Genomic DNA, 129,931 nt, shown 5'->3' with positions numbered 1-129,931 from the left:
CAGAGAGTCTGAAATGTACAAAGAACTGAGAATAAAATGGTGAAAAACATAGACAGGGAGGTTTGACTGATGGATTGGTTAGATGAGAAAATAAGTAGAAATAATGAAAATCTGAATTCTGAGACAGTCTAGAAGGAACCGGACTAGAAACACATGGTGTAGTCTGATATTGGTGTAGTCTGATAAGGTTTAGGAACAAAGACCATGTGCTGGGGTTTTGGGCTGTTATTCTTCAGCTTGGTGGCTTCTGGCATGGCACAGATGCAATTTCCTCATCTGTAAAATGGAGTGATCTTTCACTTCTGTACTTTACGGTTGTTGCATAGTTTAGGCTAATTGACTCTGTGGTGGCAAACCACATCCATATCTCAGTTGCTTACATGAGCAAAGTTTATCTCTCATTTGTACCCTCCATTGGTTGCTGGTCCAATGTTTTCTCTCCAGAAGGACCATCTGGTGTGTGGACATTGCATTCTTGCATCAGAAAGAAAAGCACTGGCAAAACCACGTGCCTCTTCTTGTTCCTACTTGGATGTGACAGCATTCTGGTCATATTCCATTGACTAGAAGAATTTGAATAGCTCATGTGAGCTCACTGGAGGATAATATTCTCTTCTTTCACTGGGAGGACACCAGCAGAAGCCAGGTAGGGAATGGTAATTGATATTTTAATATGTCAGTGATATTACAGGAAGATGGATCTGTGACGGTAGTAAGTGCTTTGCAAAAATAATAACAGTACACAGACATGAAGAACTGTTCGGGTGTTGTTAAAGAGCTGCATAATATGAGGTTGAAATGACATTAAGAAGTTCTCTGATCACCTGAATTCCATTTCAGAAACTTCTCCAGATTAAGGCTCAGTTCAGTGAATGCTAAATCAGTCACCTGTCTGAGGGCAAGCATGAGAGTTATGAAGGTGGCTGAAAAGAAGAAAAAGCAAAAATTTAACTGAAATTAACATCCCCATTTTCCTGACGCTCAAATATGTTACTCAACTTGTTGAAGGTCATATAGATAGAATTTGGGCCAGTTGGTTATTGAAAGATTCTGTGTTCATAACCACAGGGCACTGCAGTGACTGTGGGGCCGAGGTAAGACTGCCTTGCTGTTCAGCTCCTTTTTATGGAAGATGCTAGAAGGAGGACCAGAAGAGCTACTCTACGCCAAGCTCTCTCTCTTCTCTCTCTCTCTCTCTCTCTCTCTCTCTCTCTCTCTGTCAGGGAACAGGGGGTGAACCTCAGGGATCCCTGAGACCCCTCTTATGCTACTTCCTAAGTGTCAAAGGGCTATTGCTCCAAGGATGTAGTGGGTCATTACTGAACACAATGGCACAATTTTTCATTGCTCATGACCCTGATGCAGTGTGCAGAGGACTTGAGGTCATGTTGAAATCAGTCCTCCTTATCAAAGAGGAAGAAGGCGCACGTGGCTTGGGCCCTTTCAGGTCACAACTTGTGGGAACAGGGCTGCTTTTCCTCCTCACACAGAAAGGGTGAGAATAACCTGTCCTTCTTGTAACCCAGACTGCAGGTAAGAGCCGAGAACCTTCTGCACTCATCCTCTGCCTTCAAACCTTTGCTTACTCTCCTTTTTGACTCCTGGGAAAATTTTCTTCTTCTAAAGCCAGATTTGGATATCAGGAGGCCAAGGTATATTTACTTATCCAAGGCATGCCATTTGCATGTCACAAGGGTTGACTTGTCTATGATTAAGCACCTTTTAAAAGAACAGCTTGTCAAAACTGTCACTTGTTATCTTTTCCTTTGTTTTTCTTCCTCTGTGTCATTGTGGACCCAGTGGCCTTTTCTAGGCTGAGAGATGCTGCCTTGCTGAGGGAAGGTCAAAAAGGAGCAGGCAGTGAGGAAAATCATACGCTCTCATGGAGTCTACTTTGAAGACCCCTGGTTTAGAGGCAAAGAAAATTCTGGTATGATTCTGTTTGGCATTCACTGAGTATGTTATTAACCAAGGCACTGCAATGAGAACTTAAACTTCGTCTCATTGATTCTTTGCCACAACCCTATGGGGTAGACACAATTATCTCCACTTTACAGATGAAGGGACCAAGGATTAGTGAGTTGATTTAATGGCCCCAAGACCATTCAGCTAATAACAAGGCCTAAATTCAAGTTCAGGTCAGTCCACCTTCAGAGCCCATTCTTGTGACCCGAGTCAAGGCTGTCCTTCTTTTCCCCACATTGTCATGCTACCCACAAATATTTACTCCTGGCCCTTTCCTGGTAAGAGGACTATACATGCCTCCTTCTCTGCAATGTCATGTAATTTTCAGTGCTTTCTATAGAAGAGAAGGATATGCCTTTGACTCCTTTATGGACTAGGGTTTGGCCACAGGGCTTGCTTCGGATAGTGGATGTGAGTAGATATCACATATGACACACACCAGCAAAAAGCTTCATGAGTTCTTATGGATTTCTGCCAGTTTTCTTGCTCTTTCTCTCTGCTAGGGGGGTGGCACCTTCTACACAGGACTTCATTCAGCCCAGACTGAAGCATGAAAAGACACATGGAATAGAACTGTAGCTTCTGATCTGCAACAATTACATGCAACACGAGCTAGAAATAATTGTTTGCACTAAGTCACTGAGATTTTCGTGCTATTACACCTCAAGTTGTCTAATACACCCAAGAATCTTCTGAAGCATGCAGTTCATTTGGATGGTAATATTCTCAGGGAGGTGGTCCTGGATTTGATCTTCATCTGTGCTACCTTGAATAGATTGACAATAATACCTGTGGGGATCAATTTAAGAAATTAGTTATAAAAACATAAGATTTCATGTAAAACCTTACTTTTCATTACCCAACTAAGTCGCTCTTCTTGATGATGGGGAATTTAGCTCTTTTACTTTGTAAAGTCCATGAAGGCAGAGACCATTCTGTTTTTTTCAGAACTATCTAATTTATATGATCTAGGTGATGGTCAATGACTACTCACTGATCGAATGGGTGTTATGAGAAAGTGCTCTATGAGTAAATAAAATTTTGGCCTGTTGAGTTAAACTACCTTATTTATTGTAGGACTTCTCCAACTCTTCAGTGCCTTCTAGAGTGAATTATGAATTTTCAAGGGAAGGGTAGGCATAGCAGACAGCATTTCAAAAATGATTTGACTATGGAACCCTTTTCTTCCCAGGAACATCTCTTAGGAACACACTCTGGAAAATGATGGCGGGAACACAGAACAGAAATGCTAGTGTTCTGCCTCATTTACCACCTTATGGTATGGGATAGAACTCAGATCAGGTCATTGTCTATAGCTGACTGGACTTAGAATTAGATCAATGATTGGATGTTGCATTTCTGGTCATTTCTGTCCAAGAAAAGCTTCTGCTCTGGCAGGAATATCACATTTTAATTTGCACCTCAATTTCCTAATGCATACAAGGGGACATATTACCTGTCTGTCTCATTTTGGAGGAAAGAACAAGATCAGCAGATCAAGATATTGAGGTCAAGGTTTGTGGCTTGATTCCTGTTTTCCCAGCACATAATTCACGAGATGGCACATGGTAAAACTCAACACATTTCTGCTGAGTAAATGAATAAGTTCACAGTACCAATCTAACGTGGGCAGAACTGCTTGGGTGGAATTGGACCTGCTTAGGGAAGAATCAGCCAGAGGTGGCCAGGAAACTCCCTTCAGTAAACTAGCCAGTTTTGACCTGGGTCTTCTCCAATCAAGGGTTCCATCGAGGGCAGTGAACCTGTGTCACTTAGGACAAGAGTGAGTCTGTGTCATGAAGAGTCACAGGGACCACGTAGTGCCACCAGTTTAGCCACTGAATTTGTTCCTAAACCTTCATCCCTGGTACCACAACCCTAACAGTGTTCACCCTCCTTTAAGTGAGGTCTTTGAGTCAGAGAGAAAGAGTTGGTCTCAGCTGTCAAGCTGGTCTCATTTTCCTTACCAGTGACTACTTTAGATTTGAGCATAAGACATATTTCTGGCCCAAAAGATAGGAAGGAAACTTAGCTTAGATGATTAGACAAGTGTTTTTCCAACTTAAAAGAAACATCAGGGTGGGAACATTTCCTCAGTTTCCACATTTTCTCTTTGCTGGCCTCATTGCGTCCATAGGTGATGCCTCAAAGTTCACTGGCATCTGGTAACACTAGGAAAGATATTGCTACCAGGGAGGACAAAGCAGGGCCATAGTAAGTGCCCATTCCTTGTCATTGTGTTGTGAACTAAGCAGTCCTGGGGCTTACTGACCCCAAGAGTTTCTTACTTATGAGACAATGAATGTCGCCATGATGCAAGCCATTAGTTGCATGTTATATTACTTGCATTTGTAGCTTCCTATCAGATATCAGATGATGCGAAAGGACTGTCGTGTGGATCTTATCCCAAATATCTCACAGCCTAGTTGCCAAGGCAGCATGGATATCATCAATGGCAGCATGACTCATGTCCCAGTGCAGGTATGCACCAGGTTCTTCAGGTGACACAGGGGAGGGTGCTTGGTCTGTGATGGCAGGTCAGGAATGCTTTTGGGTGGAGTTTTGAACCAACCTCCATGTTGGTGAGTTCAAAGGCAGGGAGATCTGAGAGAATATTGCTTCATTGAGGCTTGTTTGGCTTGGCACAACCGGGTTGCAAAGGGAATGGATGAGCCAGAGACAACGAAACAGAAAGAAGCAGGCAGATCACGAAGGACCATGTGAAGATCACACTAAGAGGCACCAGGAATCAGGAGCAGGCAGACCTGACTTGCAGGAACTTTCAAACCCAGGAGACTGACATATATGTTGACCAAGTAAACAAGACAAACTGCATTTTGGTCACGTTGGATCTTATGGATAGAGAGGCACAGGCTTTTAATAAAACAGAAAATGGATTCGTAAACACAGTTTTGATGAGTATAATTTTATGAACATATCTGAGTGCTCTAGAATCAAATTTCTTGGGAGAATCAAACAGAATCACAAAAGGCACCCCAAGAAAGGAGTCATTAGACACTCTTTGGTCTCAATCTCTTTGGGCCTCAGTTTCCTTTAACAATTCTTACTTGCAAGGCTGTTGAGAGGCTATAAATAACTTACTTGCATTTCCTAGCAGGTGGTGTTCTGGGTACCTTTTACTGTGGTAAGTCCTTGTTCAGGACAAGCCTCTGCACTACATCTTGGCTTCCTCTTGTGTGTTAATTTGCTCAGGCCCAAACCTAAAGCCACTGTTCCAAAGGAACATGTAGATTGCTGCTCACAACTCACTTCTTGACAATGCTGGAAAATAAGGTATTATTATATTTCATAATAAAAAAAACCCTTTGTAAATTTGATTGATATCAGAATCATTCCCTTCTTAGCCTCTGGTGAAAAAGAAGTTAGAAACTAAACTAAATATTTATGTCACACATAGTCAGGAAGTGGATTAATGGATTACAATAACCATTTAACAGGGATAAAGGAAACTCAATTTCAGAAGAGCAAATGCAGACAAGGGTAAGGAAAGGCAGGTGGCTTGAGTTGCCTCTTTTTCCATGAAAGTGACTGGTTGGTTTTCATCTTTCCCTATGCCCCAGAATCTCCCCAGGACCTCTGGGGGCTGCAGAGTGGCCCTGGGTTCTAAATCCCAGACCCGTAAGGACTAGCAAGTGAGGCTTCCTGGTGTAACTGGAGGGCTTTTGAATTGATGCACATTCAGAAAACAGTGGCTGGGAGGACCTTGGCCAAGTGCTTGAAACTTTCAAGGCCAAGGGCTAATGGAACTGAACGGGGGACAGACCAGTATGTTTTCAGTGTTTATGTCACTGCTTTGAATGCATATATGCTGTACAGTTGTGATTGCCACAGCAATACTCCCCATGGATAGATGAGAAAAATGAGGCTTAGAGACTGAATGACTGACTGCAGGAGATAAATCGAGGCAGTGACAATGCTGAGATTTTTAACTTGCTATTTTTATTTTTTTTTACCTCAGAAATCTTAGCAAATAGATAAATTGTGGTCATCTTCCCTAAAATTTAATCTGAAGACATGTCTAAAGCAGGTAGAATGTGTTAGGGTATTTCTGAATCCACTAGACTGTGTTCTCTATGTGGGTGGATGATGTCTGCTGTCTACACTACCCTAATGCCAATCCTTATACCTGGCAATGCACCCCACAGTGTGTTAACTGTGAGTAGATGATCTTCTTAGCTTCTGATCTCAAGATGGCACTTATTCCAAAAATTGTCTCCGAAGGGGAGGCCTGTTGTACCAAAGATGCAGAGAATTGCAGGATTCTGGGAAGGCAATAGGAGCAAAACTTCATCCATGGCAAGAAACTTCCTGAAGCTCATTTTGGATCTCCAGTTCACAGACAACACAGGACAGGAAGTGACAGTGTTTCAGACATCTGGGCCACAAGTAATCATGCAGATTTTGTGGAAGGTATTTGGCTGACCTGTAATAAACTCCCCCCAGCAAATTGATCCATTGATCTTGTAGGGAAGGTCCTGAGTCAAAGTGGGAAAGGATTAAGACACCTCCCAAGCCTGATCAGGAGGGAGCAACCAGCCTTGCCTTGCTGGACCTGACTGGTGGGTGGATGGCAGCCAGAGGACTCCAGAATTGGAGACTATGAGAAGTGGAAGGAACTTCCCTGACCAAATAAAACCCATCATTAATCATTCAACTGTTTGGTTATCAATAAGGAGAAGTGAGGAAGCAGACAAGGGGCCTCTTCACAAGCCTAGGCTTATGTAACTTTTCTTATTAATAATAGTAGCAGCTGTCATTTACTGAGTACCAACAGTGTGAGGGTAGCTACAGCATCTATCTCACCAAGTTATTGGGAAAATTGAAAACATGGAAATTACTGAGTATAGCTAATTCTGCTAAAACACGACATATGTGTTCCTAAAAATCACTGTGCTATGCAAAATCACACAATAGAAACCACAGGACTCATGGGAAAAAAATGAGGTTAGGGAAAAATTATTCAGAAACTTCACCAGTGGGATAGACACATAATCTTTATACATATGTATGCATAAACTATATATATATGAAAAGGGAGGGACCTAGTAAAATAGTTGCAGTTTTATACATTAAGTGGTGAAGAAAGGTATAATACTAAAACAAATGTTATTTTATCATTCATTATAACTATTAATGCCTATTGATTGTATATATTAATGGGTTTCATTGACATGTCCACACATGCGAACACATCACTTTATTTTATTAAGAGGGACCTAAAATTTACTTGGGTAAGAAGGTACTGGAAGGGCTATGGCTTGTGGTTTATTTTGAAATGGTGATGGGAGAGTTATTTGAATTCAGATGGGAAGTTATTACACCAGATGTAGGTGGACATGGCTCACAACACACACACACACACACACACACACACACACACACAGTTGTGTTACCAATGAGGTGTGTTTTGAGTATCCTACATAGCTTGGTTCAGCTGGGTGCACCTAGTGTTTCTCGCCAATGAAATATGGCACAAGCAAACACAAAATTTACATTCTGCTCAAATAATTTCCTAGTATGTCAATTGCACCAGAACAATTTCAGATTTCAAAAACAGGAAGTGACTGTACAGGATTCACGGCAAATGAGCAATAAATGATAGTTGCAATGATTATTTAGAGAATCTCCCATTCCTCCATTAAACCCTATAAGGTAAATGTAAATAACCCCATTTTACAAATGACTATAACTGAGTCTTAGAGGTTGAACTACTTGCTCATGAGCACAGAGTTAGGAAGGGGCAGAAGCTCTATCTATCATGTGAAGAGTCTCCCCTTACACCTTGATGTGGGGTGGTGTGCTGGTGGCAGAGGCAGCCATCAATGACCGTAGCTTCTAGAACATCATCTTTGGCAGCTCACAGCAGTATTGCCTGGAAGGCAGATTCACGTGGTTTTTAAAGACCAGACACATTGTGATTCATGATTTGCCATGCTCAGGGGTAAGAGCAGAAAGTGTTGAAAACATTGTGATGCCCCATGCACCTTTGATGGGGAGCAAATCCCTTATTTAGCCAAAAAAAAAAAAATTGTTTCCGTGGAACATCACCTACTGTGTCATTGTGTGCCCTTAGCTGAGCCTTTTCTTCAGGCTGAACATGACAGGAGGTGGTTTATAGCCTGACAGTATGTCTCATGAATTCTGGGGTTCTGAATTGGGCACACTACCCCAGAGATGCCCCAACAAACTGAGTCATGGAGGATCCTTTGGGTGCTTGGTCCCAGCTGGGGTTAACCTTTGTAGCAGATGCCTCACTTTGCTGCTTTTATTGATGGTGGGGCCAATGGAATCTCCAGACCCTTCTCATTTGACTACTTCATTCTTGCCACTGGTCTCCCCCATTTTCATACAAACATAGGATCCACATTTGGGCCACTGAAAGATCTTCTGATTAGTACATTTTCCCTTTCCCCAACTTTGTGCTATGTAATACTTCTAATTTATTCAGGAAGAGAGAATAATGTTCTAATGAGCCTTCAGAAACCCATCAACTCTGTGAACTTCATCAACCATCAGTCATGGGCATTCTTATTTACTTATGACACTGCTTGTCCTCTTCCCCTCTGACTGACTTGCTTTTGGCTGTACTGGGGACTGAACCCAGTGCTTGCCTAGCAATGCTTAAGCCACACCCCCAATCATTTTAAAGCAAATTCCAGACAACATATTCTAGTATGTATCTCTAAAATGTAAGGATTCTTTTTAAAATCATACTTCTTTTTTTATTTTTTTTATTTTGGAAAGGCTTTATTTCACTGATTCCACTGTTTTGATTTTGGATTTGTGCATCAATTTCTTTTTCTTTTTTTTTTTATTCATATGTGCATACAATGTTTGGGTCATTTCTCCCCCCTCCCCCCGACCCACTCCATCCCCCTCCCTCTCCCCCCACTCCCTCGATACGTAGCAGAAACTATTTTGCCCTTATCTCTAATTTTGTTGAAGAGAGAGTATAAGCAATAATAGGAAGGAACATGGGTTTTTGCTAGTTGAGATAAGGATAGCTATACAAGGAGTTGACTCACATCATTAATTTCCTGTGTGTGTGTGTTACCTTCTAGGTTAATTCTAGATCTAACCTTTTCTCTAGTTCCTGGTCCCCTTCTCCTATTGGCCTCAGTTACTTTTAAGGTATCTGCTTTAGTTTCTCTGCGTTGAGGGCAACAAATGCTAGCTAATTTTTTAGGTGTCTTACCTATCCTCATATCTCCCTTTTGTGCTCTCACTTTTATTTTGTGATCAAAGTCCAATCCCCTTGTTGTGTTTGCCCTTGATCTAATGTCCACATATGAGGGAGAACATATGATTTTTGGTTTTTTGGGCCCGGCTAACCTCACTCAGAATGATGTTCTCCAATTCTAAGATCACTACCCAAGTAAATTGTTCTTCCTTAATATCACCAACTAGCTGATGAGCATTCAAATTACCTCAATTGTTTTTTGTTCAAATTCAGCTTCAATATGGATATGTCTCTTATAATTTAGAGGTTTCGCCTTCATGCTCCTTTTTCTCCCTTGAATTTTTTATTGTCGTAGAAATCAGATTGGTTGGTGTTTGTTGAGTTTTCCCTCCCTCATGTTTTTTATTAGCACATATTAATTGTATAAAATGGGGGTTTCATTGTGATGTTTCTGAACATTCATATAATACACTTTGAGCACATTCTCTCCTTCTGTTACTCTTTCTTGTCCCCTCCCCCTTTTTATCTTTTTGCAATTATTATTATTATTATTGCAGTATTGGTGTTTAAACTCAAGGCCTTGCACTTGCTAGGCAGGTGTTCTAACACTTGAGTCACACCTCCAACCCTTTTTCCCTTAGTAATTTTTTGAATAGAATTTTGTGATTTTGCCTGGGTGGCCCTATGCCATGATCCTCTTATTTATGCCTCCCATGTAGTGGGGAGGACAGGTGTTTACCACCACACCTAGCTTATTGGTTGAGAAAGGGTCTCCCTAACATTTTCTCTGGTCTGCCCTTGAAGTGCCTCATCCTGATCTCTACCTCCCAAGTAACTGGGATTACAAATGTGAACCACCATGCCTTTGTGAATCTTGATTTCAATACTGGATTGAAAAGTAGAAGTTTCCTAGATCTTTATGTTGTGCATTGTGTCTTTCCTGTCTTCTGTTTTGCCTTTCCCTCTCAGAAATCTTTGTACTCACTGTTCTGTATTTTAGTTCACCCAGGAAATACTCCTCCCACCTCAGGGCAGATGTAGCTATCTCCTGAGGACCTGTTCCTCCCCCCTTATCCCCTCCCCCCCAGCAGCACCCTCAAATTCCATAGCTGTCATCATAGGAGGTGAACTCTGGCTCCCAGTGGTACTTTAAGACTTCTGTAGCTTCTTACCTCTATAATGTTACCTTATTCTTGAGAGGCTTGCCATCCAGTGCACACCTCTAGTGCTCCTTGCTGGCGTTGTTCCTCCCCACCATTCACTGGAGGCTGCTTCGGGGTCAACATCTTTCCCTTTACTTCAGTTTTTTCATCATTATGACTGACCTTGGTATCCTGAGAACATTGCATGCAGCACATCGCTTCTCACTCTTTGACCTCATACTGGATGACCTTCATCTCTGCTTAACCTTAAAGTCATACTCTAGCTGATGTCATCACTGAGTGAGATTTCTCTGAAACCTTGACCTCCAGTACCTACTACTTTCCCTTGGGTTTCGTGGTGATGTCTGCCCTTCTCCCTGTCACTCAGTGACTCCCGGCTTCATTGCTCCCTTTTTAACCTTGATGAACAACTTGGTTCGTCATCAGAATGAGTCTAGTACCAATGATTGTGCTTCTGTTAAGTTCCTTCTGCTGCCACCATTCAGTGAAACCCCAAATCTACTTAGTCCTCCAGCTCTCTCCACCTGTGCTTTGGCTTCTGAGCACTGCTGGAGGATGTCGCATAGCTGTGTAGATTCCTGCCATTCCTTATACAGCATCTCTCCCCAGCTCGGTCCCATGTCACCCAGCATTCCTCATATTGATTCTGACCAGCTCTTTCTCTTATTCTACTTCACCACTCCTCCTCAATTTCCTCAAGAGCTATACCCCATGTTGTCGCTTTTGGGAGAAAAGAAAGTCACTGCCTCTTGTGTGACTCCCTCTGGTTCTTGCACTCCTCTGCATAATTTGTCTTCTTCTGTACCCAACTGTCCTCCTTCCACCAGATAAATGAGGGATCATCTGATCTACCTCATGTCTAAGGCCACACGACCCACAACACCTTGGACTAAACAGAACAACAAAATAGTGTGGACAGACAGACCCAAGAGAAGGGAAGGGAAGGAAGGAGAGGGAAGGAAAAGAAGAAAAGCCATAATGAATGTTTAAAAAGTGGTAACAAAGAAGTGGAAGAGGTATGTCACTCCTCCTCTGTGTTGTTGGTTTACCTCTGACTGTTCTCTCAGTGGCCTTATCTGTCCTTTCTTCCTTCCAAGCAGTGGGGGTTTATTGCCTCACCCACTGGTCTCACAGGGAAGTGATGAAGGCTAGAACCCTGTCCCGCACATGCCCACATGGAGGCTCTGGCCCACAGATCCCGTGTTCTCAGGAACTGAGAGGTTCAGCATTCATATCCCTGGTCTATGGGATCTTGGAGACATAAAGTCTTTTACCTTCAAGCTATCAACACTCTTTGATTCATGGGGGATCCACAGAGAGAAAACCAGATGGAAGCCTGCTAATCCACTTTATCTCTTTCTTGGCAGAATTAGAGCGCTCCAGCAAGAGTATGCTTTTGTAAATGGATTTGTTTAAATATGCAATTTTTCCTCAATATCATTTATATTTGTGGCTTTTTATTTTTTGTTCATGTGCCAATGATCCTTAGGAATCCCAAGATACAAAGTATTCTAGTTATACCTGAGATCAGTTATTCTATAATCTTGTAGCTGAGCCCCCAGGAATCCTGAAATACAAAGAATTCTAGCTATACCCAAATCTATCTATTCTGCAACCTTACAGTGTATATGCATGTGTGTATGTGTGTGGGTCTCTTCCCCTCCACTGCTATCCACCCACCATCCAAACACACGTAGAACTATTCTCTAGCCTCTACTTGTGCCACTTAGCTTCTGTATCCTTTCCTGGAGGGAGAGAGTCTACCTCAGTGATGGGCAATAGTTCTCATTGTTAAAAAGTTCTTCTGAGGTTATCTAACTATATGATCTTGGACAAGCTGCTTCCTCTTTCGGGGCCACAGATTCTCATATGAAAGTGAAGCAGTTTCACAAGTTGACCTGACCTCCTGATTCTAGACTTCTAGGTCCTTGGGTCAGTGTCAGTTTATTTCCTGGTTTCTGAAACAGAAAACTGTGTTGCCTTCCCTCTTTGGTTATCAATTGCTCCTTCTCCACAGTCTATAAGTATTGATGTTACCCGGGGCTTAGCTCAGTTCTCATGCTATATTTGTCGTCCCCTTCTTCTCACCCTCCAATAAAAGCCATGGCCATTTTATACATTCCCACAGCTTCAAGTTCTACTCTATGTGGAGAGCCTTCTAACATGGGGTCTCCTGCCAGCCTTTATGTCTCATGTGAACACCTCCTCCTGGAAGTTTCACAAGACTGTCAGTCTGAAAGTGCCCAACTATACCTTTGATCTTCCCCTCACTTGCTTTTGATTCAGCTCTTAAATACTTTTCTTTAACCCTCCATACCAATCCATTGATAAGTGGTCTACTGATTAAAGATTTCTCCAGGCTATCCTCCTGGCTTCATCTCAAGATCCTTAGTCTGGAGTCACACTCTTACCTGAGCTTTGGCTGTGATAAACTTCTGGATTCTGTACCTGTTCCTCTCTTCCAGGCCATTCTCTGGAACAGCACCACAATGAAATATGAATCACACCCATTCTCTGATTAAAGTACTTTAAAGACTTCCCATTATGTCTAGAAGAGAATACAAAATTTTTACTGCAGCCATAATACCCTTCTTGGTCTCACCCCATCATAGTTCCAAACTCATCTTGGATCATGGTCCTTACACTCAGGCCATACTGGCTTTCTCTCTGCTCCTCCAACCTACCAGCCTCTGCCCTACTTATGTCCTTCACATGCCCTCTTTTCTCTGCTAGGAATTCTTTTCCCTATGCTTTTACCTGAGCTAACTCCTTCTCATCATTTTAGTTTAAATTAAAATGACTTTTTCACCATTCTCCCCAACATGGTCTGGGGATGAAATCCAGGTCCTCACATATGTTAGGCAAGTATTCTACTACTGAATTATATCCCCAGCCCCTGAAGGCATTTGCTTATTTAGGTTTTGGGCTATACTGGGATTTGAATGCAGAGCCCTGGACTGGCTAGGCCATGCTCTGACCACGTGAATCATGCTGAAAGCCTTTTTTGCTTTAGACGTGATTCTCCTACTTATGCTTCCCAAATAGCTAAGATGACAGGATGTGCCACCACGCCTAGCTTTTTTTCCCTAGTCAATTATTACAAATTTAAATTTTCTTTACTTATAACAACATTAAGAAGAAAATAAAGACACCATGCTAAGTCGAGAGGGAGTCTATATATCCAGCCTTTTGTTTGTTGAGATGGGACTCTCATGAACTATTTGCCTGGGGATTTCTCTCAAACCTGGATCCTCTTGATCTCTGTCTCCTGAGTAGCTAGGATTACAAGTGTGAGCCTTTGCACCTGGCTTAAAGGCACTTTTTAAAAGAGACATTACCTGTTCCTCTCATTCCCCTACTTATTCACCATATAATTTCTTTGTAGAGACATTACTTCTGTTTTTTTAATCTAAAAGGTGAGATGATAATATTTATTTGGTCATGTGGTGATTAAATTTATATATATAAGTATAAAAATATATTTATATTATAAAATTTGTATATAATATTTATATTTACATTATATTATAAAATACATTTATATTATAAAATTTATAAATATGTGAATATATAAATATAATTGTATATATGCATGCATATATAAATATGTATATATGTATATATATATATATATATATATATATATATATATATATATCACAAATACACCTCCAACAAATGTTTACTGGGTGCTGTGCTCGGGGCGGGGAAAATAGAGGTGAGAGCACGTATATTTTGTGCTAGCACAGTGCTTTGCACACAGGGGATGCTTAACAACTATTTGCTTCCTTGAGGCATTATTTCTCTAACACTCAGCCAGTTTCTGAAAACACTTTGCAATTCCTCTTGGAGAATTTGCATTTGTGTTTTTCCAAACTGCTCCAGTCATGGCATGTAGCTAATTGTAGAGTGTCTATTATATGTCAGGGCTCTGCAGACCATTACGATCCTGATGGAAACCCCAAAAGGAGGTTTCACCATCATCCACACCTTAGATGAAGACCAAGTTCTTAGAGCTAGGAGGGTGAGTCCAAGTCCTTCTAACTAATGGTAGATGGTGGGGGGATTTGACCCTGACTCCATCTGATTTCAAAGCTTCCCTGCTTTCTAGGAAGCCATGCTGCCCCCCAAATGCTCAGTCGCCTACTCTCATTACAAGGATTTTCTGGATTTAAAATAAAAAAATGATTGCCATAGCCAGTGTTCAATGAGAACAACTGCAAAAACCTGAATGTTACCTCATTATTTGGTTCTCATGACCTCATGTTTACCACCTCGCATTCATTTCCCACAAGAACAGTTTTTGTGACCCAAACAACTTCCTGGTCTTGAAACTGTCAACTGATAACATGAAAGGGGGAGCCAGGATGGCCATCAAAGGCTTACCCTCCTTGCTGGCTGTGTGACCTTTGGCTGGTCACACAACCCTTGGGACTCAGTTTCTTCATGTAGAAATTGGGGCCCTGGGTTCCTGCCTTAAACCTCTTTCTCAAGGAAGTTGTGAGGATGGAGTTTGCTAAGCATTTTGTTTTGTGCTGGGTCCTCCCAGTCACACAAACAGGGCCCTCTGGCTTCCTCCAATGTCACAATGAGAATGTCCTACTGTGGCAAAAACTGAGTTCAACCAAATAACCTGAGGGTTTTTTTTTTCCCAAGCCCAGGCTTCTCCACACCCAGTCATTGATTACCTTATGTATTCTGAAGAGCAAAATGAAGAGATTACTTTACTTTTGGTTTTAGACCATTCTGAAGAATAATAATCACAGTGGTGAATATTTTAAGTTGCTTACTATGTGCCAGAACTGTTTCTTGGTAAGAATCACCTCACTTTAAATGTGTAACAACTCATGTATTATGGGAACCGAGGTCTAGAGAGATTGGATCACATGGCTCAGAAGTCATGGTCCAGGGATTTGAACACAGGTGGTCTGATTTCCCTATATACATCCCATGTGGGGTATGTATTAGGCACAAAGTATACAGAGAAGGGATTGAAGGGCTCTGATTTAAGGATAATTGAGAAACGGGGAAGGCTTCACAGAGGAGGTGATGGCTTAGCTGGATCTTGAAAGATGAATAGGAGTGCTGTAGAGGCATTAAGGGTAGCCTAGGGATGGGAAAGGGCGTTTGTTGGAAGTAGAGGGAACCACATGCAGGAAAGTATGGGAGGTGACATGAGAGAAGTATGTAGAGATAGGTCTTGTGGACCACTGTGCCATGCTAAGACAGTCATTTGACTTAAGCAGAGGACTGACAAAGTCAGTATTTTTTCCTCCCAAAAGACAAATATATACAAAAGCCTTTTAATAGTCCTGGAAGGCCCAAATAAAGACCACATTGAGTTGACATCATACTGATCTAGATTTTCCTCTTTTTAGAGTTAGTGATGTGCATTCTGCTAATCAATAATGGTCAGAGTTGGATATGGCACTGAATGTCTCACAGTGGAGAATGGTGGATCAGAACTGAGGGGACCATGCTGGAGGTTCACATGGTGCAAAATACAGCAGACCCAGGGCTATATCCTGTGAGACGTGGGGCCACCATCAATGTCTTCTTCCTCTGCCATCCTTATCACATTTCCTATAGCAGAATTTAGTGAGCATCAGTGATAGGTGGTGAACATGCAGATTCTCCTGTAAACCCTTTTTTACTACTCCCTTCTCATTATCCTCATTTATAGAGGACAACACAGATTCTTACCAACCTTACACTTGTTAAGAGATTAGCCCCAGCTCACTACTGACTCTGGGTTCCTGTATCTCCTTCCCATGTAAATGGGCTTCAAATTTCGTGGCATAGCAGATGCCTGGGGGTTTTGTTCAAATACTGATTCTCAACCATCCCCACCCTTCCCACCCCTGACTGTTGACTCACTAAGTCTAGAAGTCTAGGACAAGACCTGAGGTTCACCATATTTTTTGTTTTTTGTTTTCGGAGATAGGGTCCCACTATGTAGTTCAGGCTGACCTGGATCTTGCAGTCTTCCTGCCTCAGCCTTTCCAATGCTTGGATTACAGGTGTGCACCACCTTGCTTGATGAGATTCAGTATTTTGAGGAAGTGCTTCAGATTATTCTAATGAAGGTTTTTGGGGATGTCCCCACCAGGACCACTGCCATGTGAGAGTTTTACCACTTTTAGGAGCTCATCATGAAGGGGGAAAAGAGAATACAAAGCAACCATGCAAAGTTTGAGGACCTCTCCCAGGATGTTGGGATTTCACAGACATTACTGATTAATGGTCAGATTCATGATTTCAGGGAAGGGCCTTTTCAAGATAAGTGGCCAGCCAGGGTTGCAAATGGCCAAGAGTTACAAAGCTGCATATGTGGTATTGCTCAAAGAAATCAATGGTGAGGCCACAATAATTCCACTTATGAATTGTATTAATTTTCTGTGACTGCTGTAACATATAACAAACTGAGTGGCACATGCCTTTACAGCTCTGAAGGCCAGAAGTCCACAAGCAAGGTGTGATCAGGGCTATGCTCCCTCCAGAGGCTATGGGAGGAGATTTTGTTCCTTGCCTCTTTCAGCTCCTTGTGCCTCCTGTTGTTCCTTGGCTTGTGGCTTCATTGCTTCAGTCCCCACCTTCATCTTCACATGGTCTTTTCCTCTGTGTGTCTCCTTTTGTGTGTCTCTTACAGGGACACTTGCCATTGAAGTTAAGGCCCACTTGATTCTTTCTGCAAAGTTCTCAGGTCACAGTCCTGGTTTTCAGGGATTAGGACATGGACACATCTTCTTGGGGCTCCCACCTTGCCTCCTACATTTTTGCCACATTCATCCTTTACAGACTGCTTCTTGCCACACACACTTGTTTGAAAGGGGCCTCTCAATAGCATGTGAAGCTGCCAACGTAGATATTGGCGCCCCCATTCGGCAGTAAAGGGAAGTAAGGTGAAACTCAAGGTCAGGCAGCTAAGTTATTGGCAAGTCTCCTGACCTAAGACAGTGTTGGATGGTGGAATCTGGTTAGAACACTTATCTGTGGACCATAAAGGTGTGAGGGACACAAGGATAAACAGATGAACTGGCAAAGTTCTGGGGAAAGACAGACAATATTTAATTAAGGGCTCATTGGCCAATTATGAAGTATGAATGAGATCTGTCTTACCCCTGTGTATTATAGAAAAAAAATTGAAATAATTGTTAATGTTTAAAAATCAGAAGAAAAGTCTAGAGTTTCCTTTTTGAATTTTTTTTTTTTTGGTGGCACTGGGGTTTGAGCTCAGGACCTTCTTGCTTACTAGGCAGACCCTCTACCACTTGGGCCATGCCCCTAGCAGAGAGTTTTGTTTTTGAGAACTATCAGAATATTTAACTATCTTAGGTATCCTTTTCCATGGGCAAGTAGCAGGAACTGAGTAGAAGTTGGTTCTTTAGATAAGTCTTGTTACAATTTCTTATAGTTGTAATAAAAATTGACCCAACATTCAGTACCATAAAGCACATTTAATTACACTCACAGATTCTAGGGGCAAGAATTTAAAGAGGACACAGAGGGGTGACTTCTCTCTGCCCCAGGATGTCTGGGGCCTCAGTTGGGAGGCAGGCAGAAACGTGACTGGGAGATCCACTTCCAGCGTGGCTTCTCCACTCACATTTGGCCCCTGGGCTGGGATCACTTCAGGTGGGGCTCAGCTGGGGGTGGTGCTGTGAAACTCTCTATGTGGCATGGCAGCTATTATGAGAGCGAGTGTTCTTGATATGAGAGGGAGGTCAGAAGAGCTGAGGGATGATTACAAGCTTTCACATGGAACATATGAGTGTCTGCTCCTTCCTAGTGACCAAGAGCAATGTTCTGGGAGGGAAAATTCCTTTCACAGCTCAGCTTCTGAAGGCATGGGGCATCGCTTCTGCTGTGTGAATGAAAGGGGTGTCAAAGAATTTGAAGTCCTCTTTCCTTCCAGAGTCTCCACAAGGCATGCTTGAGTGTGTTTTTTAAAACCTGATATTCAGATGCAGATGGCTGAATTAATTAAGCTCTTCAGTTAATTGTACATGTTCATCCTAACACCTGTCGATCCCCCCAAAAGTAACTCTCCTTTATCTTTGCATCTATTTTTATTTATTTATTATTTTTAATGCCCATCCTTCTCCCTGTGTAGGCAATATCTTAATGCATTATCTTTCTTTTTGTAGGTGTTCTGGGAAGATACATAGTGCTTTGTATGGAGTTTGGTTCATATTAAACTAAATTCTTATCTAAGAGCTCTCATTGTGTTTCTTATTTTTGGGGATCAGCCTGGGATTTTGACGTCCATCTTGTTGTTTATACATTCAGGCCATAGCTTCTAACTGCTGCTGGATACTCCAGGATATGTCTACTGCATAGTTTTGTTCCTTCTGCTAATGATGGTCACATGGATGGATGCTTCTATTCTTTGCCTGTTGCTGTGAGGGACAAAGCTGCCCTTATTCGTGTGGTGAACCTGTGGGAGGAATTCTTCGGGAAACACATCCAAAGAATGGAAGGGACAGGTTGTATGGTGCATGCATACTAATCTGATTTTGCTCTTCTGAACAACTGCGGTGTGTTCAGTCTATCAGCAGTGTTGGATGTTCCAAGCCTCCAGTCCCACCAATTCTTGGTATTTCCCAGCTTTATCATTGTTTCATTTTATTTTATTTTTTGATTACTAATTAATTTGCATACTCTTTGCATCCCTATTAGCTCCATAGGCATCTTTTTCAGTAAGTTACCTTTGGTGCTTTTTCCTTATCATTCGGTGTGTTTTAGCATTTCTTGTGCTTTTCAGGGGGTTGTGCCCTTTGGTTTCCAGTCTCTACCACCTCACTCACCGATGTTGTTGGGGGGAGGGGTTCCTGGAAGCAGGTGAGTCTGCAAACCCTGGAAGAAGAGTTCTGGAAAGAAGCTCAGGTGGTGGCTGGGACCACCTAGCTGAAGCTTGGAGGAAAGGGTCATTAGGCAGGCTCTCTGAAGAGAGTATGTTAGTTTCCTGTGATGTCTGTAACAAATTAGCCCAAATGCAGTGGCTTAAAACAACAAAAGTATATTCTTTCACAGTTCTGGAGGCCATAGCTCAAAATCACCTTCTCCGAGCTGAAATCAAGGTTATTGTTGGGGTCAGGCTACTTCTAAAAGTCCTAGAGGTGAACACTTCCTTGCCTCTTCCAACTTGTGCTGGCATTTGACTTTGACTTTGATGTATCCCTCCTGTCTCTGCCTTTCTGGTCATTTTTGCTTCCTCCTCTTCTTTGTTTGTCTCTTCTCCCTCTGTCTTCTCTTATAAGGATGCTTGTGAAGGCATTCGGAGCCTGGATAATTCAGAATAATCAGTTAACTTAAGCACATCTGCAAAAACCTTGCCATATAATGTAATCTCCAGTTTCCAGACACCATTCTCAGATCTACAGTTATTTTGGGAGACACCATTACATCCATTATAGAAGGATATGCTTACTGTGAGCTAGGAGAGCAACAAGAAGGGAGGGGAGATGTTCCACTAAGGGTGACAGAGGTCCAAAGGAACATGATGTCCTTGGGAGAAGTGCACAGAGTTTGGAATGGTTGGGGAGTAGCATTGGAATAGGAGAGAGAAGGGGATGGGGCTGGGTGCAGGGTGGGCTGAGTGGTCAGGGTCTTAGCAGATGAGGGACCTAAACATGTGAAGACAGAGCAACAGGCTCCTGGGAAAGCTAGCTAAAGTGGGCTTAGGGAAGGTACTCATTTCTTTTGGTGACTTTTATTTTTACTATATCACTCGTAAACAGTATATCCCTCTTGAACCGTGTTTTGGAGAAAAACCCTACTAATGCCTTCTTCAGATAAACCCGAGAGTTTGTTGTATTGAGGGTCTGAAGGGCTCAAGCATATGATCACATTTCCATCATAAAGATTTGTAGTTAAGTAGAGTTTAATTTTGAAAGATTGATCTCTTAGGGAATTTTAGGATTTCTTTAATTGGTGTTAGTAGAATAAATAGATTTTTTTTTTCATCTTTTATATTGTATGGCAGACTGTGTCACAGAGGACAAGGACGTCAGAGACAATGAGACAAAGTCTTGGTCTTCATGTAGCATCCATCTCGAGGGGGAGATTGACAATTAAGAAGTAATCAGGTTGTGGTCATTGCTGTAGAGAGAATGAAGCCCTCTGGCTAGAATAAGCCTTGCTGAGGTGTGTGTGTGTGGGGATTACACTCCATAGAAGAGGTCAGGAAAGAGAAGAGGGCAGTGTTTTAGAAGTCAAGTATAACCTTTTAACCTTTGACACCTACCTCTATACCTTTGGGTAGTTTGCTTAGCCACCAATGTGAATTTTCCTCCCCCTGCATAATGGGGTGATGGTTTCAAAACATGCCTGCAATTTCTTCAACACTGTTTCCGTTGAAGTGGGGTCTATGTCCCCTCCTCTTGAATTTGGGTAGAATTGTGACTGCTTTGGTCAGCACAGTACACAGAAGTGATGTTCTGAAAGATGCGTCATGGAAAGCCATGTGGGTTCTGCCTCCTTTGCTAAAACATTTGTGCCTGGGCTCTGAGGTGCCTGTAAGAAGGCCAGCTACCTGAAAATGTCATCCTGGAGGGGCCTCTGATCAGCAATCATTGCATCATCGCAGTGCAGAGCCACCAATGGGAGTGAATGAGGCTTTACATGGTTCCAGCTGCCCTAGCTTTTTGAGTCTTCCCAGCTCAGGTCCTAGACATTGAGGAGAGGAGAAGAGTTGTTCCACACTGTGTTCTGCATGTCCTGACCTCCAGACTCTATGGGAACAATAATATAATTGTCTTTACATTTAGGATTTTTTGTTATGCAGTAGTATGCAAGGGGCAACAATTACCTACAACCCTGGGTAGTTGTGTGACTTAAATGAGTTAATGGATGCAAATTTGAATAACATTTTTACAATGACTCCAACCTTTGTCCAGTTTAAGAGTGGAGATGGCTGAGGAGAGTGATTCTTTTAAAATAATGACTTGATAAGATTTCTAGATTTTAATTTTCATATTTTCTTTGTCCTATTTATTTGCTCTAATAAAAAAATCAGAGGCCCTTGCCTTCCTCTTTTAAAATATTGTAGATAATTGGTGTTGTGTCCACCTCAGCATGAGATACTTTCAATGTGGCCTCTTTGGTCTTTGTAATCATGGGTGATTGAGGGTGTCAAATCCAAGAAAGTGTCTTATTAGAATAGACTCTTAGATAATTAAATAGTCAGCATGGATCAATCAATAGGTCACTTATATCCCTCAGAAATTAATGCTTCCTCTCTACAACTTTTGTCTTTGAAAAATGGTAGATTGTAGTCTGTCCTTGACTCAAAATGCCTGCTCCCCCAGCAAACAACCAATCTGTCTACAAACAATTAGGTGAAAATTCTCAAATACTGTATTGACTAGCTGTCATAATTTCCTCTCACTACACTCTCTCATTTTAGGCAGAGCTTAATCCACTCTGCTCCACTACAACCAGCTTCTGTCATGATTACCAGTGGCCTCCTCCTTATGGAATCATTTCTTCACTTGGTGGCAGTCAACAGGTAATTTCTCTTATGTGATAAGCCTTCCAACTATATGCTAATGACTACCAAATTTTTATCTCAAACCAAAATCTCTCCTCTAGACTCTAGATTCTTATATCTAACTACCTGTATGAGACACTACAAACAGCATAGTCAAAACTGGGCTTTGTTTTCTTCCAAGACTGCTCCATCCCTATCCCCCTTTCTCAGTAAAGGACTATCCCTTCTTCAAGTGATCAACCTGGAAGTCTAGAGCCTTTCCTTACTTCTCTCTCTCTCCATCAGATCCATTAGCAAATTCCAATGGATTTACCTTTAAAGGACATGAAGAATCTGATTACTTCTTACCACCATCATTTCTACCACCTTATTCTCAGCCTGCTTTGTCTCCCACCCATCTCTTACAGTGGTCTCAACCCTTCTCTCTGCTTCCATTTGTGTCCTTTTGTGGTCTATTCTCTGGGTGATATCTTAAAAGCATGTATTGAATTATTTCTTCTGATGCTTCTCATCCTACCCAGAGTAAAATCCTAGTCATTCAAGTGATCTTCAGGGTTGAGGTGCACCTCTGAGCATATCACTGGTGGGTCTTTCCCTCACTCAGTCTGCTCCAGCCACATGACCCCCTTGCTGTTTCTTGGGGCCTTGCCTTTACTGATCCTCTGCCTGGAATGTTAGTGTTTATCCCTAGCTTCATATTTTTGTTCAAATGGTTCTGTATCAGAGAGACCTTCCACAACCCTTGATAAAGAGAACCTTTTCCCTTCTCTGTTATGCTCACTCTCATTTCCTGTTTTATTATTTCTTGTAGAGGCTAGCACAGCCTAACATATGTATTTATTATTGATCTCTAAACACTATTTAAAAGCCTCCTGAGGCAGGGACTACTTTTTCAATTTTGATTTTTAGATATTTGTATCATCTATGCTTAGAACAGTGACTGTATCAGAAGAGACCTACACAAGGAATCTGTTGAATGAATTAAATAAGCCAATCAAGGAAAAGATTCTGCTTTGTGATAGTTCAAGATTTCAGTGTTCCTTAATATGCTTAAGAATTGCAAAACTCTTTGCAAATTACAGGAGTTTTTGTTACTGCCCTTTGGGAAGAACTCATATCATCATATCAAAGAATGATGGAGTGGCCTGTGAGGTCACTTAGTCACTTTATAAAAATGGCCCTGCATATCCAAACATATCTCAACTATTCACCACCATCAAGGAGTCTTTTCCTCCTACCTTTTCTTTGTATTGTATTTTGGGTTGAAATCTGTTACTTCTGTTTTTTTGATACTGAGCTGGCCTCAGGAACCACAGAACACTAGTTGAATACGTTGTCCCTGTGACAATCCTTCAAATATTGCAGACAGCTGGCCTGGTCCTTTTTGGATTTAGTTCTGCAAACTAAACACCTAACTAAACACCTGCCATCCCATCAACTACTTCATATGTGACATAGTTTTGAGACCTCACAGCACTCTTGTGAATGCACTTGAGCGTGTTGTTGTATTTCTCCTTGTAAGCTCTTCTCAGCAGTGAGCACAGCAGGTCTGCATAATCGCATTGCTTCAGAGCACAGGTCTCTCCGCCTCTCTTCGTGTTTAGTCATTGGCACTTACTTAGTCTTGCAGCTTCTGTGTTACAAATCCACCTTGCATCAGACAGGCACTTTAACTTCTCTAGCTCTCCCTAGCTCTCCTTCTCTTCCTCTTCTTTTCATTCCTCCTTTTGTAAGATCCTCCTCTTCTTATTTCTCTTCCTCAGTGGAGGAAATTGCAATTAAATAGCCCTGGCCAGGTTCCGCTTGGCCTGTTTCTGAGCAGTTTTTAAATCCTTGGGTAGGACTTCACCTTGATCCCTGAACAGTTGTAATGTAAATTTCAGTCCCTTCACTGCCTGGGAAAAGTTTTGCCTTTTTTTTTTTTTTTTTTTGTGGTACTGTGGTTTGAACTCAGGGCTTCACACTTGCTAGGCAAATGCTCTACCTGTGCCACTCTGCCAGGCTTAAGATATACAATTTTGAAGTTTCATTGGTCAGTCATCCCATATATTTGCTTTTTTCTCCTGTGCTTTAAGTCACCTGTGTATATTCCTTTTCTTGCTTCTGCTCAGTACTGATGGCTACTTTAAAGCTCTGATCATACCAATTGATGATGACCACATGGATCTGTTGACAATCCACTGAAGGCCTATTCTTCCTCCTCTGCGAGTCCTCCTAGAACCTTGTCCATATCACAGTTCTCCTTAACACCACTGGATTATCCTAAGAGCCTGCAAGAGCTTTGTAGACATCATCATCTGCAATGCTTACAACATTTCCAGTTTGAATCTCTATTAAGAATGAGAAGTACATGTATTTGTCAAGCCTCACTGTGGGCAAACCAATGTCCTCCTTGAAGTCTCTCCTAGTGAGATCAACTAGTCATGGCAGCCAGGAGAATAGTCTGAAACACACAGCCCAGTCCAGTCACATTTGATGGCCGTGTAGCTAAAATAGCTCTGTGTGCCTTTTATTAACTCATTAAGTCCTTATAATCATTGGAGGTATTAATGATTATATATTAATATATTAATATTATTAACCACATCTTATGTATGAGAAAACTGAGGGACAAAGGTGTACAGTAAAAGACCCAGGCCACTGAGCTAACAAGGGATGGATCTGAGGCACTCTACTTTCAGAATTCAACACTTTTTTCCCCCATTTTTGCTTGCAGCTCACCCCTCTCCACTCTGTTCATATCTTTATCTTGGCTAGCTCTCAGCCCTTTACTATGTGTAGTACAGTATAATGATAGCAGACATGGATTTAGGAATTGGATGGACCCGAATTCAAACTCAGGTTTTACCACTGCTGGTGGTGTGGACTTGGGTAAGTCACTTAATGCTTCTCTGTCTTGCTTCCTGAATCTTTAACTAGATGGATGACTGAGTATTACTCTGTAGGTTTGTGATAGAATAACATACACTTGCATGTGAAAATGCTCTTTACAGTGCCTGGCACATCCTGGGTGCACCCACAAAAAGTAGAAATTATCTAAGTGAACTATGGGTCTATTTAAGGCTCTGAGCCTCCTATGGCAGGACTTGAATTTACCTCATTGGCTCCACTGAGCCTCAGGTAGCTGTCTTTCTAGCCTGCTTCAAAGGTACTCCAACCACCCTGGCCTCATGACAAGCCTGGATAATTTGATGCTTGCCATTTGTCTTCCTACATGTCCACAGCACACTTGCTCATAATATGCTATGGAATTTTGTTTGAGTTCAATATCCAGGTCTCTGTTGCTTTTGGTCCCAATGTTAAGTAAAACAAACCAAGCATCACCCCAAAGTCTACCCGAGACCTTTTCTGTTAGATTTTCCTAGTGAGTGGTGCTTATATCTTTGGAGTTTGGGCTTTTCAAAGGTGCTCTCCCACCATGTTCTTACTTCTCTTGGCTTTTCATGCTTGTTCTACTTTTAGTGGGTGGAGCGTCTTTATGTGTGAAGTAGTCTCAAGCCTTAGGAGAGTAATCCTGCTCTTCCAAGTCCTCTGAAAACCCACTGCTCACCATTTCCAGCCCCTTCACATATCTGGAAGCATTTTCACAATTCCCTCTTCTGATCCTCCCCACAGGCCACTGCCCATAAGATGTGCTCCGTTATACTCACATTCTCATTTCTTTAGAGCTTTTCAGCAAATATTTTGTTCTCTAAATCACTGATTTGTTTTAATCAAGAAAAGAAAATAATAATTGCTGTTAGCGTGAGACTAAAGTATGTTTGCTCCTTGAGATCTGGTACCATTTTTTTTCCTTCAGAGTGTCTTAATAGGAGAATGCAATGCAATAATCCTTCATTAAAGATGCATTAGGATGTTAGGATAGCAGGCGCTGCAGAGAGAGAGATTTGAGTCCCAATCCCAGCTCTGTCTCTCTCTCACTGGCTCTGTGATTTTGAGCTAGGCACTCTTAATTCTTTGTGGTAAAATCAGGCTAATTTGCTCCCTTGTCTCATGGGCTTGGTGCAAGAGTTTAATGAAATAAGGCATTTAATACAGTCTCTGACCCATAAGCTGAAGTAAAAGATGGTTGTAAAATTATTATTAGTATCTCACTGTGTAATAGTCCTTGTACCAGTAGCTTCGTATGAATCATTTCAATTAAACTTTATATCAGTCTCACCAGATAGATTGGTGGTATTTATTTTGTAGTGAGAACTCTGAGAGCCAGGGAATTTGAGTAAGTTGACTCAGGTGCACAGTTAACCTTCATAACAAAGTTAAGTGCTCACCTAGATTCATCTGCTCCTGAAATCCATGCTTTTCCATTCTGTTTCTTAGTCTTCAGCATTTTTACTGCTACAAACAGCTGAGAATCCTTCTTCCCCACTTAGCTTCTGGTCCCTTCTTAAACTCTTTGCTTGGGCCAAGCTGATGTCTTCAGTGTTTGAATAACCTGCCTCGCATATTCCTTTAGCACTTATGAGTTCATTGATTCAACTAATGACTCTTGAACACTGTGTCTGAGGTTGGGCTCTTGGGGAGTTCACAGAACAGCAGAGTTACAGAAAAGGATATTAACATGGAAGTTTTGGCAGATACCCTAAGACAACTGATTACCAGACTCTGAAATGTGTTGTAGGATGGACCACCCAGAAGAACTTGTGAGAAGTAGGTGGTCAAAAGAAGTTAGCTATTTTCTAAATGCCTGGTGCACATTAGGGTTTGAAAGCATAGGGAGTAAAGATGGCTTGGAAGGAAGATGGTTTCTTGGCAGAGGTAGCTTGTGTGGTGGGCTCAATTCCACTTTGAAGGGGTGGGGTGGGCTGCCTGTCCCTCATTTTAAGTCTACTTGGAAGGGCTTCCACAGGCCCATTCAGTAAATTTGTCTTGTATCTCTGGAAGGTGCAGGATACTACCTGCTTGAGTCTGATGATCACCTGAGACTTTTTGGAAGTGAGAGATGGCCTGGCCAGCTGTGAATGGATGGTCCATGGGACAGGTGGCTGCACTGGGCAGAGGCTATCTGGGATATGGAGATACGACTTTTTCCATGGACCAGATGTGGATTCATATGTGAGAAAGCTGATGTGGGATTGTAATCGAGTGTTCTGGAGCCAGGCACGTATCTCAGATGGAGCTATGACATTCTTGAAAGACGTGGAAGGAGTGAACCATCAGTTGGAACACCACTATACATCACCTGTGTCTGTGGGGCTGTGTGTGAGAGAACCCCAACAACTGGGGAGGGGTCTCCAAAGAACACACAAAAGTGTCCCTAAAGGAAGAGTTCAATGTGACTCTCTGCCATTGTCAGGGAGTACAAAGTCAACTACAACAGTAAGGGATTTGGGTACCTCTTACTTTCATTCCCCATCTTCCCCAACTCCAGAGCATCAGAAACCACTTTGCAAGTTGTTGGAAGAGAACTCCCAGCTCTAGGATTCTTATCTAGCATCAGCCTTGTCTAGCAAAGGGGAGACTGACCTTGGAATCAGGGGCAGGTTATGAATTAATGTGTGAAGGGGCATTCTAATATTTGAATGCAGGTGATGTTTGTTGATATAAAGGGACATCGACTTTTCTTAACTAAGATTGATTAGAAAACTCATCGGGTTGTGCAAGTTTCATACAAGGGCAGGGGACGCTCTTCTATACCGAATACATTTAATGCGAGCACAGTGAAGTTGCCTTTTTCTCATACCTCATGCATCCATCTTTACTGTGGAGAACTGAGAGGACACCACTCAATGGATGATGAGATTAACAAAAGCACTGTGGGAATGCTTGGGCAGTGCTGAAATTTTCTCACTCTATTCTGTGTTCCTTAAATGAACTCAATCTTTGAGGCCCAGGCCCATTTCCATTTCCTTCAGGTGTGGTCCACATTTTCTTCACTGAACTCCCCTAGCACTCACTTCACTCTTCTTTTCTTCTTGTTCTGGTCCTCTCATTAACTACTGCTGACTCTAGAGTCCAGATTACAACATTCATGGGATAGCATTTTTCCTGCAGTAGGGGACATACCTGGGTCTATTGTATCAAAGAGCTGACTGTGTTCTTTCCCTACATCCACCTTGTCATGTAAACACTGTTGGCCCAATGTATTTTGAAGCTAAATTTGTAGAGAACACAGTCAGGGAATATATGTAGTGCTGGTTTGGTCTTTACTGGCAGTTTTCTTGACCTATACTTGTTTCAGGATGGCCAGAGTCAGTGTCTTCCCCACACAGAGCTCACTGCCTCTGCAGTGTTACCCCTGGAATGTCACAGAAGAACCCCAGGTTCTTATATAGCATTGGAGAATATTTGATTGCTTGGGCTGAAGGAACGAAGTATGCAAAGTGGGTGGCTTGGAAAACAGAAATTATTTTTTTCCAATTCTGGAGGACAGAAGACCAAGATCAAGATATTGTTGGGCTTGGTCCCTTCTAAGATTGAGCATGAATGTGTTCCATAACTCTTGCCTAAATTCTCATTGTTTTTTGGCAACCACTGTTATTCCTTGTCTTATGTATGCATAATCACAATCTCGACCTTCATCTTCACACAGTATTCCTCCTGTGTGCACGAGTGTTTCTCAATTTCTTCTGTTTATGAGGACACCAGTCATATTGCATTAAGGGTCCATTCTTTTCCAGTGTGACCTCATCTTAAATGAACTAATTACACCTGCAATATTCCTATGTCCAAGGAAGTTCACATTCTGAGGTACTGAGAGTTTGGACCTCAGCATATGGATTTGAGGGGGACACCATGTAGCCCATAGCAGTCATCTGTAGGCAATTCGCTTTCTTCTGGGAAGTTCTCCTACTAACTCTTTAAGGCTTCGGACCCATGTGCACACTATTCACCCCTGGCCTCCAATGATGATCCTAAAGAGGATCTCGGCCAGTTGTGCTTGAGTCCTCCTCCATATTCCCTTCAGAACCATTCTTTTTTTAAAATTTTTTATTGTTTTATTATTCATATGTGCATGCAAGGATTGGGTCATTTCTCCCCCCTGCCCCCACCCCCTCCCTTATCACCCACTCCACCCCCTCCCTCTTCCCCCCACACCCTCAATACCCAGCAGAAACTATTTTGCCCTTATCTCTAATTTTGTTGAAGAGAGAGTATAAGCAATAATAGGAAGGAACAAGGGGTTTTGCTGGTTGAGATAAGGATAAGGGCAACAAATGCTAGCTAGTTTTTTAGGTGTCTTACCTATCCTCATCCCTCCCTTGTGTGCTCTCGCTTTTATCATGTGCTCAAAGTCCAATCCCCTTGTTGTGTTTGCCCTTGATCTAATGTCCACATATGAGGGAGAACATACGATTTTTGGTCTTTTGGGCCAGGCTAACCTCACTCAGAATGATGTTCTCCAATTCCATCCATTTACCAGCGAATGATAACATTTCGTTCTTCTTCATGGCTGCATAAAATTCCATTGTGTATAGATACCACATTTCCTTAATCCATTCGTCAGTGGTGGGGCATCTTGGCTGTTTCCATAACTTGGCAATTGTGAATAGTGCCGCAATAAACATGGGTGTGCAGGTGCCTCTGGAGTAACCTGTGTCACAGTCTTTTGGGTATATCCCCAAGAGTGGTATTGCTGGATCAAATGGTAGATCAATGTTTAGCTTTTTAAGTAACCTCCAATTTTTTTTCCAGAGTGGTTGTACTAGTTTGCATTCCTACCAACAGTGTAAGAGGGTTCCTTTTTCCCCGCATCCTCGCCAACACCTGTTGTTGGTGGTGTTGCTGATGATGGCTATTCTAACAGGGGTGAGGTGGAATCTTAGTGTGGTTTTAATTTGCATTTCCTTTATTGCTAGAGATGGTGAGCATTTTTCAGAACCACTCTTGTTTTCTCCCAATTCTTCACTGTTTTCTTTTTAACTTTCTGGCTTTGAGACTCAACTTTGGTTCTCTGGTCTTTTGGTCATTCAAATTTTGGCTTTCTGTAGCCCTAGCTACAGTAGTCCTGGCTTGGCTTTTTCCCTGGCTCATGGAGCCTCATATTTGCTCTTGCTCCAGGCTTATGGACTCCAACCTCGATTTGGATCTATTTGCTGAAATTCTGACTGAGCCATAACAATCCCTTGGAGCCACTCCAAATATTTGGTAGGCTCTCACTGGACCACTCTGAAACTCAAGGAACCTGTGTGGGGCACCGTGCCCTTGTGGAAGAGCTGCTGTATGCTCATGGAAATATGTTTCCTTTTCCTTATGAGCACTCAGCTAGGTCTCATGTCTCTGTCCCAGACAGTCTGTTAGTTGTGACTGGGTAACTGGTTCTGGCTGATGGAATGTAAGTGCAAACCATGTACCCCATCCCCAGGGCTGACCCAGAGAAACCTATGCCATCCTGTGCATCCTCTGAGTTCCCATCAGCAGTCTGGGTGCAGGGGACTTGAAAGCCCTAGAGGGATCACAAGATGGAAAGAGCCTGGGGTATTGTGGATAGCTGCCCATTGGATCCTGGCGTTGAGAATTGCCAAGGGGAAAACCTCCTATTGTGTTAAGCTATTGAAATTTGAGGGGTGTTTGTTAAGAAGATAGATGTAATTGCTAAGAAGATAGATATAATTACCCAAAGTGAAAAGTCTTTGAGGAAGAAAAGGAGAAAACTAAGTTTACTACTTTCTCATTACCACATTCCTCCCTTATTAATTTTGAAGAATGGAGAAAAATAACTACTCTCCACCTTCCCTCTCTTGGTTGACTAAGCTCTGAAGAGGCCTCCTTAGGTATGCTGGGGCTGGTTGTCCATCGTCAGGGCTACATTGATTGTTGGTTCAAAATGGATTCTGATGTTGGGACTTTCTTTCCAGCCCCCCCCACCCTTTTGATTCTCTCTTCCTGTGTCTCTCATTACCCCCCATATATGTGTGTGTGTGTGTGTGTGTGTGTGTGTGTGTGTGTGTATCTCCATATATTCAGGAGATGCTGACATTGTCTGAATACACAGAGCTTGGTTCCTGTTTTCCTGGGGCCATTGTACACAGAACTCTAAGGGTCACTTGCCATTAAGGATGCTGGGTACAGTCATCTCCTGCTCTAACTTTTTGCCATCACAATGTGTTCTGAAGACTGGGGACAGATTGTGAAGGATTTTGCAAACCAGGCAGAGGAATTTGGATCTGACCCTAGAAGTGAGGGAGAAATTTCACAGGAAACAAAGTCCATTAGAGCCTTCAAGATTGGGTTTGTTGATCACTTGCCCAGAGCATATTCTGGCTTTCATCTTTCTCTCATGGTGTTAGGAAGTAGAGAATTTCTCTAATTCCATATTCATTCCCAAAGCCTGACATCTTTGCAGTCCTTAAACTTTACCCTTGGGAGCTGTTTGATCTCCTCTGAATACAAAGAGCTTGGTTCCTATTCTCCAGGGGCTATTGTGCAAGGAGTTCTAAGTGTCTGTTGTCAGTAAGGATGCTGGGCCTCCTTAGTGGCTTTCCAAGGTTTATTGGCTATGACTCAACTTTTAGCTAGACTAGGGACTAAAGTCTTCAGGTGAAAGCAAACCCATCATCTCAAGAGCGCTTACTACCAATACTAGGAAGCTTAGAGGCTTTTCAAAGACTTCATTGATTCTTCCCTATGTCCACAGCCATTTAGAATACACAAAACAGGACTTATTTATGGGTCTAAGAATCTTAAGCAGAAAGGAGCAGTGTTCAGCTAGCAAAGTAACTAAATACTCCATTAGCAGAGGCCGTGGAGGTTCATTGCTGAGTTATTCCAAAGAGGCTTAATTTTTTTCCTTGAAAAACATTGAATTTAAAACAAATAATTGCAAAGGTCAAAGTTGGAGAAGTGTCAGGCTAAATCTAGCTCTGTAAATGCTGAAGCTCAGCGTGAGGTTGGTTTTGGGAAGGGCCGAAGATTGTGAATAGCAGCTAAAGGGTTGCAGGTATCTTGACCGTTATAACCCAACCAGAATAAGTGGGGTTCTGATGAGCCAACAGCACACTCACTATTGAAGAGTGCTCAAGAAATAAGAGAAGGTAGGTCAGTCCCTGAAGAGAAGGATGTATTTTTAGTTATCTTTGTGGCTATTGCATGGAGATTGAGAGAAGGGAGGTCATACACTAGTGTACAACAATCCACACCAAAACAAAGCACCTGCTTTTCCTCTGGCATCAGTGGGTTGGGGGACCCATGATCCATTCGCCCTTGGGCTCTGCTTTTGCCTGTTAATATCAACAGATAACTTATTTTTCAAACTCATTATATTGGATCAAGAGATGTAAAAATGTTAACTTAGTCTGTCTACAGGGTAGGTAGGTTAAAAAAATTCCATTTTATAGGTGAAGAACCAGAGAATCAGAGATATTGAACCATATTTCAAGGTCATGCAGCCAGAAAGAGACAACCCAGAGCTCAGTGTCAAAAGCTCGCTGCTGTAGCCAGCTCCTGGAAGGATGTGTGACACAGCAGAGTTTCCAAAGCCTTTGCTGAGTAAAAGTCTGAATTTGACTTCAGGCTCCATGTCATTATGCCTCACTGACTCAAGGCTGTCAAAGATTCTTCCTGAGAACTCAACTAGTTAGAAAAGTAGTATGACCTTTCTTTAACCACATGGCATGGTATGGCATAGAATTAGTGGCACCGATAGGTGCTTCTGTCTCGGAACAACATGTCCCTCATCTAGAAAGGAGTTTTCAGATAAGGGTTTCTGAAAGTGGAGGAGGGTGGCAGCTGGCAGATAGGCAAGCACCCAGATTGTCCTTCTGAGTCTGTCAGTATAGAACTGTAAGTATTGAGAAGCCACCTTCCCTCATGAAGCCCTGTTTGCATGGTCTGGAGCACCATGTTTTTTCTAGCTACCATTTTTTTTTAAGAGTCAAGAGGCCAGAGAGGCTGCAGCACTTATCCAGGAATCCCAGCCATGTGTTCCTCCTCTGAATGTTGCGTATGGACCACAGCATACAGTGCCTCTTATGTATGAGGCCATTTTTTAACATAGGGATGAAAACTTAGTGTCTGCCTAAAAATCTGTACATAGATATTTATAGCACTTTTATTCTTAATTGCCTAAACTTTGAATCTAGGGCCTTGCACTGCTAGGCAATCACTCTACCACTCTAGCTACATCCCCAGAATTCCCATTTTTAAAACTTATTTTTGAGATAGGGTCTTACTAATTTTGCCCAGACTGGCCTTGAACTTACAATCATCTTGCCTCAGTTTCCAGAATAGTTGGGATTAGAGGCATGTACTACCATTCCCAGCTTCACCTGATTTTTCTTAAGAGGAAGGAGCTAGCATTTATAAGCAACTACAATGTGCCAGGTACATTTCACTTACCCTTTAAAACTTTACTTCTGCAGTTCTCATAAAACCCTCTTTGCCCACTCTGTTGAATCATACCTGGCTCTTGCAGTGCTGGATCCAGCTTAGGTGTTCTTCCTTGTACACCCTCCTATTCTGCCTCTCTGAATTTCTGAAACCCTGGCTGTGAGCAGCACTCTTCTTGCTCCTGGAATGAAAGAGTCCGGTGTTCCCTACAGATTCCTGGGCCCCTTTCCTCCTTTTGCAGAAAAGCCAATGGAGGCATCTTGCTGAAACATGGCTGCCTGCCTAGGGCACCATGAATGTCCATCCTCTCCCAAAAGAGATTGGCAGCTCTTATGGAACAGGAAATCAGTAAATCTTACTTTTCCGTTATACTGTTTAGAACCATTGGGCTGTGACATCTCTTAGGCTGATGCTTGAAGGTTAAAAACTATTTGAACAAAAGGGCCTTGCCACCTATCCTATCAGTAGAAATATCTTTCTGTCCTTCCTTTTTTCTTCATCCTCTAAACCAGGGTTTCTGAGCCTCAGCACTGTTAGTATGTTGGATAGGATGTCATCAGAGCTGCTGTGTGCATTGTAGAACAGGTAGGAGCATCACTTGGTCTCTACCGACATATGCCAGTAGCACCCCTCCCCAAGCTGTGAAAATCAGAAATATCTTCAGACTTTTCCAAATGTCCCCTAAGGGGAGGGACATCCTTGGGTTCTCATCCTTGGTTGAGAACCACTGCTCTGTACCAGTGTGGAGCACCTATTCTGTGCCTAACACTGTTCTTATTTCTGGGAAGCCCCAGGTTTTCCTCCTAAATCACACTCCTTCCCATTATAAGAAATCCCTGCTTTGGAGAGACTCTTACGGGAAGCCATAAAGTCATTCTCAGCTCTTTTACCTTGGCTGTGAAGATAACACAATCAGTCGACAGAGGCAGGGTTTTGGAAACTTCAAAGCTGAGCAGAAGGGAGTGGAGGGACAGGAGCTGGAATCAGAGGTCTTATCTGTGACTTGAGTGTTCTCACCCTTATCAATCCAGAGGAGGGGACCTTGGGGAGAACAAGGAAGGAGTCAAAAAAGCTAGGTTGTCTTCCTTTTTCCACCTAAGATTGAGAGGGACCAGGAAACAGAAAGAAAGCAGAGTAGGAAGGGCACCAGCAGGGTAGAGGGATTCTGTGGGGGGCTGTGTGTGAGGGAACAACCTGTCCTGACCCTACTTAGCTCATGCTGACCTGGATTGAACACCAGGATTCTAGGACCAAACAACCTGGGAACTTGAAGGTCTTGGCCTTAGGCGCGTGGGCATCATTTAGATGACACGTGGTTCTCAGTCTCCAAACTGAACTTCTCATTCCTTTGACTGTCTCTGCCTTATTTCAGGAATCACCATCATTTAGGCAGACTTTATCATATATTCTTATTTGTTTTTTGTTATTGTAGCAAACCTTCTTCCTTAGAAACTCTCCTTTACACTAAAGCTACAACAGTTTACTTAAACATAGCCCTCATTACTTCTTCCTTTCTCTAGGGGATCCCTCTTTATGGTGTAAGGGGCATTCAGTAGGTAGGTATGGAATGAGGTGGAGCAGATTTGTAAATTCTGTCATAGATAGCAGAGACCTCAGCTCAGACAGCAACCATTAGGATGGAGAAATGAGAATCTAAATGGATGAATCTGTTGGGCTTGAAGGCAAATGGATTACAGAGGTCTGAGGGGGTAAGAGGAATAGAAAGTAATAATCATAATAGCAAACCCTTATAAGTCAGTCAGCATGTGCAGGACTCTGTTTGGCAGTCTAAATAAGTATTAAGTCATTCTATCCTTTCAAAAATTCTATAAGATAGGTACAATTAAAGTACCCATTTTGCAGGTGAGGCACAGAGTGATTAATAACTTGCTGGTCAGCTGGTCACAGAGCAAATAAGGAGAAAAAGAACCTGAATCCAGACAGCCTAGTTCTATCATCACTTGTGCTTTTAACTACTGTGTGATAACTAGAACTCAGGTGGCTAAGTGATGTCATTAACCCAAGTAGGGCCTGAAGGAGGATGAGATTGAGGGGGGAAAACAATGGGTTTTGGCCTTTGAGATATTATGTCTGGAATATATGTGAGGCACCCAGGAATTGTTACCTGGAAGATGGTGTAGGAGTTCAGCTCTAATCTTAGTATGGAGGTCCAGGTAGCTGACGCCATGGAATTGGATGTATGGAGAAGATGTTTGCAGTGGGAAGAAAGAGGACCAAAGAACCCTGGGAAACACCAATAGTTAGAAACAGGTGGAGGAAGAACCAAGGACAGGGAATGAAACAAAAATCCATCAGCCTAGAGGGTGGTGCCCTGGAAATAAAGGGTGAAGTAAGTTTCAGGAAGGAGGGCAAGGTCACTAGGGACAAAAACTATAAAAAAAAGTCCACCAAGATAAGACTTGAAAAGCAGTATTGTTCTTCAGTGGCTTTATATGTTTGTAATTTATTGAGGTCAAGTGCTACATCCAACACTTTGTTAGGTTCTTTTTTGAGTCATGGCAATTACTAGTAAAGGGTTAGGCATACACAAGAAATCCACACATACCTGCGAGTGGATGGCTGTTCAGGCTCCTGATGTTTTGTCTCCTTATTAAGATAGTCAGCTTAATTACAAGTTTGTCCACACACACTGTAGAGGAGGTAGAATGTCCTGAGTTGTACACAATGCTAAGCAGCCCATATCTACTGTACTTGGCATTGCTAAGGTAGATGACTGGCAGAAGCAGCATTTCCTCAACAGCAGGAATAAAAACAAAGGCTGTAATATGTTCACCTACTGTGTGTGTGGCTCTCTGCTAAGCACCTGACATTTGTAGCTATAACCCTCACCATCTGGCAAGCTATAAGTATTAATATCCTCTTTTCCCAGATAAAGTGAATGAGCTGAAAGATTATTGCCTTCCCCAGGATCACACCATTGGACAGAGTCATTGCCAAGGTAAGAATCAGGGCTCATTTGACTCCAAAGCCCTTAAACTTGATATGTTCTGAACAGAGCTTCTTCCTGTTCCCTTGACTGTCTGCATTACTTTGTGTATCACCATTATTTAGGTAGAGTTTACTATAGATTCTTTTGTATTCCTTGTCTTTACATTAAAATTCTCAGAATTTCTCCTCTACAATGTATCTAAACTCGGCCCTCACCACTTCTACATCCTTCAGTGACTCCCTCTTCATGGTGCGAGAGATATAGCATTGCATGGTGCAAGCCCCAATCCCTAGCTCACCTGCCTATGCTCTTGCCATCTGACTCTTTTTGCTTCTCCAAGCCCTTCTTGGCTGTTTTCTTGCACTCCTCTGCCCCTCCAGCCAAAGTACAGTCTCCTTGCACTTATTTAAATATACTTTACTTCATTTTGCATATTCCATTCCCTGGGTTTTCCTTACCTTCCTTCCTTTTGCTCTGATCAAACTCCCATTTCTTCTTTCAGGCTAAGTTTACCTCCTCTTCTCAAAAATCATCCCAAGATCTACCTAGACCTTATGAAATGTTCGTTCCCTACTTCCTTTCTCTGAATACCTTGGAGCCCCAGGTATTCATGACTTATTGCTGTGCATCATTGCATTCTATTTGCCATTTTCTTCCATATGACTCTCAGAACAATTGATTATCTATGCTTTCAGCTCAGAGCAGGAACTGAATCCATGCTTGTTAAAGAAGTGACTGGATTTTGAGAGCATACTGCCCCAAAGTCAGAAGGTAGGAGAAAGAGGGAAGGTATGGAGAAAGGCAGGTGGTTTGCTGGAATAATGCAACCCTCACAGTTACTTCTTCCCGCCATTCTTAAAGGCATGAGGGATACCCCACCTCTGCTTCCAGACAGTGATAATCCTGCTGGACCCGTCTGGGCTAAAGCCTTGCCTGAAGTCTCATCTTTGGAGTCCAGTTTTCTTTTGGCAAGATTGAGTCAGGAAACACTTGCATGGTGGAGTTCCTCTGCTATGGAATGTGTGTTGTGACACAATGGAGAGCCAGATGGAAAAAGCCTGTAAAGTTCTGAGCCAGGACTGGAAAGATAGCTCCATGACAGTGAAGTCCATCCCTCCATTGGAAAAATTGTTGGCAGTGAAAGTAGTTCAGGCTCACACATCTGAAGTGTTGTAAAAGTTAGTATGTCAGGGGGCTGAAGGAAAGTAGCTGAGATGAAGAGAAAGTTAGTTATCTCCTCCTCATTATCTGTACCCTCCTATCTTCAGGCTGAGAAAAGCAGGTCTGTCTTAGTGGGAACATGATGGCTTTACTGAAAGGAATGTCTAGTGGTAGAATTTTCGAGAGTAAAAGCAATAGGGAAAGTCTATAGGATAATCAGGCCTCTCACATCACATCCAAGGGACAGGCACTGATTTTTTCTGCATATGGTGCCAGCTGTATGTAAGCATGTAATACAGTGACCAGGGGATTTCATAGAATCGTAGAGGGTGACATTGTCTGATTTGATCACTACAACTGTCTTGCCACTCCAGATTTTTTAAGTAAAAAATATTTTATCTATTTAAGATAGATAGTGTATTTGTACATTAGATCTCTTTAAGTGCAGAAGGTGGTTCAGGCTTTGTCTCTTTTTATTTAAATAACTGCCCCATATACTTTATAAAGTTCCAGTTGATCACAAAAGCCAATTTAAATCAAGGAATATGTTATCAAAGTTGCATAATTTCATTTGGGACTGTCAGCAAGTTAAAGTTTCAAATGAAGTCTTTAACATTAACATTCATTTTTAGTCAATGAAAAGTTTCAAAGTCCTCAAATCTTCATTGTCTTATTGAACTTGCCATTCTAAATGATCCTCAGACTGCAGTTCCTAGTTTGCCGATAAAAAATGCAATATGCATCATACTTCAAGAGAAGACGATGATGTTGAAGGAACATTCTTCTGGATCTTTTCCCTACTCCTTTCAACTTTCTTTATAATTTCTGCCACAATGCACACTGATGAAGTGAGCCCCCAAAGAAATAATAGATCCAGTATACTTATTGCTACTCCATTTTACAAAAGAGAAAAGTGAGGCTCAGAGCTGTCAGCTGACTTGTCTGGGATCTTACATTCCTCTCTCCCTCCCTCTCCCTCCCTTCTTTTCTTCCTTTTTTCCCTGATTATTAAATACTGATACTACAGAAACCATTTTGGTGCTGCCAATACAGTGCTACGGTCGTGTTCTCAGGGAACTTATATCTTAGTTGGGGAAACAGAAAATAAGTAAGTGTCTATGTAGATAGCAGTATGAGCTGTAAAGAAAACAAAGCCTTGGAACTAGGACTGGATGGGTGGTGTCACCCACTGTGGTGGGGATGGTGATAGTGCCTGTGCCATTTTGGAAAGAGCAGTTGGCAAAGATTGGGGGAAGAGACACAGGCAGACTCATGGAAGACAAATTCTTAACTCCATTCATTATGCCCACACTGCAGTGGGCCTCTAAAGGAACTTTTCTCCCCTGTACTTCTGCCTTCACTTTTCTCTGAGGATCTCCTAAGAACTTCTCTTAGGAATGGATATGGCCAGAAGGATATTTTGTAGGTCCATAAACAGGACACTTGGGCTGTTCCCAGAGACAGCTTAGAGATGGAATAAATGCAAGCACAACCCTACCTTGGCAGTGTGTTGGCTGCCGTCCTAGAAAATAAAAACACAGGTCGTTTTCAGATTCAGGAGGCTGAAGTGTTTTATGGGCACAGTCATCAAAAACAAACACAGCCCATTTCTTAACAAATATCTGCAAGATAATTGACCAATAGAAGGCTGAGAAGAAACTTAAGTCTTTAAATATTTGAAGGACTGTCATGTGGCAAGAGGACCAGCCTGGTCTTGGGCAGCTACAGAGAAGAAGCGTAAGGCCAGTGGTAGGAGATGAGAGGGACATGTGCCAGCTCGGTGTCTGGAAAAACTTTCTGCCAATCTTAATTGGCCACTGATAGAATGGAATGGACTTAGGTTGGGTTGGGGTGAGATACCTCCCTCCATCACTAGAACTGTGCAGAAGACTGGGGCTAAAGATCACTTTCCACCAGTTCAATGATCTATTTATTTAACTGTTAAGCATCTGCATTGTTTTAGACACATGAACTTTAGTGAAAAATGCATACAAGATCACTGCTTTGATCAGACCATAAACAAGTGAACAAAAGAGACATAAGGATAGTTGTAGCTAGGTATGAGTGCCATGAACACTGTAAGAAAAGAAAATGGAAAAGAACAACTGTGATTATATTTGTGTGTGCATGTATGTGCATACATGCATGTGTAATAGATTGTACTTTATTAGGTGGTTAGAATAGGTGACTCTGAAGAGGTAAACCTTGAGGTGAGACCTGAGTGGTCAAAAGGACGAGCAGACATAGGCTCAGAACCTGGATCTAACTTGGCTCATTCAGAACTGGAGAGCTAGCTAGTGTGGCTGGGTTAGTGATCAAAGAGTTAAGGTAGTATGGAGAAGAAGGTAGGCAGGGGTCTGCTTGTAGGTACTAGTTGGTTATGGGGAGTCCTAGCAGGGCCTTGTTTTATGGGGTAGAAGGTTGTACTAGAGTGATTTTCAACCCTAGCAGTATACCAGAATCTGCTTGCGGGACACATATATGGGATCCACTCATCTAAGTGAACTCTAAGATTCCTTTCAGGGTGAAGATTCAGTCTTGATGTGAGCTTCTGTATGGAGTTACACATTTTGCTGAGGATACCTCAATACATCATAGACATTGTAATTTTACTCACATATTATCTACAAACCAGTTCATTAGTGTGGATGGGCTCTAAATAAGTTTAATTCACTTCAACAATTATTTTGTGGATTGTGTTCTTTGTGCCTGGCTTCAAGCCTGCACAGGGCATGAAGGGTTAAGCGCAGCGTCTGGCAAATAGCGGGTACTCTAAATATTTATTCAATAAACAAATGGATGAATGTGCCAGACTAGCTCTGGGGAAGAGGAGATGGGAAAGAGAGGTCTCTGTTTTTGCTATCTCTTTCGCAGAGGACTGCACAGGAGCATTTGCAAACAGCTATTAGAAGGACAGGAAGTTGCAAAGCAAGAGGAAAGGCTGTGTATTTGAGTTGGACAGAGGATTCCACAAGACATTTCTGGGGAAGGCAGAATGCAGAGAGACAGTGCTGGGAGCATTCATAGAATCTGAGTTCTTTGTTTCCCAGTCTAGTGTGTTCTGGCTTCTGCTGTCACAGACAAGTCTGTTTCATAGGGATGACAGAGAAGACATTGAAGGGTCTGGAACATGGGGTCTTATCAAGAATATTAAGCAGCTTGGATGCAGAGTCTCCTCGTTCTCTCACTTGGCAAAAAAAAAAAACCAAAAAAAAAAACCTGGGTGGAATACACTCAGGAGCTCACTGTCCAGGACTTCTGCATCTACCAGCTTTGGCAGCTTGTCCTGGGGCCAGAACTCTGTGTCCTGCAGTTTGTATTCACCTAGTCAAATTACTGTCAAGTGGCCAGAAGCCATAACCAAATCAGCTCCACAGTGTCTCCACCCTATTTTAATAAACTGGGAGTGGATTTCCAGAATTGGCCCTTAATCTAGTGAACACATGTTAAAGATTCTAAACTAAGCAATTAACCCTTTTCCAGAGTGGACAAGCCATTTGTAGAAGATACAGCTCTTGTGTCTATAATGGAATTTAGATGTTTTGCAAATTCCAGGAGGGAGAGAAGGGGGAGGTTTCTTTTTTCACAATACTGTGAGATAAGTATTACTAACTCCATTTAAAACATAAGAAACAAGCTTCAGAGAGGTTAATGGATATAGTCAAGACCACACAGGTTGGTAACGTGGCAAGATTTGACTCCAGATTCACATTGCTACTATACATGGATATAAGATAGCATACTGCACCTTGAGTTGTTGAATATTAGGGGAGTTAATTTGATTAAATAGAGGGGCTAACTTGATTAAAGCACAATACAAGCCTGAAGTACCAAGGCAAAACCCCCTTGGACTATCAATATACATCTAAAAAATGAAGGACTGTAGAGTAAAACAAGTCTTTTCTGGGGATGGGTACCAGTGGGAGGGGGCCAAGCATAAGGTAAGGTGAATGAAGGTGAATTTGGTGACTGTGTTTTGTATTTACATATGAAAATAGAAGAATGAAACTTGTTGAAATTCTTCTAAGAACAGGGGAAGGAGGAGAACGATGGAGGGAGTAAATGTAACTAATATATGTTGTAAGCACATATGTAAATATCACAATGCATCCCCCTGTACAACTATTATATGCAAATATAACAAAATTTGACATCAAACCCAAGCTTTTTCCATTATACCTGCTTCTGTCCTAGGACTATACAGTTCTTATAATGCACAGGGGACTGGACTGTATAGATGATCTCGGAAAATTCAAATACTTGGGGGTGGAATGGTGTCATTCTTGGTTACTTATAGCCCAGAGTGGCATGGACTATCTTTGCTGCCCATTGGAATCACTTAAACAAAATGGGTGCCTGCATTACACACCCCAGAAATTCTGATTTAATTGCTATGGGAATGGAGCTTTGGCTTTTCATTTCATAAGTTTCTTAGCTGTAGATGGATGCATGCCCATCCCTTACATACAACTAGGAGGAAGCAGGGATCAAAAAGGAAGGAATGGGGCATAAGGGGCTGAAAGTTAGTTGTGTAAGGGCACCTGGATAGTCTAGAATGAGGGATCTCAGGAATAAAATAGAATTAGAACTCCAGGTCTAATTTCAGTGTAGTTGGTGGGGCCCACAAATGGGAGGGTTCAGGGGCTGGTGGTGGTAAGGGAGAAGAGCTGTGCCATCCCAGTGAGGATCCAGTTAAGGATGGAGGTGACACCAGGAGGAGCTTGACCTCTTAAGGAAGGAGACAGGGTGCTATGGCCTAGAAGGAGCCCCTGCCAGCTGAAGATATCAACTGGACTCTGAACTAAATATTGGTTGGGATATGGCCTAGGTAGTCATAATGACAATGACAATGACGACAATAATGAAATATTATCTTTTGTATTAAGTGCCCCCAGAAACACTTCACCTGGATAATCCCCATGTGGTTTGAATAGTAACCCATGTTCATGTCCTAATTTCTGGAACTTGTAAATGTGACCTTATTTGGAAAATGGGTCTTCGCCAACACAATGATGGTAATGATCTTGAAATGAAGTGAATCTAGATTATCCAGATGGGCCTCAAGTCCAATGACAAACATGCTTAGAAGAGAAAGGTGGATGCAGATTTCAGACAGAGATTGTACAGAAGACTACATGAACACACATGCACATGGCCATGAGCCAAGGACAGTCTGAGTCACCAGAGACCAGAGGAGGTAAGGAGGGATTCCCCCAGAGCTCTGGGAGGTAGCATGGCCCTGCCAGTACTTTGAGTTTAGACTTTGCACCTCAAGTGCAACAGAAAATAATTTTCTGTTGCTGTAAGCCCTGCAGTTTTTGGAAGTTTGTTTTAGGCAACTAATTCATCTTCTTTTAACCCTCACCACCAGTCTGAGGTGGGCACTGTTTCTTCCACTTTATTGGCAGGAGACAGAGGCTCAGAGCTTGAAAGTTTTGCACAGTTTTCAAACTGAGGGCAAAAGTTGAGAATTTGGCTTCAGAGCTTAGGAACACTCTTGGCAATCTTTGAACTCCATGAGAGCAGGGACTGTCTACTGCATTTTTGTTGGAACCTGAGGACTACACAGGTGCCCAAGCCTCCTGATTGACACTGTGGTGTCAGGGCTAACTTCAGCCAACCTGGTGGCCATGACTGGCCCAGGACAAGGAAAAACATGGTCTGAAGATGAAACGTGTTTAAAAAAATTGAAACTTAATTCACATAACATGAAATGAGCCATATTTAAGCAAATAATTCCATGGAACTTAAAGCATTTACAATATGTGACACTACTACCTTCATGTGTCCCAAAGGGCACCCTGAATCCATTGAGCCATGGCTCCTATTCCCGTTTGCCCTCCCTCCTGTGCTTCCCCAACCTGTTCCTCTATTTATATGCCTATTGTAGATATTTCATGAAATAGAACCATGCAGTCCTTTGTGACTGGCTTTCTTTCATTTAGCATGGTGTTTTTCAGGTCCATCCATGTTGTAGCATCTATTAGTACCTCATTCCTTTTGAGGGTTGAGTAATATTCATTGTGTGAGTATACCACAATTTGTCATCCATGTCATGCATGGTTATTTATAACTTTGTCTTTTTGAGGAACTGCCAAATATTGTTCACAGCGGTGGAATTTTTAAAAATTATTTTATTAGCATATAGTAGTTGTAAGGGGGGATGCGGGATGCATTGTAATATTTACCTATGTGCTTACAATATCTTAGCAATTTCCTCCATTGTTCTACCTCATCCCCTCTTCCCCTTCTTAGAACAATTTCAACAGGTTTCATTCCTTTATTTTCATATATGAATATAAAATACATCCCCCATATTTATACTCATTCCCCCTTTCCTTGTGCCCTCACATATCCTAATGGTACCCACCCTTGGGAAAGACCTATTTTTTCCCTCCTGCCCTTTATTTTTTTAAGTGTATATTGATAGTCCAAGGGGATTTCACCTGGATACTTCAGGCCTGTACATATTATGCTTTAATAAATCAACCCCCACTATTACTTACTCATTGTCTATCACCATGTTCTCCTAATATGCAACAGTTTATAGCGTTATAGTATAGTGCATTATATTATATTCATATATAGATGGGTTGTTTTTAATATTTTTCATTCTCTAACATTTCCTTTACCTCTCCTGCCTCCCATAGCCCCTTCAGACAGGAGACTAATACAATTTTGTTCTCTCTCTCACTATATATGCATGTATCAACATATACATTTAACTTACAGGTTTAGCTTGATGAATTTTTTTAAATTACATGGACTGAACACTTTTAATGTTGTAGCCAGGATGGTTTAAGGTTTTATTGAATTGAATCCTTGTTGCATCTTGTTACAATCTCCATTAAGAGACTGAGGCCAAGAGACATGAAATAACTTCCCTAGGTCATGCTTGTAAGAAGCAAGGACCCAAACCTAAGTTTGTCAAGCCAATGCTTGTTCTTCTAGTTACAAGGTGACAATGTACTATTGCTTCTCAACTGTTTCTACTGGGGTGGAAATGCCTTGAAAGAGAGGACAAGGTGGAAAGTTGCACTTGCGTATTCTGTAGTGCCTACACATGGTTAGATATTGAATAGGCTCACAGGAAACATTTGCTAAAGAGATCTAAGAACCAATATGATATGTTAAATAGTGTCTACACAAGCTACTTTTTTACTGTGTAAAATAATGGGCTTCATTATGGCATTACATATACATACTACATTTTACATCTCCATTTGATACTTTGTTACATATGAGGTTATCTTAACATAAAGCAGGATTTCATTGTATTGTGTAGTGAAGCTGCAAAGCTGATCCTGTACAATGGGTGAACAATGCTGGCCAATAATGTTTAGGTGAATTAACAGCACTTGGAGCTCTATCTTCTACAAAACCCTTTTGGAGATCTGTGAGAAAGCAGAGAAGACACAGGTAGGGAAGTAGGAGGAGAACTGAGTTCCTTCTCAGTACCAGAATGTAAAATGGGGAGGTGGCCTTCAGGGACAAGTGCTGCCAAGAGCAAGAAGGAGAGAAGGGAACATAGGTTCCTTAGTGGTCCTAATGAGCTCATGAGTGCTTACCTTGCTCCTAAAATGCAAATCTGACCATATCACTGTTCTGCCTAAACTTTTCCAGTGGCCCACAGCTGTCCTCAGGACAAGGTGAACTGTTAGGAGGCTCACTCAACCTGGTTCTGCTGCCTCCTCTAGTTCATTGCTCCTAACTCTTGCCAGGTACCTGTCATCCACAGTTGCCTGTGGTCTTCCTAATGCCTCCTGCTCCGGGATGCCTGTGGTCCCCTGTAAATTTTCCCTGCAGGGGATGGCCTTTTGCCTCCTTGTTCACTTAGGGAAGTTCTACCCTGTGGCATCCTTTTCCTTCTGGAAGAAGTCTTCCTCCTTACTCCCGAAGTAGTAATGACCTTTTGCTCCACTATGTTTATGCTGGACCATGGGGAAAGCCTCTTTGAAAACCAGTACCACTTCAGTTCTGGATTATTTGTATATGTACCTGTGTGTAGTGAAAGGCTGTGAGCTTTAATAGGGCAAAGCTGGCATCTCATTATGTTTAGTTTCCTCTGTGGCAAGTTTTGCCTTCAGTCCTCGATGAATAAATGAGTGGAGTTCTAGTGGAGGTCTTGCCTAGCATGCAAAAGGCCCTGGATTTGATCCCCAGAACCACCAAAATAACAAATAAATAAATAAATAAATAAGTGGAGTTTGCTGATGAATGAACAGTTAAGAAATGCCAAGAATTAGGATGTCTTCATGCAGAAAGCACTGGTGGTGCCTACCTAGTTCTGCTCTGAGGTGGGAATGTGGTCACTCCTTTTTACTCACCCCTCAGACAAGTACCTGTGATGACTTTGCCTGTGTCTCTCAATCATGTTTGTACATGAGACAGCTCAGGATAACCATGGCTTAGTGAGCAGACTGGGGCTGGAGGCAGACAGTCTTATTCCTCAGAGCTTACCTGTGCTGATCGGTGACCTAGGGATGGTATCGGCCACCTTTGCATCTGCAGTTAGCATCAAGTGAATGCTGTCTTCCAGGCATTGGGGCTGTAGGGAACTAAGAAACCAATCTTGCCTTCAGGAGCTCCCATTTCCTGGGGAGACTGCATAGGGCTGTTTTATAGAGGAAACAAAAAGTAAAAACAGCGCTGACCCTTCTGGGAGGACTGTTTGTGGGCTGACAGGGCTCCGTGATGAGCACCTCCCACACAGCCTTATTGAATTCTAAAGTCATCCTACAAGGACGGCATCACTCATAATCCCATTTTGAAGGTGGGGAAACGGGCTCTGAGTGACTGAGTAACTTGACCAGAGGATGTGCACGCAAGACTGGCATGACCCCAAGCCTCAGGCTAACCTGTAGTTCAATGCTGGCTGACCACCAAGCATACCAAGGGAGAGCAGAGCTGTAGCTTCTGTATTGAACCCAACAATGTCAGTTCTCAGTTGAGGAAACTTACAGTGATAGGTTCATAGCAATAATTTTATCCTTAAGGTCTTAAGCACAAACATTTTCTCTTGTGTGTGTGTTTCTCCTCTCTTAGTTTTTCCTAATCCAGAAGGACAGGAGCTAAGCTGATTGCCTAATAAGGTTCCATGGCCCCTCCCAACACAAAACCTCTGTATTTGGAGAGGGGAGCTTCTCCTTGCTGGTTTACAAGAATATGGAAATGATTGTTCCTGGCATTGAACCAAAAATGAGGAAGAAAAGAGTTGGGAAGTAGAGAAGAAGAAACAGGTTTATAGAGAGAAGGCTGGACTTTTGGATTTGCTGGGCAGGAGCTGCAAATATTTATGTAAAAGGGACGCAGAGTGTGTATCTTATTTGTATCCAAGCACGTCCCTGCTCCTGTTGACAAGGAGGGCAGCCAAGGACCTCAGAGAGGCGTGCAGGGGCCTGGAAGCCTGCTAAAAATAAGGCCAGTCATCAGAGAACTGGAACACACTCTGTATCTAACACATAAATACTTTCCCAAAGTTCTGCTAACTAATGGGGCACCCAAGAGGGAGAGGAGAGCGAAGAGGCCTTGACTGTGAACAAGGGCTGGTGTGGGAATGGAAGAGGTTATAATGGAGGATGCTTGGACCACAGCAAGTAGCTTAGGCTCTAGTGTGGGGACAGATGTGAAGAGACAGGGTGCAGTTTAAGCAGGCTTGGGAGTAGTAACTTCTGATTTTAACTGAGAGGCTCCAGAGTTTAGTAGTTGGAGCAGGGAGCACCGAGGGCAGGATAAACTGGGGAAAAATACCTACTAAGGCCAGGTAGTGTGCTGCCCAGCCCTGGATCAAATCCTGGTCCCAAGTCTGAGAGATGGTGCCACTATCATCTGCCAACTGCAGACCCCAAAGCACAAGAAGCCTTATGACATTCTTAGGTCATACTGCCAAGTGACAGGTAAGATTTTAAACTCTGGAGATTACCAATACAACAAAGTCAAATCATGTAGGAGTACATACAGGGAGCCCTGGACATAATCCAAAATGCATGCCCTCTCGGCCAGGAGTGCTCCTCAGCTCGAAAGCATCTGCTCATCTCTGAAGGGTCAGGCATCACTTCTGCCTTGAGGCAAGTCATTCTATCCCTAGGTAGATGCAGGTGTGAACTGCCCTGCCTGTATTTCAAACACTGCCTCTACGGAACTTTGTAATCATCTATTTCCATCTGTCTTCTGCCTACAAGACCAGGAGGCCCTCTGGAGCAGGGCAGAGCACATATTTCTACCTCCTCAGTACCTGGTCCAGAGTAATCATTCCTAATAGTACTAAGTGTCATTGAATACGCACCAAACATTTGCCATGCAACTCGAGCATCTCCTTTAATCATCACGCAAATTCATGAGGTAGATATGATTTCTTAAGTTTATGATGCATAGTAACCCAACAATCACAGTGGCTTAACAAATAGAAGTTAATTTATTGCTAGCATAAATCAGGAAGGACCCCATCCTAGTGCCCATGCCCAGGTGTTGCCTTTGATTGGCTTACAATTGTCCCATTTTCTAGAAGATTCACCTCTGCAGAATGGTGGGGGAGGAGAGATGACTGCTTTGCCCAGAGGGCACACCTGCCACCTCCTGGAGTGCTGGTGGCAGCCCTCAGCCAATGATTACCTAATACAGCACAAAGGCTACCCTGGTGTGCAGAGCCAGATCCATGGTGCAATTAGTGTTCCAGGGATTCCCATGGGATCAGGCTAGCCCCTGCTGAGATCATGTCGTGCTTGGCTCCTTTCTCTGTCCTCTTCTGCCTTCCACATTTCCTTTTCCCTAAGCTCCCTTCCTCAGCGACAAACAATCACTCTAATCTCCATCTCAGCCTCTGCATGGAAGGAAGCAGGGAAGCTACTCCAAGACCAGAGCTTTCTGCTCACAGACGTCATCTCTGGGGGCTCTGGATTTAGCATGTGGCTTCTGAAGCTATCCTGGGGGCTTGACATCCTGTCCAGAGAGAGAGGGAGAGAGAGAGAGAGAGAGAGAGAGAGAGAGAGAGAGAGAGAGAGAGAGAGAGAGAGAGAGAGAAAGTCAGTGAAAGAGCCTGGAAGTAATATCCAATGCTTCTTCCCACACTGAATTGGCCAGTATGTAGTCCCAGCCACACCTATACACAAGGAAGGCTAAGGAACAAATGTCATCTAGTTATATACCAGGAGGAGAGAAAAATGGCCCTATCACCAACTAAGCCACTTTCTGGGATGACACCCCACTTCAACAGTGAGAAAACTGAGGTATAGGAGTTTTTTTTTCTGAAAATATGAAATGCTTTACAATTTTGCGTGTCATCCTGGGTGGAGGCCATGCTAATCTCTGTATTATTCCAAATTTAGTATACAGGCTGCCAAAATGAGCACAGCTTATAGGTTTTAAGTCACTCACCCAAGTTCACATAGTCAAGACACAGGCAATCTGATGCCAGAACCTGTGTGCCTACCTGCATCTCTCCATCACCACAAGCGGTCAAGGTGTATGACTGCAAGGTGAATGTGGTCAGTGACTAAAGATGCTGAGGTTTTTGTTGGGAGTATGTCCTCTGGCTCCACAGCTGTATGAGCAAGGTTTTACATAACCAGTGTGCTAGAATCCACTCTGGTTTGGCTGATCTATCCCTTATTTGAGTTACAAAACAAATTGTGGTAAAATGTTCTATATGGTCCAGAGATACCAAAGGAACAGAATACATTACAGACACACCTGCACACCTATGTTTATTGCAGCACTATTCACAATAGCCAAGCTATGGAAGTAGCCCAGATGCCATACAGTCAATGAACGGATTAAGAAAATATGGTATGGGGTTGGGAATTTAGCTCAGTGTAAGAGTGCAAGGCCCTGATTTCAGTCCTCAGCACTGAAAAAAAAATGAAAATATGGCATATATGCTTAGCAGTGTATTATTAAGCCATATAGGAGAATGAAATCATGTCATTTGTGGGTAATTGAATGGAACTGGAGATCATTGTGTTAAGTGAAGTAAGACAGATTCAGAAAACAGAGGTTACATGTTTTCTTTCATATATGGAAGCTAGACCTAGAAGATAAAGGTAAACATATACATAAACCACACATGACTATATATATATATATATATATATATATACAGTACATGTATGTATATATATGCATATATTTGTATGTAAACATGTTTGTCATAGTGGGACTGTTTGAGGGGACTGGAGGGAGGTGGGAGAAGAAAAGAGAATGATGAGGATGAACAATATTGAAATACACTCATCTGTGTATGAAAAAGATATAATAAAGTACACTAAAAGTTATTGAATAATAGGGGGATACGAGACTGGGGAAAGAGAGTAATAGAGGGGGCATATCTGATTAATATACAGTATGTTCATGTATGAAATACCACAGTGAAACTACTTTGAATTATGAATATGCACTTTTAAAAAATGAAGGACAGGAATATCAAACGGGTCCTGTTCGGGGGTAGGTACTTGTGGTGAGGGCAGGGGGAACAGAAAGGGTGAAGAAGAGTGAATATGGTAGATGTACTTTGTATACTTGTATGAGAATAGAGCAATGAAACCTGTTGAAATTGTTTTAGGAAGGGGGGAAGGAATAAGGAAAAATGAGGGGTTGAATAATCAATGTCCACTATAAGCACACATGGAAATGTCACAATGAAATTCCCCTGTACAAATAATACATGTATTAGCATGTAAAAATGTTCTGTAAATACAGAATATTTACAGATTTCAAAGACTCAGGTGCTAGGGGCTGGAAGTGTGGCTTAAGTAGAGTGCCTGTCTTGCAAGGGAGAGGCCCTGAGTTCAATCCCAGTTCCTTGACCCCCCAAAAAAGAATGAGGTATGGGTCATCCGTAAAGATGGGGAGGGGGAGAAAAGAGACAAAATAAATATCTGGTACTTCTCTTGCAAGGGTTTGAAATTCTACCAGGACCTTTACAAGGTTGGAAGCTGAGGTCCTGTACCTCACTCTATTCCATGGCAGCCTCCTGGTGACTCACTCTTCTCTAGTCAGTTATTTCTTTCTGAGTGAGAATGCAGAAGTTTCCAGAATAGACTGGGAATGAGAGTGCCTGAGTTCACATTCTAGCTCTGTCACTTCATAGCTGTGTGACACTGAATATGCAAATTCATTCCTCTGTGTCTTGGTTTTTATTCTGTAAAATGGTGGTAATAATACTAGACTCAGGTTTGTAGTGAAACAAGATCAGTATTTCATGTAGGATGGGGCCTCTGTATTACCCATTGCATAGGTGTTTGTCATCATAATTGTTATTCTTTAACAAGATCCTGTGGTGCCCAGGGTTTACTCTAGTGAAGGCTCCTGAAATTCTCACAGTCACCCTCTCTACAGGTCTCAGATTACTGTCACATCTTCAGGAATGCCATGTCTGGTCTCTAGCCTAGGACTGGCCTCCACTCTTATTTTGGCAATGCTGGTATTAGGGTGAGGCAAAAGTCTAGGGACAGGAGATAGCATACTATGTACATAGGAATTCCTAGAAATTTGGTGTTCTTGCAACATAGAATAAGGTGCTAGAGGTTAGCTCAGATAGCCTTGTAGAAGTGGCCTGGGCAGATTCTCACAATACTAGGGCTTTCGTTGTAATCCTGGGGTAGGGCTCAGTGGCAATCTCCTCTTCAAAGGAGATGAAACAGGATTCCACAGGTTGGCTGGCCAATGCATACCCAGGTGTTTTCTGAGATGGTTAGATGCATGGCCAGCAATTTGGGAGCAGCCAGGAGTCATTGATTCTGTAGATTATGGAGGACTGTGGGCAAAGTTCATCAGAAGCATGGTTACAGTGCTAAAAGTGGTGACAGTGCTAAAACTCCCTCAACCAAAAATATGCCCACAACCAGTGTAGCACCCTCTCCACCCCTTTGATATGTATCCACGGTTGTCACCTGCCACTATGTTGTCACTCACACCATAGGGGTTTAGTAGCATCAATTTCCTTCTTGAAGCAATCTCAGCTAGGCTGTAACACAAGATAGAGCACGATTACTGGGCCTAAGTCCTAGATGTCTGTTATAACCCTTTGGTCCAAAGTCACACTCGAAGCAGTGGATACCACCCCTTTACCAAACAATTGTCAGTCCCTGGCACTGTGCTTGGAGAGCTTATCTCCGGGGCCTGGTGGGGCTTCCTGTCATAACTTTGCACAAGGCGTGGGGTTATCTTTCGGAAAGCTTTGGAGTTGAGAACAGAGTTGCATACCCTTCCCTGCGGCCCATTTCATCCTAAGATGTGTGCAGTGAGGAAGATGAAAGGGCCCTGCCTTGGTTGTTAGGGTTCCTATTATCAGCATCTTGAGCTTGTATCAAAAAGACATTTGTGATGGCATTTGACACCATGGAGGACTCTGGGCCATCTGATTGCTCTAACAGCAACTTTATCTGCATCTGTGGAGAGTAAACTCCTCAAGGTGGTGGCTTCCCACCAATGACCTCATTTTAGCTATGAGAGCTAAACAGAAGGCACCCTACCCAGGGCAAGCCATTTGTCCATATCAGGCTAAGGGGATTCCATTGGGTCTGGCAAATAGAAGTCCTTTAACTCTCCTCCAAGCTTGGAGACACTGACTCCTGTTTTCTCCAGCTGCGGGAACTTAAGTAGTCACTTGGTCACTCAGCTTCAGTTCCTCATGAGTAAAATGACAGTGGTTCAGTTTTGTCTGTCAGGGCAGTGGCCATGCACAGAAAGCCCAGTGCTTAAAAGATGCTTGATCAGGGTTTGGTGACCCATGCGTGGGTCAACTTTCCTGTGCACCCATCTTGTCTTCTCTGACAAGAATTGGAAAACGAAGTATAGCTAGCCTCGAGGAAGTTTGAAAGTGTGACTCAGATTCTAACTGCAAATACTGAGCCCCAAAGTTGGGTTCCTCTCATGACATTTTTTCCCCTTTCCAAGATCACACCTTTCCATGTGTAATTTATTATATATTTATTTCTTATTGTAAAAGTACAAATCTATTTTGTCTTCTGGGTTTTAGGAAAAATCAGGGTAGGTGTACTGAGCTTCTCTTTGGCTTCTGCCCCATGTCTGTCTCTAGACTTGTCCAAGGCCACTCGTGGACCTGGAATCTGCCAACCAAGGCTCTAGCATGTGGGCACATAGCTTTTGACTCTGCCTCTTACCACACATACTCCCTGCTCTTGGGCTTTAGGATGTGGGCCTTTCTATACCCTTTTCTGACTGTTGATGATATAGGGACAGTCTTCCCTCTCATGTCCTGGGTTTCCCTCTAAATTGAGGAGCTGATACAGAATGTTTTTCAATGTTTCTTTTACCTGTATTGAGTTCTTTTCTCCTATTTGTTAGCCAGCCAGTGTTCACTGATTAAAGCTGACATCTCTCTGACCTATGTTTGCATTGGTCTTCCAAATTTTTCCCTGACCTAACAGCCTACTTTTTTGCCTTTACAGATGGTGCCTTGACAGAGTTACGGTATCTGAGCTCCAGCCTTATCTTTGCCTCTTACATACTATATGACTTAGAGATAGTTCATTTGTTTCAGCTCCCTGGACCTCAGTTTGTTTATCTGTATACTAGGAAAGCAGCCACAGAGAAACCCAACAATGAATGTAGCCATGTTCCGATAACACTTTACTGATGGATGCTGAATTTCGTATACTTTTTACATGTCACACAATGGCATTCTTTTACGTTTTCAACCATTTCATTATGTAACAACCATTCTTTCTGTATGGGCTGTACCAAACAGGCAGCAGGCCAGATCTGACCTTGGATTGTGATTAACTGACTCTCTTCTAGTCTTTTCTCTTTTCAGATCCAGAGTTGCTGAATCTAAGTGGAACCTTCCAGAAACCCATCTCCAGAGCTTATTGCTCAAATCTAGAAGTAAGCAAGAGACACTGTTGTTTGTACTGTCATGAAGTTCAGCCTCCCTCTGTCCCAGGTCATAGGAAAGATGCCTTTGCCTGAGGCCTCTCTCCCAACCCCACCCTCAGCTCATACCCAGACCCTGTGGCACCATCTTAAGTACTGTCACTAACAGATGGCTTGTCCATACAAGGCTCATTTATGTAGGTCCCTTGTGCACTAAGATGCAAATCTTTAAAGTGAGGGGATCCTTTAGTTGATTATTAAGCCTATAAAAATTCACAATTCTAAAAATAATATGAATAGACACATTGCCAACTCTGCTTCACTCATACACACCTCAAGACCATGAAAATTATATGGTCAAAAAATACACACCCTCAGCAACTTTGTTTAAGAATCAAGACAGCCCAGGGGTTATAGAATGCTTGGACTTTGGCATTAGACATACTCAACTTAAATTCTGGCTTTGCTAGCTGCTCTCTAAGTGATCTTGAGTATTACAAACTGAGTCTTCCAAACTGGTCTTCCCAAATTTCTCCTTGACCTAATAGCCTACTCTTTTGCCTCCTTACAGATGGTGCCTTCCTACAAACTGGGAATACTACAAATGAGATCTGCTTGTGTAGATTGAAGGGAGGGGATATATACAACCCCTCCTTCTTTCTGAGAAGTGTCAGAGAACACGTGGCTACCTTTAATCCATCAGCAGAGTGAATATCGAGGAACAATACAGATGACCAGCCCATACCTCCTCTATACCTGGCTCTGAGCTAGTTGCTGGAGCCAAAACTATCAATGAAATGACACATAGCTCTTTTGCCTGTGTGATTTATGGTCTGGTGGAAAATGCTATATAAGCCACTATAATTAAGAGGGTTAAACTCCAGACTGTGGGAAGGCAAGAGTGGAAGAGGCTCCAAAGCCTGTCTTTATGAGAAAGAAGCTTCTGTGAGGGGAATGCACCTTGTGTGCTGCCTCTGAGAGCTGAGGAGTGATTGCTTGGGGGTGGCCGGGGGTCTACTTATGGTGTAGGTCATTTCTTCTATGGGCGTGAACTTGGATGGGGCTGTTTGCTCCAGGGTGTGGGCTCAAGATGTGAATGGAGGTGTGTTTGTATATCTTCTTCTGGGTAACTTGTGGGTGTGTGGCTGTCTGATGACAGACGGAAGGCAGCTCTGATGTAACAGGAATCGTGTTTGCTTCTGTGATTCGAGAAACACAAACTTTAGGGCTGGAAACATCACAATGATGCCTACTCAGCTCCTGTTCTCTTCTCATTTTACAGGTGACTACATGGAGGACTTTTCCAAAGTCACCCAGCTAATTGGTCTCCAGATTCCTTATCCAAACAACATGTTCAACAATGCAAGGCCAATTAGATTCTGGGTCAACTCAGTGGCTGAGTTCAGTCACCACTCACTGGACCTGCCTAATTTTGTGTTGACAGAAAAAGGCAGGGTGACTAGTGGGAAGACAGAAGTTCATGTTTGTGAAAAAAGGATTAGGCACAGTGCCAGGCATGATTGCAGAAAGGGCTAGTTGAATTTGAACCTGCATTTTGATTTATGATTCATCTAAAGTAAATTCAACCCTGATATTCAACTTTTAAAATTCTCACATATCCATTTAAATTAATAAAGACCCCAATTTAAAAATGCATCCACTGGGAATATGATTCTAGGGGAGATGCTAATGTTTAAAGTATGGGTTTGTTTAGGAATATCTTGGACAAATTTCAGAAGATAGAAATATCCTTTATCTAGAATCAAGTTTATGTCAGGAGAAGCCACAGGTTCTAGTCTGGGGCTTTTCATCACAGTTCTGTATGCCCAGCCACAGTGCAGGATGCTCAGTAATGTCCTGGCTTCTTCATGTCCCCACCATCTATATGGCTATCTACCGTATTGGACATTTTAGGACTGTCAGTTCCTCTGCCTGGCTAGAGAGTCTTGACATTTGATTCACCCCCATGGTGTGGGAATCTCTTCTCCTAAACAACATGGTGCCAAGTATAAAATCCTTGATACCTGCCTGGCAGATGTTTGGTTTGTGTTTTTACCCCAAAGAAAATACCCTTGGGTTTGTTTTGAAACAACCAAGCCCAAAGGGTTATTAGACTGCTTTAAGAATGCTTTATCTAAAACAACAAACAAACAGAGCCTTTTATTATGTGAGCAATGCAGATTCTTTGCTGATAAATAAAAACAGGTAATCTAAAAGAAAATAACAACTATACTATTCAGAGACAACTTCTAAGATTTTAGCATGTCATTTTCCAGACTTTTTCCTACATGTGTTATGGATGTGTGTTTTAATGTAAATTGTGAGCACACTGTAAAGTTCTGGGAAACCAAGTGGGTATCACAGACCTCCTGAGCTTCGGTTTTCAGTAAGCAGGATAAGTGATACCTACCAATGATACTGTCCCTTCTCAAAACGCAGTGGTCCTGCTGTGAGAAGGCCAAGGCCCAGACACAGGTTGTGGATCAGTGCTCTGTGGACTTTTCCTGCTGAGCCCATCCTTGGAAACATCTCATCTAGGTGTCAGACACATAGATGAACAGGCTCTTAGAGAGTCTAGCTCTGGCCGCTTGAGTCACCCCAAGCTACTCCAATTTTCTTAAGTCAGACCCCAGACATTGTGGAGTAGAGACAAGGCATCTTCATTGTGCTCTGACCTACAGAGGCAGGGTGCAGATTAAAAGCATGTTGTTTTATGTTACACTGTTCACATGCGGTAGTTTGTTTTGGTGCAATACAAATGACAAATTGAATTTGAGGAGCATTTTGGAGCAATACTTCAGCTGTGTGTGACACCATTCCTTCCCCATTTCCTCAAGGAAGTAGTTCTTTGTGTTCCTTCCTCTCCATCCTGCACTTTCTGTTGCCCCAACTCTTTCCATTGAGCCTCCAAGCAGAGTCAAGACTTCTCCAAGGGAAAAATCCCTTCATCTTCTCTCCACCATTTTGTCAAACTACCAATCTTTCACAGGTTCTTTATCAATTTCATTCTCGAAAGGTTGCTTCATACTTCCTACCTTGAACAGGTACAGTCTAGCAGATATTCCTGTGTCAAGCTCATGTATCCAAAGTCTTCTTGACCACGCTCAGTAATCTGAAAGTGTCCTCTCCCTTGGCTTTCAGCTTACTGCTCCTCCCCTACTCTTCCTCTTTGCTTACTGAGTGCTCTTGGTTCCTCTATTGCCATTGCTTCCATGCTCACCAATGTGTGGCCCATTCCCAAACCGACATCTTGAATGAGGAGTTTTAGAACTCTAGATCAAAACTGAACCTGCCCAAGAGACATCCCAGGTATTTCCTTCATGCTTTAAACTTTGGACCACAGAGCTGAACTCAATGGATTGCTGTATTTAAAATCTGCTTTAATTCAGTGTTTCTTCTCACGATGATATACGATATCCAGTCAGTCATACCTTAGCTTCTGGAGTCAATTAGACCTGAGTTCAAATCTTGACTTAGCCACTTTATATATGTGGGTCCTTCAGAAGGGTCCTTTGCTTCTCTGAGTCTCTGCTGCTTCTCTGCAAAATAGGGACCATGATGTTTTTACCTTGTGGAAATATTGAGGCTGTCGTAGCTGTTTAAAAATTCATAGTAAATTCATAGTAATTTAAAAATAATACTACCTTCCCTTAGCAACTACAATAATGCATTCATTCAGAATATTTAGAAAATTCCAGAAAGTATGTTGTTCATTAATGATAGGCACTGCTAATATGCTATTGTGCTTCCATTTTGCTTATCCTTTTTGTATTTGTGTACGAGTGTGCACATGCATGCGTGCGTGTGCGTGTGTGTGTGTGTAGAAATGGGTTCTCTCCATGCCTCTACCATTTCCCCAGCCTTTAAGGTAAAAGACTTGGGAGCCTCACCTTCTCTCTCAAACTCTCATCCAACAAGTCACTAAATCTGATTGTATCTCTAGATTTCTCCTATTCGTTCGATAACTTCCCTAATCTCTCAGACTTCAAGCTGTTTCTCCATTTTTACTCTAAATTCCTCATGTATATCTTCTCCAAATTACAAATGTGCATGTGCCCACCCCTTGCTGGAAGCACCTCTTTGGTTGCCCTTTGCTCCTGGTGCTGAATCTGCTCTTTCTTTTGCAGTATCCTGTCATCTCACCTGTGTCCCTCTAGCCACATTCCCTGCAAGTGTCAGGCCCTGTCATGCCTCTATTTACCCATGTAGCTGCTGCTTCCTCTCTCCATTGTTCTCCCTGCTCTGTTGTTACGCTTTCCTCTGTGTGTGCTTTCCTGGTGATAGCCCTAACCCATCGGTTCTGGAATGAGCTACCTTACTTCCTTATAAGAGTTGTATCTTCAGTAGTTGGAACAGGTCTTGGCACACAGAAGTTGCCCAGTAAGCATATGTTGAATACAGATTGAAGGATGGTGTGGTGAGGAGCAAAAAAGAGTAAGGGTTTCATGGAAGAAGATGTGAATCTGTGATTTCCTTCCACTTTTTAAAAACCTGCATAGATTTGAGTAGATATCTCTGAGTTTTGTGGGGTTTAGTGTTGCCATTTATTGTTTATTGTTTGTCTTTTTAACAGAGTTATTGAGAGGTTCCACTGATAGAAACAAAAATGATCTGGAAAATAAAAATGAAACACTATGCAAGCATTCTTTCTGTGGTTATTATGAACTGAAAATTAAGCAGCAGGTGAGTCTCAGCCTGGTCTTGCTTGTGACTGTCGTCTGTGGGCAGTCTTGGTTGAGCCTGGTGAGGCCCAAGTTCAATCGCGGGAGCTGTGTGCCTTCAGAGTTTCCTTCTGGGTCAGGTCAGAACATCTGTGGCCCTTTCTACTTCCCTGTGTTTTCTTTGAGGCTCACGTGAGAAAATGCCTGCAGGCGAGAAACACCTGCTGTGGTTACAGGGTTGAGAAAAATGTTGGAGCTACACAAATACATAGTTTTGGTGAACCTGGCATCTTCCTAGGGGGACCTGTGTTTTGAGTCCTTGCTTGGGATCTTCAGTCATAACTTGCTTTAGACTCACTTAGCTTATGGCTCTTCCTCTGGCTTCAAATGCAGGCAAGTCCCTGCCTTTGATTTTACCCCAGGGCCCTGGTGGCTTTTGAGGGGTTCACTGTTGATTTAACATCTCCCTCATTTAGGAAGGATGCAGGAAGGAAGAACCCCACTCTCCATTGTTCTCATGGAGGCTCTACCAGTAGAGTCTTCTTTGACCTTCCAGACAAGGGTAGCTCCCACACTGTTGGGATCTCATGTTTCTCAGTGTTAAATTTGTGATTTTGTCACAGTCATGACAAATGTGAATGTTTGCATTTGTTTTCAGTCTTTCCTGGACCCCATCCGGCTTACTTCGTGACACTGCTCACTTCTTCTGCCTGGCACAGTGCCTGGCACATAAAGGATGTCAATGAATATTTGTTAAGCCAAAAATCAAGGAAGAATATTCTGATCTCATTTGGTCACCTCTGCATGTGCGTACCTATTTTGGCACCTTTGCCCTTGTTGTTTGTTCAGCCAGGAACGTACCCATCCTTCCCCCCACCTAATAAATGAGCTCATTCGTGCAAAGCACTTAGCATGGTACCAAGCACAAGCGCTCTTAGTAGGGATGAGCAGCCATTGCAGTGAGTCTGTCTTGTGGCAATATTTTCTCAGTCACCTGTCTACTGCTCACTGCTGAGCACACACAGCAATTGCACACCTGATACCCATGGCATACATGCACAGTCCCTCAAGTCGGTGTTCTTACACAGAGATAGATTGGCATTTATGGAGTCGAGCAGTGGTGATTTACCTCGTTTAAAGGTGAAAACCTTTAAGAGTCCTTGCACGAATGGATCCTGAAGTCTGACTCTGCAAGAAGCAATCAGGGTCAGACAGATGTGGCTTGAGCCCTGTTGCTGTCACTCATCACCCTTAGGACCATGGGGACTTATCTAACTTCATTAAACCTCAATTTCTAAATACGTAAAAGTGGGATCCAAGTAGCCATTGTGCCACATGGTGATTGCTAATTGAGTATTGCTAATTGTTGTCCCTGTTCTCTTTTGAGGAGGCACCCTGTTGAATCCCTGTCTTCCACCCATGCTGAGGTGAAGAGATTCCCTCAGTGATCTCCCATACTTCCCTCTTCTTTCCATCACTCAGTGGGTGCACCTACCCTTCCTGACCTTCTGTGTGCATCAGTGAGAACAGCAGGAGAAATCAGTGTGCACGTGCCTAATTGAAACAAGGCTGCTGGCAGTGGCCTCTGTATACAGGTGCCTCCATGGAAGTGCCAAATGGAAACTGTGGTTTAATGAGCTTCCCTGGGGTGATCGGGGCCTCCATCAATTGGTGTCTTGGGAGCTGTCCCAGTGCTGCCTGACAGCCACCTGTCGCTCAGAACCCACATTGTAATTTGTACCCTAGTCCCAACACGGAGAGGGGGAGACACCGTTCTAGTGTTAAATGAGCAGAGTTATTACTTTAGAAAGACAAGATGGGGGACTGAAGGAGCAGGAGTGAAGAGAACCCTGCCATGATTAAATATTCATTGATCAGTCACGCTGCTAGTGTTAGAAAATGACAGCAATGCCACATAAAATAAAAGGGATGCTGAGGCTTCTGGGGGTAGAAGGGAATCTAGCTTCCTCCCACCCCAGTCCCGCACCTTTCATCAGATGAATATATTTTCCCCTGCACTAAAATATTCTTGCTGTCTGAAGCAGCTTTTCCAAAGACCAACTCCTGACTTTTCAAATTATATCCAAGTGACAGCTGAATGCTCTTGGTGTACCAAGATGCTTCCTTCACAGTGTGGACAGATTGGCTGAGTTAAGAGGTAGCCCTGAGGCTTGGCATGAGCAGGGGACCTGGGCTGGGAGGAGGTGCTGGGCTACCCCCGTCCACACTTCCCCTTTGCTAAGGTCATCTGTGGTTGCCCACATAAGATGGTATATCTTTCCTCTCTCAGGCTTTGAGAATTTGACTTTGTGACTCCAGAGTTTTGGAATTCTCTCCTTTAAGGCTTTTAGGACAGCACCTATTTCTTCTCTTAACTCTTTGTACTTCTCATTCTTCCTCTGCTGGCCCTATATGTAGATGCTTTGAAAGAGTTTTATTTCATTTGTAATTGACAAATAGTAATTGCATATACTAATGGGTACAATGCATTTTGATACATATATACATTTTGGAATGATCAAGTCAGGATAATTAACTTACCTATCACTTCAAATACTTTTCACATTTTTGTTGGTAAGAATACTTAAAATCCTTTCTTCTAGCTATTCTGAAGTATATAATACGTGATTAATGGCAACTACCATGCTGTGCAATAGAATACCAAAACTTATCTATCTGTAACTCTACAACTGTTGACCATCTCTCTCTCTTCCCCTTCTCCACCCCAGCCTCTTATAAACATGTTTCCACTCTCTATTTCTATGAGTTCTACTGGGGTTTTGCACTTAGGACCTCACTTGTTAGAGAAGTGTCCTACCATGGCCCCAGCCCTTTTGACTTTAGTTTATTTTGCAGATAGGGTCTTGTGCTCTGGTCTGGGACTGGCCTCATACCATGATCCTCCTACCGCCATCTTTCATGTAACTGGGATTACAAGCATGCACTCGCCACACCTGGCAAAGTTTGCTTTTATAGATCACAGAGTATTTCTTTCTCTGTGTCTGGCTTATTTACTTAGCACAATGTCCTCCTGTTTCATTTATGTTGTTGCAAATAACAGATGTTGCTTTTAAGTTCTCTGTTCATTTGGCTTCTTTTTAGCTCCAAGCTTTCTCTCTGGAGGATTCCATTTATCTCTTGGATTGTAATCAATACTTGTAGGTACAATAATGCTCTCTTCTTTTCAAGATGTCGCTCACTCAGTCCCCAGAATATGTGAATATGTTACCTTTTGCCATAAAAGGGATTTCTCATATGTGATTAATACAGGAATCTTGATTCCTGATTAGACACAATATATTCACAGTGCCTTTATAAGAAAAAGGCAAGGGGCTTAGTGTCAGCCAAAAATGATGTGAGAATAGAAGCAGAGTGACAAACAAGATCAGAAGATGTTAACATTGCTAATCTAGGAGATGAGGGTAGCGGTCACAAGCCATGGGATGCAGGTGACCTCTAAAAACCGGACAGGCAAAGGCCCACCCAGGTTTTTTCTGGAACCTCTAGAAGGCTGGCATCTTCACTCTGACAATGGAGCCCAGTTGGACTCCTGATCTCCTGAACTTAAAGAGAATAAGTTTGTGTTGCATTAGGACACTACATTTGTGGTAATTTGTTATAGCAGAAATAGAAAACTAAACACCCCCACATGCATTTGTTTCCTGTGTTCTAAGAGCTCTTTCTTGTCATCTGTGACTCCCTTTTCCAACTCCAGCCCCAAACTGTTGGAAGCTCAGCCACTCCAGAAGGTTCCATGCTCTTGAGTTGTCTACCCATGCCCATTGCCTATAGGACAAAATATAGCCTGTCTAGCATACTCCCTCTTACTTCTCTTGCCTAGGTGTCCACTTCTGTTCTGGCATTTAGATGATACCTTCAATTGTATTTATTTGTGTTCATTGCTGTCTGTTCTCCAAGTGGATTGGATGTTTGTTAAAGGAATACTTTGTGTATTCTGCTTTGTTTTGTTTTCTCATACACCAATGCTTGAAATAGAATACAGGCTGAACCAATAAGTCTTCAAATGAATAACACAAACTTTGATTCCAGCTCTAATTTGCTAGGTGACTCTGGATTTGAGACCCAATCTTTGGGATGACAAAGTTTTTCCTTTAAAAATATGAATATAATTCACATACCATAATCTTTTTTAAGTGTACAATTCAAGAATTTTCATGTATTAAAAAAGTCATGCAACCATCACCTCTATCTAATTCCAGAGCATTTTCAACACCCAAAGAGAAATCCCATATCTTTAGCAGTTATTGTTCACTCCCTCAAGTCCCTGACCTACACTAACCTGCTTGCTATCTCTGTGGACTGGCTGTTCTGCAGTTTATTTATTTATTTATGTTTTTAATTTAATTTAAAAAATTTTTTATTTTTTTATTATTCATATACGCATACAATGCTTGGGTCATTTCTCCCCGCTGCCCCCACCCCCTCCCTTACCACCCACTCGGCCCCCTCCCTCTTCCCCCCATCCCCTCAATACCCAGCAGAAACTATTTCGCCCTTATCTCTAATTTTGTTGAAGAGAGAGTATAAGCAATAATAGGAAGGAACAAGGGTTTTTGCTAGTTGAGATAAGGATAGCTATACAGGGAGTTGACTCACATTGATTTCCTGTGCGTGGGTGTTACCTTCTAGGTTAATTCTCTTTGATCTAACCTTTTCTCTAGTTCCTGGTCCCCTTTTCCTATTGGCCTCAGTTGCTTTTAAGAGATCTGCTTTAGTTTCTCTGCGTTAAGGGCAACAAATGCTAGCTAGTTTTTTAGGTGTCTTACCTATCCTCACCCCTCCCTTGTGTGCTCTCGCTTTTATCATGCGCTCAAAGTCCAATCCCATTGTTGTGTTTGTCCTTGATCTAATGTCCACATATGAGGGAGAACATCAATTTTTGGTCTTTTGGGCCAGGCTAACTTCACTCAGAATGATGTTCTCCAATTCCATCCATTTACCAGCAAATGATAACATTTCGTTCTTCTTCATGGCTGCATAAAATTCCATTGTGTATAGATACCCCATTTTCTTAATCCATTCATCAGTGGTGGGGCATCTTGGCTGTTTCCATAACTTGGCTATTGTGAATAGTGCCGCAATAAACATGGGTGTGCAGGTGCCTCTGGAGTAACCTGTGTCACAGTCTCTTGGGTATATCCCCAAGAGTGGTATTGCTGGATCAAATGGTAGATCAATGTTTAGCTTTTTAAGTAGCCTCCAAATTGTTTTCTAGAGTGGTGTACTCGTTTACATTCCCACCAACAGTGTAAGAGGGTTCCTTTTTCCCTGCATCCTCGCCAACACCTGTTGTTGGTGGTGTTGCTGATGATGGCTATTCTAACAGGGGTGAGGTGGAATCTTAGCATGGTTTTAATTTGCATTTCCTTTATTGCTAGAGATGGTGAACATTTTTTCATGTGTTTTTTTGGCCATTTGAATTTCTTCTTTTGAGAAGTTCTGTTTAGTTCACTTGCCCATTTCTTTATTGGTTCATTAGTTTTGGAAGAATTTAGTTTTTTGAGTTCCCTATATATTCTGGTTATCAGTCCTTTGTCTGATGTATAGTGGGCAAATATTTTCTCCCACTCTGTGGGTGGTCTGTTCAGTTTAGAGACCATTTCTTTTGTTGAGCAGAAGCTTTTTAGTTTTATGAAGTCCCATTTATCTATGCTATCTCTTAGTTGCTGTGCTGCTGGGGTTTCATTGAGAAAGTTCTTACCTATACCTACTAACTCCAGAGTATTTCCTACTCTTTCCTGTACCAACTTTAGAGTTTGTGTTCTGATATTAAAATCCCTGATCCATTTTGAGTTAATATTGGTATAGGGTGGTATACATGGATCTAGTTTCAGTTTTTTGCGGACTGCTAACCAGTTTTCCCAGCAGTTTTTGTTGAAGAGGCTGCTATTTCTCCATCGTATATGTTTAGCTCCTTTGTCAAAGATAAGTTGGTTATAGTTGTGTGGCTTCATATCTGGGTCCTCTATTCTGTTCCACTGGTCTTCATGTCTGTTTTTGTGCCAGTACCATGCTGTTTTTATTGTTATTGCTTTGTAATATAGTTTGAAGTCAGGTATTGTGATACCTCCTGCATTGTTCTTTTGACTGAGTATTGCCTTGGCTATTCGTGGCCTCTTGTGTTTCCATATAAATTTAACGGTAGATTTTTCAATCTCTTTAATGAACGTCATTGGAATTTTGATGGGAATTGCATTAAACACGTAGATTACTTTTGGGAGTATAGACATTTTTACTATGTTGATTCTACCAATCTATGAGCTTGGGAGATCTCTCCACTTTCTATAGTCTTCCTCAGTCTCTTTCTTCAGAAGTTTATAGTTTTCCTTGTAGAGGTCTTTCACATCTTTTGTTAGGTTTACACCTAGGTATTTGATTTTTTTTTGAGGCTATTGTAAATGGAATTGTTTTCATACATTCTTTTTCAGTTTGCTCATTATTAGTGTATAGCAATACTAATGATTTTTCTATGTTGATTTTATATCCTGCTATCTTGCTATAGCTATTGATGATGTCTAGAAGCTTCTGAGTAGAGTTTTTTTGGGTCTGTAAGGTATAGGATCATGTCAACTGCAAATAGGGATATTTTGACAGTTTCTTTACCTGTTTGTATTCCTTTTATTCCTTCTTCTTGCCTGATTGCTCTGGCTAGGAATTCCAGTACTATGTTGAATAGGAGTGGAGATAGTGGGCATCCTTGTCTGGTTCCTGATTTTAGAGGGAATGGTTTCAGTTTTTTTCTGTTAAGTATAATGCTGGCTGTAGGTTTGTCATATATAGCTTTTATAATATTGAGGTACTTTCCTTCTATTCCTAGTTTTCTTGGAGCTTTTATCATGAAATGGTGTTGGATCTTATCAAAGGCTTTTTCTGCATCTATTGAGATGATCAAGTGGTTTTTGCCTTTGCTTCTGTTAATGTGGTTTATTACGTTTATTGATTTTCATATGTTGAACCACCCCTGCATTCCTGGGATGAAGCCTACTTGGTTGTGGTGAATGATCTTTTTGATGTGTTGTTGAATTCAGTTTGCCATTATTTTGTTGAGGATTTTTGCGTCAATGTTCGTTAAGGAGATTGGCCTATAGTTTCTCCTTTTTGGAGGTGTCTTTGCCTGGTTTTGGGATAAGTGTAATACTGGCTTCATAAAATGTGTTTGGCAGTTTTCCTTCGCTTTCTATTTCATGGAACAGTTTAAGGAGGGTTGGTATCAGTTCTTCTTTAAAGGTCTGATAGAACTCAGCAGAGAATCCATCAGGTCCTGAACTTTTCTTTTTGAGGAGACTCTTGATTGCTGCTTCAATTTCATTTTGTGTTATAGATCTATTCAGGTGATTAATTTCCTCTTGGTTCAGTTTTGGATGATCATATGTATCTAGAAATCTGTCCTTTCTTTAAGATTTTCAAATTTATTTGAATATAGGTTCTCAAAGTAGTCTCTGATGATTTCCTGGACTTCCATGGTATTTGTTGTTATCTCCCCTTTTGCATTCCTGATTCTACTAATTTGGGTTTTTTTCTCTCCTCATTTTAGTCAGGTTTGCCAGGGGTCTATCCATCTTGTTTATTTTTTCAAAGAACCAACTTTTTGTTCCATTAATTCTTTATATGGTTTTTTTGGTTTCTATTTTGTTGATTTCAGCTCTTATTTTTATTATTTCTCTCCTTCTATTTGTTTTGGGATTTGCTTGTTTTTGCTTTTCTAGGAGTTTGAGATGTATCATTAGGTCATTGATTTGGGATCTTTAAGTCTTTTTAATATATGCACTCATGGCTATAAACTTTCCTCTCAGGACTGCCTTAGCTGTGTCCCATAGGTTCTGGTAGGTTGTGTTTTCATTTTCATTGACTTCCAGGAACTTTTTAATTTCCTCTTTTATTTCATCGATGATCCATTCTTCATTAAGTAATGAGTTATTTAGTTTCCAGCTGTTTGCATGTTTTTTGTCTTTACTTTTGTTGTTGAGTTCTACTTTTACTGCATTGTGATCAGATAGTATGCATGGTATAATTTCTATTTTCTTATATTTGCTGAGACTTGCTTTATGCCCTAGGATATGATCTATTTTGGAGAAGGTTCCATGGGCTGCTGAGAAGAATGTATATTGTGTAGAGTTTGGATGAAATGTCCTGTAGACATCTACTAGGTCCATTTGATCTATTGTATATTTTGGATCTAGAATTTCTTTATTGATTTTTTGTTTGGATGACCTATCTATTGATGATAATGGGGTGTTAAAGTCTCCCACAACCACTGTGTTGGCGTTTATATATGCTTTTAGGTCTTTCAGGGTATGTTTGATGAAATTGGGTGCATTGACATTGAGTCCATAGAGGTTGATAATTATTATTTCCTTTTGGTCTATTTCCCCTTTTATTAGTATGGAATGTCCTTCTTTATCTTGTTTGATCAATGTAGGTTTGAAGTCTACTTTGTCAGAGATGAGTATTGCTACTCCTGCCTCTTTTCAGGGGCCATTGGCTTGGTAAATCTTCTTCCAGCCTTTCATCCTAAGGCTATGCTTCTTTCTGTTGGTGAGATGGGTCTCCTGTAAGCAACAAATTGTTGGATCTTCCTTTTTAATCCATTTTGTCAAACGGTGCCTTTTGATGGGTGAATTAAGTCCATTAACATTAAGCATTAGTACTGATAGGTATGTGGTGATTCCTGTCATTTAGTTATCTTAGTTGTTTGAAGGTTTGATTGTGTGTACCTAAGTTGAGGTTACTCTCTACTGTCTTGCTTTTTCTTTTCCTGTGGTTTGGTGCTGCCTGTCTTTTCATGGTTAAGTTGGGTTTCACTTTCTGTGTGCAGAATTCCTTGAAGAATCTTTTGTAGTGGTGGCTTGGTGGTCATATATTGTTTTGTTTCTGCTCATTATCGAAGACTTTTATTGCTCCATCTATTTTGAATGATAGTTTTGCTGGGTAGAGTATCCTGGGGTTGAAGTTATTTTCATTCAGTGCCAAGAAGATCTCACCCCATGCTCTTCTTGCTTTTAATGTTTCTGTTGAGAAGTCTGCTGTGATTTTGCTGAGTTTACCTTTGTATGTTACTTGTTTTTTTCTCTCTTACCGCCTTCAATATTCTTTCCTTAGTTTCTGAACTTGTTGTTTTAATGATGATATGTCATGGGGTAGTTCTATTTTGCTCTTGTCTGTTTGGTGTCCTGGAGGCCTCTTGCATCTGTAAGGGAATATCTTTCTCTAGATTTGGGAAATTTTCCGTTATTATTTTGTTGAATATATTACGCATTCCCTTCGCTTGCATCTCTTCTCCTTCTTCGATGCTCATGATTCTCAAGTTTGGTCTTTTGATGGAGTCGGTGAGTTCTTGTATTTTCTTTTCACAGGTCTTGAGTTGTTTAATTAATAGTTCTTCGGTTTTTCCTTTAATTACCATTTCTCTTCAAGTTCTGAGATTCTGTCTTCTGTTTGTTCTATTCTGCTGGATTGGCCTTCTGTTTTGTTTTGCAGTTCTGTTTCGTTCTTTTTTCTGAGGTTTTCCATATCCTCGGTGGTTTCCTCTTTAATGTTGTCTATTTTTGTCCTGAGTTCATTTATGTGTTTATTCATCGTGTTCTCTCTTTCACTTTCGTGTTTATATAGTGCTTCTATGGTTTCCTTTATTTCTTCTTTTGCTTTTTCTTTTTTTTTTTTTTCATTTTTCTTTTATTATTCATATGTGCATACAAGGCTTGGTTTATTTCTCCCCCCTGCCCCCACCCCCTCCCTTACCACCCACTCCACCCCCTCCCGCTCCCCCCCTCAATACCCAGCAGAAACTATTTTGCCCTTATCTCTAATTTTGTTGTAGAGAGAGTATAAGCAATAATAGGAAGGAACAAGGGGTTTTGCTGGTTGAGATAAAGATAGCTATACAGGGCATTGACTCACATTGATTTCCTGTGCGTGGGTGTTACCTTCTAGGTTAATTCTTTTTGATCTAACCTTTTCTCTAGTACCTGGTCCCCTTTTCCTATTGGCCTCAGTTGCTTTAAGGTATCTGCTTTAGTTTCTCTGCGTTAAGGGCAACAAATGCTAGCTAGTTTTTTAGGTGTCTTACCTATCCTCACCCCTCCCTTGTGTGCTCTCGCTTTTATCATGTGCTCATAGTCCAATCCCATTGTTGTGTTTGCCCTTGATCTAATGTCCACATATGAGGGAGAACATACGATTTTTGGTTTTTTGAGCCAGGCTAACCTCACTCAGAATGATGTTCTCCAATTCCATCCATTTACCAGCGAATGATAACATTTCGTTCTTCTTCATGGCTGCATAAAATTCCATTGTGTATAGATACCACATTTTCTTAATCCATTCGTCAGTGGTGGGGCATCTTGGCTGTTTCCATAACTTGGCTATTGTGAATAGTGCCGCAATAAACATGGATGTGCAGGTGCCTCTGGAGTAACAGTCTTTTGGGTATATCCCCAAGAGTGGTATTGCTGGATCAAATGGTAGATCGATGTCCAGCTTTTTAAGTAGCCTCCAAATTTTTTTCCAGAGTGGTTGTACTAGTCTACATTCCCACCAATTCTTTTGCTTTTTCAAATTCTCTATTTTTGTTGTCTTGGAATTTCTTGAGTGTCTCCTGTACATTTTGGTTGACCCTATCTAGTATCATCTCTATAAAATTCTCATTGAGTACCTGTAGTGTATCTTCTTTTAGATTATTCTTGTGGGCTTCATTGGGTCCTTTCGTGTAGTTTATCTTCACTTTGTTGGAGTCTGGATCTGAGTATGTGTTTTCTTCATTCCCCTCTGGTTCCTGTACTAATTTTTTGCTGTGGGGAAACTGGTTTCCCTGTTTTTTCTGTCTTCCCGTCATTGTGTTTGGTGTTGTTACTGTCCCTGTACTGTGTGCAATTAAGTATTTTCTAGCTTGTAATAATAACAATGGTAATATTTAGAATGGAAGGGTGAGCTGAGATGGAAAGCAAGAAGTTAAAGAAAAGGGGAAAACAAATACACAGACAAGATGGAGAAAACAGAACCAAGGTATCAGACAAGAAAGTTTCAAAGGTATAAACAGGGAGTGTTAGTGTACTAAACAACAGTAAGCTGAACAGACATTAGAGAGACAGAGAGAGGATTGAAAATCAAAAATAAAAAAATAAAGATAAGAATAAAAAAAAATAAGTAAATGAAAGAAATATCTGTGTATAAAAATGAATTAAAATAAAATGAAAAATAGAAAATTAAAAAAAATACCAAAAAACCAAAAAACCTCCAAGTTCAAATGCAATGAAGTTTCAGTCTTAATAATTTGGGTGTCTGTCTCAGTCTCCAATCCTGTAGATGGTGCCTCAGATGTTGTTCTTTAGTTGTTTCATCAAAGGAGATGCATAAAGTAGAACAAAACTACACACCCACACGCACAAAAAAAAACCCCCACCAAGTGTCCCAAGTTCAAATGCAATACAGTTTCAGTAAGTTTTTCAGCATGCAGGTGTAATTCGGTTGTTCTCTCATCAAAGGTAGGGAGAAAAAGAAAAAAAAGAGTCTGGAGACAGTTCTGAGAATGGTATCTGCAGCTGTGGCTTGCCTGCCCACTGCTGTTGCTGGAGGCATTGTTTATGCAGATCTCAGGGGTGAGCTTAGCACTCACCTGGCCCTGCAGGCTTTGTTTGCTCAGAGTCCTCCTGTGCTGGAGCCTCTGCTACAAGCTTTCCCCTTTCCAAGCACTGGGAAAGGTGACACTGTCCCTGTGTTGTCAGACCTGCGTGTTTATTTACAGTTCATGTGGGAGGTGGGTCTTCCCCCCTTCCTGTGCAGTTCTTCTCCCACCACCACTTTTACAAGCTTTCCCGCTCCTGGTTGCTGGGCGTGCGCCCCCACTCCCGCCAGAGCCTCTCCTGCCCGCCTGGCTTGTTTATTTACAGTCCCGGGAAGGATTCCCTTCCCCCAATCTTCAATGCTCAGGGCGCCCCACCCTCTTTCCCACGTGTCTTATTTATTCTTATTGCTTATTACTCAGTTTCTCTTTTTCCCCCAGGTGGAGGTCAGTCTGTCCAGGGGGCTATGCTGATCTGGCCCAGGCTTGTCTGTGGGAGTACCGCGGTACCGTGAAGCTCACCTGATCCGCATCTTCCCAAGCCATCTGGGCACGGGCCACTGGCGGCCTGGGGGCCCTCCTGGTTTCTCCATTTAATGTGAAGTGGAGATTCTCTGCACCAGCTGGAGGTGTGGAGGGGTCAAAGTTATGCCTTTTGTCAGTGATTATACCTGCAAAGTGTGTCTCCAGTGTGTCTCCAAGATTTCACTATATGAGGCACGCTTTCTGCTTCCTCCCTCTAGCCGCCATCTTGGAATCTCCCTCACTTTTATCTTGTGATCAAAGTTCAATCCCCTTGTTGTGTTTGCCCTTGATCTAATGTCCACAGATGAGGGGGAACATACCATTTTTGGTCTTTTGGACCAGGCTAACCTCACTCAGAATGATATTCTCCAATTCCATACATTTAACAGTGAATGATAACATTTCATTCTTCTTCATGGCTGCATAAAATTCCATTGTGTATAGATAGCACATTTTCTTGATCCATTCGTCAGTAGTGGGGCATCTTGGCTGTTTCCATAACTTGGCTATTGTGAATAGTGCTGCAATAAACATGGGTGTCTGCATCGGTTATGTACGTGGAATCATACAATGTGAGGTTCTTTTGGCCAGCTGCTTCCACTTAGCCTAGTGTTTTCAAGGTGCATACCGTGCAGTATGGATCCATTCCTTATTCCTTTTTGTAGCTGACAAATGTTTCCATTGTGTGGGTCCATCACATTTTGTTTATTTACTTATCAGTTGGTGGACATTTAGGTTGCTTCAATTTTGCAGCTTCGTAAATAATTCTGCTATTAACATTATTGCACATGTTCTCATAGGAACATAATTTTCAGTTCTCTTGGATAGATATCCATGAGTGGAATGCTTGGGTCATGTTGTGTGGATTCAGTGTTGATTGCAGAATTTACACTCTTATAGAGTTGGGTTCATTCTATGGTTTCTGAGGGCTCAATCATGTGCTAGGTGGTAGAGATTTAGCAAAAAACCAAGTTAATTAAAAAAAAAAGGCCTGCCCACAGGGATCTTGCATGGTAGTTGCAGGAGACAAATAATATACAAAATAAAGGAGTTAACATATAGTGTGCTGGATGGTAGTTTGTATGTTTTGGGGAAAAATTAAACTAGGGAAAGGAAGGTTGCAATTTTCAATGTTGTTTTTAGGAAAAAGCCCTACTGAGAACAGGAAAATTGGGCAAAATTTGAGGGCAGTAAGGAAGAGCATTTAAGGTTTAGAGAATGACAAAGAGAAAGATATGAGGAAAGGAGGCTAGGGGGCTAACACAACAGGAAGAAGGCCAGTGTGGCTGGAGTTGGGGGAGTAGGTGGGCTGAGGAGGAGAAGCAGAGGTAATAGAGGCCAGGTGAATGGGGTCTGGAGACCATTGTAAAGGTGTGAGCTATGACTCTTAGTGAGATGGTGGTCAAGGAAAAGATTTGAGCCAGGAGTAATGTGACCTGGATTACATTTCTACACACTCCTGGCTAGTATGCTGAAAATAGACAGAAGAGAGGCAAAGACCTACCAGACTCCAGGGAGGAAGCTAAATGAGGTTGCAGCACAGAATGGATAGACAAGGAAGTGCTGGATTCTGGAAAGAGCGTCCATTCATCCAAACTTATTTATAGAGCACCTATTATTTCCCCAGAATCATTATAGATGCTGAGATTTGATAGGGAACATGTATTTGTTAAAATACACTTAAAATGAATACTACACCATTTACCACTTCTTATTCACAAATTGAACCTGACTATACATAGATCATCTTTATTTTTTGCATATTAAATTAATTTAACAGAATTTATAAAATGCCAACTGTATGCCAGGCCCTTTGATACCTGCTGATGCAAAGGTGTATAGGACACTGTTCTGCCTTCACAATCAAAATAACTGAGCTGCAGAATCATGAACTAAGTAAATGGTCTCAGCGTTTTAAGTCACTGAAGTTTTGGGAGGTTTGTTTTGCAATATATGAAATTGATACATAGGTGCTTAATAAATTATTTATTTATTGAAGAAATTAAGGACAGAATGCTATGCTAGAAAGTTTTTCCTCCTCATCCATCTTGACCTTGGCATATATAGTCTCCTCTTGTGCTTCTCCCACAGAAGAGGAGTTGGTGGTGATCAGCAGTTTGCTGGTGGGGAGTTCCTGAGCTCTCCCCACTCTCTGTGGGAGACGAGAATTCTACTACTGAACCATCAATGCCTTCTCCCCACTCTCCGTAGTGTTGTGAGCTCTCGGGATGTAAAAGACACCAGGTAAGTGGGAGAGGGCTTCCCAATAGCATCCATCTGTCTTCTTGAAGAGCCCATGTGCCAAATGGTCATCCTGAGTGCCTGGATCCAACGCTTCATCATCCATGTGGGCCCAGAGCACAAGGGTCTCCTGGTGTCAAGTCTGGAGTCTTCAGATTATTTTTCAGTGTTGGCATGGTGAATTATTACCCCCTTTCAACCATGCTAGTTCACTTTACATCTTACCTTCATAACAAAACTGGCCTCCTAAGTCTAATACAGGTTTCTCCATGTAGCATGATACTAGAGGAAGCTGGAATGAGACAGTGACAAGGTCTTGAGAGCTTCCCCCTCTCTCCCACATACTCAGTAAGAGGTTTGGGTAAAGTTGGGACAGCCTCTTCTTCCCAAGGTCATTATAGCCTAGTGACCTTGGCTTTCAACAGGAAAATAATCTGTATCAAGGACTTCTACTTCTTCATGGGCCACCTTCCCTGGGAGCAAGGACCTGATACCTCAGATGCTTTGGCTCACCATTGAACAAGGACAGTTATAGAGCCAATGAACTTGTTGCCCACTATTTCCCACTCTGTGTCAATCACTTTTATATCATCTCCTAAATCCTCATGATAACCTTATGTGATAGACATTTTTTGGAGTATAGCCCTATAGATGAGGAAACTGAGGCTCAGAGAGGCAACTTACTCAGAGTCACAGAGTCATGAAATGATTGAGTAGGGATCAAGACATCAAAGTTTGTCTGTGAATCTTGTGTTCCTCATCATAATTGCTTATTTTATTTATTTGTAACTATGAGGGAGAGAATAAGCACATATAGGGTGCAGGTCTAACCTACAAATCTCACACCAAGAATAAGTGCTTTTAACTTCATTTTACAAACAGTGAAACTGAACATTTTATGGCCAGACTGTGATGAATGGTGGTGGGGGGGTGTTGTTAGGAAATTCCAACTTGAACACATCACATAGATGAAGCATGGACATATTTGGAGGTAACTACTATGAGAATATGATTTCTTTTTGTTCCTTCTTTTGTTTAGATATGATATAAAGTTGTTTTGTAGAAAATAGCTTGTTCAGTGTACATATTTCATGTTAAATAGCCACAGCCTAGAGTCAAAATGCCATCAATCTCAAAATTGTTGTCCACCTCGGCCATTATTGTAAGCGTTATGTCTGAGCTTTTTCTGACAAATCAGAGAAAGAAAAATAGCTCTATGGAAGTTCCTGGCTCTCCACTTCAAACTGATATTTAATTGGCTTTAGAATTCTTAAGAACATACTAAGCATTTTGCACAATTCACACTACTACACTGTCCTTCAGAGCAGACTTCTCTCGACTCAAGAAAGCTTGGCACTTCAAATTGTTTCAAGCGCTCTTCTGGGCAGTTATTCCAACTATAATGATACATGAAATTAAAACTTTTAACTTATTTCTTAGTAAGGATATATTTTGTGCATCACTTCTAGAGAATAGTATACTGGGAAGAAAATAATAAAAAAGATGATCGAGATGGAGGTAAGTTAAAAAATGGGAGAACTCATTTCCTGTAAAGTCTACATTCTTAATAACTGCTCCATTCCTTTTGAATCTCATTGTACCTTCGTTTGTTTCACTCATATTCTACTAACTTGTTCTACTTTTTTTCTGGCTAAAGGTAGACATATGAACTCCTCATCAGTTAGAAGAGCTCTATTACTCCTGTTTTACCCTCTCTTTGTTGAAGATGCTGGAACAGAATTACTTGTTAGGATTACCCCATTAAAAATAATGATAATAATAGCTATCACTTACATTGTTGAAAGCATAGTATATCTATATGAACTTGAATTAAACCTACTAATGACTGCATGAGATTATTTTTGAGCTCATTTTTTAGGTGAGGGAACTAAGATACATAGAGCCTCACTTATTCAAAGTCATGTGGGTAGTAACTGGCAAAGCTGGGACTTAAACCCTAGTACTCACCATACTACATTCTCCTCTGTTGAATGGCATTATTGTATTAAGGAGACCACCAATGAGCCAGTCTCTGATCAACTCCTTGATTTGAACCCCTGTCCCCTTTTTTTTTTTTTGCCACCTTTTATACGTTGTCAAGTACACGGTTTAAAATGTTTCCAAATTAGAACCCTTCCCTGTTCTCTCTTTGACAGCCCGGTGTCAACACTCTCAGCTCCAGGAATAGCTCTTGGAACGTTCCTACTGCCATTGCAAAAATATTCTTTGCTCCCTCCTCCACTGGCTGGTTTCCAAGTCTTAGGTTATGGGTTTGGGAGTCTGAACAGTATGAACTTCTGGGCTAAGACACAGTTTGGAGGTCCAAAGCAAGGGTTGAATGCAGAAGGGGGCACAGTCATATCACCCATGCACCCCTGGACTCCCCCTCCCAAACAGAAGACTTACTCAGTGTCTCTCCAAATGTTCAAATTGCTCGTACAAAATTTAGCAGTGTTATTTACTCGAAGTAGAAGCTGAAATCGTCATGCAGGCATTGCTCCATGGAGAAAAATCTGTTCGTGACCTCTCCTCCCCGAGCTGCCCTCTATTAAACTGTGCTATGTTAAGACAGTCACATCACCTCTGGGTACTCAGCTTTCTCACCTGTGAAACAGAATAAAGTAGCTTTCTTATAGAATTGTTCAAGCCTTCTGTCGTATATTATAAATAAAGAATATAGCTGACAGCCTGGTGTTGAGTAAGCAGGCAGCAGATGCTCCCGTAGCTCCGTTTGATGGTGTCTCTGTCTGTCTTTGCACACACAGATCAATAGCCTTTTTCTACTCTGAATATTTGCTCACATAAAAAATGGCTTATGTTTGCAATAGTCCAACTGTTCGAGGGGACTGGGGGAGAAGGAAGAGGAAAAGAGATGATTGAGAGTGAATAACATTGAAATACATTGCACCTGTGTAAGAAGAAGGTATAATGAGACACACAGAAGCTGTTGAATAATAGGGGGAGTGGGGAAAGGTTAAGGGAGAGTAACAGATGGGGTTAATCTGATTAAAGTCCAAAATATTCATGTGTGAAGTACTGTGGTTCAACGTCTTTGAAGAATGAATATACACTTATAAATGAAGGACAAGAATTCCTTCTCTCCTGTAAGAGAGCAGATAGCATTGGGAAGGGAAGGGTAAATGGAGAGGGTAAAGGAGGGTGAATATGGTCGATGTACTTTATATACTTGTATGAAAATAGACCAAGGAAATCTCTCAAAATCATTTTATGTAGCAGGGAGGGAAATGAGAGAGAATGATGGTGGGAATGAACCTAACCAATGTACACTGTGAGCATACATGGAAATGTCACAATGAAACCATCTGTACAACTATTACATGCTGTTTGAAATGTTTAAAAAATAGCTCACGAGAAATGGGGTCTAGACAAATGCATGGTGGACTCACTTATTTCCGCAGGTGTTCCTTGTGTGCCTAGAATTGCTGGAAGACAGTTGTGAAAGATAAAGTGGCAGACAAGGTTATTCTTGCACACAGAAAATTTATTCTCATAAGGGAAATAATGAGAAAAGAGTCTTTGAAAACTTGGTAGCAAATCGATGGAAAAATGAGGTGAATTGTGTAAATGAGTGATTGCTGTGTTTCTCTCATTTGGATTGCTCCCAATGTGGACACTTCAATCTAGTCAAACACATGTCTAAATTTGACTTGTCTGGTATCATGGTTTCCATGTCTACTTTGCTGAATAGACCAGGACTAACCAACAGAGGTACAATGTGTGCTAAGTACGTCATTTTACATTTTCTAGTTGTTTTATTTAAAAAAGAAAAAGAAACAGATGAAATTAATTTTCACAATGTATTTTTCTACTCAATATATTCAAAATATCATTTGTTTGATTGGTAATCAATACAAAAATTGTTAGTATAATACTTTACATACTTTTTTTTCATATTAGCTATTCAAAACATAGTGTGCATGTTGTACTTACAATACATTTCAATTTGACCTGGCCACATTTCAAGGGCTGAGCAGTCACTTGTGGTCAGTGGCTCCTTCACTGAGTAGTGCACAGTTAGCTGGTCATTTCCTCAAAGGAAGGGGCTATTTATTCCTCTTGTGTTTCCTGTCTATTCGTCTTTATTCCTAGGGCCTGCCTTATGCCATTCTGGTGATCAATGCTTCTTTTTTTTTTGTGGTGCTGGGGATTGAAAGCACATGCTTCAGCATGTAAGCACTCTACTTCTGAGCTACATCCCCAGCTCTGGTGTTCCATGCTTTTGCCACATGGATTTGAGTTTCATTTCTACTCTTCCACACAGGCCATCTTACATCTGTACTTTTCACGCCATGGTTAATTGGGTGTCGCTGTCTTCATTTCTCAAAAGTTGCCTATTTGTTCTCTCTTATCACCATGAACAACCAGTTGGCATCTTTCCTTTGGTTATGGTGCTCAATGCCAGTGTGGCTCAGGGTCTCCCACCAGATGGCCTTGGCCTGGACACTCCACTGCAGGACTGGAACCAGTTAAAAGGAGAGTGGTAGAAGTTTGCAGGGGCAGAGATTTCCTTCCTTCCTTCCTTCCTTCCTTCCTTCCTTCCTTCCTTCCTTCCTTCCTTCCTTCCTTCCTTCTTTCCTTCCTTCCTTCCTTCCTTCCTTCCTTCTTTCTTTCCTTCCTTCCTTCCTTCCTTCCTTCCTTCCTTCCTTCCTTCCTTCCTTCCTTCCTTCCTTCTTTCCTTCCTTCCTTCTTTCCTTCCTTCCTTCCTTCCTTCCTTCCCTCCTTCCTTCCTTCTTTCCTTCCTTTTTGTTTTCTTCCTTCCCTTCCTTCCCTTCCCTTCCCTCTCCTTCCCTCCTCTCCCTTTCCCTTCTCGTCCTTTCCTTTTCCATGACACTGGGGAATGAACGCAGTACCTCACACTTCCTAGGCACGCACTCTACCATCTAAGCTACAACCCCAGCCCTTTTGTTTTTATTTTGTTTTTGAGATAGGATTTCACTAACTTTGCCTGGGCTAGTCTCAAACTTTCCATACTCATGCTTCCACCTCCTGAGGAGCTGGGATTACAGGTGTGTACCTCTGTGCCTGGCTTAGAAGTTGGATTTCTGTGAAGAGGTTGAGAAAGTCGGGCATATGATCTGCAGAGATGGCTGAGCCAGAGGAAATGATCAGACTCAGAGCGTGCTGAGGACAGGTGCCAATCACTGTCATTGTCTAGGAGGCAGGGGCTCCATCTCTGGCAGCACCATAGAATTTATAAGAGAAAAAATTTGGCTGAAGAGAATAAAGAAGAGGGCTGTGAACCCTGAGCAAATGACTGAATCTTTCTAGGCTATGGTTACCTTACCTCTAAAATGGGAATAAAGTTTCACCTGTAAATGGTGTCCCAAGTATTAAAAGTATTTATAGTCCCCACCTCTGTGCCTGGCATAGATTAAAGTGATTGCATCCCCACTCAACCTCTTAGAACTTATGCTTACAGCGCAGGCATAATGGTAGCTAAAATTTATAAAGGGGACATTTATGCCAGGCTGTTTTAAATACATTAAAATATTGTCTTGCTTAAGATTCATTTCACAACAGTTCCAGACATAGATACTATTTTATACAGCTTTATAAAATTTTTGGCAGTACAGGGAGTTGAAGGCACATTTTCTCCAATTTTAAACATGAGGTAAATGAATTATAGAGATGAAGAAACTCATTGAAGGCTGAGTGTGGCTTAACTGGTAGAACACCTACCTAGCAAGCATGAGGTCCTGAGTTCAAACCCCAGCGCCCCCCTCAAATGTGTTATGAAACTCACTGATGTTTTAACAACCAGTAAGAGTCAGGGTTGAGGCTCAACCCCCACAGTCTGGGACCCTAGGTTCTATACTGTGCAACTCTGTGAATAATGTATTGATCTCAGTCTTCCTCACTCCATCACAGCAGGAGTCTTACTCCTGTGGGCCCCAAAAAGGTGGCTGTTTGAGGTATATATAGGTCATCCCAAGGTCAGGACTGAGCAGAAATGGTCTTTCCTTCTCTGAGACCTAGTTGAGACACTCTTCCCATTAGGCAGAAGTCAGCTTCCCGTTGAAGATAGCCTCATTCATGGCTGGGCATGACAGTGCGGGCATGTGGTCCCAGCACTGGAGAGACCGAGGCAGGAAGATCCAATGTCTAGGCCAGCCTGAACTACGTAGTGAGACCCTATCTTTAAAAAAAAAAAGGAAGGAATGAAAGAAAGGAAGTAGCCTCATTTGACTCTGGATTCCCTGAAAAGCCTGGTGTCTGGAGAGACTAGAGGTCAAATGGACCTCAGAGGACACAGAATGAGAAGTGTGCATTGTGTGCTGACTGACAGAAGTTAGGGACTCTCGGCCCATAACTGTAGAACCCAGTCCCATAGCTGGGCAGCTTATGGACCGTGTCAGAAGGAGAAAGCTTCTGGATGTCCCTTACTTCATCTAGAAAGAGCTGCAACACTTTCAAATTTGAACAAGACTCATTTGTTAAGAGTTCTAAAAACAGGTAAAGACAGATGGTGTTGAGAAGGTTCAGAAGGAGAAGACAATTCTGGCTGGGGAGGCCCAGGGAAAAGAAAGAAAACTTACCATAGTAGGTGGCAGCCCATTCTGGCACTTCCACATCCTCTGTTTACTTCAGCATCATGGCTCTCATTAATTCTTCCTGCCTGTTCTTTTTAATAAGTGAGAAACAAAGTCAAATAGGACATGTAAATCAGAATCCAAATACAGGTGAGACTTTGTAGCTCAAGTTCTAGTGTACCACACTGTTTTCACTGGGGTGGACAAATATTGTTCAAGTGTGTGCTTTGCATGAGACTCAGCAATGAAAACAGAGATTGAATCTGTTTTAGGAGGAAATCTTTTTTCTTATATTTTCTTTAGGCAGTACTGGGGATTGAACTGAGGACTTTGCCATTGCTAGTCAGGTACTCTGCCACTTGAGCCATACCCTCAGCTCTATTTCTTATTTTCTGTTCAACTCTTGAGCTGGCTTTGGACTTTTCATGACGTCAGACTCTTCAACTAGTTTCTGTGCTCCTTAACATCTGGGGGACAATACTACTTATAGTATGAGATAATAAGACAGTTATTCTACTTTTGGAGGAAGTCTCAGTTTGGTGTAACTCAACAGTTCTCCAACATTTGCCTCAGTCTTTCTAAAGGATACAGAAGAGGGCTGAAATAGAGCTTTTGGTGGCTGTGTTGCCTCTTTGAAATTTAACAACATCCCTATATTTGCATAGTATTTTCTATTTAGGGCAACTAATACTTATTTTTCACTTATTGTAATATCATTTTCTTGTACAGTTAGTCAATCTAAGATAAAAATGACTCAGTTACATGTGTTACATTACATGTGATACACAGACTTACTACAATTGTCAAGGTAGTCCAGACATGACTGGGGCTTGGGAAGCACTGACCCAGGCCTCTTCTGTCCTTTCATGGTGTGGACGAGAGTGCCAATGAGGGCAAGTTTCTTGTTTGCCTAAACATCACTGTTTAGATTCACTGTGAAGCAAGATTTCCACTAGAGTTCACCTCTGCCCTCCAGCATTATGTGTTCTTGGGCTGGCTTCATATTCTGGAGGTGGAAGTAGGAATAGTAGGGGTGGGGGAACAGGTTGCCACCTCCTCAGATTCATCAGCATTCTTTCTCATTTGGGACTGACTCAATTTTCCCCACAGAGTGGGTTAAAGTGGCAGCTCTTTTGAACTAGTATGTCACAGATTCCATTAGAGGAATGGTGTGGCACTAGCTCCCAGACAGTGAACTTTCTCAGGTGACTCTACCCATAATGTCTGCTTTTATCTCACGGATGGAGTTAGGTGTATTAGTGACTTCCAAAATGTAAGAACAATATTGGTTCAATTTGCCCTGCAAATGGATGCATAATTGTGAACATATTTGCTCAGTTTCCAAATTCTTTTTAGTATCTAAACATGGCTAATTAGAAAAGTTAATTGCATCTTTTTACTCTAGGACCTAAAGTTACCTAAGGTTTAGTCTAGGATCCAATGTTTTATATTAGCATTGCCTTACAGAGGAGAGTCAGCAATAGTGTAGGCTTGTGGACTATATGGTTTCTGTGGCACAATTTGATGAGTATTGTAGAATAAAAGTAGCTCAAACAATATATAAATGAATGATTGTGGTAGTGTGTCAATAAAACTTTATTTACAAAATCAGGTAATAGGTCAGATTTGGACCTTGGGCCATAGCCGTCTAAGCCCCATCCTAGAATGTATTTATTTTTCTACCTGTTCATTTATTATACATGTATACAGACATGTACACTCATATCCTCAGTGACTGTAAGAAGCAAGATAGCAAGACAGTGGTTAAGGAGGGCTTGGACTAGCACAAGCTTTCTATATGATCTACTTAATGTCCTGTGAGTTATAAAATGAATGAAAATATGCACATACCTTTCAGGACTGTTGTGAATATTAAATGAGATACAAATGCAATGTGCCTGACATTACACGTGGTAAGAACTCAGTGGATATATCCCCAACTCTGATCTCTACCCTTCCCCCAGCATAGAATTAAACCATAATCATAGCATCTTCTTCCTCACTCACGTTTACAAAGTCCTTGTAGAACAATCTCTACCACCCTGACGTGAGCCTGGGTAGTGCAGATGCAATTTTTCTCAGGTGCAATGTGTGGCTGTTCTTGGCTTTCTGGCCTGCTCTTCTGAGTTTCGGGTGTGGAGAAAATCAGGCAGCCTTTTCCAGGATTTCAGAAGAAAAGAATTTCTAGGCAGACTGCCTAAAAGCTACACTGTGTTCTTAGAAAGCAGCTGTTGCATCTGTCAAAAGTTGACTACATGAGAGCTTTGGCAGGAGAGATTCTGTGAGGACTGACCTTGAGTCTCAGGGCTCTACAGGCTGGGAATGACAACACTACCATCAAAGACCAGCCAGTGTGTTCCAAAGATTTGAACCTGATAGAGCTTCTGCCACTTCTTGTAGACTGGGGCCCCCTTACTTCTGTCCAGTCCAAAGCTAAAAACAGTGAGAAGGACAGCAGAGAAGTCAGGACTTCTTCAGAAGGTGACTTGGGCTTCCTTCCTTCTACTCTCCAAACTTGCTGTCTTGGGGGTCATTGGAAATTAGAAATTAGACCTGCACCAGCTTTGAAAACACCTTAATCTAGCTCTTTCAATTTCTTTAAAAAATTTAAAAGAATTTTTTTTGGGATGCGGTCTCACTATTTAGCCCTGGCTGGCTCCAACTCAAGATCTTCCTACCTCCACTTCCCAAGAGATGGGATTACAGGTGTATGTCACTGTGCCTCACCTGTCTTCTTTCTAACAAAGGAGGCTATAGCACAGGAAGGGAATGTCACTTGCCTAAACTCATGCAGTTGTAATACTAAAGGCAGTTCTGGATTTCCTAGTTTGGGGCTAGAGTCACAAGTATTTCCATTTGTTTTCAAGAGTTTTATAACAAAGATTGAATGCTGTAGGAGGAACATTTCTCTTCCCAGTTTGTAACTTAAATTATCAGGCTGCCCTCTATATCTTTATGTATTTATAATTCACATATATTTATATACAGATACATGCGTTTGTGTGTATATATATATGCACACATATATATTTATTTTACTCATTAATTTATTGCTCATCTATTCCTTATATATTGAGTATCTTTTAAGTTTCAAGTACTGTAATCAGGATCCTTGTATTGTGTATGCACACATCATGTGTGCATATGTGTACCTGTGTCTGTGGAAGGGAGAAGGAGCATATTATAATAGTAAGCAAGTCACAGTTTTGGCCCTCAAGAAATTGACAGTCTCATTGTTTCTATGGGTCAGAAACTCAGACAGGGCTCACCCAATGGGAGAGATCTCATTTGTGGTCTCTCATTGGCTTGTAGGCAGATGTTGGCTGGAGCTACAGTCTTCTGAAGGTTGGATTGGGTCTTGAGGACCACTTCCAACTTGTGTATCTCACAGGGCTGTTATGTTCATGCTGGATATTTGAAGGATGTTGGAGCATCCTCACGGCATGGTGGCTGGCTTCTCCAGGGTGAGCAATTTGGGCACACAAGGCTGAGCTGCATTGCCTTTTATTACGTAAACTTGGGAATCATGTCCCTGTGTTTGTGTCATATTTTATGGGTTAGCTGTGAATCTATATGAGAGTTGGCTATAGCAAAACCTAAATACCAGTGAGTGAGGACCACTGGGGCCATGTTGTGGGTTGGCCTCCACATTTTCTAGGTGAGACTATATGGATAATTATAACTCTACTTGCTACATACCATAAAGAAGAAGCAGACTTAAGTGAGTAAGTGTTAGGAGCTCATGCTATCTGCTTCCTCCCTCTGGTCACCATCTTGGATCCTCCGTGAGTAAGTGTTAGGTATAAAGAACTTTATCTGGGGTCAGGGGAGAGTGACAGAAATGGCGCTGTTAAAGATCTTTTGGAGAAAGAAGTATTTAAGCTGAGATAGGATGGTTGAATCGCAATTGGACAGGCCTGGGAGCGAGGGTGTGGGAACAGTATTCTAAACAGAGGGAAGAACATTCCTTAGGTTTCAGCTACAATGACATTTCTTCCAAAGGTCTAATCTCTGGAGATGCAGGGCAAAAAAAGTTATATGCTTAAATAAGTTGGGAAAATGTAGTATATTTCAGTTCTTATGAGAGATTTGTTGTTCTCACTGATAGTGAAAAGCTTGAGAAATTTTGCCCTAAAGATATCTTTTCATAGTTCAGCCCTAAACTTATTTGAACCTGGGAAAGTTTAATGTTCTGTGGAGCACATTTTGGGAAAAGCCACATTAGACAAACCTGTTTAATGCAAGTTTCCAAGTCCTTATTTGTTCTTCTCAGTAACTTAAAGGGAAAAAGGAGGAAGCCATGTTTCCTTATGTTTTCTTACTTGAAGAGAAGGAAGCAGAGAACCATTCATTTATCAGCTGTGTTTGTGAGCATTTCCCTAATTCCAAGGGATGAAATCTGATTTAAACAAGCTTGAGTCAAAAATGAAAAATTATTAGCCCACATAATGAAAAGATCAAGGGTAGATCTTCAGTTTCAACTGGGTCTAAATATTAAAGCCAGATCATCAGAAATCTGGGTTGAGTTATTCCTAGCCAAGGGAGAAATTCTATTTTTCTGAGGGGAGAAATTTTATTTTCTACTAGCTTAGTAACCACAGGCAAGACTGATGGCTGATGGACTCAGAAAGACAATTATCATATTTTATCTCAAATGTGGAATCGAGATAGAAAGGAAAGACATGAAAGTGGAAGGGGAAAGATGAAGAGGACTAGCAGGAGGGGGGACAAGGGAGGGGAACAGGAGGTGAACATGATCAAAGCATGTCATATGCATGTATGAAAACGTCATAATGCACCCTCTTTTGTACAATTAATATAAACTAATAAGAAAGAGTCTATATTTGCAAAAAAAGAATGATACCAATTGTTCTAGTTGGTGGTGGGTATTGACTGCCAGGCATAGGTCATAGGCAAGGAGGATGCAGGGTCACACAAGCCTAATCCTGGGAAGGTGCCACCTTTTAGAGCCAAGAGCATCGGAGGTAGTTCTCCCTCAGACCACATGGGTCTAGAGGAGGAGAGATAAGTGGTTTACCAAATGGTAGAAAAATTCTTAAGAGAAGGTATGCAAGTCAATAAAACAAAGTGGTCTACTACTGCCCCCATTTTCTAATCCATTACCTACTCATTGTCCATTTCTTGGCACACACAAAGAATATAGATATTGATCTTAATCCCTCCTTCAAAGAGCATGAGTCATGGTGCCAAAGGGTCACCCAGGTTTGGTCTTCAGCTGATCACTTTACCTTCACACCCAGTCTTCCAATTCAAGAGTTCCACAAGGCATCCATGCCTCAGTGAAGCTACAAATGACCACACAACCCTGATACAGACAAAATGACGAGTTGCCAATAGTTTTCTACAATGCTAATGATGGATTCCAACCAAGGCTATTCCAATGGTACAGAGAAGGAGGTCATTTACTCTTTCTAGATCAGTGATTCTCAACCCTTTATAGGTATTAGATTAGAATCATCTGTGGGAAATGGAATCAACATTGGGGTCCCTCCTTCATTGATTTTGACTTAGTCTGGGGTGGGGCAGGGGATGGTATTTTTAAATGTCTCTCAGGCTATTGAGGTGTTCAACCAGAATGGAGACCACTGCTGTAAAGACCATCAGCTGCTTGAGGAAAGGATGTGAATATCGCTCACCATTGACTCCTCAGCCCCCAGCATAGTGCTTAGCAGATAGTAAGTGCTTAAAGAATTGTTTTCTGAATGAATATATTAATGAGTGAATGAATGAATGAAAAGCTTACACAAACAATGATCCAGTGACAAACTTGGTTTTCCTCTGTCCTCCTATACTCTCTGCATCCCGACAATTAAGGGGCAAGAGATCTTCAAACTGCAGTGTGCAATAGTTCCATGAATTCTCAGAGTGCCATGGAGAGGAAGGTTTTTTTCTTTTCCACACTTAAGAAACAGGGCATTCCATCAGAGAGCAAACAAATGATTTGCTTCAGGGCTCCCAAGAGAAATAATGATAGTTTTGTAAGGTCTCTGATGCAATTATAAATAAGCTGATGGAAGGAGATTAAGGCTACAATTTGGAAACATAAAAGGTTAATACAGTCTTGATGCTTTTGTCCCAAATTTGATTTCTGAGACAACTGACCAGTGCTGAATTCACATTACTGCCCACTCAGATGTGTTTGTGTGAATACCGCCTGGAGCCCCTGTCAGTTTCTCGGCTGCCTGCACCCCCGCCATTCCTTCAGAGCATCCAGTGAGATGGAGATTATTACAGGACTACTTGAAAGTCCTGGTAGGTTTAGAATTAGTTTTTTTTGTTGCATAATTTCTGAGAGTATGGCTGTGGGTTCAGGCACAATAGCCACATTGCAAGTTAGTGGGGTTTGATATCAATCTATTAAAAAAAGTTAGTGTGGGTGATAATTCTGTTAACCCTCTTTGCCAGACCTCTTGAGTCCTTAATAATTAGCCATCTCCACCTTTCCATTATTCTGTTCTCATGGACTGTGGAGCAAGGCCTCCTAGTTTGGGACCCAGTCCCACACCTAAATATGTGACCTTTGGCAATTCACCTAACATGACCCTCAGTTTTCTCATCACTCAAACAGGGATAAAATAGTACCTACCACAGTATTGCTATGACGATAAGTGACTATGTCCATATATCTTTACAGAATGTATAGATGTGAACCTTAGAGTGGTGCTGAGCGCATTGTATGTGTCTAAGAAGTGTTGGACATGTCACCATTATTGATGCCACACATGACCACCCACTACACAGGTCCATGTTCCTTTGATAGAGCCAAATCCTGGTCTTCTTTCCACAACTTTCCTCCCAAACTTCCCTTGGCTCATGCCTGTTGATTCTGATATCTTGCCTTCAAGGTCATGGAGTCCATGCAAACGGAAACCTTTAGGGCTTTGCACTGTGCACTGATGTGTCTATTCCTGATAGTTCTGCTCTACTATACTCCACAGGGATGTTCTCCTTAGCCAGGCACTCCATTCTGCTACTGCATCTGTGCTCACCAGCCCCATTTCAGTAATTGTTCCCCCTTTGCATTCATTGCCCTTTACTTCCAATGCTTTCCAAATTCAGTACTTTGAAGATTGCTTGAAAGTGCTGTCTTCATGGTCAAACTATAAGCTCCCTGCGAGTTGGGGCCATGCCTGTCTTTTCAGCTCTGCATCTCCCATGCCGTGCTCAGTGCCTAGCATATGAAAAGTCTCATTGATATATATTAAATTATTCTAACCCTTTGAGAAGAGCTGTTTTCAATCCTGACTATTCACAATTCTTCCTAGGTATTGCATATGGATAATACAGTCAGAAGGAAAGAAGAACAAGAAAAATAGTTAACATTAGAGAAATTCCAAGTCAAATATAATTATGCTGCTAAAGTTTGTGTAGTCATTCAAATCACATCTCATAGATCCTTCTTGAAGTAGGGATCTACAGAGAGTTGTGATCACTATAAACTTATTCCTGCTCACCTGAGGACACTCGACTGGATTTTCTTCTCTACAGTCACAAGACCTCTGATCATCTAGTGACCCATGGCTCTTTTATAGCTAATTCCTAAAACAGATTCCTTTAAAGCTGAGATTGAAAATGCCTCCCCCTATAGAGTTTGGGAAGACTTTCTTGGAAGAGGTTGGGCTTGAAAAACACTAACTAAACAAGCAAATGCATGTTCCTTATTCCAGCAGAAGCCAAAGAGGGAGAGGGTGGTGCAGGGAAAGCATGGAGAGTACACAACCTCCACACCACCTCCACCTTTGGAAGCAGACAATGTCTCTGATTATTCACACCAACTCTCTGAATTTCTCAATCCTTATTTCTGAATACAGAGCTCACTTTCATGTAACCTTCATCTGCACTTTTTGCATTTGATGCTTAGCTTGATTATTCTGCCTTAATTTTTGATTTCTACCTCTATCTTTCCACTGATTCTCTGTCAATGACCAATTTCCAGCTCCTGGTCCTCACTTTCATAGTCTGTGTTGAGCATATGTTCATTCTTCCATTTTGGTCAAGTTTCCATTATTAGCTCATGTGTGATTCCATTTCCAGCCCTCATCTGTACCTGCTAAAACCTTTCTGTCTGACAGAGAACAGGTAGGACTCCATTCTTGGCCATACATCTCCTGACTACATGTTAAAAACTCATTCTGTCATGGAGTTTGATGTCTGATGAGAGAAGGTTGTGTAACTGAAAGGGATGTGCCTTGTATTGGAGAGTCCGTAAGGCCTTCCACACATGAGGCTTTATATGAGAATGAAGAGCAGGAAACGTGTAGCCTTGGTGCATCACTCACAGCAAGCACTCAATAAATACTCATTTAAAAACTAATAAAATAGTTTACAGTTTTAAAAAACTTATACATCTTTAAAAAATTGATCTTCATGTGTGTTAACTATTAAGTCTAATGTCATGGATGAGTAAGACTGAGTTCCTGAAACATTAGCTGGTTTTTTTTTACAGTCAAGAGTAGTAGGAAGTCATAAAACCTCATCACATGAGCACAGGTCTTCTCTTTCCAAAGCTCCTTCACTTTGATTGCACGGACACATTTAAAGAGAAGCAGGGAAAGAGATATTTTGGGAAGGGAGAGGGAAAATCACTTCATCTATTCCTTAAAATGAAAAAAAAAGAAATCTGTAAGACATGCTCACTTCCCCCAAGTGGGTATTACATGATTACCACAAAACAGAAAATCTGCATAGCCTGAGGCCATGCAGAACCAAAGAAGGTTGCTTACAGAAAAAATTTCTTGCTCTTCTTTAATTATACAATTACAAAAAGGATATGCATATATTATTACACTTTTACCTATACTGGCAATTAAGATTGTAATCTGAGTGACTACTAGAGCCTGTAATGAGATTATATCCCCTATTAAAGGAATGATCCAGTGTTGTAATAAAGAACATTTCAGTTCTACTTAGTATGCTGTTGATCTTAGGAGGAGGCGTCCAAACCGAGAAAGATCTCACTAGAGTGTCTTTGGTGCTTGCAAACTCCAACGTATTTAGATTTAAAACCTTGTGTTTTTTAAGTTTTTTTCCCCTAATTTTATTGTATTAAATGTGGAAATCTTTTTAGTAAGTCAGATGTCCAGTTTTCTAAACACACTGGACTGAAGCTTCATTCACAATGATCTGTCAGGGAGTCATTTCTTATTTTATTCCAGAATTTCCTGTACAATGTCCACAATGAGAATTTTTTGGCACTAATGAAAGTAATCCTACCTCAGTCTAACTGACGGAAATGGTCTTGTGTACCAAAAGCTACAAGGGTTTTTCGAAAGGCTCTCTTAATAATGTCCCCAAGGGTCTTGGTCTCTCTGTCTCTTCTGTTTCTCTACCATCTTAGATGCTCCACACAGAGAGAAAAACCTTCCTTGATGGCTCCTGCAAAGCACTGGATGAAGAGCCTTATTGCCCATCTTGGAGTACATGCTTGCCTTGGGACTGTCCTCCCAGACTTGAACTGTGCAGGCTGGAGCCATGGTACCACCTTGATGCAGAAGAGCTGAACCTGATCTTACTTAGATCAACTTAGGTAAGTTGATGGACTGAGAGGGAGCGGGATTGGTTCCTTGAAGGAAAATCAGGATATGGCAAAAATCAGAATATTAATAGAAGCAGCCAGATGACAGGTGGGCAGTCAAATCTGTAGCTGTTTCCTGTAGTAGCTGTCCAAAATCTCCCTTGTTACACTCTTGTTGTGCTCATTTACCACTACTGCTACAGAACACTTGTTTTACTTTTTGGATAGCAATTAATCTCAGAAAATTCTTCCTTTCATTCAGGTAAAAATTATCTAAACTTCTGTTATCTTTTTTTGGTTTTAACTTCTGGGACCACACAGGTTAAAGTTTTTCCCCACAGGAAAAAGTCCTTAATTTTCATAGCAGTCTTGCCTTCTCGAAAGTGTTTTTTGCAAGCTATACTTCTGCTTATCCTCAGTCCTCTCTCATCTTCTATGCCAGAGTTATTCTGGATGACTTTTTCCTCCCTTATCTCCTACAATATTTATCCAATCACTGACTTCTCATGGCTTGACCTTCTGCCTACCTCTCAAAGCATTCTTTATTCTCCATTTCCTCTGCAGTGGCTTTAGATCACAATCCTATCATTCTTTACTAGGATCATTACAAGAGCTCCACAATGATTTTTAAAAAAATTTTGGTCTTAATCCCTTGCACCCTTTATTCTGCCATCAGAGTTATTTTTCTAAAACATAGTAACTCTATGGAGGCACAACATAACACTTTCAGATCAGAAGCTGTTTCTTTATATTCTGATTGATGCTTAACCCTTTGTTGTGCAACACAGTCCTGCTATTTAATTCAGTCTTTTACATCTTGCCATACTATTTTAATGTACCCTGGCTCCATAAACTGGAATGTAAGTTCTCAGAGGGAAGGAAGTGTCAATGTGCCATTCAGCTGTCCCCACAGCTCATGGAATACAGGTGGTGCTCAGCAATTCTTTTTGAATCATTAGGAGATGGTAGATCTGCTTTGTTGGCCTCTCTTTATTCCAACTGTTCTCCTTTCCTCTTGTTACTCTTGAAATGAGCTTCCCAGAACTGGATCTGGTTGTGTGTTGTGATGAGTAGAGGACCAAGTAACAGGATCACCTTCTCCTTTCTGGATTCTTTGCTGCTATTAAAGCAATTTGAGATCAAATTAGTGTTTATATAGATTCACTAACGCATGGAATTGAGATAATTCCATGTTAAAACCTCAGGAATTTTTTTTTTCATGTACTCTGTTACACTTTAAAAAAAAACCATAATTGATTCATAGTTATTCAACAGTTTGTAGAATGCACATTGTAATTTTTTTAGGGAAAAATAAAGACTGATAAAGAAAGTATATTTTAACTTTGTAAGCAGATTGAAAAGTTAGCTGTCTTTATAAAATGGTCTACAATGACTTTATGGTTCTTTAAAAAAATTGAATGTACCACCATACCATTTTACAACAGTGATTATCTTATGTGTGTATGTGTGTGTGTGTGTGTGTGTGTGTGTGTCTGTACATGCACCAAAATGGGGTAATTTAAGCCTCCAGGGAGAAATATCTGGAGACAGTTTTGGTTGCCATAATATTTGTATGTGGGTGAAGGCCAAGGTTGCTACTAAACATTTTACTGTGCACAGGAAGGCTCCACAACAAAGAATTACCTGGTCTGAACTATCAATAGTGTCAAAGTTAAGAATCTTGTTTATGTGCTAAAAACCAACACCATCACCACCATACACTGATCAGGAGAAATTAAGCAAATGCTTAACATGACATGTTTATCAGTGGTGGGAGCAGAAGACTCTACCTATCAGCTTCTAATTCTTGCTGTCTTTCTAACGATGTATCACAGGAGTCCCTACTTCATGTTTCAAGAACGTAAAAGATCACGTATCTTTTGGTTTTGTTTCTATCATAATTTTCTCTTTGACTGCACATACCTACATACCAGTGTTTACATAGGACTTATTTTATCTTTCCCAACCTTGTCACTATTCACCCTGGAATACTGGTTTCTTAGCGAATATTAACTTTTAGTCCATTCAGTTTGGTTGAGTAAGCATTCATTAAGGACCCCATCAATATATGCTATATGCTATTCATAGACTCTTAATGAGTCAGGGAATGGAATTGTATCTATTTTATTCTCGAACTATGCACAAAATTTTATATACTTTTGTCAAAATTGTCCTGTGAAGTTAATCTAGTAAATATTTATTTCCCTGGATAGAATAAAAAATTGTGGAATGGGATTTTGATAAGTTTTGGGGAACTTGTTGACATATAAGACTTTACCTTTTGTCTTGAGGAGTTCATAATTTGGAGATGAAGACAAATAAACAGACTAATTTCAATATAGTTATGAATTTTCATGATGATATGTGCCAACTCTCGTGGCAACTACCAGAAAAGCACATAACCCAGTGTGAGGTGCCAGGAAGGAGTCCTTGGAGGAACTGAGTCTTGGAAGGATGAAGAAGGGGCAAGCAAAGATTTTTGGGAAAGAAACCCATATGATCAATGACATTGAAAAGACAACTATTGTGTCCCTTCACCTTGAACAGAAGCTTGGTTCAAAGACGGCCATTTTCTGGCTCATCAGTGTTCTTGGAGAGTTTGGATCCCTTTGCTAGATGCATGTCCTAAGAGAGGAGATTTTCATTACTGTTAAGGGGATTTAAGATTTTCTGAAAATTTTATTTTCTCTTTTTATCAGATTTGTCCAACCATCATTAAAGGCCTTCTATGAGCCAGATGCTTTCTACCTACTTCACATCCATGATCTTCTTGTGCTGTCATAACAAACCTTTGAGCTATATCTTGGATTAGATTCAGGTAGGTGTGCCCAATTTCTACTCCCCATTTCTTGTATAGATTCTCCCATTCTGGACACTTGGGACTCTGGAATAATACTAAAATTTTCTGCCTCCCTTGCAGCTATATGTGCTTATAGGACTAAATTCTGACTAATGGGATATAAGGTGCAGTGTTGTGTGGAAACTTTCAGACACTTTCCTTAATAGAGATCTTATGTAGCTACTTTGCTCCCATTTTTTCCTCCATTTTTATTAGAATGTGTTTGTCATGGTGGAGGGGGGATTCATTGTGACAATTCCAAATAGGCTTACATTCTACATTGGTTAGATTACCCACACCTGTCTTTTTTTGCATTTATTTCTGCTGGTTTAGTTGTAGGTGTGAAGGTTAGTGTTGGGGCAACTCTCTTAGATTATGTGGTAATATTGGGGGAAAAGAAGTCCATTGCATGGAAAAAAAATGAGAAAGAAGAGATACAGGCTCTTAAGTCTCTGTCAAGCAAAGCTGGCATAAGTCTTGACTATCAACTTTTGGATATTTCATAAGCCAGAAAAGTAAACATCTGTTTTGTTTAGACGACTATTACTATTGAGATTTTGTTACTTGAAGTTAAGCCAATCACCTCCCTTTTACAGATGAGGAAAAAGAGACTTAGGAAAGTTAAAATATCTGTAAATCATGTACACAATAGTAAATGGTTAAGAGATTAATCTTCTGATTTTAAGACAAAGGCTTTTGTCAGTATTCTAGATGTTTCACATGATGTGATTTTTTTTCTCCTCTGCTTTAATTAAATTATGATTGCCTATGGCTGGCCCTCAACATAGTTTGACCCAGAAGTCCTTTTAAGTTGATCTGATTTAACTCTAATTTTCAGGAAATGGCCCTTGGGGTTCTCCAGAAATTAAGAAGCTGAAAGATTGGTAGGACAAAAGGATAAAGAGTGTTCATTAGGCACTATGACAATAAATTTTGCTATCTTCATTTTGTAGTACAATCCATTGTTTATCTAATCATCTTTTAATTAATTAGCAATTAAGCTTGCTAAGGATGTGAAGATGCACATTAATAAAACTTGACAAATTACTCTCACAGTCTAGGGGAATTGGATTTCAGTCATCTCTCTCCCTCTTTTAAAATTGAAATCAGTTACCTTTCCTATTATAATTTATTGTTAGTTTTTGTCAGGAGTGTTCAATGTGGCAAACACTGTGGATAAAATGCAGGAGACTTTGTTTTTGGTCTCAGCTGTCTTTGTGATCTTGAGGAACATGTTAATCTTAATTGATAGATAAAATGACACTCAAAGTACTGAGAAACAAAATGAGGCATCATTATTTTTGTCCCTGAGAGATCACAGGATATCAAAGACTTAAGAGTTTATTGTATTCAATGTCCTCACTCTGGAGAAATACAAAACAAAGCAAAATGAACAAATAACACAAAGAAAGAAAAAGAGAATGTATGCCAAATAATTCAATTGACTATTTAGCTAGCCAAACTCACTGGATTTGGTTAAGCTGCCTAGACATAACTCCATTTTCCATCTTATTTAAATGAACTTTACAATGCATTTGTCCTAGGCCAATGAAAGCAATGCCCCAGAGCAAATGAGATTAAAGCGCACTCCTTGGGAACATACGAAGTGCACTGACCACAGCACAGATGTTCCTTCCTCTCATTATCTTTGATCAACAATATGGTCCTTAACATCACCAATTAGTTCACGCTAATTATGATCCAATTCTGTTCTACACCAGCTAAAATTTTTGCCATCCTCCCTCATCATCTTCCTGTCATGTCTTTAGTGGAAGTTGAGGAGAAATAAACCAAGCACAGCACAGGACTGAACTCTATGCATCCTGAGTATTTCTGCTCTCCTTGGAACCATGTAGTTATGGATACCATGGGTCTACTGGAAGGTGAATATTTAGATCCACACAAAAACGTGCACTGGATGTTTATAGTAGCTTTATTCATAATTTCCAAGACATAGAAACCACCAAGATATTCTTTGGTTGGTGAGTGAATAAATTATGGCACATCTAGATAATGGGATATTACTAGGCATGAAAAAGAAATAAGCCATCAAGTCCTGAAAGCATCTAGAAGAATCTGAAGTGCATACCACTAGGTGAAAAAGCTAATCTGAAAAGGAGTCAAAGTATACGATTCCATCTCTATATATGATGCACTGGGAAAGGCACAAGATAGCTTCAATAAAAGATCATTAGTGACCAGATTTAATTATAGCAAATGTACCACTCTAATGGGAGACATTGAGAATGGGAGGGTGGGTGTGTGGGGACTGGGTATATAAGAACTCTCTGTACCTTCTGCTCAATTTTACTGTGGCCCGAAAACTGTTCTAACAATAAAGTCTATTTTCTTTTAAAGATAGAAAATATTGACATTTTTGTACCTATGATGTGTCAGGTACTTTGGTAGGCACTTTGCATAAACTGTCTCACTGACCCTTTCAATTGAAATGTTTTAGTGGCTGGTTAAAGAATTTAGGTCCAGAAAGTTTAAGCAACTCTTCTAAGGTCATAGAAACAGTGTATAGCCAGAAAGAGAGAGGAATTCATACCTGTCAGGTTCTGAAAGCTTTGCTTATCTTTATTCAACAGTGGCATCCCCCAAACCTATGAAGTTTGAAAAGGCACCAACTGACCTCACTCTGCTCCCCACCAGTGTCCTTCTCTCCATGAGCAAGGTGGGCTGTGGTCCAGTATGACTCATGGGTAGCAGCCGGAAACTAGTACCTGAGAAGTCTCATAAAAACCAGGCTGGCATTGTGCCTTTCTCATTACTGCACTCAGAATAATTATAACAGCCCTTTGTCTGTGGAAACTAACATCAAAGGTCGCGACAAATAATATCTCCGGTGGGAACTATGATTATCACCATTTTATGGCTGGGGAAACTGAGGAATAGATTCGTTAAGTGGCTTGCCCAAGGTTCACTGGTGAATCAGGGACACACAAACTCTTGCAACACAATTCTCTTGGTCTGAAGCATCTGTCATGTTCATTAGACTACTATTACCATTTCCTGGGTAAAAATTAAGGGATTAAATCCACATAAATCATAGCATCTATATCACTGTGAAGACACAGAAAGGATGGCCTGGTCTCTCTGGGAACTAGGTCAGCAGATAGGGTTTTAATTAAGGTTCTGGAGTAGGGACCTTGGGAATGAAATCATACTAGCTCAAGAAGTCCTCAGCTGCTTATTCAGTGGCCTGCTTATTCCCTAGGGAGTTTCAAGTTTTTGCCTTCTTGACTTTGACTAATTCTTTGCTTTGAAAGCATAATGAGCTGCCTGCCATCATCTAGGGAACTCGAGGCTGGTGGTAGAAGCTCCAGTGTGCTGGAAGAGTGGGGTGGCTTTTTTTGTACTCATTCATGGGATGGGGCTGTGTTTTATCTGTCTGAAAATCAATGAGGCATGTGTATATTGAGTGGTTTAAAGCAGAATTCTAGAGTTTGAATTCCAGGATAGGTTCATGGTAGAAAGTTGTCTTTAAGGCTCAAACTTATGTGAAGTCCATTTGCTGAGATTCTGTTCCTTGATGGGAAGGGAGACTGCAGGGGAATGAACCTCACAGTGGTGAGAAATTAACCTTTACAGCCTTGGGCTAAGAGATAAGATCAGGGCTGTCACAGTTGATCCTGAGACAGAGAGACTTTAAATTGTCCCCTTGGAACTGGGCTGGAAAAAGCTGTACTGAATCTACCTCACTATGAGATCCCAGTTGACAATTGCCTCATGTGACTATCTGCTAGTCCTATGCCCTTTCATTCTCTCTGCCTGCAGAATTCTACTCTTGTCTTAAATATCATTTCCTCTTTAAATATGTCACTTCAAGGCAGAATTAGACCCTCCTCCCACACCCCTCTCTCACTTAGTTCATATCACTGTATGGCATCAGTCACAGTCCTGACATTGTCTGTTATAATTCTGTCTCTACCATAAGACTGCGAGCAACTTAGTGCAGCATTTGAACCAAAGTGCACAGAACAACAAGTCTGTGTGGCATTGCCTTGTCTGAGCAAGAACATTACACGACATAATTGCTCTTATCAAGAATTCATCTACTGCTAGACTTACCCAGCTCTGGCTCCACCCTGACCTCTGTCCACCTGCAGTTTGGATTTTCCTGTCATTTGTGTCATTCAGATGCTGCACAAATACCAATGGTACACACAAACTTTGCAATTGAGGATTTTTAATTTCATAAAAGGAGTATCTATTTGAATGTGTGAAAGGATGGGGGAAGCCACAGGGGACAGTGCAATACCCTGAGCTGTATATAGGAGCAATATCATTCCCTGGACTGAGTGACAGAAGGATGGGAATGGCTTCAGGACACTAGAGAGAGAATATCCGCAGTCTGGAGCCCAGATATGAGCTTAAGGGACACAGTCACTCCTTAACGACAATCTCTGACTTCACTATCCTCCTCCTTTTTGTCTCTTGCCACCTGGCACCCGTGGGGATGGGAAGAGTCCACTGATAAGGACTTTGCAGGCCCTTCCAGACTGAGAACAGTTGGAGAAGGGGAAGAGTGTGCAGGTGGATGGGCCTTGAGAACACACCAGCACATCACCTGACTTCACATGGTCATACTGTAAGCCCTTCCAAGAATCTACACCCTGGAAAGTAGTTCCAAGACTTCACAATAGAGTGAGTCTAGGCATATATCCTTAGGCAAGGTACTTGATTTCTTGCATTCTGGGGACTGAACCCAGGGCCTTGCACATCTTTAGGCAAGTGCTCTACCACTGAGCTACACTCCCAGTCATTTACATGGAGGGTTATATGGTCTTCACACCTACCCTATGAGATATACACCACATACATACATAAGTTCATATATTCATACATAGATACATACAGTGTACATCTATGGAGTGTCTGGGACCATGCTGCCACATAAGTGTTGACAGTTCATAAGCTACTCAACACTTGACTTATTTTCACTTCCCCTTTTGTATTATAAGAAATTTTCTCCCTGTGTTTTGGATTTTATTGTATCTTGTATTAGATACAGATGAGTGTCTACCTCCCTGTAACCTCCCTTGATTTTCCCAGGCTTTCTATAAGATAACAATACACTGTCATCATAATTAGACATGCTGGTCAGCTGAAATATGAATATGATCTTGTTTTGGAAGGGCATGGATCACAAAAAGTTTTGTTCTTCCAAAGAACCTGGATATTGGTTGGTTTTTCCAAAGGGGAACCCACTTTGGAATTTTGTTTTGAGGTTCCAGAATTAACTCAACATGTACTCAATCTGACTTTCCCGCCCCTCACCTGCTCACGTCTTCATAGAAGAAACCATTTGACACTCATTTGACTGACCTGTAGGTCAGGGGTAAGGCATCACCCATGATGATACCTACAAGAGCTAAGGTTGGCACTTTGTCCCAAGGAAGGTAGCTGAATGACAGTGCTTATTCCAGCATGATATCCTCTACTTCCCCTGCTCTGTGCTATGGCCATCATGCAAAAATGTCAGAAATTATTAACCTACACTTAATAAATATAATATTAAATGAATTTACCCAGCACTGAAAAAAGTCACCCTAGACCTAACTTCAGGGTGTGTAAATCATCTGTAAATTGAGGACTCTTCCCCCTGAGGGCCTGTTGTGTAGGCAAAGTGCACTTCATTAGGCTCTCGGAAGCCCCATTTATTTAACAGCTTTCTCCCAATCTACAGTTGCCCGTCTAATGGCTCGGGTGCTTTGATGACAGGCAGCACGGAGACGCAGAGCAATGGAGCGAAGTGGAGAAATACACTGGTTTCCATGGGACAAATTATACATTAGAATTGACCTTCCTCCATCCACGTGAAGGTTCATTTCTTCACCTGATTCACCTCTTAAGTGCTGTTCCATTTTAAAGCCATCTTTCACACAGCAGAGTGCTTGCATGACTTGGTACAGAGTAGATTTTGGAAACAGACTTATTCCTCTGAAATAGCCTTTTCCCTAAAGATCAGGAAGTCATTATCAACATATAACTTGAAACTTTCAGAACTCAGGGAAAAGGTGATTAGAGCTTATACAGAATTGAGTAAAAAGGACATTAAGAAATTTATTCTAAAATAATTCACCCAATTTGCTTATTTATTCTACTTTCTATCCATCGCTTTCCTAACCCTACTCTCTCCTGCACACACTCTTAGCCTCTGCCCTATCCTGATTTGGACAAACTTCAGGTAAGTATAAAAGTCTCTATTTTTTAAATTCATTTTATATTGAATTATAGAATTCATTCCACAGAGACTTAAATAATAAAAGGATGGTTGTATATCTAATCACCTTCTTCAATAGATTACTCCCCCACTGCCCCACTGTTCATTGCTTTTTCCTCTTAATCATTCCAAGGCAAGGTTTTATAACTTTGCCTCTGACATAGAATCCCTAAATGATGTAATCTTTGCTTTTGCCTGACTTGAAATTCACATGAACAGAAATATACTACATATATTTTTCTGTGGCTTGCTTCTTTCTCTTTTCATTGTGTTTCTGAGACCCCTCCATGTGGGATGCACATAGTTGCTTTTATTCTTTGTCACTGCTGCATAGTATTCCAGAGAGTGGATATATCATTGGCTATTCTACTGCTGGTGAGCACTGGGGTGGATTTGAGGTTACTGCTCTGATGAATAATGCTGTCAAGAACACTTTTGACATTCTTGGTGGTCACTGTCTATGAGAAGCTCTGTACAGCAAGGTGATGGAAAATGAACTTCTCTCTGTGCTGGGTGTGGCACAATGGTCATCCTGTGTTGCTTACCTGGTCTTGTACAGTCTGTGGAGCTCTTCTGTCAGATACACTGGCCAAGTTTAAATGTCTCATTGCTCCACACTGCCACCAACACTTGGTGTTGTATACCTTTTAAAATTTCACCAGTTAGAATTTTCCTGATTACCAAAAAGGTTGAGTATCTACTTTTGGGCCATTTGTGTGTCCATATCTTATAATACTTGTTTATAACATTCCCCTTTTTATCATGTTGTTTGTGTTTACTTAAAAAATTTTTGTTTGGTTAGAAATATTTACATATGCTAGATACAAAGTGCTTATGAATTGTATTTCAAAAATCGTCACCTAGCTTGAAGCTTTTCACTTCTTTGTTGTGTCTCTTAATGACCAAGTTATTAACTTCAGTATAATATGTCAGTCCTTTTAAGATGAGTGTGTTTTGTTGAAAATACCTCTTGCTGGGTGCAGTGGCTCACGTCAGTAATTTCAAGCTACTTGGAAGGCAGAGATTGTGACGATCATGGTTCGAGGTCAGGCCAACAAAAAATGTTAGTGGGATCCCGTCTCAACCAAAAGTTTGGCATGGTGGTACACCTGTCACCTCAGCTATGTAGGAGGCATAAGTAGGAAGACCACCATTCAGGCTGGGGAAAACCATGATTTCCTAACAGAAAAATAACTGAAAAAGTAAAAAGCGTTGGAGGGGGGCATGGTCAAGTGATAGAGTGCCTGACTAGCAAGTATGAAGCACAGTACTGCCAACCCCTCCAAAACCCAACAAACCCCAAACCAACGACAAAGACCTCTATCTTAATGCCATGAATGCATTTTCTTCTGTTTCTTCTAAAAGATTTATAGCTGGGCTCTTGACTGGTACATCTTTTTTCCACCTGAAATTGAGAATCAGCTGTCCTTTTAGTGCCTATGACTAACCGCCATCCCAGTGCAATGTTGACTCGTCTGTGTCTTCCCCACTCATCTGCAATTGCAATGGCCATTCTGCCACCATGAAGTTTCTTTATTTTGGGGGGTGGGTGGGTATCTGTGTTTGCTCATGGGTTCTCTATTCTCCAATTTTTTGTTAATTTTTTCACCAAATTAATTACTGTATCACTTCTTTGTACCCAACTGGGGAGGTTTTATAAACTTGAACTACTGCTGGAGGAATGGCTTGTCTATTCATGGACTTCTGTTCTTTTATACAAAGTTTAGAATTGGTTGATCAAGTTTTATGAAAAAACATTAAGATGTTTGCTAAAATAAATCTATAGATTAGTTTTGGGAAAAATTAGCATCTTTTAAAAATCTGAATTGTACTTAGAATGCAATAAAGCTCACCACTTATTTAGATTTTCTTCAATGTTTTTCTATTATGTTTTCTATTAATCTGGAGAAATACAGTAGCTTACTTATTTTTGTTAGTTATTTTGTGTGTTGCATTTTATCATGCTATTGTAAATGCATCTTTTAAGAATTATCCTATGTCTTGTTTTTATTTAAAAAAATTAATTTTTTGTCTTTCTGACTTTTTGTTTATAAATTCTGACTCAAAAAATCTAACTTTTGCACAATAAAAATGATTTATTTTTAGTATATCACAGGTAAATAATAAATTTGCATTCCATTTTTTTGAGGATAAGTAACATGACATTTTTATTTGATAAATAACCTTCATCAGCTATTTTCATCTGAAAATCATTTATAGGACTCATTTGAAGCTGATTCTCAAAGACCAATTAAACCTGTTTTTTGAAATGAAGAACAGGAGGATAAAGCAGGTCCTATCCAGGGTGAGTACCAGTGGGAAGGGGGAGGGAATAAGGAAAGGGAGAGGAGGGCGAATATGGTGGATGCATTAATGTATGAAAATAAAAGTGAAATCTGTTGAAATTGTTCTAAGGAGGGGTGAGGGAGAATGATGGAAGGGGTGAATCTAGTCAAGATATATTGTAAGCACATATGTAAAGGTCACAATGTATCCCCTTATACAACCATTATATGCTAATAAAAAATTTTTAAAATCCTGCTTTTTGGTAAAACTACAAGAGCATCTTGTGTAAGATTTAGGCCAATTGAAATGCTGGCACAAGTCATTGAAGTTTTACTAACTTTCTTTTAAAATAACTGTGGGTGAGCATGGGGTTGAGAAACAGAGAGACCCATTGTAACCACTAGTCAGAGTTTCAGTGAATGCAACATCTTGACCAAATCCAGACCAATGGCACAACCAAGTCGCCGACACTGACACAGCCACTGTGCAGGTCCATCCCTGCGAGGAGAGGATCCTTCATGTGCCCTAATGGCCACACTCGCTGTCCCTAACTGCCAGTTCTTAATGCATAGCCACTAATCCCTTCTCCGTTTCCATGAGCATATTCTGTAGGTAGAACCACAAGGCAAAGCATTTGGGGACTCACTGTTTTCTCTCAGCATTATTCTCGGAGGATCATCCAGGCAGGTGAGCGCACCAGTGACAAAGCAGTATTTCTGATGTGATGGCCCAAAATTAATTTAATCTTTGACCTTCGAAGGACATCTGGGTTCTTCTTAGTTTTTGGATATAATGAATACAGCGGCTTTGAACATCTGTGGACAAGTTCTCTTGAGAAACTGAGTTTGCATTTCTCTGGGCTAAATGGTTTCAGGCTTGTCAGCATTTTTCATTTTAGTTATTTGGATAGATACAGGTATGGCAATGTGGTTTTAATTTGCATTCTCTGAGGGCTAATGATATTGAATATTTTCATGTATTATTTGCTGAATATTCATCTATTGATATTTCATATGCATGCATATGTATACATACAGGTTGTGTATTCCTTATCCAAAATGTGTTGGGGCCACAAGTGTTTCAGATTTTGGACTTTTTCAGATTTTGAAATATTTACATAGACTTTACGGGTTGAACAACCCTAATCTGGAAATCTAAAATCTTAAATTGTCCAAAATTGAAACTTTCAGAGTGTCAGTGTTGATGCACAGAAAGTTTTAGATTTTGGATTTTCATATAAGGGATGTTAACCTGTAAGTATATTTCTTTGGTGAAATGTCTCTTCATATATTTTGTCCATTTTAACTTTCATTATTTATATTTTAATGCTTGCTGAGTTTTGAGAATTCTTTTCTATTACAGGTATTAGTCCTTTGTTGGATAGGACGTCTGCAAACACTTTCTCCAAGTCTAGGGCTTATCTTTTTATCCCCTTAACAATGAAGAGCCTTTCACAGAATACAATTTCAAAATTTTGATAAGGGCCGTTTTAAGTCAACTTTTCCTTGTAAGGATTGTGCTTTTTGGTGTTCATTCTAGTATCTATTTGCTTAGACCTAGATTTTGAAGGTTTTCTATTTTTTTCCCTCAGAAGTGTTTTTGTTTAAGTCTACAGTTCAGTCAATGCCCATATTGAGTTATTTTTGGCTGTGAAGTTTAAGTCAAGGCACTTTTGCTTTTGATTCTGTCAGAAATCCCTTGAGCAAGTTCATGTAGCCCCTCCTGCTTCCTCTGTCCTGTGCCACTGGTCTGTATCTCCAACTCTTTGCCAATGTGACTCAGTCTTCAGTACCCTCGCCATACAATAGCCTTAAGATCCCACTTCGTCATTCTGGTCAAAATTGTTTGACCTAGAACTATAAAAAAGTCTTGCTTGAATTTTCATAGGAATTGAATTAAACCTTTATATCAGTCTATGGAGAACTGACATTGTTATGTGGAGTCTTCTAATTCACGAGTAATCTTTCTGATTATTTAGGTTATTTAGGCTTTTAAATCAATAATTTGTGGATTTTATCTCCAAGTCCTGTACATGATGTTTCTTTTTTTTTTTTTTTTAAGATTCATTCTTAAGAATTTTATATATGATGACTGTAATTATGTTACTTTTTTTTTTGGCAGTACTGGTGTTTGAATTCAGGGCCTTATGCTTGCATGTACACTTACAACTTGAGCCATGCCCCCAAACCTTTATTTGCTTCAGTTATTTTTTAGATAGGATGTTTGGCTTTTTTGCTTGGCAATGGTCTTGGATCACAATCCTTCATAAACCTCCTGCACAATGAGATTATAGACTTGTATTACCATGACTGGCTTGTTTGTTGAGATGGGGTCTTGATAACTTTTTATTTGCCCTAGCTCAAACCAGCATTCTCCCAATATTCTGCGTCCTAAGTAGCTGGGATTAGGCACACAGCACCAGCACCATGTCTGGCTTAAATTCTTGCTTGTTCATCTATATGTCTCTTATTTCCTTTTCGTTCATTATTCTGCTGGCTACAACTTCTAGTATTATGTTTACTTAAACTTTCCATTTTATTCTGTTTTTTCTAATTTCTGGTTAGTTTTTAATTTATCTTTTATCTTTTTCTCTTCTTCTAGTGGGTTCCTTGAACATTTTTTAAAGAATTTCATTTTGATGTATCTGTGCTTTTATTTTTATTTCTCTTTTCTTTTTTTCTTCTTTATTCATTTATTCATATGTGCATACATTGTTTGGGCCATTTTGTATCTGTGTTTTTAATCACACCTTTGTATAACTTTTAAAGTGGGTTATGATAGATATTAGGTTACATATATATATATATATATACACATCACAGTCTACTGATGTTGAAATTTTACCAGATCAACTGAAGTCTAGAAACCTCACCTCCTGACATTTATAATCCAATTGAATTGTATTAAGTTTTTTTCTACACAGTTTAGAACCACATAAGATTAGATTCTTAAACATAATTTAAATAACCCAAAAGAAGAAGGAAAATGTATTGCAACTGCTGTGATTTTACCCCTTCTGTTCCTCCTTCATTCCAGAGGTGTCAGCATTCTTCTATAGCATCCTGTCTGTCCAGAGAAATGACTTCAATCTGTCTTTGAGAGTGGTTCTACTGACAAAAGAGAGTGTCTTCTTTTTTCTTGATTGCTCATTCTTTATAGAATAGTATTTAGGTTAATATAGAATTCTGAGTTGACAGTTTTTTTTCCTTTTGGCACTTGAAAAGTAGCTAGCCACTTACCTCTGGCTTCTGTTACGAAATCTGCTGTAATATCCACTGTTCTTCTCCAGAAGATAAAGAGAGATGGCTCTCTCACCAGGTTCAAGACCTTTTCCTTGTCTTTAGTTTACAAAAAATTGTCTATAGTGTACTTTGGGGTGGATTTCTTTGGACTTTTCCTGCTTATGGTTTATTTAGCTTTTTGAATCCATGATCATAAATGCCTTTTGCCAAATTTGGGGAGTTTCTAGTCATTATTTCTTTGAATACTTTTCCAGTGCATTCTCTTTTTCCTCCGAACTGCACGCTGATGACACAGTGTCACGTTTTTCTTATAGTCTTGCATGTCCCTGAGGCTCTGCCTCTCCCCAATGCTTATTTCCTGATTGGAAATCTTCTGTTTTAAATTTCACATTCCATTTCTTTCTTCCTTCTATTTTGTGAACCATCCACTGAGTTTTTAAACTTTGGTTATTGTATCTTTCTGTTCAAGATTTTCTCTTTGGGTTTTTAAAACAGTTTTTTAAAAATATATTATACTTTTTCCTGAGACTTTCAGTTTCTTTGCTAAGGCTTTCCAGTTTTTTTTTTTCATTTGTTTTATTCATGTTTGTATTTGCTCATTGATGTATTTATGACGGAGGCTTTAAAGCCCCTGTGAAGCAATTCTAGCATCTCCATCATCTTGGCCTCTACTAATTGTCTTTTTTTAGTCATTCAAGTTGAAATTTTCTGTTCTTTGTATGATGAGTGCTTTTTGATTGATTAGTGGACATTTTCAGTATCATGAGATCTGGGTCTTTTTTAAGCCTTCTGCTTTCACTGGCCTCCTCAGACTTCCCTGGCAAGGGAGACGCATGCTACCGCAAGCCTGCCAGTTAGGGGCAGAAGCCCAGAGCCACACTTGGCCTCCACTAAGCCAGAAGGGAGGGAGGATTTCTCTGTTGCAGCTGGGTAGGGCGTCAGTATCAGGTCCCCACTGGAGGCTTGCTGATCTCTCCCTGGCTGGAAGGGTAAGAGGGCCTCAGGACTGCTCTTCTCTTGGCCTCATTACTGCAGGGCAGCAATGAAAGTCCTGAGATCACTGGGTCATCTCTGATATCACTCCAGCATCAGGGTCCCTTCATTACTGTGGGATGGCTGGAAGTCAGGCCCCCATGTGGAATTTACTGACAATAACGGGTGGGCAGGGGATAGTTATAGCCTGGTGAGGGTGGACGTCTACGCTGCCTACCTGGCATGGGTTGAGTTGGGTCGTTTGCTTTTCTATAGGGTTTTGATAGTGGAGATCAGTTATGGTGTAAAAGGTTTTTTCTTGCTGTGAACCGCCTTTCTTGGCCATTTTGTTAGCCATATGAGTCTTGTCTTAAGGCCTTTACTGTCTAGACTGTGTTTCTGGGTTATCTGCCTATTCAATTCTAAATGTGGGACATAGGAGTGAAAAAGAAAATGTAGGAAACTTGCCACATGCTTTTCTTGGGACCCAAGATCCATCGTTGGTCTTCTTTCCTCTGTCTTTCATAGATTCCTTGATATGTAAAATCCAGGGTTTTAAAAATTGTAGTTATTGGGAGAAACAGGGAAAATATATCTACTCCATCTCTGAGAAATACAAGTCCTCGGGTTCTTTATGCGTGCTGATCTTCTCTAAGAATACTGTTAAGTGTTAATAATTTCAATCTGCATTTTATTTTTTCTTCCTCCAATACTGAATAGAAGTAATGATACATAATATCTTTACCTTGTTTTATCTCAAAAAGAATGATTTCAACATCTCATGATGAAGTTTAATGAGGTACAGCTTTTCGTTTCATTTTGTTGTATCTTTAACTGATGGTTCTTGTACACTTCAGGGACTTCTTATTCTTATTTTGAGTCTATTAATTATCCTATTTTATCATATGTGAATGTTAAATTTTATCTAGTGTCTTTTACATATCTATGGAGGTAATTATATGGTTTTCTCTTAATATTTTAGTATAAGTATCAGTAAATCAATTTTCTAACAACAAGCCAAACATACATTTTTGGAGATAAACTCATCATGTCATATTTTTGTTAATATGTTGCAGAACCTGAATTGTTAATATTTTGCTTGTGATCAGTTTACATGTATGGTCCAGAGTGAGATTGAGATTGATGCAAATTTTTCAGAATAATTTAATTTTTGTGGTATTATATCCTTTTTCTTCTTAAGATTATGTGCCTCTCTTCTTGTTCTATCTATAGTGTCTATATTTATACCTCCTTTTCATTCTTAAAGTTATTTGTTTCTTCCTTTATACTTTTGTTTGATCTTCTCTTATCAATGTGTCTCACTGGCTTCTGTTCACACAATCGACTCTTGCTGATCTGTAATGTACATTTTTCCTAATGCTGTCCTTTTCCTTTTTTATGTACATGTGGTTTTGTTATTTTCTAACATTATTAATTTTTGGTTGTTCTTCTTTTCAACATAAGGATACATGTTTATAAGTATTTCTCCATGTCATTTAGTTCTTGTCCATACCTCAACTCTCAGTGACTTTTTCTTGATCATATTTGTGGGTTTTTGAGGGTTGGTTGACAAATGTTCAGAAAGCATCTCTCTATCAGTTGGCTGTTGCCACAGGCATGCTGTGAAAAGAACTCTAAAACTGCGTGGTTCATTCTGATTCACACCCATGTGCATTGGCTGGGATTGGCTGATCTAGGCTAGGTTCCAGTGTTTTAGTTTTCCCAAGTTACAGGTTAAGTTCAGGTCTCGTCCACACGCCTGTCCTCTTTCTTAGATCAACAGACTAACTAGGGTATGTCATGTCATGTTATGACAGAAGTATAAAAGGGCAAATTTTACTACACAAACATGTTTAAGTCTTATTTACATATCTGCTTGCAAACCCTTGACCAAAACAAGTTACCTCAGTGGTGTGGGTAGGTTTATCACACATGGTGGTTATTCAAGAAGGGACAAAAGTTTCAGAATAGTGAACAAAACTGTCACAAACTCCAAGCATGGGTTTATAGCCATTCTATTTGGTTGTTCCATATCATTTACTTTTCTGTCTGTCTGCCTCCCTGCATCTTTTCACCAAGGAAAGGCCATGTGGACAGTCAATGAGAAGTTAGCCATCTGTCAGCCAGAAAGAGAGCCCTTACCAGAACCTGACCATGCTGGCATCTTTGTGTTGTGTTTTGAGATATTTATTTCATGAATATTTTAGAATATTTGAAGTTTAAAGTTCTTTTTTAGCTGATACAGAAAACATAAAATTGTACATATTTATGGGGTGCTGTGCAATATTTTGACACATATATACATTGTGTGATGTTTAAACATTTATCATTTCTTTATGTTGAAAATTTTCAAACATCTTGATCTCAAATCCCAGAATTGAGAGAAATAAATTTCTATTATTTAAGCTACCCAAAATATGTGGTATTTTTGTATGGCAGCCAGAGCTAATTAAATTTAATTAAAAATGGACTCACTTTCCAATTGGATTTATTTAACAAATTAGTTAACTTTCTAATTGTCCCATTTTTTGGGTTTTTTTCATTTTCTTTCTTGCCATCACTGTGATTGTTTTAGTTTTTCCCTCCTTTTTTCTTTCCATTTTTTCCCCTCTATTTACAGGGAAGTCACTTGACCCATGACTATGGTTTTAGTATCTGCCTACCTATCTTCACACATGTATTATGTTAAGGTCTACATTTAAAATCTTTATTGTACTTTTGAATGATATAAAAACTCCTTTGCTATTGTAACCCTATATTTTAGTTCTGTTCTGTCCCTCCCTGTCCCTGTAAGTTGCCCTTCATGGGTGCACAATTGCATGGATTTTTATTAGCACAGTGATGTTATTTCACTGCATCTCGGCTTTCCCATTTTTTTTTTTTGCTGTTTAGAAGTTGACAAGAATCCAATTTTCATTCCCGTTTAACCAATCTCTTTTTTATACAAATAATTATGCAGAAGCAGCCACATACTATTTTAGTGAATTTCTGTTCAGCCCTTAAACTAGATCTTGGTTTGGTCATTTAGTTTTCTACATCTGTGTAATACCTATTCACTTAGTTTGGTCAGTTATATTTAGTATGTTTTTTTCATTATCTTTACTTAAAATTGTATCAAGAGTAAGCCCTGTGTTATTAAATACTATTCTATTGCCAAATATTATTTTTTATTCCTATTCTTCCTTCTCCTCTCCTTTCCTTCTTCTATTATATAAATAACAATATAAGAACATTCTTACAGAGAGATCTTTATGCATCGCTCTGATGTTTCTGTGCCATAGATTTCTAGGGGTAGAATCATGGAGTCAAAATACACAAATACTTTGAAGTCTTTTATTTATTTATTTTTTGTGGTGATGGGGATTGAACTCAGGGCCTCATGAATACTTTACCATTGTGCTACGTCTCCAGCAGCCCCTTTCAAGGTTTTTAGTTATACTGACAGTTGGTTTTCCAGAAAGATTAGCAAATACACATTTTGAGCAACTGTATTAATTGCTTCATCTCATTACACCCAGGTCATCATAGCAGATATTATTAAAAGTATTTTCCAGCTTGGTAGTGGATAGTGTTTTGGAGTGCACTGGTCTGCATTTGTGTTTATAAATGATGAATTGGTTGAACATTGTTTTGCACATACTAATGGGTAATTTCAAATTTCTCTTCCCTTTCTCTCTCTTTCTTTGTTCCTTCCTCCCTTTCTCTGTCCCTTACCATTTCTTTCTCTCCTTTTCTCTCTCTCTTTTCCTCCCCCTCTTTCCTCCTCTCTCCCTCCCTTCTTTCTTTTCCAGGGTTTCACTATTTGTGCAGCCCAGTCTGGCCTCCAACTTGAGATCTTTGGTTTTTTAAAAGTTTTTAAAATTAGGGTATATTTGTTGCACAGCGAAATTCATCATGACAATTCCAAATAGCTTTGTATTGCACATTGTTTAGATTGCCCCCACCATTTCTCCCCCTCAACTCTCTCCCAGTCCCACTTAAAGCAACTTCGAGAGATTTCATTTTTCTATTTCGTATAAGTATATGAAGTCCACCAACCATATTCCCTCACCTTAATCTCCTTTGTTTATCCTCCCTCTCCTGAAAGTACCCTCCCACATACTGTACTTATTTTACAGTTCCCCTTTGTTATTAATTCCTAAGTCAATGTTCAAAGGGGTTTCTCAATGTATGCCTGCTATGAATATATTTTACTTTGGTCCATTCAGCCCTTTCCATTACTCTCCCTTACTCCCTTACTCCTTCCCCTCTCACCCCCCATTATTCAACAGCTTTTAAAACATATCATTATGTCCTCTACCTTCACAGACATTATGTTTTACTATATTGTTGATGCTCTATCATTCTCTTTTCTTTTCCTTCCTTCCCTGACCAACTTGTGATCTTCCTGCCTCAGGCTCCCAAGACCTGGGATTATATGTGTGAGCTACTGTGCATAGATTTCTCTCTTTCTTTTTCACCTTTCTCATAGACCCTTTATTCAGCTTTCTTTAATGTTAGCATCTTGCATAACCATAATGTATTAATTAAAACTAAGAAAGTAGCATTGGTACCATATTTTTTGAGTTGTTCTTTCAAGTATTTGTCAATTTCACTTTCATAGTCTTGTTTGTCTAATAAGCTTTTTATATATTAAAATTTTGTTTTATTCAGATCTATAGTCTTAAAATCTGTCTATATCATGCATTAAATAAATTAAATAATTTATCTACTCATTCAACAAAATTTCCTGAGCAACTATCATGTGTCAATAAAAAAATTGAAAAATCATGAAAAGTAATTATTTTAGTTTATGGCTAACCATTTCCTGAAACATTTATTGCAACATATTAATATTTTCATGTTGTGGGCTTTAATTTTTTTTGGTAGTACTGGAGTTTGAACTCAGAGTCTCATGCTTGCTAGACAGGTGTTCTACCACTTAAGTCACACCCCCAGCCCTTAAATTTTGCTTTTAAACATATTCTAATGCATTAAATAAATGACCTGGAAATCCATCATATGCATTAAGCTCTGTGTAGATTTAGTAATAGACTATATTGTTTACATTGCAAATACTGCTCTTAACATTCAGAGTTCATTACTTATTATTAGAACAGATTACTCATTTTATAGGCGAGATAATGAGGTTCAGAACATTTTGGCATATGGCCTAAGGTCACACAGGAGATGGGGTTTGGTGTTCCGTTTTAGAACCACATTTATCTGCCTACAATACCCATACTTTCCTGTTCTATAACCCTACTTCCAAGTGGTATTGAGTCCTTCTTAGAATTGTGTTCATGCCAAACTGCAGCCTGGTCCTGTTCTCTCTTCCATGACACTCTGAGGCTTCAGGAATAAAAATGAGAAACTCTCCATTAGCAGTGGGGCCCATCTGAAGAGAGAACATTGGCACCATCTCTGTTGGCATCCTTCCAACGGCAATTCTTTTTATATTAATCACTTCCTAATCTCTTTTCCTCTAAGGTAGAGAAGATGTCTCTGAGGTTTTGGGAGGTAAGCAGACAATAAAAGCCCTGATCTACTGTGTAGCCCAAATCAGGAAATTATTTCCTCTCTCCATCCTCTCCCGAATAGCCTGATTATCTCCTTTCCTGTTGGATAGACACTTGCTGCCCAGATTGTGTCTGGAGAAGATCCAGATTTGGGGAATGTGAAACATGGCACAGACATACTTACTGCTTCTTTTGAAGGCATGTGTCCCAGGGCTAGGGGTCAAGATAAGGGATTATCCCAGGGTCTTTCATGGCTGTCATTCTTGTCATTGGTCCAGTTGCTTTTCCCCAGTGGCTTCAAGCAAGGTGACTATGAGTGGTAATCTTGGCTGCCAGGAGGGGAAAGGTCATGGAAAGCTTGGCTAAGACAGTGGTATTTTATGGTCCCCTCATTTATGCAGGAAAGGAGAAGATCAACTAAAACCTGATCAACTGAATCATTCATGCCCCAACACTGACCATGTTCTTGGATGGCAAATCCTTCATTCACTCTTTACTTCCTACAGATAAAATCAAATTTCTCATCACAGCATGTAACACCTTTTAAATATGACCTGTTTCATCTGCCTTATTTCTTTTTGCATCCACAGTTGGCTCATATAAAACCATTTGGGGGCCTTTGCACATGCTCTGTGTGGACAAAAACTTTTGAGTCCCCCTCTGTTTGGAGAACTTTTTATGGATGCTTGTTAATGCTTTACTGACAGCTCCAATTCCTCTCAAGCAGTGGATTTCTCCCTATTCTGCATTCTATGTGAACTTGGCTCTGTTGCTTACATATTGTCTTTCCTTCTAGACCAGGTGTCTAGGAGGATAAATTCAGAGATGGCTTTAGCTTTCACATCTGAGTTTCATTCTCTTGCTGAAGAACCTGCAATTGTATCCCATTGTCTCATAGGTAAACTTCAATGCCTACTGTCTTTCCTTCAATGTCCTTTGAAACATCTCATTGCCTTACTATTCCCCAATATAAGCAACACTTCTTGCATGTAGCCTACCAGCTCCTACCTGCACTGCTTACCAATGTCATTTTGAAAGTCACTTCACCACTCTGAATCTTAGCTTGCTACTCATCTCTAAAATAAAGTTTTAAATATTTGCTCTGCTATTTGCTAATCTAAAAGTTTTAAATATTTACTGAAACACTATATCTAGAATATTTTGCCTCATTCTTATCACTTAATAAGCCCTCAATAAATACTCATTTCTTCCTGTTCACATTTCCCTTCTTCCTTCTTACCTCTCTCATCTTAACCATACTTTAAGATCAACTTCTGTTTTTCCCACCTCATGGAAATTCTATACCCATTTTAGCCAAACACTGACTTTTTTCCTTATTCTTAAGAAGGTAATAAATAAAAGCTTAGAGCACAATAGATTTATTCTTGGCTGTATTCTACTGTGTGGGCTGTTTTATACTATTTGTTTAGATAGACTTGAGTTTTAGCCTTGCTCTCTCAGTGTGTAGCTGTGTGCTTTTGGAAAAGTTAATTTCTTTGAGCCTCCATTGTCTCATTGGTATAATTAGACTAATCATATGCCTACTTCCTAACATAAGGTCACCTTTCAGTCACTTTATGTCACATCAAGTTCTTAGAAGACTCGTGATCAAAAGTGGTTATTTTCTTTTCCCACCAGCAGTAATAATTTGCATGAAATTGGAGCTCTTGATGAAATGTTGTATTCATTGCTATAAACCCAGTGCCTAGAAGATCTCATTAAATATTTGTGAAATGAAAGGTGGTAAGTCACTTACAGGTGGGTTTTGAAGATTAATGAGACAAGGGTTAAATTTCTGGCCAGGAATGTCTGTCAGTGAGTTTTAAATAAAAGTACATGTCCATAACACAACCTTCACTGCCTATCCCCCACCACTGCTGCTACCACTGCTACTCGCCCACTCCAAGGCAACAAAGCTTGTTTGGGAAGAACAAATCTAACAGGGAACCTCCCTTAGAGCTGCCAAACTCTGAGAATAAGCTGTGTGGGCCTTTGAGTGGATACAAATGTTAATAAACACATGAAAACACCAATAAATGGTTGATTAAACAGCATCTGGAACCATGAAAGTTAGAGAGGTCATGATTTCATTCAGCAAATTCTTGCCCTCTTGCTTCTCTATTCTTTAATCATTTTGGAACCAAATGACCATTTGGATATAAATCTGAATGTATGACTCAGCACATTAACTAAAAGGTCAGGCTTTTCTGTTATCCTATGAGTTGATATAATTTTTTCTTTCTCTTGACTTATCACTAGGTAGCAATGGATCAGTCATGGTAAAAGTACATATTGCAAATTTCTTTCATATTTTAATGTTTAACTTTTGACACAATCAAATATTGCTCCTTAACTTTCCATTATTTAATCCCAACTTTATTTCTTGAGTGGTAAGTAAATTACTCCATATTTTTGATGACAAAAAATGTATGCTTGCTGATGTCTCCAGATTCCCATGGGTCTCGAATGCTGGGGCATCTGTTCTAGCCTCCTTCTATTTTCTCAGTTTCCTTCCAAGCCAGATTTTCATCTGAGATTTAGCAACTCTAATAAGCATTTGTTAAACTTGAATACCTATAAAATGGCAGGAAGTATGATAGATACCTATAGAGAAAACAGAAAATTAGGCATCCTGTCAATTCAACTTCCAAGACCAGTTGGGAAGACAAAACCACAGATTATTTCAACAGAATGTTGTGTGTGTTCTAACACTAATATATTCAGAGTGTTAGGGCTGCAAAGCAATGGGAGTGGCTTCTTGACACTTGGAGAAACTGTCACACAATGTGACATTAACAGTGGAGTAGAGAGATGATCATATGTTTTTCAGGCGGGAAGAAGTGGGCAAGGCACACCAGGAAGCAGAAATTGGAATTGTGAACAATCCCCGGTACACTGTGGATAATGTGTTGAGAGTCTTATATTAACGTAAAGCAGCAGCAGTGGATAAGGAAAGATAGCGCCAGTGGATAGGGACAAAGCATAAATATGTCATGCTAGTGGTGTAGACTTTATCCTGTAGGGGGCTAAGGCAAATTGAACTTCATTCATTTTCCCATTTCTACTGGGGGCTTTCTCACCTAGAGGGAAACCCTCTTGCCACAGAGTAGCCCTTGTGACTGCACTGGTTCACCTATAGAAGTGTCTGCCTCAAATGGGGGTATTCCACCATGACATGAAGAAATCCAGCTGATGTAGGCTGACATTGTGTTCATATGTGTGCCAAATACCCCATTGTCCTCTGTTTCTTGATAGCTGCCTGTGAGTCAAGATCACAAATGGCATAGACCATGGGGATTAAGGGGTTTGACCTCAGAGAGGACCGAGAATTCTTTAGGCTGTCTACTATACTTTGAGTCAACTCTTCTGTGTCTAGTTCATTTATTGAACTTGATGGAACTGACAGGGTCACTTCCTTTACCTGTCAGCATGCTTGTGTGGTAACTTCAAAGCTGCCTTTGACCCAAGAGTCTGGATAGAGCAATTTTGGGACAGCATACAGCCTTTGGTTTCATTTCCCTCACCCTTGGCTGAGCCATCATGGAGCCAAAGGAAATTTCACTCTCTTTGTGGGGAAAAGATTTTCCCCACTGCTGCTGTTTGCTTTGGATCTCAGCAGGAACTCTGTGGTTATCTCAGTGTAAGTCTGTTAAAGGCCACTATTTTATTTTTAATGACAATGTGGTAGAATAAAAGAGCCTATATTAGAAATCAGGAAAGGGGAGGAAAGAAGAAAGGAATGAAAGAAGAAAAGAAAAAGTCCATCCCTTTTCTCAGGCCCCTTGATTTTTTTTTTTTTTAAGTCCCTTGCCCCAGCTCTTAAATGACTTAATCCCAATGACACCAAATCCACAGGGTTTTGCTGAATGTTAAAGCAGATCACATAGTGAGAAGGACTTCTGTGTTGGAAAGTGTTTTTCAGATTTGATCAGCTTTCACTGCTATTTTAATTTTTTATTAAGAACAGTTACAAATTATAGTTTAAAAAAAAATCCTCTCCAGGCAATGGATCTCAGCTACTCTAGTCCTCCTGGCATATTTTCCTACCTCTGAAATGATGAAAAGATAAAGCTCCATCTTTTTTGAACTTAGACATAATGCTTCTTTTGTTATTTCTATATTTGTATATTTTATACATAGGATGAGGGCCCTGCAGGTGTGTCATATGTCTTTATTTTCCTTTCTTCTGGCATGGCACTGAGTATAAGGTGTAGATACTCTGTATTAACAAGTTAAACCAAATTTCATTTATACTCTTAAAAAATCCTTTATTTAACTGATCTTCCTTGAATTAATAAAGAGTATATAGCTCTGAGAAAATTCATTAATTGGGGTCACGCTTATTCTATTATCAACTACATAATACATTTGTTTAAACTCAGGGCTGAGTAGTTTATGTAGGTCGTTAATGTGTCTCAGTGAGATATGGCTGTTTAGAGCAAGACTGTGGATTTTCCATTCTAAGGAAACCACAGGATGATAAGCAGCAAAGGGAAATTTGTCTAGAGTCATGCACATCAGGCAGTCACTGATAATTTTCACCCTTGGCCACTGATTCCTACATGTTTCCCAGTCTCCCTACAGCAAGTGTGGCCAGTGACTTGAGTTCTGGCCAATGGAAAGGAATGTACCTTGTCCATGTTTGTCTATTAAAATCTCTTCTTTTTTTTTCATGCTTTTTCTTTTTACTCATTGGCTGATGGAAACAGGGAAACCAATAGAAGACTCTGAGAAGAGTCTAGAGTAGGGTAAGCAAACTTTTTTTTAAGTATAAGCTTGATAGTAAATATTTACGTCTTGTGGATAATACAGTTTCTGTTGCTTCTGTTCAACTGATATGAAGACAGCTGTAGACAATATATAAACAAATGAGCATGACTGTGTGCCAATAAGACTTTACTTACAAAAATGGACAGTGTCTGGATTTGACCCACAAGTAGTAATTAGCTGACCTGTGATGTAGAGCATAGCGAGACCACAAGATGAGGGGACCTGTGATCCCTGAATTTCTGGAAGGTATTTGGCCTCAAACACCTGATTTGACTTATGAGGTGAGAAATAAGAGTTTGTTAACTTTCAGAGATATTTGGGTGGCTTGTTAAAGTGGCTGATACTATTTATTATGACCCATACTGACCATTTTAGAATTCTTTTTCTTCTCATAGTTCAATCAGTAACAAATCCTGCCAATTTTGACATTAAAATACTTTTTGTATATTCTTCTATATCTTTTCTCCAGCTGCTCAACTGAAGACCCTAGTCATTCACCATAAACAGGATTACAAGACCTTCTGGATTGCTATAGTCTTTTGCCAGCTCTTCTTCCGCAAAATGGGTAGCGAAATGGCTAGAGTGATGCTCTCAACTTACACCTTAAGGCCAACTACCTATCTGAGTCTCAGCTTGTCACCTTGTCCTTGGAAACATCTCCTGCTTGACGCATGATGTCAGACTGGATACAAATGGATGTTTGAGGTTACAAGACCTAGGATTAATCCGTCACTCTTCCGTATCCTATACAACTTGGGTTTGTTTGCATTCCATTATCTGCTCATGGAGGCTAACAATTCCTTCCTTACCTAGCTGTGGAGGTGAAATGTGACAGTGTTGGCAAAGCAGTTCCTAGTCTGGGGCAGTCCCCTTCTATCTCCTTTCTATTGTGATAACTTTCACTTCATTCTCACAAGCTGAGGCAGGTGTGGTTTTGCCTCTGAGTCCTCTTGGCAACACTGAGGATGTTTTGAGTTGTCACAACTAAGAGGGTGCTACTGGCATCTATTGCCCAGAGTCCAGGGATTCAGTTAAACATTCTACAGTGAACATAGTTTCTTTCCACACCAAACGTCAGAAGTTCTCAGGATGAGAACCCTTATTCTAAGGAGTCCTGTGTAGGGTTATAAAAAGTCACCACCCGAAGGGTGTTTTAAATGACTCTGAAATTGAGGGCCTCTCAGGAGGTCCTGTACACTCTAGTTTTTCAGAGTTGCCCCTCTCCCCCATCAACTTCATGACCACAATGCATAATGATGGTGTCTCCTGGCTTCAGAAGGCATTTGAACTTGTTACCCCCAGTGGGCTTTCATTTTCCCTAATAAAGAGCAAAGGTTCAAGGTCAGCCTTGGGCAAAAACTTTTGATTGACCCCATCTCAACCAATAAAAAAGCTAGGAGTGGTGATGCACACCTGTCTTCTTAGCTATGTGGGAAGTGTAAATAGTAGGATCACAGTCCAGGCTGGCCCAGGCATAAACATAAGACTCTATTGGAAAAATAACTAAAGCAAAAAGGACTGTGGATGTGGCTCAAGTAGTAGAGCACCTGACTGGCAAGTGTGAGGTCTTGAGTTCAAACCCTAGTGCTGCCAAAAACAAAGTCTGTCTAGTTGAGTGGACTGAGATTCTATTTCCTGTCCTTGAGTGCCACATTCTAGGCTTAGGAAACACCTCCTTCCCAGTGTTCTCTTTGGAGCAGTCCTTCTCTTGCTTCCTTTGAGCTTAATATCTGAGCAGCTCAACTTTGACTAATTACATGAAGAAAACCTTAAATAAGGGAATTATAAATGCTTGATTTAAGAACACCTATATACAGGAATGGCATTTAACAACCTTGGCAATCTTAGAGAAGGAAAAGGAGTTCCTAAGGTCCCTGGTTTCATTCTTGTTACCTCATAAGCTTTTGCTGATCTTAAGGGACCCATGGTGGTCAACCTGCTGTGCTCTTAGGATTTGTGTTTTCTTTCCAGTCAACTGCCTGATGCTTAGTGCACCCATGTGAGGATAACTAGGGGAGAAATCTTTCCCAGGTTGCCTCCTTTTCTTTATAACAGAGGGCACACTTTTTCTTTTTTTAGCAGAAAGATGTAGGTTCTTATAGAAAAGAGGAAGACTTTCTAGGTTTAGGGACAGGAGTATAGTGAGGGGACAATAATAGGATCGTCCTGGGTGGTTGGTTGGGAACAAGGGTGCGTCTCTACCTTTTTGACAGTGTCTCTTTGTGTTGGATACCATCTCAAGTCAGAAGCTGCAGTGGTTAATGAGAGACAAGGGGTGAAAAAGTCACAGGGAGAGGAAGGGAACGCAAAAGGGAATTGTCTTCAGGAGGTGATTCTCATCTCAGTAATTTTGTATCCTCACAAACATTTTAGTGAATGCTGCAAGGGGGTCACTAGAAATATTGGGAACTGTGTCACCTCCTGTGACTGCAGGACTTGTCTCTCATGTTGCTATTTGAACCCAAAGTTCTTTAAGGCAGTGTCCAAACTGTGTGCATTTTAATGTCAGAGCATCTTTCAGGTTGTCTGAGGGTGGGTGTTGATGGGCCCTTCTCATCCTTAAGGCAGAGCTGAATCCTAAACTTGTTGTCTTTGACTCTTCCCTCTAATTACTCAGTAATAGTTAAGCCCCATCAATTCTACATCTCCACTGCACCATTAATCCATCAACTCCTCTCTGTCCATGTTGCCCCTTCTCTGGCCCCACCTCATTACCACTCAGTTGTGAGGTGGTTAGTATTTGCATTCATCTCCCTTCCTTTTTATTTGCCCCTTGCAATGCATCTTACTGTCTATTCCAGTGAAGGATCCTAGAGCTTTTGTGTTATATAACACAACCAACATGGTCTATATAATCACAGCGATAACATCCTCTATATATATATAACTTTTTGGGTGCCAGATATGTCTCAAAAGCATCTAACATATATTCACTCATTGAACCATCACTACAGCTCTATGAGATAGCACTTTCTATTTTCCTTACCTCTTCTGTTTTAAAGAGAAAAATAAAGACACAGAGAACTCTAGAGGCTTGACCAGAAGCATATAGGAAGTGATAAAACTGAGTTTCAGAACCACTTCTTGAAGAAGTTTGTTATTTAATGCTTTGATGATTTTTCACCTTTTGATGATTTCTGCACTGATGAAGCTTTCAGAAAATGTGTTGAGCTTAGTAAAATCTATGATTTTGGACTCCATTTAAGCTTGAGCTTGGTCCCTCAGTCATTCATTCATTTAAAGAATGCATTAAAGACATTGGCATTGACATTGCCAGACCAGGTCCTTGGTGCTAGGAATATACCTTCAAGTTAAGTTTTCAAGGTCTTTGGCTTCTTATGGATTTTGCTTTCTTCTAGTGGGAGATAAACCATAAAAAATGTACTCTTAAAATAGTCATAAACATTATACAGAGAAGTGTACCAGCTGGTCAGGGAAAGGCTACTTGTGACTAAGAGCTGAAAGCCTAACAGGGACTAAGTAAGAGAAGATTGGGGGTGGGGTGGGAGAAAGAAAACTTTTCAGCAGAGACAGTTGTCAGTGCAAAGGTCTTAAGGCAGGAACAAGCTAGGTAGATTTGCAAACAGCATGTCTGAAACATAGCAAAGGAGGCAAGTGGCTCAAAGTGAGATCAGGGAGGAAGCTCAAACCACACCCTTTGTAGGCCCATGTAAAGAGTGTGAATTTTGTTATGTAACGGAAAGTCACAAAGTTATTTAAGGAGAAAGAGATATGATAATCTCCTTTCTGTTTCTGAAAGCTCACTATAGTTGCCTATGGAGAAGAATTGTGGGGTCAGAGTGTATGCAATACAGAGAAGAGGTGAGTGAGGCTGAGGCCTTGGTAGTGAGAACGGAGATGAAGAGAATCAGGACTATATTTTGAAGACTTGGTGGAAGGAGTGTTGTCATTAGAAGACCTGTAGCATTCCTGTGATAGAAAGGGAACATACAGGGAGTTATGCTCCTTTTTCTGTTATCATTCCTGGTTCCCATGGGTGCCCACCCAGCCCTGAGAATGGCTGCTTTCTGTTGCAAAGGTTCAGGATACAAAGTGTCACACTAACTTATGTTAATAGACATCCAGGGATGGAGTCTTAAAAAGAGCAGGCAAAATGGAAGGGACAGGCACAAGAGGTGTGCCCTCCATTTCAAACGTAAATATTGTCCCATGACTGATTTGGCCCTGCAATAACCCATTGCTTTGTAAAATCTCTGCAAGATTTTTGAAATGCCTAAGTGTATTTGTATTTCTCATTCATCCACACACCTACTCCTTCTTACCCTCTTTGTTTCCGTGGGAAATGTGGTGAGGATGTCAGAAACCTGCTTATTTACAAGTTGCAACAAATTGAGGAGGCTGACTAGGGAGAAACAAAGTGACTGAGGTAGGAACTTCTAGGTCTGTACATCTCTTTACAGGTGTGGACATGGGTTCTGTTAGTGTACACCTGCTGATTTTGTCAGTCTTGTGATATTCTTAACAATACCATCTCTGCTGGCAAGGACCCCAGGAATAATCTGCACTGATGAAGCTTATGGGACTTTCAAAAAGTGTGTTATGCAGCTGGGCGTGCTGAACAAGGCAAGTTCAAGTTTTTAATATGGCCATACAGTATGTCCCAGGGCTAAGCTTTCCTCTCCTCCTCCTCTTTCCCCCTTCTCCTCTTTCTTCTCCTTTTTTGGTGGTACTAGGGTTTGAACTCAAGGCTTTATGTTTGCTAGGCAGGCACTTTACCACTTGGGCCACTTCTAGTCCTAAGCTTTCTTTTTTTAATGGTGTGAAGTGGAGTGGCTCGTAGCTGTGAGCCTGACATTCAATCTGCTCAGAATGATATTCCTCATTATGTCTGGATCTGAGTTATTTAGCTGGACTTTGCATGGTTTTAGTTTTATTTTTTCCCCTAACAGTTAAAAATTGATCATTGTAGAAAATCTGGAGATTTCAGAAAAATACTGAATGGGGAAGAAAAATAATTTTCTATTATTCTATTTTCCAGAAAATAAAAAAACACTCTGTATTATTTCCTACTGGGCCTTGAATTTTTTCTCTATGCACTTTTTCTTTATGGAGCTGAGTTTACACTGTATGTGCAATTTTTTACCTTATATTTTCCTACCTACCTTTGTCTCAGAAGACATTTTCCATTACATTAAACATTCTTGGTGGGGCTTTCTTTTATTCTTCAAAAGTATAACATCAGCAGGAACCACTCGGGACTGAAGATATCAAGGACACTAATTCAAATGTGGTCCTTCTCCTTAGGACTCTTCAACCTTGCAACAATAGGTAAGCTTTCAAATATTCTTTTTCCATTCCTCTTATTTTTATTAAACTTTTCTTCTCCTCCTCACCACCGTTAAGGACTGTATAAAAGGGCATTGTAACCAGACGTGGTTTCACAGGTCTGTAATTCTAGCTACCCAGGAAGCAGAGACCAGAGGATCATAATTTGGGCCAGTGTGGGCAAAAAGTTATCAAGACTTTATCTCAAAAACAAGACAAGTGTGGTGGTACACATCCCTGCTACTCAGGAGGCAGAGGTAGGAGAATCACAAGAAAGAAAAAGAAAGAAAGAAAGAAAGAAAGAAGCCCAGCCAAGAAGTACAAGACCCTATCTAAAAGCAAAACAACTAGGGCGTGGCTTGAGTGGTAGAGCACTTATCTAGCAAGCATGAAGCCTTAAGTTTAATCCTCACCAAAAAAAAAGCCCCCCAAAAGTGCATGGTGGGAATGTATCTCCATGTGTTTATTTCACTTTCTGTTTTGGTCTCTTAAATTTGCATAGAAATAATTTGTGTCCCTTGTATGGATGAAGAAACTACCACAGAGAGGGAACTGGTGTGAATCTGGATCTAGAGCTTTGAATTTCAAGTCAGGTGCCTTCTTCCTTCCTTTTCCCTTTCCACCTTCCTTCCTTCCTTCTTTCCTTCCTCTGTCTCTCTTTCTCTCTCTCTCTTTCTTTCTTGGTACTGAGGCTTAAATTTAGGGCCTCAGGCTTGCTAGACATGCACTCTACCACTTGAGCCACTCCACCAGCCCTTTTTTGTGTTGGGTATTTTTGAGATAGGATCTAACTTACTATTTTTCTGGGCTGGCTTTGAACCATGATCCTCCTGATCTCTGCCTCCTGAGTGGCTAGGATTGCAGGCATGAGCCTCTGGCGCCTTACACCATTCTTTCTTTAAGTAAATACTACTACCACAAGTGATGCTAGCATCTAAGCACTTCATCAGGGTTGGATAAACTCATTCATCCCATGGTATTTGCTGATAAAAGTTCAAGCTTTAAGGAGTTTCTAAATTTAAAACCTTCCTCATGGGCAAGGCACTGGAGGGGGGAGCTCCTCTAATATGGGATGTTTTCTGATTCATATATCATTTGATTTTCTCTTTCCCCCAACCCAGAGTCTTGGCTAAGAGCCCTGGCCTTAGAATTACGGCACTCAGATTCAAAACCAGGCCCCATTATTTACCTGGTCATGGGTACATGGGCATCTCCCTCAGGATCTCTGAATGGGGGTCCTCATCTCCAAAATGGAGAAGCCAATGACATCTGTGTTAAAATTTTGTTGTGAAGATTAAGTGCAATAATATCATAAATTGTTTGGCATGCTCCCTAGCACATTATTCAAAGTGCAAAAGCATTTTCTCACACTAGTTTGTTCTTACTACTTCTGTCACTGGCAAGATGAACAACTTCCATGAATCAATCAACACTATGGAGACATCGTGTGCTTAAAGGGAATGGATCCTTCTTCTTCCTAATTTTGGGAGGAGGTAAGCATTATATTCCTCTTTCATATGTGAGGAAATAAGAGTTAGAGAGATTAAGCAACTGGCTCCAGTGGAAACCAAGCTCGTTTTAGATGTATACCACTTGGTGGGGCAGGGAGAGTATGGGAACAGATTGGCAAGTAAGAACATTAACATTATCTTCCACAATGCATGAAATTCTGGGTGATGTGGAAGACAGAAGTGTCCTGCAGTTGGCCAGATGTTCCTTCCAGGAACCATCAGCTCCAGTGGAGTAAGGAGCTAATGTTGGCAAGGTTGCCATAAACTCAGGCCATCCTGATGCAGTTGGCTCCGTGTGCGGGATACATTCACGATGCCCTGCCTTGGATAGGATGAGCCTCTGTCCATTTCTACAGTGCACTTGGGTATGCATTTTAAATGAGTTACTTAAGAATGTGTTAGCTGGTTAATAATTTCTAGGGTTGTACGCCTTCCCAGTTAAGGAGGGACACTGAGTAGGGAAGGAGTAAAGGGCAATTCATGGTAAAATTGGCCTTTTCCTACATCCAAGACCAATATTACCATCAGATCAGAGGAGCCTCAGGGCAGAATTTACAACTAAGGAGAGCCCTGAGCTGTCTGGTTGCTCATGATATCCAGTTGGTGATGAATATTCATCACAATGCTTTCCCAAGCAGCAAGTGGCAGTGACTTGGATTTACCTCTGCCACCCCTGCCAGGGAACCAGAGGAAAGAACCCATGAGACACCTCTTGAGTTAAATGTAATAGTATTTGTGTGCTACTACTACTTTAGGGCTTGTTATCCTAGGTTCCTATCACTGGGCCATTGTCAATGGACTTCTGCATTGTGTTAAAATACAATTTTTAATTTTAATAGTAATAAATAAAAATAGTCCTGTAACTCACTATTTCTCCCACTGACTTGGACTTGTGGCCTTTAATTGTCATTCCTATGTATTTCCTATCTCCGCCCATTGGTGTTTTTCATCTTGAAGATGTTCTTCAGTGCAGGGAAGTTCTTGGTGGGGGGAGGTACATGGGTCCTTGGAGGCTGGGTGAGGGATAGTCTTCAGTGAGTTACCTGGGAGTGGAGGGTTTTCCTAGCTTCTAACTCCTCTGTTTTTATAAGATTCACAGTTTATCAGTGAAGAATGAAAGTAAATGAAGGACAAGGTTCCTGAGTGGATCTTGTAGAGGGGCTAAGCAATCACCCAGAACAGGCCCTGAACCCTGCTTTGGAATTAGAGAAGGCTTCATGGAGGAGGAAATGCCTTCACTCAATTATGTCATGTATTCATGCAACAAAAATTTATTGAGCTCTTACTGTATGTTAAACTTAGGCTACATCCTAGGAATGCAGCAGCCAGCAAGCCACATGAATCTGACCTTAGCGGATCTTTTATACAATCGTGAGGAAATGCAGGATGTATTCCAAGAGGAAAAAAGAAGTGATAGGGTGGGGGAAGAAAGAATATCACTTAGATAGAGCAATAAGAACAAAAAAATGAGATTCTCTACTTCATATATGTGAGGAATTACACATGTGAATCAATACTTACACATAAAAGCTTATGGACTAGGACCAGGCATGGTGGTTCACAACTGTAATCCCAGCTACTCAGGAGGTACAGATAGGGAAGATTGCAGTTCAAGGCTAGCCAAAGCAAAAAAATTAGTGAGATTCCATCTTAAAAAATAAGCTGGGCTTGGTGGCACATGCTTGAAAATCTCAGTTATATCTGAAAACCTACAGCAAAAAGGGCTGGAGATGTGGCTCAAGTGGTAGTGCATTTGCCTGGCAAGCCCCAGTACCACCCAAAAGAAAAAATACATACAGACTGACAAATCCCATGAATGGGATTTCTGCCACTTGAAGGTAGGAAGAAAGGTAGAGACAGGTTCTACAACCTCAGTAGATAAGGAAAGAAACTTTGCTCCTTTTTTCCCTGTGGGCATCACTGGCCTTAAACGAAGTCTCAGAACCTAGTAGGTGGTCAACAAATTCTTGTTGAAACATTAAATGAATTAATGCTAGGCAGGGCTGACACAGGAGTTTGAATAGATGATGCAAGTTTCAACTCCCATAGAAAACAGAGTAAAAAAATTAATAATTAATGGATGTCAGAGATGAACGTTGAATTAGACCTGATCTCAGCCACATGGCTGACACCCTGTATTTACATCTTATGTGCTAAATGTCACCATAGATTTGCAGAATTCTGAGCTGATTTTTATTGCTGGAGCAGCTGAATAGGGCTGTGAGTAACTCTCACCTCAGCTCTGCCCAGTATTTTTATTCATTGAATGGTTTGATGAGGATATCAAACAAGTTTGTTGAGCACACACTAAGTACTGTTTTAAGATATCCTGGGCCAGGATATTCATAAAGTGGACAAAAGAAACCAGGAATTGGCTTCCTTCTTTCCTTCCTTCCTTCCTTCCTCTCTTCCTCTCTCCCTCTTTCCCTCCCTCCCTTCCTTCCTTCAACAGCATTTTCATAACTCAGTTGTGCTAAATGTAAATAGTGGCTTGTAGAGGTTAATTAATGAGGCAGGGTCCTGGCTCTCAAAGTGCTTTATCTTTGAGAAGCTTCCCATCAGAACTAAGCCATATCTGTACTGTTTTTGTGTTTATGTCTGTGTTGAATTGCTCTAGTAATTATATTTTTCCTTCTGTATCCATCCCTAACCTGTGGGTTTCTCTGTGCAGGTTCTCTATCATATTTAAATTAGACACACAGGAGCTTGGCTAAAAACTCTGCAATGCTAACCTGCATTCAACCGAAGACTCACAATCTTGCAGAAGAGACAGGCATGGGAAGCAGTAATCATTGGAACATTTCAGAATCTCATGGACTGGGCACTGAGGGACCAGGGCGGGGGTGGGCAGAGAATGACTGTGTTTGTCTGGTAATAAGAGCACATATGCTCACAAGAAACAACGTGTGAATGGAGCCTGGGAAGTATTGAGGATCTTGCTGCAAACAAAAGAAAGTTTTTAAAGGATCACTAGGGTGTTAATTGTGGTCCTGCTGGCTTCACTTCCCCTGTTGTCCTGCAGGCCCAGGCTATATGTACTAGAAGCACCTGATCTGATGTTGATATTGTTTCATAGTCCTCATGATTTCTGACAGCCCATTTTACAGATGGGGACTGTGGGGTCCAGAGAGGGGAAACACATAGTGGGGGCAGAGCTGGCTGCAAAGCATTGATTTTAGGTTCCTGTCTTCAAATGTTGCTGCCTCTTGTTCCCTGTGTTCTTTTGCCAGCTGTAGACTTGGCATTTCCTGCAGGCTCAGAGAGGATTTCCTTTTGGATAGTGTTCAGGTGGTCAGACGTGCTGCTTCCTTATCTACTACTGTTGTTGAAGAACAGCCAGCTGGGCCCTTGTATTTCCAAGATGCCTCTGAACAGCAAGACAAGATGCAATATCTTCTAATAACAAAGATACCCCATCCCCAAATTTATAATGTGATTAGACAATCCAGATTGACACCAGGAAAATGAAGAGTGTACGGTCAAAGAGCCTGGGAATGAGAAGGTTCAGGATGGCTGTCATTGGGGGGAATTGTGCCTTTTATTCAGTTGTTTTAATGGTGTCATGTTGTCCCCTCTCTAAGTCCACATCTTATCCTTATGTCTGTCTGTCTCTCTCTCACACACACCCCCATATATACCCACCTCCCACCACCACCCCCACACTCCACCCACACTCACAGGCACAGAATATGATTTATCTGGGTTTGATCCAGAATTGTTCTTGGAAAGTGAATGAATATGCAAATGAAAATGCAAATTGAATCATGAAAATGGATATGAAAAGAAGACAGAAATAATTTAGCCTCCTTCCCCTCACAGGGTTGTTGCATTACCCAGTGTCATGAGCAAATTTCTTTGAGTTTTGCAAAACTTCAAACAAGCATACTACTTTTGACTTTTTGATTGAGGTTCCTGCCCTATGCTCTCTTCCAAGGGCAGGCAGTGAGGGAAAGCCATCACTAACTGAGCACGTCTTCTTTTCCTAGCCTGTTCCAGGCATGTGACAACTGTTAACCAACTCAGTGCTCACCACAATGGTTTGAAGAGTATGCGCTCATTATCACTGTATTGCAGATAAGGAAACAAAAGCTCAGAGGAGTTAATGACTATGTCCAAGTTCACAACTAATGGCAGAGGCCAGATCTCGAATTTGTATGTGTCTTGATTTAAGTCTAAATTGATATCAGCAATGCCTTATTTCTTTTCCATTTTTTTTTTATTCTGCTTCCACGGTGTGTAGATTCTTCCCTCTCTGTTGTTTGAAACTCCTAAGTTCACCATTGATCGCTTTAAGGGCTTTAACTGTCCATACCCAATAGGAAAGAGATGCATTTGCCCATGGGAGGTGAAGGGCACTTTTTCCTAGAGGCTCTCACCAATGTCCTTTGACACTGACAGGGATTTCCGTGTTTGAGAACAGGGACAGGGTGATAGTCCCACTCGGAAACCTTCTGGTTAGAAGGAGGAATGGCAGAATGCAGGAATGCCAGCTGTGTAGACAACCACAGGCAACTTCCATACTGGGTTTGGAAGATTCTGGCTGTAGAAATATTATTTTGGGAAATAAATTTATAAATTAGAAGCTGGCAGAGCCATTTAGCTTGTATAGTTACACCACACAAATCATCAAAAACATAATTTACCTAATGTGAGCAAATTAAACCTTACTATACTGATGTATTAGATTTTTCAGGTTATGAAATACAATACTTTGAATGACAAAATATCACTTTGATGTAGGTTTTTATTATTTCCATTTCATATGATGTAGAACAAAAGGTTTTAAGAGGCAAAGCCAGGAAGTAGGGTGGTAGGAACTAGAAAGGAGATCCTTAGACTCCTTTAATTATCTTTTTACTAATACACTGACTGCCAAGTTTGAAGACTAGAATTACTTTCCAATCAGTCTAGAAGTGTTATGACTGGCAGATTATAAAATAACCCAGTATGAACAGCCAGATAGCTCTTGCCATCCATACTCCAGAAAGAATTCAGGGTCCTGAGCTCTTGAGGGTCATGATGTCAGTAATGTAGGCATCTCGGTAGGCATGGCAGGAGTGAGGGAATCCCTTGGGCTACAAGATTCTGTTCTAAAACCCCATATGGCCCTGCCCTGGGCCAATAATTAAGACATCATGCATAGTTATACCAAGACCTTCATCAAGGGGACTTTTTCGTTTACTACCGTAAAGGATGAAAGGGAACTCCATTCCCTACGTCCATGTGGAGCCCACTCCTTATATCAAGAGTAAACTGGGAAAGGCAAAGAAGTTCAAAGGGGATGGATAAATGTACAAGCATATGCCTTCCCACACCAAATGGCCTAACCATTTGGAAACGGGTGCAAGAAAGGGCCCTGATTTCATGCCACCTAGTAACCTCATCCTATTAGATAAAACTTCCCAAAGTCACTCCTTACCTGAACTACCCACCTCACCCTTTGAGGTGTACTGTCCCCATTTAAGTAGTCCACCCTTACCCAAACTGCCTACCTTGCCCCTCAAGGTATAATTCTGTTTTCCTAGTGAATCACTCTTAACTATCTTCAAAATCTAAATTAAATAATCCAGTATAGAAACAGTTTTCTCATCCTCTTCTCATGATTTTTGAGCGCATGCTGGGAGGGCGAGATGAGAGTCAGTATCTGTATTGGGTAACAGCAGACTCTGGATTTAGAATGCCCTGGATCCTGGCTCCAACACACATTGGCTGTGTGACTCAGGGCAAGATATCTGAGCAATCAAACTGGGTTTCCTCATCATGTAAAATGAAAATAATTATATCTACTTCACATATCTTTTGAAATGAGTAAGTAGATTACTGACAAAAAAGAGCACAGCACAGTGCCTATCATACTGTAGACGTTTTATGAAACATGGAAATTTAGTTTGACCAGTTGTCTCATTTTGGTTATGGTTGAGGATCTTCTTGGGGGAGAGGATTTTTCACAGTTAAAAAAGGAAAAGTTACAGGCAAAGTGACATGTCAATAATTACAATTCTAACAATGGGATGACCCAGGAAAAGAAATGCTCTTGTTCTTTGATTCGGTGATTTGACTTAAAGTAGGGAGCCATAAGCCTGGAAACTCCAAAGTCTCTTATCTAAATCTTGACTGCTGGATGAGGGAGCTGCTCAAACCTAGGATAGAGTCTGATGCCAATGACTGTAGTCCTTCTGGAGGGAGCTTGCATAACTGGGAAGTCCCGTGCAAGATGTGAAAGACCCTGAACAGGGAGCTGGGAATCTACATGGTGGCTAGGCTGCTGACCTTGGAGAGTCCATTCCTCTCACTCTGGATTTCTGTTTCTTACTTTTGTAAAAAAAGAGACTGCCTTGGGTGCACTAACAATATACTCTCTACAGTTCTATACAGTTCACAGAAAACTTTTTATGTCACTGACTCATGCAACCGTCACTGCAGTCCAGGGAAGGTGATGGCATCATACCTTCTATGTTTGCTGTTCTAATTTTGAAGATGTGGAAATTGAGGCTTATAGGAGACAGAACATCTTGCCCAAGGCCACACAGCTAGGACATGATCCTGATAGAACTCAAGTGGAGAACTTCTGATTCTAGATCCCATCTCTTTTTCGTGGCACCACTCTACCTGGCTAAGCTAAAAAGTCCTTTTCTCCTTTACAGCCACATGAACTGAAATTAAGATGCTCTGCTTTTGGTTTAAGGGATGATAAAGTCAAAGTCTTGAGATACAGTTCCTCAGTTAAATGTCTTTTTTGGAGTGCTTTCCATCATTTGTCTGCTCTTTCTAGACAGGAGAAAATTAGCAAGATTTCCGTCCCCTGTCAGAAGAAAAACAATTCTCTAACCTCCATGGGATAAGAAAGCAAGATGACTTTATGGCCAGTGACTGCTCTGAGCAAAGGTTAGCAGAATGGAAACAGATCATCTAAGTATAGACTGTGACTTGGGCAAATTTTTAATTTACTAGAAAGCTAATTACTGATGCACACATGGTACATTTTCTCTCTCCTCCCCAGCACGTGTGTGCATGTGCATCCACACAAAGCTAATTATGAGCCAATGAATCCTCTGGAAAGGATAGTTAATTGGTTCTAAAAATACCTTCATCAACAAAAGCAGTGAAACACTTGTCCAGAGTTCTGAGGACTCGGCAGGAAGCCTTGCCTACAAAAGCTTAGTTGCAAAGTAAACCTTTATTGTAGCAGAACATGTTTTATAATGCTATAAAAGAGAAGGACAAAGTCAATAGCTTGATCTAATACCAACAGAACTAGGAAAATACTTTACTAATTTCTCCATTGTTTGAAGGGTAAGAAAATATGAATCTACCCATCCTTAACAAAGAATTTGAAAATCTGATTTTTTCCCTAGAAAACTGAGGCTGCCATATCAAAGTATATAATACTTGAATCACTTCCTCGTTAAGTGCATAAAACCTGAGAACCAAGACAAAATTTTTTGGTAGAGACTTTGGAGGTGGCTTGACTCTCCAATTCTACTTCTATCAAACTGTTGAGATTCATTAATTGAAAAAATATTTATTGGGGCAAGGTTGTATTCTAGGCCATGGTAGTTTGATCTGTATAGGAAAAGGAGACCAAGCTCAGTCAGGGATTCCTATCACCCTAAGCCAGATATGCAGGGGTCCAGTGTATGTGCTTCCTGCCATGACTCCACCTCAAGATACCATCACTGCTTTCTGGGTCAGCTTCCTGCCTTCTGATCTGCTTTCTATTCTCCCTATGCAGGTAGAGTGATCTTTCCAACAGGAACAGGTGCTCTTGACCTTTTTCTGGTTAGAACACTTTCTGGGTCCCTCATTGCTCTTACAACAAAGCAAGCATAGACTCTAACACAAGCACGTACAATGTGATACCCTGTTTACCTGTCCTGCCTGATATCTTCATCTCCTCCACATCTGTCTCCACTGAAGCCCTATTGATGTCCCTTTAGTTTCTGAAACACATTGTCCCCCTCTTGCTTCCAGGTCTCTGCATATCTCTTTTAAGGAAATGTCCCAGCAGTGGCTCTGTAGGTTCTGCATGAGTGGAGTTTAAAGCATTAAACAGAAAGATTTGATGATTGCAGCCAAGAATTGTGATGAACACTTTACTTGTCAGATGACTTTAAGTCAATTTTCTCTCCCTTCTTCTTCTAGGATTTATCAGTTGGTACAATTGGGGTGGAAGCTGATATCATGTAGAGATAAGACCAGGACCTTCACTAGGGGGACTTTCTCATTTACTATTATAGAGGGTGCAATGGAACTCCATTGATGACCACATCAAGACAGCATGTCAAAACCAAGAGTATCACAGGCAAAGGGGAAGGTATGTCATCAGAATTCTCATTCTTTTTCTCTCTTTCTATCTCATTTTCTCTTTCTCTTTATATACCTCTTTGGTTCTGTTCCCCATTAACCTTCTCTCACAAGTTGGGAAAAGTCTCCTCCAGCCTCTTCTTGATTACTGTGAAAACAAGTTCACCACTGGAATTGCTCCAGCTGAAAGCCAGAATAATGACTGGAGGTAGGGCAGTTCCTCAAACTGAAAAGCATGAGCTTGTACCACATATAAAGCAAAGGGTGCTGGGAATTCAAGATAATATATGTATGAACACCTTTGTATACAATCCACTTAGAGTCATGGATTGGTAGTGAGGAATAAAAGAGGTATGATAACATTATAAAATAAATGTTGTACATTTTGATGACCTCTATAAAATGGGAGACCATTGGCTCCAAATAGAATGTTGCTATGTTACATTGAAAAGCCGGCATGTATTGATAAGGGAGACATGAATGATGTGGTGGTTATATGGGCACTCTGTACCACTGCTGTGATTTTTCTGTAAGTCTGCAACTGTTGATTTACAAAAAGGCTAACCACCAATATGAAATGTTTCTTATTATAACCAATGAATATTTTCAACTCAAAGCCATATCACACAGCTCCCAGGGAAACAAAACAAAGTTATGCAGCTTGATAAGGAGGGAAAGTAAGAGAGACTCTATTTTGATGGCATCAATAAGCTTGCATGTAATAAACATTTTGCAGAAGGTGGTGAAAATGAGAAGAATTATTAAAATTTAATTCAGTTTACCATGCTTTAATAAATGCTTTCTCTGCTCTTGTCAGAGAAAGCAAAGGAGAGACCCATGACTTATTCTGTACTTTAGTTTTATTTGTTCACA

The 129,931-nt window shown here is 40.8% G+C and overlaps 2 long non-coding RNA genes and 1 other non-coding gene across 3 annotated transcripts; 2 read left to right on the top strand and 1 right to left on the bottom strand.

Annotated features, from left to right (window-relative positions):
- Positions 1–35,296: 35,296 nt before the first annotated feature.
- Positions 35,297–56,592, top strand: LOC141421382 (uncharacterized). Its single transcript, XR_012445971.1, has 3 exons — positions 35,297–36,047; positions 52,972–53,042; positions 53,602–56,592. It is a non-coding gene; the product is annotated as an uncharacterized lncRNA (long non-coding RNA).
- On the bottom strand, positions 48,445–48,547 carry LOC141422065 (U6 spliceosomal RNA). The gene has a single exon (XR_012446727.1). It is a non-coding gene; the product is annotated as a U6 spliceosomal RNA (small nuclear RNA).
- Positions 56,593–71,891: 15,299 nt separating the features above from the next.
- Positions 71,892–118,565, top strand: LOC141421381 (uncharacterized). The gene is made up of 6 exons (XR_012445970.1): positions 71,892–72,038; positions 87,945–88,133; positions 90,821–90,939; positions 99,410–99,494; positions 114,427–114,696; positions 118,463–118,565. It is a non-coding gene; the product is annotated as an uncharacterized lncRNA (long non-coding RNA).
- The last annotated feature ends 11,366 nt before the right edge of the window (positions 118,566–129,931 follow it).

The sequence above is a fragment of the Castor canadensis genome, chromosome 3, assembly GCF_047511655.1.
Source record: "Castor canadensis chromosome 3, mCasCan1.hap1v2, whole genome shotgun sequence".
Lineage (NCBI taxonomy): Eukaryota > Metazoa > Chordata > Mammalia > Rodentia > Castoridae > Castor > Castor canadensis.
Note: the sequence above shows the minus strand (reverse complement) of the source record. Positions and strands in the feature narration are given on the sequence as shown.